The sequence below is a fragment of the Trichoplusia ni genome, chromosome 6 (genome assembly GCF_003590095.1).
Source record: "Trichoplusia ni isolate ovarian cell line Hi5 chromosome 6, tn1, whole genome shotgun sequence".
NCBI lineage: Eukaryota > Metazoa > Arthropoda > Insecta > Lepidoptera > Noctuidae > Trichoplusia > Trichoplusia ni.
The window spans coordinates 11,629,336-11,745,103 of NC_039483.1; the positions used below are offsets into that span (position 1 = coordinate 11,629,336).

The 115,768-nt window shown below is 35.1% G+C and overlaps 12 protein-coding genes across 18 annotated transcripts; 7 read left to right on the plus strand and 5 right to left on the minus strand.

Moving 5' to 3' along the window:
- Positions 1-9,851: 9,851 nt before the first annotated feature.
- Positions 9,852-22,021, plus strand: LOC113494925 (PR domain zinc finger protein 1). Of its 2 annotated transcripts, XM_026873456.1 has the most exons (9): positions 9,854-10,200; positions 13,484-13,564; positions 14,240-14,497; positions 14,821-14,937; positions 15,189-15,230; positions 15,985-16,133; positions 16,224-16,324; positions 16,414-18,615; positions 18,854-22,021. In XM_026873456.1, exons 2-9 carry the CDS (start codon positions 13,556-13,558, stop codon positions 19,141-19,143), a joined length of 3,168 nt encoding a protein of 1,055 aa, XP_026729257.1. In that variant the 5' UTR covers positions 9,854-10,200; positions 13,484-13,555; the 3' UTR covers positions 19,144-22,021. The 2 variants fall into 2 exon arrangements, with proteins under 2 accessions (XP_026729258.1, XP_026729257.1); XM_026873457.1 differs by lacking the exon at positions 15,189-15,230 and having other exon boundaries at positions 9,852-10,200.
- Positions 22,022-23,122: 1,101 nt separating this feature from the next.
- LOC113495204 lies at positions 23,123-36,025 on the minus strand. The gene is made up of 8 exons (XM_026873824.1): positions 33,997-36,025; positions 29,383-29,493; positions 28,136-29,314; positions 27,877-28,047; positions 26,891-27,111; positions 26,596-26,681; positions 25,240-25,407; positions 23,123-23,531 (listed from the first exon to the last, which is right to left on the minus strand). The coding sequence occupies exons 1-8, from the start codon at positions 34,141-34,143 to the stop codon at positions 23,269-23,271; spliced, it is 2,346 nt and encodes a 781-aa protein (XP_026729625.1). The 5' UTR covers positions 34,144-36,025; the 3' UTR covers positions 23,123-23,268.
- Positions 36,026-36,098: 73 nt separating this feature from the next.
- Positions 36,099-37,614, minus strand: LOC113495205 (tRNA-dihydrouridine(20a/20b) synthase [NAD(P)+]-like). Its single transcript, XM_026873825.1, has 2 exons — positions 37,376-37,614; positions 36,099-37,186 (listed from the first exon to the last, which is right to left on the minus strand). The coding sequence occupies exons 1-2, from the start codon at positions 37,489-37,491 to the stop codon at positions 36,133-36,135; spliced, it is 1,170 nt and encodes a 389-aa protein (XP_026729626.1). The 5' UTR covers positions 37,492-37,614; the 3' UTR covers positions 36,099-36,132.
- A 278-nt stretch (positions 37,615-37,892) lies between these two features.
- On the plus strand, positions 37,893-39,039 carry LOC113495120 (transmembrane protein 242). The gene is made up of 4 exons (XM_026873717.1): positions 37,893-38,101; positions 38,381-38,482; positions 38,569-38,705; positions 38,822-39,039. Exons 1-4 carry the CDS (start codon positions 38,059-38,061, stop codon positions 38,966-38,968), a joined length of 429 nt encoding a protein of 142 aa, XP_026729518.1. The 5' UTR covers positions 37,893-38,058; the 3' UTR covers positions 38,969-39,039.
- On the minus strand, positions 38,969-40,690 carry LOC113495119 (programmed cell death protein 2). Its single transcript, XM_026873716.1, has 6 exons — positions 40,371-40,690; positions 40,105-40,284; positions 39,858-40,013; positions 39,672-39,770; positions 39,293-39,595; positions 38,969-39,179 (listed from the first exon to the last, which is right to left on the minus strand). Exons 1-6 carry the CDS (start codon positions 40,551-40,553, stop codon positions 39,015-39,017), a joined length of 1,086 nt encoding a protein of 361 aa, XP_026729517.1. The 5' UTR covers positions 40,554-40,690; the 3' UTR covers positions 38,969-39,014.
- Positions 40,691-41,899: 1,209 nt separating this feature from the next.
- On the minus strand, positions 41,900-52,422 carry LOC113494928. Of its 3 annotated transcripts, XM_026873465.1 has the most exons (24): positions 52,373-52,422; positions 51,641-51,787; positions 51,227-51,334; positions 50,564-51,096; positions 50,364-50,461; positions 50,133-50,281; positions 49,881-50,003; positions 49,685-49,796; positions 49,127-49,244; positions 48,864-48,968; positions 48,713-48,779; positions 48,496-48,621; positions 48,194-48,284; positions 46,391-46,491; positions 45,640-45,841; positions 45,160-45,397; positions 44,609-45,078; positions 44,403-44,521; positions 44,169-44,278; positions 43,436-43,532; positions 43,245-43,367; positions 42,880-43,051; positions 42,535-42,798; positions 41,900-42,037 (listed from the first exon to the last, which is right to left on the minus strand). In XM_026873465.1, the coding sequence occupies exons 1-24, from the start codon at positions 52,394-52,396 to the stop codon at positions 42,006-42,008; spliced, it is 3,729 nt and encodes a 1,242-aa protein (XP_026729266.1). In that variant the 5' UTR covers positions 52,397-52,422; the 3' UTR covers positions 41,900-42,005. The 3 variants fall into 3 exon arrangements, with proteins under 3 accessions (XP_026729266.1, XP_026729264.1, XP_026729265.1); XM_026873463.1 differs by lacking the exon at positions 41,900-42,037 and having other exon boundaries at positions 42,206-42,798; XM_026873464.1 differs by lacking the exon at positions 41,900-42,037 and having other exon boundaries at positions 42,263-42,798; positions 51,227-51,331.
- Positions 52,423-52,459: 37 nt separating this feature from the next.
- On the minus strand, positions 52,460-59,387 carry LOC113495160 (GATA zinc finger domain-containing protein 10-like; the record flags this gene model as incomplete). Its single annotated transcript, XM_026873768.1, has 7 exons — positions 59,245-59,387; positions 57,304-57,455; positions 56,951-57,208; positions 56,691-56,801; positions 54,735-54,851; positions 53,167-53,376; positions 52,460-52,540 (listed from the first exon to the last, which is right to left on the minus strand). Coding segments are annotated over exons 2-7 (915 nt in total), but the record flags the coding sequence as incomplete, so codon positions are not given.
- A 708-nt stretch (positions 59,388-60,095) lies between these two features.
- Positions 60,096-66,150, plus strand: LOC113494929 (coiled-coil domain-containing protein 6). Of its 2 annotated transcripts, none has more exons than XM_026873467.1 (10): positions 60,096-60,345; positions 60,425-60,554; positions 60,814-60,904; positions 61,013-61,162; positions 62,339-62,482; positions 62,758-62,897; positions 63,215-63,283; positions 63,779-63,986; positions 64,349-64,471; positions 65,074-66,150. In XM_026873467.1, exons 1-10 carry the CDS (start codon positions 60,321-60,323, stop codon positions 65,230-65,232), a joined length of 1,239 nt encoding a protein of 412 aa, XP_026729268.1. In that variant the 5' UTR covers positions 60,096-60,320; the 3' UTR covers positions 65,233-66,150. The 2 variants fall into 2 exon arrangements, with proteins under 2 accessions (XP_026729268.1, XP_026729267.1); XM_026873466.1 differs by having other exon boundaries at positions 60,098-60,345; positions 63,206-63,283.
- Positions 66,151-67,606: 1,456 nt separating this feature from the next.
- Positions 67,607-90,680, plus strand: LOC113495197 (T-related protein). Of its 3 annotated transcripts, XM_026873810.1 has the most exons (9): positions 67,607-67,814; positions 69,885-69,985; positions 85,039-85,200; positions 86,939-87,059; positions 87,187-87,330; positions 88,521-88,797; positions 89,057-89,173; positions 89,542-89,881; positions 89,989-90,680. In XM_026873810.1, the coding sequence occupies exons 3-9, from the start codon at positions 85,040-85,042 to the stop codon at positions 90,233-90,235; spliced, it is 1,407 nt and encodes a 468-aa protein (XP_026729611.1). In that variant the 5' UTR covers positions 67,607-67,814; positions 69,885-69,985; position 85,039; the 3' UTR covers positions 90,236-90,680. The 3 variants fall into 3 exon arrangements, with proteins under 3 accessions (XP_026729611.1, XP_026729607.1, XP_026729608.1); XM_026873806.1 differs by lacking the exons at positions 67,607-67,814; positions 69,885-69,985 and adding an exon at positions 84,117-84,212; XM_026873807.1 differs by lacking the exons at positions 67,607-67,814; positions 69,885-69,985 and having other exon boundaries at positions 84,763-85,200.
- Positions 90,681-93,341: 2,661 nt separating this feature from the next.
- Positions 93,342-99,340, plus strand: LOC113495075 (origin recognition complex subunit 3). Its single transcript, XM_026873670.1, has 12 exons — positions 93,342-93,506; positions 93,871-94,017; positions 94,222-94,397; positions 94,789-94,897; positions 95,123-95,337; positions 95,892-96,039; positions 96,552-96,677; positions 96,966-97,280; positions 97,384-97,767; positions 98,091-98,324; positions 98,608-98,792; positions 99,192-99,340. The coding sequence occupies exons 1-12, from the start codon at positions 93,480-93,482 to the stop codon at positions 99,286-99,288; spliced, it is 2,163 nt and encodes a 720-aa protein (XP_026729471.1). The 5' UTR covers positions 93,342-93,479; the 3' UTR covers positions 99,289-99,340.
- Positions 99,341-106,781: 7,441 nt separating this feature from the next.
- Positions 106,782-107,810, plus strand: LOC113494934 (larval cuticle protein 1-like). Its single transcript, XM_026873472.1, has 3 exons — positions 106,782-106,886; positions 107,054-107,172; positions 107,424-107,810. The coding sequence occupies exons 1-3, from the start codon at positions 106,830-106,832 to the stop codon at positions 107,632-107,634; spliced, it is 387 nt and encodes a 128-aa protein (XP_026729273.1). The 5' UTR covers positions 106,782-106,829; the 3' UTR covers positions 107,635-107,810.
- Positions 107,811-111,534: 3,724 nt separating this feature from the next.
- On the plus strand, positions 111,535-113,464 carry LOC113494931 (larval cuticle protein 1-like). The gene is made up of 3 exons (XM_026873469.1): positions 111,535-111,615; positions 111,821-111,939; positions 113,051-113,464. Exons 1-3 carry the CDS (start codon positions 111,535-111,537, stop codon positions 113,265-113,267), a joined length of 417 nt encoding a protein of 138 aa, XP_026729270.1. The 3' UTR covers positions 113,268-113,464.
- Positions 113,465-115,768: the final 2,304 nt, after the last annotated feature.

Here is a 115,768-nt window from a genome sequence, read left to right on the forward strand (position 1 = left end):
ACTCACGATGCGGAAGAAATTCTAACGCAAGGAATCGTATAATAAGATTATTTGTCTTGTGCCTTGCAGTTGTTGTGCCTGCCGCTGGCGACGTTTGATGTGCCTGTAATGCCGCAGTGTGTATAAACTACTCGCATATTTATCCCAGCAGTTACTTCAACACGTGGCTTGGAGACTTGCCAGTGCGGTTGCTGCTGCTAAGCTGCACTTGGTTAGGGAAAATTAAACTAACATTTGCTTTAAATTCTCAATAAATAATTTATTATGTAGTATCGAATTTTACTCTAAATATTACTACATTCCATTAAGCAGATACCGAGTTTTTTTAAACTGTTGATGTTTTCGCGATAATGTACCGAATCATTTCTGTTATAAAAATTAATAACCTGGTTAACGTGAAGTTGCTACTTATTAATACTAAGTTCTGGGACTGAGATCCCATCTTAAAATAGTTTTGATCTGGTTATCATTACTTGATAATGTTACCTGAATTCTTTGCAAATCTGAACCTAAATGCAGGACATTTTGTAGGTGTGCAAACTTTGACAATCTATCTTTCCAGTAGAGCGTCACAAAAGCTATACAAAATTCATCTGAATCTTCATCCGCTCCTGACATACCAAAAAAAGAAAATGTAGAGTACTTCAATATTAAGTATTTCTTCCTCTACCATAAGAACTGCAAACAGAATGCAATGGACACTTGCTCAAGTACCTTTAGTTTACAACTTTGTCCTAGTTAAATCACCTTCATGTTTTGCCTAAAGCAAGTACCAACAATGTAATTGCAGGCTTTATGTCGCCTTATCTCGTCTTATCAAGTAACTACCTTGGTTTTTGGCCAAAACAACATCATTTAACCTTGCACTGTTACATATTTAAGGTAACCATACTGTTTAGTGTTTAGGAATGATTGTAATCGTGTGTGTTCAATCAAATTGACAGTTTTTTCTCTATCAGTCACTTAATGACTTTCATCTTACATTTCAGATGGTAGGAGCTGTACTATAACAAAATATTATTAAGTAATAATCAACTTTTCTAACGTACTAAGCTTCATGTAATTTTGTTGTGAAAACCTTATCATTATTTTCCTAAATTTTAATTAGCCAGCCTACATAGTGTAGAGATTCATTCGTAAAATGATAATGACCTAAATTTTTAATAAGATGTTTCTCAACGAATACATGAGTTTGAATATAAAACCGGGTAATGTAGAGACAAAATGAATACTTGCACCAGAATATTGCATGAACAGAATTTAATTTGCACCTAGTCTGGTCTTTTTTTCTGCGTGCTTTGGACTGATTTCAGTTTCAGCGAAATCAATGTGTGAATTGGACAAAACATTTTGACACTTGTACTAGATTATCTTGTCGATATAGGAGTAAGATTCACTGTCAGCTTCGACCATGGCATTGGAGTGTGCGGGGGTGGCGCGGGGTGCGGGAGGAGTGCGACGGTGCTCCGTCCCGCTCTGGCGCAGCAGTTCATTCACCCGCGCACGGCGAGTGCGGAAGAGCAGCGTTGCGCGGGCGCAGGTACCGCGGCGGGCGGACGCTGTACACGGGTAGCCGCGCAGGAAGGACGTCTCCGACCATGAACCGAGCTATATTTTATCAGTTATCCGGAGGTGTCGGTGCGCCACGCCGCGTCGCAGTACGCTCCAACATGACCCTCTAATATTACGATACTCAGTGACGTTTTGCATTTAACTAGACTGAAAGCAACATAGATCTCAAGATAAGACTTATTTTTATAATTTTCTTTATTTTAAGTGACGGTTAACTGTGAGGTGTGGATTTATTTTAAGTGTTAGTGAAACATAAACAAACATTTCCCATTAGGATTTTACAATTTGGATTTTCTTCTGATTCTTCATTGCACCTGGATTGTACGCCTAATGGTTAGTATCACACGTTTTAAATATTATTAGTATTCATTAGCATAACATAACACATCCTTAAGATATTCTTCGCGCAATCAAAAGACATCAACGCGCGACTGTCTTAGAAGTTAAAATAATTGGTGAAGATTTTATTAGTATGTAAGGATATCTATAAGGCTTAATATTAAGTGATTTATTGAAACATAATACCTACTAACAGCAGTATGTACTCATTTATTCAGAAATAACATTATTTTGTTTTTTTTTCTCACTTTGATTAACTTATTAATTGGACGAGATACATGCAATCTAATGAGCAAAGAAATTTCTGATTTACTATTTTTTATTGAGTAACAATCACATCACACAATAAAAATAATTTTCTGAAACTGTAAACCTATTAATTGTTTTTGGGGAAATTGGCTACTAACTAAACAACTGTTACGGGTTAAATGGAACGGTTAATTAAAAGACTAAACAAATTATCCCCATTCATGATTAACCAAACTAATTTTATGTGGATCGGTTACTAAGGCTGTATAAATCTGACATAATTAATAATACATCGAAGAGCGAAATATAAAATCTGAAGAAGAGTTAAAGTTTTTTTGGCGGCAATTAAAGAAATCATAACATGCGAGGCTATCACGCACACACGCGCAACTATTGTTGTTGCGTCGTCCCGGGTTGCGCAAAAACAAAGCCTTGAACTTATCAAGTTCAAATTCAAGGCGAACTGAACACACGTGATCTACCTACGCGAACATTACGTAATCCTACCCCTGCAGCTTATGTAATGCAGCAGCCTCATTAACATTTACATCAATTATCATATTAATATAACCGTAATAATCAAAGGAATAACTTTTATCTTTCTGTATGTTCTTTAGCTTAAAGCATGTTTTACATTACCATAAAAATATATGTTAACAAAGAATATTTTTATAAAAAAAATATGCTGTGTATTTACATACACATATTTAATGTAAAAAAAAATTACTAAAACAGATATTTAAGAAATTTATCCAATTACATAAATTATCTCATAATGACTGTATATTTCAAATGACCTCCAAAATGCACTAATATTATTTAAAGCAAAGTCGGCGACGAATGAGCAAATTATGGCCACCGTTTATGTATAAATAAGTTTTGCGTATTACATGAAGAGCGGACACGTATGTGGATGAACGCAAAAAATCATAATTTAAGAGAGGATATTGACAAGCAAAAGTGATTCCAATCACTGACGCAAAAGTCTCAAATTAGCATGCGCGTCACCCGCCGCGGTTTCGGCAATGACAATGACAACGACCGATGATATAACAGAAGGCTGTCAAACCCGTGAAAACTCGGTCATTGAACCGCGCGCTCACGACTCAGCCCCACTTCTCAGCGCTTTCGCTCATGCGATTTTTACATCTAAGAGACTTGAAATAAAGTCTAATTTCAGTATGACAATAATTATAGAACATATACAGTTAAGATTTTGGACAGAAAATTGGTGACGCAAGTAAATGGTAATATTTGGTGATACGATTCAAGACACAATTTTTTCAGATTCTTTATATCAAATACAAACAATAAAAATGTTTGATAATAAATTTTCGTCATCACTATGACCTTCTTTCCAAACTCTACCCTAAATCCAACACTCATTAAATCATTATCAATCAACATTGCTTTCATATTATTTAAGCGTCTCTATTAGATAGACCAACTTCATCAGGTTAACAAACGCTTTATACAACCTTGAAAGCCATATTCAATAATAATAACCTGACAATATATTTATTAAATCTGAATGAACAAGGAGCGCCAATTTAGGCATGAGAGTAAAAACAAAGTAAATTAAATTTGAATGAGTAGCCACTGATTCAAATTTGATCGGGTCAAATTAAATGAGTGTTGACATGGGTGTGCCAGGAAGGTCCTTGATGGGTAGAAAGTAAATGTTGAGTGCAGGCAGCACGCGCGTGGCAAGGTGAGGGGGGCTGAAGGGCCAGGGGGGAGGGGGAGGGCGCGAGCGCTGTAATGCGTGGAACCTGTTCGAACAACGGTATCTCAGCATCGTGCTCCGGGCGCACACGCACCCATTATGTAATAAGTAATAACCTTTTTCTCGCTCGACTGACTCGTCCCTTCCACATGTGACCTTAACTTTCCATAACAACGTGCTTGTTTTTATTACGAATAGGACTCATTCTAGATTTCGTAAACACAATTCTATTTTTCTAAGTCTACAATCCATCTTGCAGTACTGTGTTTTGTCACTGTCACCAGGCGCTGTTCTCTCCTCATAAATGTCACACAATGTGTTGCCATCCTCTAATTCGCCGACCACTAATCACGAAGGAAGCTTATTGATAACAGCTTGTTTAGACAGACTAATTGAACAACATGGTTTTAATTCTAACTAGCAGATAATTACTTTTCTCTTAAAGTAATGAGAGCAACATCGTTGCATAACAACCTATTTCAATTTGACACTTATTGAAAATATGTAACATAGTAAAGCTTTACAAACTTTTAATCCACTTAAGAAATAGTAAAACGCTTTAATAGCAAATGATTCATATGTTTTTGGCATCAAAGTAACCCAATAGAAACGGGCAACTAACTAACTACACAGAAAGAGACATCAACTTACAAATGAACATGCAAATAAACGAGGATCGCATTATTTTAACTCCTCACTGCAAAGCAATGGAAGTGGTCACAGCCTTTTATCGTAATAAAATATTTATTATTCCGTATAAGCTATGAAAGTAAAGTTTCAGGAAGTGCAGTAGCACGTGTTTATAAAAATATGGATGACAGTGTGTCCTACATGCATACACATAGCTATAATATGTATGCCATCAGCCTTCCGGTGGCCAACCAACGGTTACCGCACCATAATTCACACTAAATAAACTTACATAGCATTACTCATCTACTATATTTTAACCTGTGTACGGCGATTATAGAATCAATCATCCAAAATCATATAGGCCTTTAAAGAATAATTATTTAGGTAGAGATAATCAAATTTAACCATACAAACATGCATCGTATTAAATATTAAGTCCGGAAATTGTACAGCGCTCTGTATAATTATTACAGAAATATTAGCGAAAGTGATAAAAATGTTTCATTAAAATGAACACCTCAGAGCTGCAATTAGTCAACATAAAAGTTGAAAACGACAACAGTTAATATTTTCATCATGGGAATATTTCTTTACAGTCACTCTTTGAAATTAAGCCTGCAGGCGATGGTGCGTCCCGCCGCGCCCGACTCTGATTTCACCCTCCTATTTTTATTTTTTTATCGACACGACCTAACGGTAGTGAGATGCAATAGCGGTATGTGTGGCTACGGAAATTGACGAATCCCACCTATGAATGTACCTTTTAATTCGAATACTAAACTTTAAAATGTAGCAAGAAGGTAGTAATACTGCATTATTGATAGCAAAGTATTGGTTATGTTCTGAGTTTATGATTCTTTTATGATCCCATTATTCTATATTGGATACAGTATAATGGCGCCGCACATAACGTCTCTTTCTTGTAGGAAGTTAGAAAAACACAAACTGCATACTTATGCAGTTCTCATACTAAAGTCCTGTTGATCAGTAGGTATAGTGTTGCTTAGCGGTATATTTCTATGCGAGTTGGTTCACAATATATGAATCATCTAGCCGAGTAAACTTTGTTAGCCGAAGCGCTAACAGGCAAAATCTCGAATATTCGCAAACAATTCCGCAGGTGTACGGAGAAGCAAAGTAGAATATAAATAGGTGATCATATTTCATATTGAGTTGATAGTCCCTCAACATTCTAACGGTACCCTACACAAAGGTCCTGCGGTCCCGGGGTATTTTTTCCGGATACCGCAGCGGGATCTACCTGCGATTTAACCATACACTTGACGATCATTTAATTTTTTGTCGGTAGTCACCATGAATAATTTCTTTATTGCATAGTTACATTTAACATGGCTTCTTAAATATTTTTTTAGATTTTGAGTTGTAATTTTAATTACAGTTCAAAATTATGTTATATTATTATAAAATGAAGCATATAGATTTGATAGTCTACGGAACCCAAAACTAACAAAGGAAAGTAAACCGTCGATGCGGTTTGTTCGATCGATGAAAGTAAAGGCCTGAGTAGACGGCCGAGCAGTCCCGTTAGCCGGCCCGAGCTCGGGCTCACGGAATACTAAACGCTGACATACTGCGCGGCTTTTGACCCTAGCCACATTCTAGTCTAGTACTCTAACACCTCTATGCACTGATTTATCTGCCTCACTATTATACCGCATTGTTACTTAAAATTCACTCAAGCGTTAAATAAAAAACTTAAATATTGAAAACGAACCAATTCGGTATAAGTACCACTCAATTACAGTTAACATTTTTATGCGGTTGTAAAGTAGTACAATAATAGTCTCATATTGTAATACAGGGTACGAAATTCACTAACTGCACAAACCTTGAGAGACACGTTTGTCAAATCATAAAAATGTTATTAAAAAACATGAAACAGTTTTATTACAAATCATTACTTGGAAACTGTTAACCGTCCTTCTCAGACTTGGGTTTTTTGCGTCACAAAAGTATTGTTGCAGCCACATTGTGTAATTTTAAAAAACACAAAACTATTCTATTTGCTAAAATTGAAAATGCAATTTGTGCAAATGGCCCTTTTTTAATGCGTCCTATTATGTTACTGACGTAATTGGCCATAAAATTCGTCGTTCGTTGTTTCTTAAATACCTCTCCTATCTCGACGACCTTCACAATCATTAAACAATCACATAGACGGGCCGACAAAGGAAATTGCACACCTTGTGCTAAAAGTGAAAATCACTCGCAAATTGTAAAAACTTCATGGGAGAGGGGAGACGACGGGTGTCGGGGGATTAGCAATTTAGCCAGACTTATCGGGACATTTAGTTGCATACTAGCTATGGTGGTGGAGATGTAGCTGAGGACAACGACCCTACGCAAAATTCGCTGCATTGGGCTAGGTCTAGTGCATGCGCGTATGTAGCGGTATCAACGCGGAAGCATGGCGAGCGGGAAGGCGCTATGCACTCGTTCCCGGCTAGAGAGGGAAAAGCGCATGAATGAGTATTGAAGCCTACCCCAAGAAGGGGGAAATCGAGTTTGCACTGCGGGCACCAGCACTCGCACAGATATAGACTGCCCTACACTTTATACTAAATAGGATCAATAGCACTTTACACTCAAAACTTTTAACGAAACTACGAGAACTAAACTTATGTGTTACGAGTTTTACAATTTGTTACATAAATAGTATAGAATTAAATAGTCAAAAACGCATCACAGTAATGAAACATAAAATATTCACGTATATCGTATACCATATGTGTATCATACTAAGTGCAATATGCAAATCTTGGTAAATATTGTACTTATGGATAACTTTATCATTATGTTTAACCAAGTTATAACAATAAAGTATAATGAAGTATGCTAAGTCAATTGTCACGTAACTTATTGTTATGGAAAATTAAGGAGGCCTTTATTCATACGCTGTTCCCAGGAATAATAAGTACTATTACTGAAGTCAGTTACCTTACCCATCTAACGCTACAAACTAACCATGCAATCTTAGGATGTGTATTCTTGTCAGTGAATGTCTTAAGTGATTCCTAACAGATAGTAGTTCAAGTTTCTAATAAAAGCCCAAAGAAAATTAGTAAGGTGATGTCAACGACCGTGTGCCCAATACTCGTACAGAAAACGCATTTCCCGGCGCACACGAGCGCAGCGTGCGATTTATTCGCGCGGCGCGGGCGGGCAGCGGGCTGGCGGCGTCTCGCGCGCGCCGCGCCGGGTGGCGGGGGCTAGCGCAGTGGGACGAGGCGGCTGCGGCCGTTCACCCCGGAAGATTCAGTGTTTTGATACCGCTCAAGCCTCCGCCGCCGCTGGAAAACTGCATTTTCTTTGATGCGCTTCGCTTTTCACGCTCTAATTGACCGACAATCGGATAATTTCGTTTTTTAAATGCACGATTTGTCACACAGTTTTCTATGAGGCCTTGTAAGTTGACATTGTTTCAAAGAATTTGTACAACTCAATTTTATTTCTCTAGTTTTTGTTTGCATTTCATAACTTTATAATCATTCTATAGTTTTATAATTATTGATTTAACCTTTATAGAATGAAGTAATTTCCTTGTTTTGGACTTATTAAAAGACGAATTACTCCATGTAATAAAAAAATAATAATTTATAACTAAATTACAATTAAAAAGACATCATCAAGCTCTAAATAATTAAATTAGTATTCGTTATAATTTACATAAGATACCCCAACATTTAACAAAAACTTCCAGCTCTGAACATTCATCTCGATCCATGAAAACCCACATCCCAACACTTAGTTATTACATGCAAGTGCCGCCTAAATCGATAGAGGCTGTGACGAGTGCGTTAGGACGCAGACGTACTGTGAGCCAGTGAGCCTGAAAAACGCTACACTTTGGGGTAGATCACGACCGATAGGAAATCACCAGACATTATGGTAGGTCGGGAACGAAAAGGGCGCAATATAAATATAGCTCTAGAGGGTGCAACAGAAACACGTTAACGGTGTTATAATGTTATTGTGTCTCGTCTACGTGCTTTAGTACGATGCACTTTATTGCTCTATTAATGACTTGCATTCATTTCTATTCGAGTTTTTGAATTTAAGTATTTTCTATCAAAAATTAAAATGGAATAATATAATAATCTAGATATTCGTCAACCTACTTTTGATACCACAATTCTCCAACAAAGGTACACTTATTACCAATTAAGAATAGAATCTTCCGCACCAAATGTAATGTACGAGTTCCAAAAACTAAAAGCAGCATGCTCCTTTGTATAGTTTGCAGCTGTTAACAGATTACAGGCTGTAAATAGTGAAATCAATATTGGATAATGGTAGGTGGCAGGGTGCGGCATGGTGGTGCCCGAGGAGAGTGGGATGCACCCGTACCATAGGACTTCATACTAAGCTTCGGTCGAAAATGTGTGCCATGCCAAAACACAAAAAATATACGATAACGAGAATTATAAAAACGGTAACTAATATTAAAATTTGAGTGATAAATTGTGTCAGTAGTAAGGATTTGTAAGGATGCGATCGAGAATCTAAGGTAGGGGTGCATGCAGGCTGTGTCGACGACCCGCGAGAGTGAAAGCGTGTTCCGGGGAGGCGCGCAGGCCGCCGCCCGCCCTGCATGGCTTTCGCTGCCGTTCTCACGACACCCGCGTCTACGTTGTTTTCAACTTGTTTTAATTAACGCGCTTTTATCGATACTAGCCCTAATTTTAGTGTAGTGTCTAAATTCTGACTTTTAAACAATTACACTTTTCGAGTGACAGTTTTTGCATTCTGGTGATGTCGTGATTATTTAGAAAAACTCAAATTGATATGATTTTACACAAAAATATTTTGTGTACTGTGTAATGTCCTCCTAACTGTGGAATCATTCTAATAGTAAGTTATGAAATAAACTTTTTTTAAGTAATAGTCATACGTTATTAGTTTAACATAATACGGTTATATCATAGTGGATGTTTTCCTGCTTCGTTTGGCTCGCAATGATCGTCAACAGAGCGGTTGCCGGGATCGAGAGCACGGTCACGGCGCGCGCCGCGGCCGCCACACTACGGAAGTAATGAACTTGAATGCAGTCCGCGGTCGCAATGCGCTGCGCCGTCGTCCCGCTCTCCTCTAATAAGAGAATAGGAGGCGCGAACGTGACGTACTCACTGCATTTGCTGTCAAATTCGTCCGCATTCTCCGTCACAGGCCGCTTTCGTCGTCGATGCGTTTATCGGAACGAGACGCGAATATGTGTGTCGATTGCATTCTCGGCGTCGTAAAAGTGCATCTAGGTCGGTGGGCATAGCGGCGCGGCGTCGTCGGGTTAGTGCTCGGCGCTCGCCGGCTAGACGTGAGGCAGGTCGGCAGCACGGTGGCCTCTGCGTTGCATAATGCGCAGCGCGCTCCGCCGGCGAGCACGGCGCCCGCACTCGCCAGCCGCTGAGCGCGACGCGCGCGGACATGCGAGCGGCGCGCCGGCTGCGGCCCCGCGTCTCTCTGCTGGTGCTCCGCATCAAGCTCGAGTACCTCAAGTCGCTGCTGTTGGCACCACTCGCGCCACCCGTCTAGCAAACCACTTACTACCGATACACTATTTATGCACCAAAGACGATAATACTCCTGTTTATTCGCGATACTATAAACATTACGCGCAACTATGAGCAGTATCTCAAGAATGCCTTGAACGATGAATATTTATTGTAAGTATTACTAATATTTTTGTCTATTTTATTTGTACCTTCGCGTAGTTTTCATTAACGATTTACCGTTAGTGATGCTTCTATTTACTTTGCGATTTTTTTACTAGAAAGAGTAGTGAGATTAAATTAAAGTTTATGAAGTTTGGAACCATATTTAATACATTAAAATAGAAAAGCTGTAAAAGTTTTAACACTTTTACAAAACAATAAATGTTTCCGGAAGAGTGCAGTAGTATTGTAGAGTGTCAGACTATTTTATAGTAAATTGAAGTGCGCTCTAGTGTTGAACAAAAATGTAAAATTGAGCATTATTTAGTAAGAGTGTTATAATACCGCATATGTAATAATTTCCAACATAACTTTATCTAGCCGAGAGGTACTTGCGTCTATTTGTAGAGGAAATATCTACGTATTAAATGTATTATTAGCCTGCAAGGTTAGTGTTCCCGTTGCACTCTCGCATGGCTATGTAATATGTGTTCTATAATCACGGCTATTTTGCAACACCACTCTTATTAGCGACACTTCGATACGCGACCTTGCACTCTTTGGCTTACACAATACCTACTCATGTTTTCTCTAATAGAAATCGAAAACTAAACACTGTGCCATACATCTATTTTAAATTCTTCACTTCCGGATATTTAAACAAATAATTCTTTCACTTGTTTATAGTGATTTCCATGTGTGAAAAGAGCTGTGCATTTTACAATTTGAACAGGAAATAATAAAATAGATAAGAAACCTTGTAGAGTCTAAATAGATCAAAACAATTGATTCATAACATCACATAATCACTGAATAACATTTAGCTCCAACGCGCATCGATTGTGGCTAGGGTTATGTGTAATTGTGATTTATGATAGTTGATTATAAAGAAAAAAATAACGTTACCGTGATATTAAAAACTGAAATGAAGTGCGTTAATTACAGCTCATGATTTTAATGAGAAAGTTATTTATAATTAAAATCAATCAACCGTGTCGGCTTTGTAAAAACAAAATAATTGAGTTTTCTTTTGTTGTGCCTTATAAAATACCTAAAGCTTGCTAATATTCTTAAAAAAAAACGTCATCAAATTTTCGCATACAAAATAAAATAAAATATATGAAATGGTACGTGATAACCCTAGCGGCGTCGCAACGTGCTAGCGTAAAGGGCAAGTTCAAGAGCGAGCGCATCATGCGCATGTCCAAGGTTGCTTCCTGGTGCGCGCGCGGCGATGCGCGCCGTCCGCGCCGCGCTACTGTGCGCGAACCAACCGATTTATCTATGCAGCAAATTACTAGCTATTCAGTGGATCTGTGAAAATCTGTGCCCGACTCCATTTTATAATATCATGTTTTGACGGCCAATTTTGTTACAAAAATGCCAGAAACTTGTGATATTTTATGTTGACACGAATTCATAAAAATATTTATTTCCGTTATAATTACCACCCGTAATTGCCGAAAAAATATTAATAACGTCTTAAAGTCATTCATGAAATAATGTATTAAGAAAAAGTTATAAAAAAATGCCCTCTAGAGCCACAGTCGTAAGTACTAACTAATTGAAATCAGGGACATTTTGCGATATGTATCTAGTCTAAAATATCATAGATCAACAGATGTTGAGCATACGCGCATTACCACTTATGTCATCGAATGGAATATTTATTATCTATTTATATAAAATAGATAGCACAAGTGCGATGCAACCAATTGAACAATAACTTTCACTAGCACTCATCCTCGTACCTAAAAAACTTTACTTGACTGCTTATACAAGATTTGATACGAAGGTTGGAAGATTTTAGGAATGTTTTAATTGTCAATCTATTAGTACTATCTAGTATCAGTGTTATCAATGCAATGTGCAGTTGTTGCGTGACTTTTAAAAAAGGTATTCAGGAAATTATATCCAAAGGATTTTGTGGCTGCTTGTCGATATGGCAATGGAAAATATTTTAAATATGTTTGCTATTTTCCACACCTCGTTATCCTCACAAACATGATTAGGATCTTTCATCCTGGTGAGTTATTGTCCTTATTTTATGTCCACATGTCCAATAACCACGCAGTGATGTACGTTGCAGCATTGGTTACAAAACTCATACATACTTAACTATTACAAATGCAGCGCATAATGTTTACAATACGATGCCTGAGCCGGGAGCTTGCGCAACAATTTGAATGTCAAATGAGGCCGGTTTGGAAAACAAAATTTAAGTTCTCATCGAGAGAAGTCATCGGCCGCGAGCCGCCTCGCTTCCGCAATTATGCAATGAAATGTTGAACTTCAATGTTGCCACACTGCACTAACATAAGAATGCATTCTTTTACAATCTCAAAAGTACATAAAAAGCTTCGCCATGCCTTCTTTGTAAAGCTAATAACTCCTAAAATGAAAATAACTCCTAAAAGCTAATAACTCCTAAAGTGAAATATTCTATACGACATTTTTTTCTAATACTGTTGGGTTTTTAATTCATCGACCTACAGTACGTTGCTATTTTTATGGATTAACAAAATGTTTTGTTTTAGAACTCTACACATATTTTCTAAAAGTCGTAAATTTGTTGTAGCAGTTTTAGTGTATAACGCTTTCAGCGTAAATAGCAAACGAAATAATCACTTCCATGCTCCACCTACTCAATGTGAGAAACGATCGATTTCTCAAACTCTGTATTTTATCGGAAATACATTTTATGGTTTATTTAAAACCTAACGTTAATCAGAATTACAAAGACTTTACATTTTATGATCAAGTCACGGTTCCGTATGCACGTGAGTGCCAACTTGGCAAATATTCAATGCATCCACCGCCGAGAGAGCAAGATGCAATCATATGGATATGTCGTAAGATGATGTCAGACGCTATTGCTTAGAATAGGTAGAAACTATTAAAAGGTGTTTGAAAAATAAATAAGATTCAATAATAATAAACAATTTAACGAAAAGCAAAGTAAAGTATTTTCTACTATTTAAGTAATAAGTACTAATGAAACTACTAAAAGACGGTTGAAAATAAACTAATCTTTTATATTTTATACTTTTTTTGCCCAGTGAATAATTAAACATTAATATCAAAAAAGACCTGGATAAATGATTATACCCGTCATTAAAATCTCTGGTTTCATAGTCCATCCATTTACAAAAAGAAACTACAGAAAACACTAAATAAAATTAAATAAAACAAAACTTCGAGATACGTCTCATTAATATTAGTAACAGTTTTCAAAAAATGTATCACAATAAAAACATGATATATAGAACTACAACATTTTTTTATTTTGTTTCAGGTACGAGTTACTTCAATTCGCAGCAAATAATTATGAAAATAACAATTTAAGGGAAAAACATAAACCATAAAGATGAGACTGGTAAGTAAAAGATGATGATACCTCTTCTGAATGTCAAACTGCATATGATTGGCAGCTATTCCGGGCTGATTTAATCACGAACCGTCTAAGGATTCAATTGAATAAACTGATAATATAAATAGGCAAAGGGGAAGTGTCGGTGCGCAGTGGAAAGTGCGCACTTATCACAAAACTGGGTCAGTAGTGGCGCCGCCCTTTTATCGAACGTCGCTTCTCGCCTCTCACTTAGGAAAACTAAACTCTTTCCGTAGGAAAATAGCACTCAAAGTCACACGACAACCCGGGAAATGCACACGGCTGTAAAGATAGAAAATGCATTCCGCTACGACGTTGTTTGCATATTTTTGGGGTCTAAAATTATTAAAATGCATTCTAAGCTGTGCTAAATAGTGATTATAGTCAATTTAGTGGTAGACTTTAGTGAAATGGTTATTCTTATAACTGTAAAAACATAGTTGGAAGTGAAAACAAAGTTTAAACTAGTGATATTAAAACGGAAGCATCGAATAGATACTACGGATATCATCACGTGCTCTTATAATTTCAAACTTTTTGAACTATTCCAAATTTGACAAAAATTACCCATTTACGGAATGACTTCGTTAGTTTTTTGAAGTTAATTATGAAATTGGAATGGTTTTATAATTACTACAACATGAGCGTCATTGTCAACAGTCAACAAGTGAAGAGCTCCCGAGCACAACGGTGGTGGGTCGGACTGGGAGTCCCAACGGTGCAGATGCGGTCAGCGGAGTGACCAGCGCGGGCGCGTACGATGTCACGCGCATGCGCGAGGAAGAGTTTGAGAGGCTCACAGTGTACATCGTGCCAGACGTGCCCTGCGAGCGCGGGACCCAGAACCGCGCCGAGAGGACACTCCCGCGCAGCTTGGCGCTCAGACCATCTGCAGTATTATCGACTCCCAATACACCGGTACGTACTCATATATAGCAAACATTTTAAATTTGTTGTTACAGGATTACCACAGGATGTTATATCATAGAACGACGCACATAGAGTCATTAAATCTAGCGTAAAGAATGATTTTCAAAGTACTTTTGTAACCTTATTGAAAAAAAGAAATTTAGATTTTCCGATTTTGACAAAGATAGCGCTTCAAAAATAAACAGTTCTTTGCGGAGGTCGATCTTGTAACATTAAAAAGGTCAATTTTGTACAATAATACAAGTCTAGTTCGCCGAACACCTATGTAATTTTCAGTGAGTTCAAATATAAATAAGTCTTGATTTTTACAGACTGAAGGTGTGTGGAGCATAGGAGTGATACCGAGAGGAACACGCTTCGGGCCTTTCGAAGGCACCCGAACTCCAAACAAACCTAACGACAAAGTCTCATGGAGATACTACTGGAGGGTGAGTCTTAATATAATCACTAATTAAGTCCTATCAAAAGTAATCGCAACCCGCTTGGCTTCTTACTTTAATTTGGTTGAGGCTTTGTACATATTACTCAACAGCACAGCCTACAAGCAATGTTAGACTTCCATCAACCAAGAAAACTACTAGACTAATAAAACTCCAGCGTACTTCGTTATAATTTTATCTTTAAACCATGCACTATTATTTTCTTCTTCTATTAACCGAACTCTCTCTCTTTGGGCCAGGTACAGGAAACTGTGAGACATCATACTTATGGAAATATTAAGGTGAGATTGGGCTTTACATTCTATACCAATTTGGTGGTGGAAAACATAATTTTATAGAATAAGATGTTTCAATATTTATCCTCTCGCATTAAGCAAGGAATTAAAATAATCATCAACAAAGAAACATTAGTTGGTAGACCGCTTACCCCGCATAGATTATGTGTTTTTATAATAGTTTAACATAAATATACTAGGTATACTCATGACTTATCACTATGCATGCTATCGATATGATGTCCCTATTCATGACACTAATTGAAGCAGAAGTACACAAATGATTGTTGGAGTGAGCGTTATCTTCCGCATCCTATATTACCTCTCGAGTGACATTGCATCTCGTCCTTGACTCCCCACTACTATAATGTAAGCGTGTCGCTATCAGCTGCACGCGCACTGTAAATATCCTGCACGTGCCACGTGCACTCATACACACGTATTTAGCACTATTATATAAGTTTAAATTAAAACAAACATTAATGAATTTATTAAACAAACTCTTCAATTAATTGATAAAGTAATGAAGGTGTAAATGATATTTGTTAACCGACGATTACTGTTCAAGTAATTACCTTTATCGCAAACAAAATAACTTTCAACCTGAAAATCCGCATTCATAAAACCGATTATAAAGTGAAACCAAAATTATTCCGCTGACGCGCCGTCGCGCCGATGAAATAAATTACTTTCAATTACTGTGTCGACTATCAAATAAATATTCGAGTATATTGTTACAATTATAAATATTTCTTTGCAGATATTTAAGGACAGTGACTATTATTACCTGGACGGTTCTGACACGAGCGTAGCGAACTGGATGCGATACGTCGCATCCGCTTACTCCCTCTCCGTGATGAATCTCGTTGCTTGTCAACACCAGGAACACATATACTTCTACACTATAAGGTCAGTTCACTTCACAACACGTTTGCACACACATTCTATTATCGCACATAGTTGAGTTGAAGGTATTAATCTGAAGGATTTCGTTTTCAGAGACATCATGCCAAATGAAGAGTTAATGGTATGGTATTGCAAAGATTTTGCAACAAGGTTGGGATATGACATCGACCCTGAAAGAGCAACATATTCTATCTGTAAGTATTAGTCTTATTTATAGTTCTACAATTTCAAGTAATTTAACTATTAGTGGAACTTTTTGACTTATGGAACCTTTTACTTGCAGGTAAAGAAGAAACAATCAAAAAAGCGTATGGCTTGCCACCTGCACCAGTGCATCCTGAAATTGCCTTCAATCACATGAAATATGTTCTTGGTTTAACAAACACTAAAGAACTTCTTGAAGCTGAACTACCGAGCCGGCGGCGAAAACGTGAAGCGACTGATAAACCGTTTCATGAAAGTCCAGCGTCGATACTTCGTGAAGATCCCCGATGTGTGAACAAACATGCCAGAACAGACATTTCCACAAATGTCATTCATAATAAAGCTGAGAGCTCAATAGTTAGTGAACCAAGATCATTATCGCCGACAAGTTTGATGCCATCACCTTCCCCGGTCAAAATGCACAGAGAAACCCCTACATTGATCATTCATCAGCACAAAGAGAGTACATCTCAAGTAGTAATACATCAACTTGATAATCCTAGAATCCAAAGCAACAGGTCACCAGCTCAAAACCAGCACTTACGAGATATGCGTGGGCCTTCTCCCATGGCTCAAAGTACTCAAGATAAATTGGGAAACAAATCTCCTTTACTTACTCATTGTGGTCCTCACTATGAACATCAACTCACACCAAACGATGGATCTGTGAGATCAGATGAAGGATATCATAGTAACGGGTATCATGACGAATTTACTCCACCTGAAGATTCAAGTGATTCTGACGTTGAAAATTATGTACTTGATTGTTCAAATAAAACCAATGAACCCAAAGAGACTGTAATAGTCCAGAAAATTGATCAAGACATGCACCGCAATGAATATAGAAAAGTCAAAATAAAAATGCCAAGAGCGTATCAGTACCAGAATCATAAGGATATGGATTGTGAAAGTGAGAAGGAATTAGTGATCGCTGAAGAAATGTCAAACACGCCACAAAATTTATCTCCTCCAAGACGTGATCCAGCTACATCGACTGTTATAGTATTAGAATCATCTCAAAACACCGTAGTTCCGCTAACTAAGCCCTACTATGAGGATGGTACAATTTCACCAACACCTCAACCTGCTTTTATGCGATATTCACCACCAGATACCAGAATACTAGAAACTATTTTAACTGGAAACAGAATCGATACCAACAACAACGATCCTAACAGACGTCAACCTAATGCGACTCCACCTCCTTCTTCTCCTACTGAAATGGCATATTCTTACAAGAAAAGTCAAAGGTACGGGAACGCTTGCAGTCCAGACTCCAGCTCTAACCTGACTCCACTGCCATCACTACTGCCATTACCGCAGCAGCTACCTACTCCAAGCGCTGCCTCAGTATACTCATCGTCGCCTCCACATACAATCCCACATACTACTGAAATTCGAGAAATCAGAGAAATAAGAGAAATCCGAGAGACTCGTTATGAAAGTCACTATCCAAACTATTCATATAACTTATACTCTCCTCCGAACTCTACTATAATTACTCAGCTAGGTTCGCCTCCCAGCAACTACTCACCAACGGTGACGTCATCCCACCAATATGAAAGATCACCTAATGTTCAAAGTAATCATCACTACCCATCTTCAACGAGTGTGATTACACTGAAGAATTGTTCACAATTAAGTTTAATTAACACTAATGTGAACAGCCCATTAGTTCCTCAGCACGGTAGCGTCAGCCCAGACGGCTCTTGTGGACTCATGGTGGCACCAATGAGTCCTGGCTCTCAATCCTCGAGAGGTTACAGAAGTCTGCCTTATCCACTCAAGAAAAAAGATGGAAAAATGCACTACGAATGCAATGTCTGCTGCAAGACTTTTGGTCAGCTATCGAATTTGAAAGTGCACTTAAGAACACACTCAGGCGAAAGGCCTTTTAAATGCAATGTGTGCAGTAAATCGTTTACACAACTCGCACACCTACAGAAACACCACTTAGTACATACTGGAGAGAAACCACATCAATGTGATATTTGTAAAAAACGATTTTCTTCAACATCGAATTTAAAAACACATCTTCGACTACATTCTGGACAAAAACCATATGCATGTGACCTGTGTATGCAAAAATTTACACAATTCGTGCACTTGAAACTACACAAGCGGCTTCATACAAATGATAGGCCATACGTTTGCCAAGGCTGCGACAAGAAGTATATAAGTGCTTCCGGACTACGCACACACTGGAAAACTACTAGCTGTAAGCCAAATAACATCGAAGAAGTATTAGCAATAACAAACGCTGCAAACACTGAATGCATTGGTGAGTTTTTCATATCACTTAGAATTATTTACCATAATCTTATATTTTCCACTTTAATATTTAAAAATTTATAACTCGAAATTGCAAACATTATTTAAATTAAACGAAAGAGAATTAACGCGATCGCAGTCGCGAGAGCAACTGCAGCGCGCTGCACTTTCTCTTCGTAGGTGAACCACAACTTTCACTTGCGCTCTCGCTGAACGCGGCCGATTTCATTTTCGCGTGCACTTTGCAGGTACCGTCGACAAAGACTGCCACGAAAGAGAGGGGCACGAGGCTTACGAGGTGCACTCTCCATCGCAAGGAGGGCTAGTGGGAGCCGGTGGGGCGCGCGTGGCGATGTCGCACAGCGAGCTGCTGGGAGGGCAGGCGCACTCCACCACGCCGCACCTGGCGCACGGCCAGCTGTCGCCCGGCTACCGCGCGCTGGCCGAGCACGAGCCGCCGCCGCACTACGGCGCGCAGCCCGAGCCGCGCCCCAGCGTCATCGAGTCCAGCCAACCGCTCATCATTGAGTGCACCTGAGCCTTGCTGGCGCATCAAGCACTCGTCGGACGCGTGTTTCCCCGCCGCCTTATGTGATTCCAGTTTTGTGATCAAACGAAAGTATTTCGTAAAAACATTTGGACGAGGACTTCGTCCCTTGCAGTGGCTATGAGATTACGATATAAACTTTAAGTTGTACATTTGTAAGATTGTTTACTAGTAAGTGCGATGCGATATTAATAAGTACTAAGTACTTGCGTAAATTTAGTCCCCGGTGGGAATGTGTATCATATTAAGTTAAGGATTAAATATTACATCCAAGATTTCAGCAGCCTTTGTTTATACTAATGCTCAATTTTATATGTATATTTAGAATTCTATTGTAAATAGGATTTTGAGACATCGACTTATTTAATTTTGTACGCAATAACAGATGTATATAGCTACTTCCAGATACAATGTTTTCGTAACAGTGTTATCGTGATTGAAGATAATCCATAATTATTTGTTGTTGAACTTTAAGTAGTGTTAAACATCAGATTGAACATGAAAGTGTTACTATAATTAAATTTCACCAAAGAATATCTGAACAGCAATAAAGTGCCGAGCGAATACTTTTTTGTGAAATTATTTCAAATCGGTCCGAAACACGTTAATAAATAACTGATTAGCTGTAAGTGCCAAAAGCACGTGTATTTTTAAGTTACAATTAAAGAGATGAGCGTATAGTATTTTTAAATTGTTGTTCCTAATGAATAATCGGAAAGTAAGCGCATATTATGTGCAACAACGTAATTCTAATGTTATTTAGATTAAAATTGACAAATTGTGTACATTATCCCTACGCTAGAACAAATGGTGCTTCACATCGTAGAGTAGTGGTCGCTCGCATCGCATCGCCGATGGACATGTACTACATTGTAATGATAATTCACCGAGTCTACTAGTTACTATTTTATATTCCCAAGTAATTATGATTCTCCTATTCGAAAAGGCTGAGATAATTAAATGTAATGTAATATTTGGCAAATAATAAACGTAAGTAAGTATTGGTTTACATGATGTGTAACTTGTGTAAGCGTGACGAGATGTAACGTTAAGATTGAGTGTAATTATGTAACCACAGGTTATACGTGATGTTGAATCAGGCGATAGCGTTTTGTATATTTCTATTGTTCATACGAATAAGACTTTTACACGCAACCCTTAGTAGATTTATTAACTGTATATTTTCTACTGTTTACAGGGCAAAAGAATTTGTACGAAAGCCTTACGTATAGGCTTATATCGTTTCCATGATCATGTTAAAACTAGCTGGTTTCGACGTTAACACTTCAGATTGTTCAGTTGCAATTCTTTTATCTTGAAGGCATGAATATAGGATGTAAGTTCAGTATGTATAATATTCTCCTCTCTTTATTTATCTTCTCTAAACAATTGGTAAAATATTTTATGGGAGAATTCTGTAAGTCTGTTTATAAATACTTATCGTTAAGGAATTTACTATAGGTCAGTTTTTCGAAGTTAAAAGAATTGTAATAATTTTAAACAAACTTGTATAAGCATATAGGTGATTTTTGTACGATTTAGCGTTATTATTATATTTGTTAAAAATTTTAAACTCTACTTATTCATAAAACATCACCTGTATACGATATACGGTAGCAATCATTTCTAATTTTTTATTCTTTTGATTCTTGAGAAATACTTTATTGTTTCACATAGTATATATTTATATATCTCTAGGAAAACAAACAGGGTTCTTTACAATGTGTACCTATCCCAGGTCATACAATAAGTAATCGACGAAATAAATACATGAAACCTACTATTTTACTGTTCATGTAACAATGTGTGACTCATTAATTCATTTATAAAGGTATCTTGTATTGACAGAATAATTATCTACATATATTTCTTTATGTTGTTATCTTAAACTCTTTCCAACGTCGAAATCAAGTCAATCGAGTTTGACCTTAAACATTCATATAATTATTTAAGCAAATAAGAAAAACATTCAAATGTAAAAGTTAATTTTTGTGGATCACCCTTGCAGCTAAGTCTACGAATATATTGTTATATTATCTTGTTGACTCTCGCCATTCCTAGTATTCAATATATTAGTTATGTGTTTTGTTAGATTTTAAAATATAGTAAATTTATTTATCTTTCACATCGTATGTCTGAGCTGCAAAGTTTCACAATTATTAATTTCGAATCAGGGATGTATCTGAAGCACCAGTATCTCGTAAACAGTTAAATTGAAAATGAGATAAAATAATCTCAAGTGCTGTTCAATAATAAAAGCCATTTATTATACAATTGTTTAAGACTTTGAGGCACTATTACCCTAAGAGCGTCAAAATATTTTGTATTGAAATTAATAGCAAAAACGCACAAATCTCGCACCGAACAATACTAAAGTATGCTGAACAGTACGTAGGTACACTGAACCATGTTCTATGGGTTAATTAAGTTTCTTTTTTTTAAATATTTTTGTGAAGCAAAATCTAATCACTGTAAATAATTCCGATGAAGGATAAAATAATATGGTATATTTTTAAATTGTATACATCTATATATATCAGTCACTACCTATGTCATCGTAATTATATAACAGTCATGTATAAATTTGACACCTAAGAGAGATTGATCATAATAATATATTATGTAAGTACAATAGTAACTTGTGATACCGCAAGGCATGCAAAACTATCACTACGTGTATTCGATACCTTTTGCTACTTATGTATAAATATATTGGACTCGCGTACACCTCGTAAGGAGTATAGCTATAATGTAACTACTTAATGCGCCAGAAACTTACCTACATACTGTAAAGGCCTGTAATTTTGTACACCTTGATCGATAATTATTTTACAACACCAAATTCATTAAAACGGGAGTAAAAATATAAATCGTTGTTTTATTCATTTTTGCCCTCACCCTTTGTCCTTATCATTATCGTACTGAAAAGTTTTCATAAACAGCAAACAATGATCGATTTTTTAATTTAATTTCTTTTACTTAAAAAAGTAAGAGAAACTTACGCAACAACCAAAAATAGTGCCTAGAAAACTAATTCACTGGTTTATTATATTTATACACTCTTACTTTAAACTATTACACAACAATTAGTAATTGTTTTACGTAATATATGTATTAGAAGTAGACCTAACGCATAACTTTCGATTTCAAATGGATTCTTATTGGAAACTAGAATGAAATCGAAGGTTTCGAACTCTATAATACAGGTCAAGTGACAAGGAGGTTTTAACGCTATCTAACATCTTCAAATAAAGAACATCGCATTAGAAAACTTTTTAATATTTTTAAGGGTTTCGAATCCAAAGGGGTATATACTGAACACTGAGGGTCCGATGCTTGTCCGTCTGTCTTTATATCTATCTGTACGTCATATGGCGGTATCTAAAGAACCATGATAGGTAGACAGTCGATTTTTTTTACAGATTATGTATTTCTGATGCCGTCATAACACACAAATACTTAAAATAAATATCGAGGGTAACTTTTGTTGGTGGGTGACAAATAAATGTGTTTCCACCGAGTTGTGTATCATTTTCTCTATTTTTACGAAGCCTCTCAGTAAGGTTAAAGTTTTTAATTACGTAATAAACAGAAACACTCAATAATGTGACACAATTTAGAGGTGTGATATAAAACGCAATGCTTCTACGTAGGCGTCGAGTAACTTAACTTTTATTTGTAATATGAAATGAAAATTAAGAGCTTTTAAATGTTAATCATCTGGAATGCAATCATAGTTACTAAAAATATAGTTGCATAGAACCTAAAGGTTGGTTAGTTAAGTAGATTGTTTATCGCGTTTTAGATACACTGTCTACTTTCCTCCAATTAAAAATAATGATACTGAATAAATAATTCAAAATGTAGGTCTCGTATAAACTGTCTTTTCCTCATGTAAATTCCGCCTAGATCGTACATGTAAACATTTTACCTTAACCAAGTTGGGATTTAGGAATAAAAATAAAATAAATAGAAAAGTATAAATTATTTTATTACTTCACAAACATATCATCTAGATTATTGACTACTAAGAATTGAATTAACTATTTTGTTCTTAAACTTCTTACAATTATTATAAATTATTATGGAACGTTAATGTCTAGTTCTAAAAAACTTTCACATTACATTACTATTCTCAGTTGGTTTAGTATCACTAGAATGTTCTAGTGACGTCATAGTGGAGGTTGTTTCATTGTCAGCTGTTTCAGGCGCTCGGCATTTCTTCAGATGTGTCCTCATGTTCGATGACTGCGTGAAGGCGAGCTTGCATCGAGGACAGGAGTACGGCTTCGACCCGGTGTGGAAGTTGAGGTGAGACTTGAGGTGATGCTTCTTAGTAAACGACTTCGGGCATAGAGTGCAGGAGAATGGCTTTACACCTGGAAATATTGAGAAGCAATATTAAAAGAAGGCAAACAAGGCAAGGAGAATGAAATATATTTTAATCCGAATGAAGTGTTGAGAGTAAGATAAAATTAATTTTGGAAAAAAATAAAAACCGACTTCAAGACTACACTAACAATATATACAATTGAACTAAAAAGTATAAAATAATATTTTAATTACAAGCCAAAGAACACTAAAGGAAAATCAACGAAATTATTGATACTTATGCATACTATTTACATTTTAAAATCAGTTATTTTTGAGGTCGGTGCCAAAGGCGGGCAGACGCGTGAGGGCAGAAGACGCTGATGGTTGTGTTTTATGTTTGTATGTATTAGTTTATGTTTCTTTTTTGTGTTATTAATAGATAAATTATTTTATTGTCTTCTTTTCAATTATCGGTTGTTTTTCAATTATTTATGTAATTTCTTTTTGTGTCATTAATATATTGTTTTTGTTTTGGCTGGCACCGACTCCAAAAATAACTGATTTTAAAATGTAAATAGTATGCATAAGTATCAATAATTTCGTTGATTTTCCTTTAGTGTTCTTTGGCTTGTAATTAAAATATTATTTTATACTTTTTAGTTCAATTGTATATATTGTTAGTGTAGTCTTGAAGTCGGTTTTTATTTTTTTCCAAAATTAATTTTATTTTTTACTTTTTAGTGGAAAGTTAGTGATTTTTAGTATAGGTACGCCTACTAAACGCGCTGCCCAAATGAGTTCTTTGCCCCCGTGAAACTGCCCAGAATTCCCAGTGATATTTGTTCGAAAGCCTCCACCCAGTCTGTTACCATATGAGAGTGATGTTAATTATGGAGGCCATTTTGAATAACCGAATATCTCATCAGAACAAACATCTAATTATGTTTATTTTAGTTTCAGTATTGCGTTTTTTGTAAAACTTTGTAAGTGACCTTGAACATTTTTTTTTTTCGAAATAGTTTTTATAACCTTTGTAGTGAGTACAGGCGTGATAATATGTTGTGTGATGGCGTAAACAATGCTTAGATATGCTATAGCAACAATTGCGGTTAATCTGCTGTTATTTATTGAAGAGTTCCCCCGATTTCTACAAGATCCCATCATCAGATATTGAAATGGTGATAATGGGACCACACGGGAAGCACAAGCTTTCAAATAAAAAAAGAATCATGAAAATCGGTTCACCCAATCGCAAGTTACGAGGTAACAAACATAAAAAAAAAAAAATACAGTCGAATTGAGAACCTCCTCCTTTTTTTGAAGTCGGTTAAAAATGACGATGACGTTTAAATAAAACAGGAACCGTACTTGTACAGGTTTAGTACACGTTACTAGCTGTTGAATATAAATATTGAATGTAAGTAAATGAAGATTTTGAAATTTTCACAAAGTCATTTACAGCAGTCATTAAACCAACCAATTATGTCATTCCCGATCAGAAAATTTACAAAATAGCTGACCCCGATAAAGTTCATACCCCCCAAAGTTTGATGTAAACTTTCAAGTTGGATCAAACCGCACAGGGTGCGCAAAAATCATTTAAATCGGTTAATTAGTTAAGGAGTTTATTACGGATAAACAAGGCGACACGATATTTCTTTTTATGTATAAGATATTGCAGTGTTCCATGATTAGGCCAATGTGAAAAATTTGTAATTTTAACAAAACAAGTTTAGTTAATTATACTGATAAGTATTAGATAGTTATAGTGACCTGTATGTAGTCTCAAATGGAGAGTCATGTTGGAACGATCTGCGAAGCGCTTGTCGCAGTGCGGGCAGGCGTAGGGCCGCTCGCCCGAGTGCGTGCGCTGGTGCTGCTTCAGCAACATCTTGCGGGAGAACGCCTTGCCGCACTCCGAGCATACGTGGGGCTTCACACCTGAACGAAGGAAATAAAGAAAGCACAATCAGTAACTCAATGTTGTGTAATGTAATGTTAAACTTGCATTCTTAAGAAGTAGATGCTGTTTTCGTTTATGTTGAAGGAACAAACTGCAGAGCATTATACTAGGTGTTAAAAATAAATATTCTATCATTAACACTATTTTAATAAGTAAATAATAGTAGATAATGCCTTTCGGCATTAAAACTACTATTAGAAGTAAACCAAGGCATTAGTATCGTACAAAGGTTTTCTGAGTATCGCTCTTCTTTCGAAATGTTTTTGCCTGGTTATGAACTACGACATAAGTATTGAATTCAATTTTGTAGACTCTGAAGTCTCACGACAACATTGTGTATTTAGTTTCTGATTATTTGTCTCTTTATTTTTTTTAACTTTTCTTACCTCCCACTTTTCCTTCAATCCACCCAGTCTTACAGTTATGTATTCCTTAGATGTAAGAAAAATATCAAAATAGTTTGTATCTGCCAATAAAATACTCAGCCGAGTTCATATTATATGAGACCTTTCCGAGTAATTTCGAATCAGTTTGAGGGATCTAGAAATCGTGAGCGTTTGGGAAAGTGCAAACTTAACACAACGTAACTAATTTAATGTGTACCTAGTTGGTCTCGGCACGAGTTATCAGAACAATAAACAAATAACAACTCGCGGCAATAGAAAAGTCAACATTAAAATGTAACATAACTGTATATACAGCCGAAGAAACTAGTCTAGTTTTCTTTTATCAAAAAAAAATCAAGACTTTTTTATGTACTCATCTTGTTATGACAAATTAGGGTAAACGAAAACCTACTTCTCCTAAATCCATTTTTTGTTTAACCATGCTTCTTATATCGACTAAACTTCGAATGAGATTTTATCTCGAAGTTAATGATAAACTCTGGTCTGTTTATCTCCAATCAGAGCAACGTGATTTTCCGAAAGGGTTACCGTGGCCCCGCTACACGAAGGACGAAGGAAAGAAAATGGGACGGCTATAGTCAGAAGACCTCTGACACTCCCTCTCAATCCAAGGCGGAAGGATTCATATTAAGATTTCCCATCCGAAAATAAAATGGTGTTTTTATCTGCCTTATTGTAACATTTTAGAGTTATTTATGAAAAACACAATACATATAACAGAAATATAAAGAACATTAACATTTAGAAGGATAGCTTTACCTGTATGTATCCTAACATGCATGTTGTAAGCGACACGTTGATTGAATGACTTTGGACAAAGTGTGCATTTGTACTCTTTGCGGTTCCTGAAATTAGAAGATATGTATTTCGTCATAACGGTTTTATAAACATACTTTTAATACGGTCAGAAACAGAAGTACAAACTCTTGTCGAAAAAATGGCTTTAAATACAGTTTAAACCCACATAATAATTAAGAAACTGCGTAAATTTGATTGGTTCATTGACTTTCACCACTGCCCGTTAAGCAAGTTAACAGATATAAGAAAAATGGACCTATGTATCTTCATATGGCTACTGAGGTATCCTCTATCGTTGAAATATTTTCCACACACGGTGCAAGTGGCTGCAAACTCTCGGGTGCCGCGGTGTATGGACATGTGGTACTTAAAGTTCCGCAGCTGTGAGAACGTCTTGCCGCACTCGCCGCAAGTGTACCGTGCGGTCGCCGAGTGCCGCCGCATGTGTACCGCTAGGTACTCGCTACTCGTAAAAACCTAGAAGATTCGAAAATACGCCTAATTATTCAACGCCTATTTAATTAAGGCTCATGCAAGCTCAAACTGTCCTATCATACGAGAGAAAACCTGGAATACATCTCAACGTTCAAGAAAATATGTCTGTATGTGAATCTATTAATAACACATGACAATAAGTTATGACAAATCTATGACTCAGGCGAACGACATCCTAATAAACATGGTGTGCATCTTTGTTTTGAAGCATATTTATGTTTATGTTATACTTAATAACTTGGGCTAGCCCAAGTACACCGTTTTCTTCAGAATAATACAAATTTCAATAATTTATGTGCTTACGAAGAAACATTACTAGTTTGTTACGTGACTACACATATAACAAATAACATAAAATTACTATAAAATAATACATAACATGTAAATACAGTGTTTATACAGGCATCCCAACTTCAGGCGCTTGCCTATAGACCGAGAAATAACAGCTTAGTGCCCGTAGCATTTCAACCACGAATGCAAACGACTGCATGAATATAAATGCATTTTAGCGTAAAACATTTCCACTCTGCACGGTGAAAGCAAACCTAGGTATCAACGAAACTATCAATATTGCTTCAGGAATTCAAGATTGATTTATACCGTTAAGAAATTCTAGCGAAGATATATTTTAAAGCTATTCAATTTATTTTATATCTATATAAAACTACGATACTATAGTAAAGATTATTCAACGAAAAAAAATAAACAGCGAAAACAATCATAAATAGAATTAAAATGTATCTTTACCTGATTACAAAGTGTGCACTTGAAGTCATCTGTTCTATTTAATAACAATGGTGCTGTCAACAATTCTTTCGTATCACCGACTGGCTCTTCTTCAGTAACGCTATTTTTATTTAATAAACTCGATATTTTAAAATTGTTGTTGTTGTCGTTACTTAAACGTGTCTCATTTTCCTGAAAATAAATAAATAAATAAAAATCCATATCTGAGAGTAAACGAAGAAAGGCCATAACATCACTAAAAGACTAATTAGTTGCTTACATTTTGTTTACGTATTTGTGATTGCTTGGAATGCTCTGATTTTCGACGAAAGGGTTTGTAGTTATTTGGCATCCGAGGGCTCCATGGACTCTCCAATACATGATTTAATATGGTAACTTTCGTTGACGAATTCGTATCAATTTCCTTCCTAGTCCCGCTATTAGTACAAGCGTACACCGATTTATTATTAAAAGCTTGCAGCGGTTTCATGGAATCCAACATTGACGGAAACGTAAAATCCAAAGATGGAACACAAAGACCAGACAGTATTCGTTCCTGCAATCCAAACTGAAATAATGGATTGGTTGTCATAGGCGAGTGGTCCACCCACACGTTCCGTGTATCACTCTCATTTTTATTAACGGTGCCGTATATGCGTTTGTTATTACTTTCTTTAACAGAACAAACACTTAAACTTGGAGGGTCGTACAAAGTTTTAGACATATTACAGTTATCTGGTTCATCTCGAGTACATCTTTGCTGTTCTCGAAGGTGAAATACTGTTGGGGAATGACTGATGTGCTCGTTTGCTTTTTTATGCGGTTTCAAGAGTATATCGTCGTCGTTGAGATGTTTGCCATTTGCATTCGTCAAGAGCACAGATGCCGGAGCTCGATAGCATTCATTTGATATTGCTAGCACGCCTGCCGTCAGACCGTTAACATTACCGTTTCGAGGATATGTCTCGATATATAAATCACGTAGAAAAGAGTTCCTTTGTCGGTCTTCATATGGCGATTTCAGATGTCCTAAAGACGTCTTATTCTCTCCACTTGGATTCTGCGTACGTACTAACTTATCGTCACAATCTGACTTGTTAACTTTTGAATACTGGTGACTAACATCCTGGAATATTTTTCCTTTCTTTAAATTAACGTACTGTTGATCATCAGAATCTGCGAGTCCCAAAGTAAAAATTCTTTCTTTTGACAAATCAGTATGAATACTATTTTCAAAAACATGAGAATCCACTTTGTCTGCGATTTTTGACAAGTATTGACTATCAATAAATATTTGCATTGCATTGATAATATCTAGGAACATTTCTATTTTATCTTTTTTAACAACGACTTCGCCATTATAAATATAATATAGAACTGAAGACATCGCATCGAGATCAAAATCTGGTAAAACGATAAATGTCGGAGATTCATCTAAAGGACAAGATAGAAGGATACGCTGTAAAAATAAAGGTAATTAGCCACTTTGCAGTATTTCAATAAAGGATTTCAAGAAAAATTACATACTCTGAGAAAATTGCTAACACTTGCAAGCACAGCACGATGCGCGCTGAACGCTCGCCCGCCGCACAATAGTTTCACGTCGCACCACTCCCCGTAGGACAGCCATTCACACATCTGAAATATAATTGAAAAAAAAACAATTTAGACTATTTGACTAGGCGCTAAAATATCAACAATCATATATGCAATACTTGGTCTCTTGTAACAAGAAACGTAAATCGAGTGCATCATTACTACATTCAGATCTTTTATTGAACAATGCATTCAGATAGTAGACACGACACATATATAACAGTAGTAATAACAACCGGTAATTTAAACATTTACAATAGAACGATTTCGTCGTACCCACACTACAGTTGATAATAGACTGTGAAAACACACCGTTACAAAATGGATTAAAGAAATAATTTTAGAATTTCTTCCACGCAATTCTCGAGTAGTTTGGATGGGGTCAACAGTGATCCGGTAAGCACGAAGCATAACTCGACGTCTGTAAACACGCTATGCTTGTGGCACACTTTTAATTCTACACCGATCGTGCAAATAGATGCCTCTGCCCGGTATCTGTGCTGTAGCAGTGTCATACACAGCCGGTGTCTCATACGCTGGTACAGCCAAAATTAACCAAACACACCCGACCAGGTCAACGTTTTTAAAGTAGCACCACTCGTGAAAGTGTAGAGCAAATAGGTCTAATCAAACAAGGGGAAAATTAGAAGCATCATCTCGTCAACCTATACACTTCACCTATACTGCCTTGACGGAAGTACTTAACCTGGAAAGTCATCTTAAATTTTATAATCATTAGATATTTTTCGAGCCTGGGTCATTAAGTGCCTTTCGTTAAAGTTGCGCGTCGTTATTGTATTCTTAATCAAAAACCAGATTTGCGAAACCAATTACCGTTCCATACCTAAGCATCTCTTTTCTCTAATTAACAAGGTGTGAATTTGTGCTTGATTCATCACTGCACTGAAATCAAGTACGCAAGAAAATTCAATGACTTGATCATTAAATATCGGAATCAGATAAACATATTAAAGACTGTACACATCACGAATTTGAATTTAACTAATTGATTATTAGAAGTAAAGATTACTACTCTACTAAAATTTATGAAAATTCATGAATTGAAAACAAATAGTCAAAGTAAATATCTTTTAAAATATTACGCAACACAAGCGCAGATTCGATGAAGTAGCGGTTTTTAACCTATACAACAATTTACTTCTGAAACAATAGAAAGCTAGGGTCAGTTTAGTTTCTAGTACATTATCGATTATCTACAGAATATTCCGGTAACCAGAATACACATGCTATCGATGCTGTCGTATTGTAACGTTAATTACCGATTTGTCGATATCAATTAACTCGTAGAGGTATTTTAAGATTAACAATAATAACCCGTGATCCATGAAATATTGTAATCCTCTTTCTTGTCCTACTTGTTATAACAGGTATTGTTTACCTAACGTTTCCATTCATAGAAGCACAAATCACATGCAATCTTTTAATTAACTGGTGAGAAAACGGAGTCTAGTATGGACACGCACATTGTTGCTTTATTTCATATTTAACAATTTATTTTCTTTTTATCCATGGAAATAATTCGACACACTAGAATTATGTGATTATTACTATACGAACAATACATTAATTACCAGTGTCGCTCAATCTTCTTTTTTCAAACAGAAAATTTGTAGCTGCTCTATTTAGTTCAGTGATGTGATAGAATGTGGTCTATTTACTCAAAAAGAATGTTAGAATGATATAGCAGAAGTAGAGGCGCTAATTTAAAAAGTTCATTTTTTATTAGTGATGTTTTGGACCCAATGTTTCGCACTCATCGCCGTGTAGATCTACTAAATTAGCGACACATTGTCACACAATAACTTGGCAATGGTAGAGCCATGTTTTGAGTAATACGAGACAATTATAAAAAAAATGGTTTGCAGTTGTCTCTAAAACACATTCACTTTTTTCAAGTATTGTGTTAGGTATTACCTCATTCAGGCTTTTACCTGTAAGTACACCTAGGTTTAAGCTGTAAGTACTGTACTGTGTTGCTTTTTAAAAGTGCTTGGAAAACGGCCTATTTGAATAAAACATTTTTTATTTTAAGAAATTTTTAAAAGTAATGCTTCAAAATACTACTATTAAAATGACTTGTAAGTTACTTACTGATCGTGACTCTCTTGCCATGTCAATAGTTTTTTAGCTGTGCAAATTGACAAACTTGAGTTTTGCATTAAAATCTAATCTATACTTCAATACTAATATATAAAGCTGAAGAGTTTGTTTGTTTGAACGCGCTGATCTCAGGAACTACAGGTTCAAATTGAAAAATTCTTTTTGTATTGAATAGACCATTCATCGAAAAAGGTTTTAGGCTGTATACCATCACGCTGCGACTAATAGGAGCGAAGATAACAGAGAAGAAGGAAGACTGGAAGAAACAGGGCAGCTATAAATCATAACTTATATCTTCTAACCACGCGGACGAAGTTGCGGGCAACAGCTAGTTTACAATAAACATGAGGACCTGTCAGATATTGAAGTTAGACTGCTGTAAATGTGTCAGTGAAATGGAGTTTTTCACGTCGCAGAGCATCGTCTATATAATGTCTCTCCTATTTCGAAAGGTGGTGATGGGCCTTCAAGTCCTACCGGATCATGAAATCGGGATCTGTATACCAAATTTCATCCCATTCCGTTCAGTAGTTCTTGCGTGAAAAAGTAACAACTTTTCACCCATACAAACTTTCACGTTTACAATATGTGTAATATGTTATTGAAGAAAATAAATTTCGATACATGAAAAGCATTAACATATTATGACAATATGCTTACGGACAAGTTCTTATTGTAGCTGTCATAAATCAGAAAGTGACGATTTTCTTGGGTTTTTTTAGGATCACAGTTCAAGATACTACATGGAACTACTAAATAACTGCTCTCCTTGCTAAACTTGCACATCAAACACCGACCTTCCTAGGACTCAGTAAATCCAAACTAATATTATAAATGCGAAAGTAACTCTGTCTGTCTGTCTGTCTGTCTGTCTGTCTGTCTGTCTTTTCTTCACGCCTAAACTACTGAACCGATTTGTGTGAAATTTGGTACAGACATAGTTTGAAACTTGAGAAAGGACATAGGATAGTTTTTATAACAAAAAATAAAAATAAAAAATAAAATTTATTACGGACATACTATATAATAGTGCCATCTATTGGTCAAATGTCGAGCTGTTCCTATGCTCCGTAGATAGATGGCGTTAATCGCGCAATGGTGTCATTACACGTGTTCGGTTCATGTTATTGTTTTAATTCATCGGAAAATCCATCAGAAAAATGGAAATAAACAGTAAAAAGGTGTAAAAAAAATAATATTAATATAATAAAAGTTTTACTACAAAGAAAATGCTCTAACGGAGTATAGATAATTCTATTAGTACTACGCGCAATGGTGTCGATCGTTACACGAGTTCGGTTCATGTTGTTTTAATTCATCGGAAAAAAGTAAATAAATAGTAAAAAGGTATGAAAAAAATAATAAAATAACATATAAAAAATATAATACTACTTTTAGTACAAAGAAAATGCCCGAACGGAGTATAGATAAATAATCCGAGTTGTCACTATGGTCGATAGATGGCGTTGGGATCGAAATAGATCGCGCTATGGTTTCGTTACACGCATTTGGTTGGGTATCGGCCGAGCGCTTCGGTACCGTCGTGGTAAAATTGTATTGTCGGTTGTATAGTCGTTTTTGTGGATTGGTCCTGTTTCGTAAATTCTAAATTGGTTCCGTTGTTGGATGTAGGTTTGATCTCGAATATTAGTACTTAGTTATTTTGTTTAGTAAAACTGTAATTCTAAGTTCGTTTTAAATTATTTAGTTTTAAGCTTGGTTGCTTCTCAAAAATCCCGCGAGATCGGGAACTATGTGAGTAAAACCAAAAATCTGCCGGAAGTCACTGTTCCACGCGAACGAAGTCGCGGGCAAAAGCTAGTATTTTATAAATTGATCCATAAAGGACTAACTTAACAAAATTATTTTCTATTAGATTTTTTACGCAGTCTGGTCTCGGTACGGTACGGTACTCACGGAAATGTCCTAACTCTGTTAAAATTAAATAAGACAACTTTAAACTCTCTTTCTCTAAATCACGATGACTTGGCATGTCTATTATTAGGCACGTCATTTTTGGTCGGTGATTCTTAATAATGAAAAGTGGAAACTTGAGCTTTTCCATTTTCAATTTTATGCAAGTTTAAGACATTTTATAGATGGCAATTAATGTCTACAGGTAATTACTCGTTAAAGAAATAGTCTGGTCAACTCACTGATGCCTTCGGTCAATAGTAAAATCATCTAGGTAACGAAGTTATTTACTTAAAATCCCTAGGTGTAAAATATTATCAGATTCATTATTTTTAGGTAATCAAGTTAGCTAAAACAATACGGATAAAAATCGGATGGGTAAACATTGATGTTATTGTTCCTTTAACACTAGTGCGAAGGATAAAACATTCGCCATGTATTTGAAAATTATTTAAATGGTCTGTAATAATCTCATATTAAATAAATTAAAATATGGTTAGTTTAACTCACATTTGCAATTGATATCCTCGAATGTAAAAAAAATCCCACTGTGTATATTTCGTCAAAAAGCGCGGGAAATTGTCCGGCACTGTCAGGGAGAGCGGACCAATGTCTGCGCGCGAGTCCTCCGCACTGACGGCTGAGTCCAACACGCATGCTCCTATGTGTGTTACCGTTGACCAAGTACCATGGTACCACTTTAATGGCATGCGTTATTCCATACTTTTAATCTTCACGTTCGCCAACAGACTCGTATATTTGACTTTCAACAAAAATATTTGGTTACCGACTGAGTAAATTTTATTTCATGTCTAAATAAATAATTTTTGAATACAAAAAACAAGCTTTTCAGTTTTATTTATAACTTGTTATGGTAATTCGTGCAAATGCGCGGGACGCAAAGAGTATGTTTACAGTTAGAGATATTAGTCATATAGATTTAGATGTTACTCTGTCATATAAACTTATGCGATGTTATTAAATGCATGAATATTTTATCACACAAACCGGTGAAAGATAGATAAGTAGGTACATACATACCTACCTACTTATTTACTTACCCAACTTAGAAGGTATGATTTTAAAACGACTTATTTTATAGATACGTCCCAGTCAGTAAACAATCATAAATTAAGTTTGATCTTCTTACTTTCATAGACCTAAAACATTGTAGCAAAAGCTTATAGTGTAGGTCTTAGGCACTCTTAGGTTTGTAGGTAAATACCTTGGATTCTTAACTAAGTTAGTGTAATCAATAAAACTCAGGAATAAGATGAAGGGTACGTAGCTTTTCTGCAAACTCTTGGTAGTGACTTGGCGGTTTGTTAAATATATGTAGATACCTAATGAAGGCAATATTGTAACTGTTGTATGTAGTTTATGGTATAGTGGGCTCATTTTCTACACTAAGTCACGGTCATATAATATCCACGTCTCACTGTTATGTTTTAAGTAAGTGCCGTAATGATGTGTTTAATGTCCCTCCTAATAGGCGGCTCCAACATACGCAGTACACTCGTAACTACCTAAATTTGTAATTGTACGCAGCAATTAAACTTAGAGATACTTTTCTTGGAATCATTCTTTCGACTAATAATTATGCCGGGTGATAAAATCTTAATTAGAAGACACTTCGGACTACTAGTGACCTGCTTGACCCGCAAAGCTTTCGTAAGAGAGAAATACGCAGGTATGGTGTAGCGTCTTCGTATGAAGCTTCGACCAATTTACCAAGAATCAGAGTGGGAATCTCTTAAGATGATGAAGACAAATTTGTTGTTCATTAATTTCCTCTACTTATTTCTTTTTAAGGGAGAATAAAGGTGCACGGTGCATACGCTTACGTTATATGAACCTAAAGACTAAGAGATTTATATTTTACAACGCAGAACATCACTGAAAAGTTACAACGGCGAGCGTTATGTATATTAAGTTGATGTATATAAAGCCGTAAGCAGACGCAGTGGATTTTGATAGATTGAAGTTTCAAGAGAGTTGAAGAGAGAAAGCCAAGACGGATGACACAGGTCTCTCTCGAGTTGCGCTACGACATGCGGTTCTTCTTATCCAATTAGGCCCAGACTTCTTTTTCCGATTGTCGATGCGTGGATGCACGAAATGTGGGGAAAAAGTGTAGTTCTGACAATTAAAACATAATAATTACAAAATGTGTAGGCACACTGCGTTTGTGACTCTATCGCGATATCGTAACAATATCAACAATATCATAACTATCTATTTAGGACTTCTTTTGTTGATCTATTTTCGTTAAAAAAAAACTAAGTACACGACTCAGCTGTATGACTGACGGAGTGTGATATATTGGGTCTTCACATCAAATACCATTGCGCAGGCCGCGTCGCGAGTTCAATTTTGTGTAGGACAAGAGTGTTGTTGTGTGATCTACAGATCTAAGAGAGTGAAGTGATAATCATATGCTTTGTGCATGTGATTTGAATTTCAGCAACCAAATACCAAAACCAAAGGAAAAAGAAGAAAAAAAAAATGCAAACTATTTTTATCGTTTGTGGTAAATGGTTACCTAATAATAAAATATAATAATGTAACATACAATGTTTCGTAACAAAAAAAGGGAAAAAGTAAAACTTCAATTTGAGTAACAAAAAATATTATTCATTAATAGATTTAACAGGCTTCTTCAAAAATATTACTATCCATATAATCTAGTGAGTCTTTATCTTCCATATGGGAAGCAAAATAACTTCCATCTGTTCTATTACTATCATATCTGTCACAGACACAATAACACACGCTTTTACCACATCCCCTACATTTGTTAGAATGTTTCATTGTAATTTCATCAGAAAATTGACAATCCACAAATTCTCCTAAATCATACTTAAACTCTGGTTCAACATTAACAGAATCTAATAAATGGTCATATAAAAATTTATCCACACTTTCAAAAGTACTAAGATAGTTAAACACTTGTTTCTGTTGCTTTGACAAAACTTTTTCCAACATAAACACTAGATGATGGTGGTAACACTGAAAAGTAATTTTATCACTTTCCTTGGCTTTCATATCCATCCACAATTTAACACAGCTTAATGGGGTAGTCATGGCTCCGCTAAACAAACCAGGATTGGTTAGAATGCCACTAGCTACCATTATACCATCACAGTTGACCTTTTGGTGCAATCTATCTGCATCATCCAAAGTCTTTATCCCACCATTTGCTATGATGGGCACCTGCACTAACTCACAAACCTCTTTTAATGCATCTGTGTCTATTTTAGCACCACTCTTTTGGGCTGGAGTCCTTCCATGAACAGTCAGAAAACTTACTCCACATTTTTCAAATTGATGGCACATTTCTATGGTCCTTCTTAATTCTTTCAATATTCTGATTTTAACTGATACACTGAAGTCGTTTGGCAAATTGTTTCTGATGGCTTTTACTAAATCATAGATAATTTCAGGTTTAGACAGAAGTGCACAACCATAACCATCCTTCATTGCCCATTTTTGAGGGCACCCACAGTTTAAATCTACGCCATCGGCATATGGATACACTAGTTTTGAAGCATCAACGAAATCATTACAATTATTGGCTGCAAACTGGACAATCAAAGGAGAGTCATTATTTGTTGTGCTGAATTCACTGGAACGAGCTTTTTCGTTTTGGCAGAAAGAATCTGCTAGTATCATGGGGGTGAAACATAAGTCTACCCCATAGCTGAAACAAACGAGTCCATGTAAATAAATATAAGTAATTGTAATGTTTCGTCGTAACATGTTTAATGATAAGATAACCTTCTAACAAATCTCATGGCTCATCTAATATTTAACGTGACAATTAACATAAATGTTCTTCTGAGTAAGTCAGCTGAGGAATTAGTTTATATACAAATATTAATAAACCTACTTTTTTACCAACGTTCTAAATTGTACTTTGCTGTATCTGACCATAGGTGCACAGACTTTGACGTAACTTTCATTTCTCTTGGCTTCAGCGAATAAATCTAGCACGGTGCTTTTCATTATAGTTATTAATGAGTTTTAGTTTAAAGGAGGCACAGTCCAACCTAAGACAGGGTAGCTGTTATAACCTCACAAAATCAACAATCACACTACAATGTTGCAAAATGTAAACATGTCATTTGAAAACAGATATTACAAAAGATATTTCAAAGTGTAGGTGGTTTTTTTTTATAAATACAGTAAAGATTTCTTTACTGAAAAACTTTTATTTTTTATTTCTGCTAAACGATTGGCTATAATTATATTTATACGTGATTTTCCCTATTATAAACCTACGCTCTATAAATAAAGAATATTTGCATTAAAAAAAACGACACGCTCATAATATTTAATCCAACCTTGCAGTGCGCAAAGGCCAAAAAAAAAAGCTTGCATTGCTGTCAAGTGTCAGGTCAGTCAGATAATTTTGACAGATAATGCCCTTGTGCGTTTACTACCACTGTTCGCACTCAGAGTACCTATTTCTTTGCCCGTTTTAAGTAGTTTTTATTCATTTAGCAGTGCGAAATAGTTTAAATCCAGTCGCCTGTTGATACATGTATTTACAGTACATATGAATAAGTTAGTATGGATCCTAAAGAGCAAGAAGAACGTCGGCAACGAATAAAAGTTAAGTAATAAATATTATTTTAAGTTGTAAAGAAACACGTTTAAAGGCACAATTTTATGAAATAATAGGCAATGTGTATATACAACAATAATATCACCAAATGTACTTACCTCCTTATTTGGTTGTAAAAATGAAATGCGACATTCCATTCATAAGTTATAATAAGAAATTCTTAAGAATGTAGATCCTATGGGTGGGACTGCTTGTTTTTTATATAATTTAGTATTTACTGAAAGAATCGACACTGTAACCAAATTTCAATATCATTTTTATTTTTAGCCGGTGCATTTTTAGCAACAGTTGCTGGGATTTCAGCATTTATTGGATTTGGTGCTACACTTTCAAGTGCCAAAAAAACGGATCCTAAATTCTTTAGCAAAGGTACTTTTTTTACATAATACAAGTAACCTAAAAGCCACTGATTTATTGATATGAGAGTAACTAAATTCAAACTTTGTTTATTTCAGGATTACATGGCAGTCCTGAATTAGCTGATGCAGGAGCTATTTTAGCTCTAAGAGCTCTGGGCTGGGGTACAGTCTATGCTATAACAGGCACTACATGTTTATGCTATGGAATATGGAAACTGTCTGGTGCTAAAGATGTAAATATTTAAAACCTATTCTTACATAAGTTTAAACAGGGCTAGATAAATTACCTGTAACTATTAAAATTAAAAAAAAAAAAAAAAAAAAAAATCTTATCTATTTATCTTCACAGCTGAAGGACTTCAGAGTAAAAATGGGCAACTTATTACCAGTTATACCAAAGAATAATCCACCAAAATCAAGAACAGAATTCACTGGGATGAATGACTTAATGACCTACTTATCAGAAGAATATGGAAAACCAAGCAAAAAAAGTTAATGTTATTTGTATAAAGCTTTATTGTAGTCATATAATTATGATAGTATTAAAATGATTGTTCATTAGATAAATCTTGTTTTATCATAAACTCTTGCTTGTATGCTGGTCCCTGACTGCAACTTGATTTGCATGTATACACAACAAGTACACCCCAATCAATGCTATTCAGCTCTATCCCAACATCTATGAAGTTTAATAGTTGTGGCATTATCTGTAACACAAGGATAGAAATATAAAAAAACTGGTATAAAGTTTTTTTTAACAACAGTCAATGTTATGTTAGTTAGGCAATTATTAAACAGGGTCCACAAATTTTGAACTCACTTGAAATTCAAATTGTCTTTCTCCATTGCAGTATTGGCATTTTGGTACATCAGTTATACTGGCTTCTGTAGTTTTTCCAGTAATCCACAATGGCTGACCACCTCTGTCATACCTTAACACCTGGTCTGGGTGTCGGGCTACTCTTTTACTAAACTTATTGAAAACTTTGTCATCCGGAACATCTTTTGTGTACTGATCCAATTCATCTTCACTAACATTGCTCAATGTGCCAGCCTTTTTCTCCTGCATTAACTTCCTCAACTTGTCCATTTCTTGGTTTACATCAACATCTTTTGGATCCTCCTAGAAGAATTTGTTAAATAGGTCTTTATTTAGATGGTATTATTAGAAATTATTAGTACAATGAAAAATGATATACCTCATCTTCTTCATCAACTATAAGTCCCCATTCTTTGAAAAGTATTGATTTTCCTGCATTTGTAACTATAAAGTTGTTTGCTTTATGAGTTTTTGAAGCCTAAAACATAATTATAAAAATATTACACCATCAAAGTTTCACACAATAACAAAACTGTACAGATTGGTAGCTCACCGATCAGCCTACCTGTATTTCGGCACAGATTTGTTTGTGCCCCTTTTGCCAGTCTAAAATTTGATGAGTGCGGGTACAATAGTAAGTCTTCTTACATTTAGAACAGTGTGAGGGTGCTTTAATACCACAAAGATCACACAGGTTGGGCCAGTTACTCATAGGAAAATCCTGTTAAATTAAAACAAATTATTCTACACTACACTTACATAAGTTTTACATACAAAAAATCAAAACAATTATCACCGAAATAACTACTAACTTCATTTTCTACTTCCTCACTTGGGTTAAAAGAGTAAAAATCATTTTTTCTCGGGATCTGACAGCGCAATACAGTGAAATTATCAGAACTATTTATGCGGCAGCATGACCCATTTCGGCAGACAAACAAAAATATTGTTCTGTGAAAAGTATCATCAGATTCTTCTAAAGATGCATAAATCTGTAAAGTAAAAATTCAAGTTATGCTTAATTAAGGATCCATATTTTTTTCTAACATTATTAACTAAACTTCTACGAAATGTCTACCTGGCACAGGAATATCATCGGATTTTCACATTTTTTGCAAAGTAAATCTTGTGGGTTTGGTAAATTCTTCAAGTCTAACCATGCTGGTTTGCCTCCTACTTTGCTTTGAAAAAACTTAGGATGTAGAAGCCAACTGTCTTTTTCCTCTAAGAATCCTAAATCAACACTAGTTATTGAAGCCATCTGTGTTTAAATGTGTTACACAACGTAAAAGAAACGAATATTAATTTTTCAAAATAATAAAACACAGATTTCAAGGATTTTCCATGTGGGTCTGACATAAACACGACGAAGGTATGACATGATGAAGTATGAACGTTAAACTAATTGTCAACCGTGCTACAGAGTAAATAAGTGACTCCGCTACTCAACAGTTGACAAACAGTTGACCATGAAGAGCCAAAAAAACTCTTTTTATAGTAGTTTGTATAAAAATATTTTTTCCTATTACTTAATAATGGTTTTATTACTATAAAAAGTATATATAGCTTACAGTATTTAAAACCTCTCCTTTTTAAAATGTATCACAATGAATTAATTCAAATATCACGAGATTCGGGTTTCTAATAAAGTTATTGATATTTTTTACCAAAAAAACATACAATCTGCTTCAAACTACTACTGAGCCAAACTTGATGTTTTTTTATGGGACCGAATGATAGTTTGAAGTCGGATGAAAATCGAAATATCCAGAATCTGCTGCGCGACTTCGTCCGCGGGGTGATGAGGCAGGATTTTAACAAATCGGTTAAATAGCTTTAAAGATATCGTGAAATAGAAGTTAAAACTAATATTAAGAACAATATATTGCAAAGTCACCAACCCGCCTCTCTCTAACGCACAAAAGCAATTATTATTTTGCTGAGTTACGTTAAAACAGTAATAAATCCCACGATATTCACTAAAATTAAATAACGTAAAGAGAAAAATTGACGTATTTATATGATAAGGATTAAGACCATGTTTAAAAAAAAATGGACTTGGAAATAGGCGTTGTATAAGAACATTTTTTTTAGATACGACTTGTTTTTATAAGTTATCCTTAAACCGTAGACGTAGAACGTTTGTAATTAGTTGATTACTGCTTTGCTTCTATTGAGCGTGATATACCGATTATCAGACACTAATAATTTTCCAAATCGGACTAGCATGCTCCTAAGATTAGCGCATTCAAGTACTTTTAGCGCTTTTAACTTTATAACATTAGTAAATGCCTAGATAGATACAGCCATTCGTACGTGAACAGGTAACCAGTTTTAACACACAACTTCAAAAGTGTTCGTCTGACTATAATGGTGTGAATGATACAAATAAAAGGTACCGTAGTTATGTCGAACACTTTCCGACTGTGTATTTGTGACCATATTATCATTTATGGAAGTATCTTTATAAAGATCTGTATCTTCGAAAAAGCAACGTATCTTACGGTAACCCAAATAAAGGTATCTTACGTTGGTTTGGGCTTTGTTAGACCAGTTTTCTCTTTCAAATCAAAGGCAAAGTGGGTGAAGACGAAGGAAAGAATAAAATTAAAGAAAGTAATGTTTTTTGTATTTAATTTGGGCATCTCCATTGCTGGGTATTACCGCCACTTTCGTCTTTTCATTGTACATGCCCGAGTTACTTTAAGTGGCGTCACCTCATTCCCTTTTGTGCAGTCAATATACCTTTGAAAACAAAAGATAAAAGACACTTTTCAATTTATTTCAGTATAGTGTATTTAATTTATACACAATTTTTTAAAATTTATTATACATTTATTTATAAAATACGTAAGTATTAAATACATAGTTAATAGTTTTAATTGCTAATATTTACAAAAGAAAACAACTATACAATTTATTAAATTAATAATAATTTAATAGACATGGTATATGGACAGGCAACAAGTATCAACATTCATTCTTTTTAAACTTTTTACTTGTTTCATTCATAACATCATCGAGTTTGTTTACCCTCCTTGATTTCAGGAATGAATTACTGTCACTTTCACCAATGTTTTGTCGAATACAGTTTATGTTGGATACATTCTGATTATGTACACCATGTTTTTTATCACCCAAAGTTTTATTATTCTTATTAACTATTAAAGTATTTTGAATGTCTTTAACCAAGTCACTTGTATGTAACTTAATAGGAATCAAAATTTGATTTTCGCTATCACCTTTCTTGATAAATTCTTGCTTAATTTGGACCATAGATCTATTTTCTGCATCACTTGAAAGCCTTATAGTTTTACGCAAATGTATAGTATCAGAAGAGTCCGCATAATTTCTCTTAACTACTATGTCACCAGTTGGCATTTGTTTTACAAATGTAAGTGTTGGAGTTTCAGAATCCTTTCCATCAGATTTTTGCAATTTGCTTGAATTGCCCTTATCGCCATCAGAGCTATCTTCCTGTTGATCTTCACTCTCAATCAATTTACCTGGAACATGGATAATTAATACATGAAATATTTTATCACATTTATATTCAGAAATTAATAAGCATTTTACAGTCTACATACCATTTAAAGTAGGGAATGTAATATCAGGCAAAGCCAAATGCGATTCTGGGTTGTATTTGTGCATTAATGTTTTTAATAAAATGGAAATCTCTTCACGTTTTCGAGTAACAACAATTTCATCAAACCAATTAGCTAATTGTTTTATAGGAAGAGAATAGTCTAATATAGGATCCTGAAAAAGACAAATAGATTATAAAACCATAATATGACAATATCAAAATTATTAATACTTGATCAATAAAATGCTAAAAGATTTAAAGTAATTCTAGAATTGACCTTATCAAATAATCGTTTTATTGAAATAATATTTGTATATGTATGAAATATTCATCACTAAGTATTATACACAAAATATTTATACTCACTTTAAAAAACTGTTCAACATATTGTAATAAGTACAACCCACAATCTGTGAAATTGTTTTGTTGTGGTATTTTAGGACAACTTCCTTTAATGTTGTCCTTATTAAATACTTTATTATGAGAAACCTGTTAAACAAAAACAGTTATTAGATAAATATATATAACGGCGAAATTGCATTGTAAAGTATACTCACTTTAGCTTGGTATTCACAAGTGAGGTAATCTCTTAATGTTGCTACAACTCTGGATCTAGATGCCCCAGCTAATGAATCAAATATTAGTATACATGGTCTGAAATAATATAAATTAGTTTTAATAAAATGTTGCACAAAACAGTTTCATAATTAAGAATAGGATAGAACAGAATTAAATTGTTTCTACAAAAACATGTCATATTAGGTTTACACCTAATAAATATTTATTTTTATTTGCAATTTTATAGAGTTAAATATTTACAGTGCAATCATTTGCTATATACAATAAAAAAAACCATAAACAATAATTAAATCAATGCATGAAAAAATTCATTGGCATCACTGCCAGCTGGGAATGTACCCAAAAGGCTAGCATCATTGCCACGTTGAATGGCAATGCTAATCCTCTGAGCGAGGTAAAAGCCAGCCTTTGGGTTAACAAGACGCTTTGCTAATTACACCTAATTATATAACATTTCCTAAGTTCACATTCTGATGATTCCAGTTCTGATCTGGTTCTCAAAGAAAACTAAACTATAACATGAATAAGGAGAATCCATGCTTCTTAGTTTTAATGAAATGTTCAGATACTTAGTCTTATAAATCTGTGAAATAGATCACTAGTTTATGAGCCAAAATAAAATAATTTTACTTGTCTAGATGGGGTCACATCTTATTATTCATCCAGTTTAAATTACAGTATGTTCATTACATGACTTGTATCAACACTTACTGTTTAATAGGTTCAGATTTTCTATTTGTTTGTATTTCGACTTTCTTTTCTATGGGGTTTTTTTCTGCTTCATCATCATCAGTATCACACTGCATGTCCAAGTCACTTTCCTAAAGCAAAATTAAATGTATAAATACATGGGCGTTGTGATGTCAATACCGACAATAGATCATATTTAGTAAAAGATGTTTGGGTAGAGCAAAATAATAAGGCAGTGAATTTCATATAAATTACCTCGGCCTCAGCCTCGTCGCGTTCACTAAGATTGTCAGAATCACAACTTAATGTAAGCTGTTCCTGTTTATTCAGTGGTGTGATGGTTGTATTTCCTATTTGCATCGACGATCTACGTTCTGCAAAAAGTATTTCAGGATAAATATTTTTTCAGGAAAACAAAATAAATTTAAGTTTACTAAAAGAGAACAAAATCTGATTTTCACCTTTTTTCTTTATCTCCTGGGGGGTAACTAAGCGGTTATCTATCGTACTTCGGCAGCCATCTAAGCTTGGGTAGCAAATTATAGCCACAAACCAGTGACAATTTTCATTTATAGGAACTACAATATAATCTTTGTCAAATATGTTCACATTTTTTGTCCACGTCTTTACTCTTGCATGACGCTTCTGAGCTGGCGTCAAAGCACTATCCCATTCATGAGGATTCGAACTTTTATTAACTTTGCTTGGTTTTGTAGTAAGCCTTTTATAGAAAAATGTGCTAAAAATATGAGTCTTTTCTCTCTGACTGTGTGTTAGGACATCATGAACTAAATGTTTTAAATAAAAGTCTATGATGACATCATTCAAAAATTGATCTTGAGCTAGGCACATGTAGTCTTCAGTGTTGATTGGTATGCCACCTTTGCCAGGTGGATAAATTAATATTTGCCTTATCTCTGCAGGGTTAGAACTGTAAGTATACAGATTAATTAAAAACAAGTCAGAAAAAATATATATTTTTGATTATGTATTAATATGTTGGTATACACACCTTTTAGCCCCAGCTGCAATGGAAGCACTCGACAATCTTGTCGTCATTTTAGTAACATTATTACTCTCTTTAGGGCAGGTTCTCACTAATATATCATTGGCTTCCCGAGCATTTAATTCATCCATCACTTTACCAAATAAAGCCTTTAATGTCATTTTGGCTTCTTCTGATATAGTTTCAGGTAACAATGTTATTCTTTTGAAAGGATCTATTTTCGACATTGGGTTATAATAAGGGCCTACAAAATAAAGGATTAAAATCAATATACTGTTAAAAAATTAACTTAAAAATATGAGAAAAGAATAGCAAGTAAGTCTTCAGTATTCTGTTTATCTGTTTGGAATTCATGAACCAAAAATTTGCCTATTAAATATAAAATACAATTGGGTATTCATACAACAGAAAAGTAACAGTAACATTAATCCTAGTATCCAACCAAGTATTTACAAAGATAGTAAAAGGAATCCAAGATTTTCTCACCTGATTCTTCAACCATATCCAGCGCTTTTCTGATATAGCCACCGCATTTGCTCATAGTATATAAAAAAATCACTGGCAAACCTTTACCAAAGTGTACCAGTATCCTGACAACTTCTTTTAGCTGTATTTGAAGTGCCACTTCTCGTGACTCAATTTTGAGTGAAGGTGCTATGATTTTTATACCTTTTGATGATATGTATACCTGATAAGGAAACAACACAATTGAGTTCAAGTTGATAGTGTTGAGATAGCACAACTTAAAATAGTCTTAATAATTTAATATTGTCTTGCATGGTTCTTACTAAGCCATTTAATACCATGTAACTGAACTGAATCTAGAAAGCCTTTATCTTGGCCAACATTTTTATATGTCTGCTGATAAAATTGATGTATTTTCTGGTCTAGTAGATGATACAAGTTTTTTTTATTTATTTCTTACTGCTACTATAGATTATGTTATAACATGCAATGTTTTATACAGTGTAAGTATGGAAACTCCAACAACAATTTAATGATTATGCAGTGATGTAATGACAGTAGAGTCTATAAATCATTGTAGCCAGCATAAATGTTTACTATTGCCATAAGGCCTGTTTATGACTGCTTTTGTTTGTTTCTATGAAAGAATTTTAGCTGTATGATTCATTAATTGAGCTAAACTATTATTATCCTTAATATCATAAGTAAGTTGATTTTTAAAATTTAAACCAGACTGCAACACTACATAGTGCAAGCACTGAACATTTTATACCTTTTCTTTGGGTGTATATCGATACGACCCAATCCTTATGGTTCGGCAGTTAAGTGCTGTGACTGGTGAGGAATTTTGGGTGATTTCATCTCGGCTCCCATCTGTAATGGTAATTATATGACAATATTGTGATAACAGATTTACATACAACCTATCAATATTTCATAACACAGTTCAAGGTAACACAGATCAACAATATTGATACAGTAGTAAAACATCATGTTTTCACTATTAAATAAAATAAAAACTATCTAGCCCTAGAGCATGTGGCATGCCCAGAAATACAAAAAATATATTTTATAGATCTAAGTAGGTTTACTGTTATTTATTTCCTCATTATTTTATATAAATTTGACTGTTCTTTAATAAAGTTTCTTTACCATCACAAACCAGCATCTAACTTTTGTTGGCGCGTTTACGTCGCGGCTTATTAAAACAATAGGTCTTACTGAGTCGCACATTAGGCTACATCCTGATTCTCCAACTAGTTAGGTATAGATATCTTGTTGCCGTTTATGTATTATAGAAATCTGTGGCAAAAATTAATGCGTAATAGCACAGAACTTACACTAATTGAATTCTACATTACCAAACATCAACAAAATGGTAAGGTCAAAAGTATTGATTGGAATACTCAGAAATAAAGAAACATGACAGTGTGGACACATCTCATGTTCGCACAAACTTAGCGTCCGAAACAAAGTAACCCGAGAAACACTACATTAAATAACGTAAGATGTATATATACCTTGACCACGTTTAAATTTATCTCTAAACATTTTGAAGATTCAGAGAATATTATACAAAAACTGTTAAAAATACACGCTAAACAAGTCGCATTGCGAATTTGCGACCGACCGACAAGCTCCACAGATGAATAACATTTTTAGCGTATGGCGTTTGGCACAGATTATCTAACGCTAGGGGACTGTATTCTATTCAGGTTGACTGATTAATGTTGCCAGAGTATTTATTTAAAATACCGGTATGCATTTAATAATATTAATATGCTTGACAATTTTTTAATCGATTCCTATTATTTTTGTGTTGTTAAAACATCATAAAATACAGGCGGGTACAGATCGAAATTAAAAAACCGGCCAAATTCGAGTCGCTCTCGTGTATAAATTGTTCTGTTCTTTAAATACTTAAAAAAAACGTCAAATTGATTTAAGCACAAATTATGTCCGTTGCTTGGGAGCCTTCTAAAGTATTCGAATCGAACCCGCGACACGACGCACACAGTGGGTTTGGAGTGGTGACCTTAACCATTCGGCTATCCGTGCAGTCGAGTGCATTTGAGTTAGCACACATTTATAGGTGACTGATATATTATTATATTCATAATTTTACCACGTTTTTATACACTCACTTTTCTTGTTTAAAAGTGTGTTTATTTTACAGGAGGGCTGGTCAAAAGAAGCAGTAGGTTTAATAAAGAAAATGCTGACAACAGTAATGCTTCTGGAGATACCGTATTACAGTACATTGCTTTTTGTTTTAACATAAACTTATGTTTAGCTATGGAAATCCGAATTTATAGCTTTCCTTTTTATGTTGATGATCCTACTAATATAATAAACGTTTAAGTTTGTATGTATGGACGTCTCTTCCTCTCTCACGCAAAAAACTCTGAAAGAATTTAGACGAGACTACACATATGAACAGTTTATCCTGTGTTCCTTCTGTTAAATTCTTAGCGAGCAAATCATTTTGAACAAATTGTGAGTGATCACACCCGTCTGCAAATATGTTTCGCGATTATATATCCTGTCAATGGAATATAAAATTTGAAGAACTCACCATCCATGCTGTCAATACCAATTCCGCTATCTGGTGTGCCTCCTTCTATTTCACTTAGTGATGGCTCCTTCATACTTATTGATTGCTCATGCTAAAAATTAATAAAGGTGTCAATACAATTCAGTTTTTTTATACATATTGTTCTATTTAAGTTCAAGTGGTTCAATTATTCTAAGTCCTTCATGCTCAGTTAGGATTTGAATAATGTTTTAATTTCACAAGTTTTCAGTTATAAAAAAAGATTTAAAATATATGGAATTGATATTGATGGGTACATATATTTTGTAAGCATTATTATTTACCTGATTGCTCATCATGGAACTATTTGAATCTTCTTCATCTGAACTCAAGGTCAATATCACAGGCTCTGGATCTGGCTGTTTGCCTCGTGGCTTTCTTACTCTAGGTGGTTTCTTTTCTTGCACAGGCTATTGCAATTAAGGGCAAAATGTTAAAATATTTTGTAAAATACACTAGGTACTACATTAGGTATTTATTTAATATATGAAATATGCTTACAGTTTTATTGTTGAGTGTTTTCATTGTAGTCTTTAATAAATTTAATTTAATGCCTTCTGTACATGTGCTGAAAAAAAAATGACAATGTAGTTTATATCAAAAGAAGGGTTAATTAATTTCCATAAAAAATGGCACAGACTTAACAACTTACTTTTGCTTTTCTAATGATGGTATGGTTTTCTCAGGTTCCTTCTTTTTCTGTTCAACTTTTTTACTTGGTACGCTTTTAGGCTCTTCTGTAAATACTCGTTTACACCTGTTACAAAAAAAAATACAAATGAGGCAACAAAAGAAACAAACGAAATTACTTAGGTGCATGAAAATGTAATGGAAAATGTCAATTTCTTCAAAGATTCCTGATTTACCAACTATAATAAAAAAATCGTGTCAATTAGATCTTGTTAAAATGATTACCTTTCACACCGGCTGAAGTCGTACCCAGTGTAGCCACAGGATTTACAAACAGCCAACATGCCATCAACATGTCTGGGCGGCGGGGATCGCGGCCCTGGAGATTCTGGACTATTGTTACCTACAACAATTACGACACAGATCAGAAATAAAAAGGAGATAAATTGAAAGATAAATAAATTGAGAGATAAATTAACAAGAAATATTGTTTCGATACTAAGCATGATCATCCAGACCGCACGCTGCTTCTGATCAACCAGCAACATTAAAAAAATCAAGTTTAAAAAATATGATTGCCATAAATAATACAGAATCGTATGTACTCAGCTAATCAAAATATTTATATGTAGGCGATAAAACAACAGGCTAAAGGTCCCTCAAGAAAGTTGTATATTTCCATGAAAAGAAGCTTATTCAAAATAAATTCAGCCTCTTTCGAAACCCATTGCATAATAATTTAAATGCAGTCCCATATGTAAGGGTCATATACTTGTGCCACTGAGCGTAGGTGCAAACCCACAGAGCCACATAAAAACCAAACTTAAAAGATGAAATACATACCTGTGTCAGGACACTGGGATTTCTCAGGTGTTGAAAGTGTTGAAACTTCACTACTTTGAGGTTGGGACATAACTGAAGGTGAATTTCTATTACTAATATCTCCTACTAACATCTGAAACAATTTTTTTTTAATAAAATTTTCATCCAATTATATTTCCATGCAATTATTAATGTTTAAGCAAATAAAATTACTAACCGGGTGGTTTTCTAGCATCTCTTCAATCCTTGTTGTTGAACCCACTGATACAAAGTAATCAATTTCACTACTCGTATTTTGCATACACTGTATGTGGGTATCCTCCGAAAAAGGAACATTGACCTGTAACACACATATGACATAAAAACCAATGCAGTAGAGCATGTTATTAATTTCATGTCATGCTATATTAACAATTGATTTATGCAATTATAAATGTCAACCAATTTACTGAATAATCAATGTCCATACCTGCTCTAGAACTTCTTGCAGTGTGCAACTTTCTTTAGGCAGTGTAAATGTGATTAACCTTTGTTCACCATTTTGAAGGAATATCAACATTTTGGCAGATTGTGGCTCTGTTGTTTGTTCTGAAGGTCCGGACATACTTTCGTTGTTTTCTAAAAACATTGAAATCAATTTGATAAAAGGTTCTCTTGCTTCATATTCATGAATTATTAAGCCTCCTGCAACAATACATACCTAGGTGGGGAGGTTGTTGCTGGGTTTGCATTGGAGGTACCCTCTGTACAGGCCTCGGCTGTTCTTTACTTCTCACTAATGTTTGTCTTCCAGTTTCCCTAGAAGCAATTACAATTAAAAGAAGTATAAGTTAACTTCACAGTTTAATGGGTTATCTAACCAAAAAGGTAGATTGAGTAGATTTGTAAAGCAATGGCCACCTGACTTGTTGTTGCACAGGAGCAGCCCGCTGCGGCTGCTGCATGCGGCGGTAGTCGGCGAGCGTGATCCTCTGCCCGTTGGTGAGCGTGAGCAGCTGGCGCTCGTCGTCGGCGTCGGGCTCCATGAGCAGCTGCGAGAGCGTCGGCGGCGGCGGCTCGTAGGCCGGGAAGTGCGCGCCCGCGAAGGGGCCGCGCGGCGCCGCGTACTGCTGCGGGGACGGCGACAGGCTCTCGCTCACCGAGCGCTTCGTCAGTATGGCCGCCGTAATGCTATCCTCGAGGTCGTCCATGTCGCTCGCGTTATTCGGTTGCACTACGACCTTTTTCACTTGCTGTACCTGCTGCGGATGGGGGGATGACCTTTGGGAAATGTTAGTGAGGGTGTTCTGAGGAGGGAGGGGCCCGTTATTCTGATTCGTCTGAACCACCGTATGTTGAGGCATCGAAGATTGTAGATTTTGCGTTACTATTGTCCCCTGTGGTGTGATGATTCGTGTAGTTTGTCCATGTGTCTGGTTTTGTTGGGTGAGGAGCTGTAATAGTAAGAAAATTACCCATTAACTTATGTATTATCAGGAAACATGTACTTTCTGATTTTAATAAATTATGTCACAAATCCTATACAGATAACACTCAAATATAATATAATATTTTAAGGCTCACTTGATGGGTGGAGAGCTTGAGCTGATTCAGTTGTTGCTGGTGAACCTGTTGGCCAATGACGTGCTGAGCTATTTGGTGCTGCTGATGTTGTTGGGCGTGTTGGTGCTGCTAACAAACGTCACATGGGTAAGGATGAGGAGCATGGGAATTTACTTTCGTGCATTTTTATTTTTCTCTAGTTTTTGTGACAAGTTGGCTGTAGTTATTAGAGTTACCGACATGGCACATGGCTGAACCGCTTTATGATGTATAAAAGATATTATAGTACATAGCTCATGCATGTCAGGGCCCTTAAAATGTATACCCTGTAGATGTTGTTTCCGTGCTTAGGGTAAGCTTAATATTAGGGTCATTGTCCAATGTGTGTAAAAGCAGGAATGAATATGTTAGCCTGTATAATATGTGCGTGAGTACCTGCAGCGTATGATGCAGCGGAGTGCGCGGGCGCGGCGGGCGGTGCTGCGCGTGCGCCGCCTGCGGGTTGAGCACGCGCGGCGAGCCCCGCGCCGCTCCCGCCGCGCCCACGCCCACGCCCACGCCCACTCCAGCAGCCTGGCCCTGCTAATGTATAGTATAAAAAAAAAATATATTTGCCATTCAAATAGGGATGATGGCAATTTTTTTTTTGCAGTGTCCGCCTTGTAGTTTTTTGTATAATAATAGATACGTATTTTTCAATTAGTCCCTCAAACATAAATTGACTAAATTACAGTGAATGAAACTTACTCGTGACGTCACGATTGAGTATAAATTTTACTCTACGTTACGTCACAAGCCCTCTCTCCTAAACTTTAAAGCAGTTCATCTTCGTCAATTCTAGTTTTTCTGAAAAAGGAAAAAATACGTGTCTCATACTTTTCAATTATCTAACTGAGGGACTAATGAGATTTTTTCATTTTATGCCCAGTCATCATCCTTATTCTCATTTCCTATTAAAATACTACAGATAATACTGACACAAAATTGAGAAATGTTGAAACCATCTAAAATGCAATTTTTCGCATTTTGCTCGCACAGTACAATTATCTGAAGTTATTAAATAGATGCTTTTTTCCAAACAGATTTTATATCAGAGTCTAATTCGAAGTGCGTCTGGGCTCTTCTTGTACATAGCAGTACATGTACGTATTGGAACTGTATGTTTACCGGCTGCATGGGCTGCAGCTGCATGCGCGGCGGCGCGTGGTGCGGGTGCGGGTGCGCGGGGCGGCGCGGGCGCAGCGGGCGCGGGGGCGCGCGCACCAGCGTCACGCCGCCGCCCGCGCCCAGCGACTGGTTCAGCAGCCGCGGGGCCGCCGCGCGCGCCGCGCTGCCCTGCAACGGTAATGCCGGGACTTTACGTAACAACACACTATAGGACACTTGAGATACAAAAACATAATCCTTATTTTTTGGCAAGGCATGGAATCTATTCATGGACACCTACCTTCTCTGGCGAGAAAGCGGATAGTGACTAAACCTGTATCACAGTGCAATGTCTGCCTCATCATTTGAGTCAACTTGCAACTTTCTTAGTGGAAACATCTAAAAAGTTGCGGCGCGCAGCGGCTTAGGGAGCAGTGACTTAACAAAGCGCCGCGAGTCGCTAGAATATTCGTGCAGCCTCGCGACGCCTCGGCTCGGTCCTTTGCTGTCCAATGACTGTAAACTTTTTACTCACGTTATTAAATATTAAAATTATTTATAATAAGATATGCTGCCGATCGCGACTCTTTTGGTCTGAATTGACGTAAAGTCTGAGCGTGAAAGTCGCTAAAAAAAACATATGTATTTTTTTAATTTGTTACATGATCTCTGCAAAGAAAAGCTTCAGTTGCCATTTCCCGTGGATTATGGAGAATAAAAATTGTTTCACCATCTTTGACATTTTGGGTACCCAATTTTGTTCAGTCTAAATTAATTAATAGATGTCTAGTTAGTTAATTAGTAGAAAATCTTACAGGTTGATTGATGTACTGCATAACAACTTGCTGATGTGGTATCTGTTGAGCCTGCATGTGTTGTTGATGCTGCTGTTGTTGTTGCAGTTGATGCTGCAGCTGCTGCTGCTGCTGCAACTGCTGCAGGTGAATCTGTTGTTGATGTTGTTGTTGTTGAAAATGCTGGATGAGTTGGGGGGACGCTCGCGAAAGCTGCTGTTGTTGCGATTGCTGAAAAATATAGTTTATGTTGAAATTAGCATACTGGATTGAGCCTCCTTAAGATATTGTTACGCCTCATTTTTGACTTATTTTATCAGTACTCCTGTATGTTTATTCATATGCTTACAGAGATTAAAAAAAGAGACTGGGTCTGATTTCGTTGGCTGTGTCCTAGGCCTACGAAGATTGCTACTCTTCTATTCCTTGTAAAAATTATATACTACCTACACTAATATTCCAAACATGAAGGTTTGTATGTATGGATGTGAGTTCATTTTTCACGCAAAAACCACTAACAGAGTTAGACGCAACTTGGTACAGAGACCATAGATAACCAGGATTAATAAACAAAATAGTTTCATCCAAATTTTATGTTTCCGTGGGATCATCTTCGATTTGTAACGAGCGAGCCTGCAGGCAACAGTATAGTAGAAAAAAAAACGATATATTTTTACGAGCTGATATAGAAAGAGTAAAAGATAAGCCTGAAAGTTCTCAGATACCCCAGTTAGTTAAATATAGTATAAGATTAAAATCTTGTTTGTAATTTAATTTCGTTAAACGACACCTCGTATTTAGTTTTACAAGAAACGGTTGCCCTGAATTTTCAGTAAATTTTTGGATCACACTGAGAGGAGAGGAGGAGGAGGATGAGAGGACCTCGTGGCTAAGCTATAACCGCATAAGTGATCCGATCACAGGTTAAGCTATGCTTGACGCGGTTGGTCCGTAGATGGGTGACCATCTTTGTCATAACGAGTTCCTCCGTGTTTCGGAAGACACGTTAAATTGTGGGTCCCGGCTGTTATTCCTACATCTTTGACAGTCGTTACAGGTAGTCAGAAGCTTGAAAAAGTCTGACAGCCAGTCTAACCAAGGGGTATCGTGTTGCCCAGGTAACTGGGTTATGGAGGTCAGATTGGCAGTCGCTCCTTGTAAAACACTGGTACTTAGCTGAAACCGGTTGGACTGGTAGCCGACCCCAACATAGTTGGGAAAAGGCTAGGCCAATGATTATTTTGGATCACACTGAACTAACTAGGCAGCTAGGAAAATAAAGTACTAAGATCAAAGGGGCGTATGGCGTGGCGTGGATTCAAAAGCCTATAATGAAGCAATTATTTACTTATATTGCGCACCCTGGAATATTTAGTCGCATGGGCTCATAAAAGACATGAATACTACAAAAAAATATTTTATTTTGCCGCCCTAGGTCTGGTCTTTCCCGGCTAATGGGGAAATCCAGCTCCGGTCATAACATTAATCGAACTTTTTATACATCGCTACTTAGAAAAGCCTATTTTCGTTTAAAGAATGACGAAGCGACTTGTTACATTCTAACTAATTAAATAAGGGGAAATACATACCGTTTGCTGGGGTGCATGTTGGGGCGTTGGTGGCGGAGGTGGCGGCTGCGGCGGCGGCTGTTGCGCAGGATGTATCACAGTTGGTTGCGACAGCACGTGTGCCGGACTCACTAGCTGCTGTCATATAACAACATCATTAAATTTATACTCCAAACACCTGCATTTACAAACCCATACTGCTGGCCTAGTATGTACATATAACTGATGAATGCAAATACACAAAGAGAATTAAAGCATTAGTGTTTTTGAGAATTCAGTTAGATGCATTTGACAAGCAATTTTATTTTAGATTTAGGAGTTTGTTCTGCTTGATGATTGTTAGTTCCAGCAAATGAAGATGTTATTTGCGTTAAGTTTAGAGTGGCCTAAAATTTCAACAATAATTACAATAGATTCATCATTGGTCGACGTCGGCACATCTGTTCAATACAAAGAATCATTTTCAGACTTCATTAAGAATATGCAATTGGATTTAACATGACAGTTGGTTAAGCCTTTATTTTTGAGATGCAATCAAGTCCAAATGACCGCAGGCAATTGTTTTCTATAAAAATCATACCGTCTTGGATAGACTGGATAAAATAGCCACCAGTTAATTGAACAGGCTGGATGCAGTACTGGTAATGGCAATGGTATACGACGCTGTTTGTAGCATTAGTAGGTTTGCATATGGTATGTGCCTAAATAGACGCAAATTCCCTATTTTGATGTTCTGAATTACCGCAAATACCCCACCAAATTACACTTTGACTTTAACCTAGATATTGCTAGAAATAAACGTTCTGCTTACGAATTAAAGTGTTATATACAAAAGCATTGCATTCCATTAACTCTTCAATATTAATAAGATATAACTTATTATATACAACTACACTACACATCCACAATACACATCAGTCAGTTAATCTAGGTATACCTGATTTCTTATAACATTTTCACAATTTAAAAATGTTTTTGATTTAAACAGGCTTCCATGAAGCACTTATTAAAAATCGTCATTTATATTTTATAGACGACACCCTGATTCATCCAAATTCTTCTTACTTCATTTTATTTTACCAGGAGTACACTTCACAAAAATGGGATATAACTATATTGAAAGGTGTGGATGAGTCCCCAGTTAGAAATTATCTGAATATTTTGATATTTTGTTAGTTACACCTAATTATAGGTGCAATGAAATAATTCAAGGAACAAGTTATAAGAAACGAAGTACAAAATTTTACAGCAACAAAAAAGATAGAAACAAATATTATAATATGAGTATCATAAAATTGTTTATGTAACTAATGTATAGTCTTTGAATATTATTGTATTTTTCGAAATTATGGATTGTTTAACTTCTTACTTAATTGTATCACTATTCAATTTCATACCAATACTATCTTAGTTAAAGACTAGATGGTGTATTGTAACATGAAGTATTGAACATGTGTTAGCCCTACACCCATAAGTAAAAGGTAAACAGCAGAAAGGGTTAATTGGTGTCAAAGAATGAGTATGTTTATAGTTACCTAAATAATGTATTATTTTACAACACATCATAATATACACATGTGTGTGTATGAAACTTGAAGTTTTATTGGTTTCAAGTTGCTCATTTTTTTCCACAGACATTGAATTGGTTTTAAAAAACTACAAAATAATTGTAAGGGACAAAAAAAACAATCAAGTCATTTCTATTCAACCGAAGACAATAACTTAATTGATAGTCAATTATAATAGAATCAATTTTAGAAAAATTGCTTCTGATAATCACTGATAGCTAAACTGCAAGTTATAAATAAAATACCTTGAGGAAAAAAAAAGAAATAACCAATATACTAATTAATGTCTCTTTAAAAAAAAGTAACCAAATGAGAAAGGAACATGCTAAGCATTTCATAATGAAGAAGTTCTAAATCATTACTCAAGTTTTGTTTAGTGCACAATGATCTAGTCAGTAGACAGACATACATGTTGCTGACGTTGTGGAGATGACTGTTGCATCAAAGATGCATCAATGATCTGTTGGGCCTGTTGTAACACAACCTGAGCATCCACAGGTAAGTCAGATGTGTAGTAAACCTACAAATAAATTACATGTCATAACTTATGCTAAACATTTACTTATAATTGACAACCTTAGACAGACGTCCTAGAAGATACCAATTACATTCTAGTACACTTAATTTAGAATAAATAGTTTTCAAAAAAGTTTTTCAATGGAAACATACTTGGTGTGGATGTAGTGACCGTTGTTGTTGCTGCTGTTGTTGTTGCTGTTGTTGTTGTTGCTGCTGCTGTTGTTGTTGCTGCTGCTGCTGCTGCTGCTGCTGTTGTTGGAAGTCAGCTCGCGGCGGTGGCGGCGGGGGGGGCTCATGACGGATAATATACTGGGGCTGGTACTGCAAGCCATCACTTACAACCAATTGTGTTTGTACACCTTCACTAACTATAATATCATTTGGTTGATCTGTTTGCTGTACCACCACCTGAAATTATAAACAATTGTTTATTAAAATCATGTATACAATAACTCACCATTGAATTATTATTAATTTACCTGTTGATGAAAAATTGATGTTACCTGTTGTTGTCCATATTGTTGTTGGTCATCTTGATTGACTATAATACCATCTACGCAAATATTAGGGCAATATCTTTGTAGATCTTCAATAGTAACTTGATGTCCTTGTGCTCCCAATATGTGGTAAAATTGAGCCATTGCAAGAGCTTAGCCTGGAAGACAATAAACACAATAATAAAAAATGAAACCTCTTTGAATAGAGTAAATTTTTATACCAAGTAACTGTCTTAGTCATATCAGATTAAAAAACTTTAAAATTTCAATAATATTGGGTATAATTTAGAAATAGTATTGTAAACAAAATAATAAAAACAAGTTATTTTTTTAATGAAAATTTCCTTTTTGTTATCACCATCATCAATAATTGTTGCTCTTGTAATATTACCAATATACAATATCTTGTAATATATAATTTCGTAAGTATTGTTTTAATATAACTCTTAACATTTCAGAACATAAACAATGTTTTGTTTACAGTTTGGACAGTGTTGTTTAAATTTAAGGAAACCTTAGAGTCCATCTAACCTAGTGCTTGATAGTTCATACTTTTGGAGCAAAAACAAGTCTACATAGGGATAACTCACTTAATCTATGAACCATACCTATGAACCTATTTTTTAATCGCAGGGCCTAATATATTATTATGATAAGTATATTTCAATTTAAAAGCAAGCAAAATTCATCTCAATATGTAGTTCATACTTTATTTAATGAACTTCAGTCCTTTTACTTCATTCTGATGAGTAATGTATTTTCTTGAGTAGACAGTATTTTAAGTGTTTTATTAACATAAGAAATATAATAATATATAAATATAACCAAGTCTTTTGCCAGCTTCATATACTGACTGAATGGTGACTACAATGGTCTAGTTTGTTTCATTATTATATGTAAATTAAGTATAATGGTAAAAATTCTCATTTACCTACATCTACTGAAAAAAAAAAATGTATTTGTGTCTTTTGTACTACAAGGCCTCTTTGATACTAAAGAGTTTTTCTATGTAATAAGTATACTGAGTGTAGACTTTTGAAACTGCATTTTTGATAAGTACATATTTAAACAGCTGATTTCATTTAGATAATTCACTGCTAAAAAAGTTGTTGTAGAATGTTTTTGTCTTATGCACTGCCAGAGAATATAGCTTTAATGCTGATTACCACTAGAATTATCAGTAGAAACTGATTATTTCTTCAAAGTAATATGAATTATTTGTTCCTTTTAATACTACTTATACAAATGAAACACCATATAAATAAGGAATGGGAATCATGTACTGCCAAAGATAAAAAGAGAATTTAAGTTATGATATACTCTAGAGAAATATAATTGCCAACATTTTTAGGATACTTTTTCAAAATTTTATATAAACATTATCTTTATACATCACACAGGTTATCACTTAATCAATGTGATGAAAATATACCCTGATTATCTATAAAATTAGAATAAAAATGTTTCTCAACAAATTACAACACTCAGTGAACGATTTGTTTACAAGTAATGATCTCGTAAAAAAAACTGATTGGCCAGATTAAAAATTACAGCTATGTGTACATTTGACTTGCTATTAGAGGAGTTTTAATACAACACCAATATTGGAAGATAGAACATTGCGAGAGACACCAATTTCGCGATGACAGTTATTATGCCATCCACCCTGAACACATACGGTGCAATAACAGCAGCAATGACTTCTGTAATCGTACCAACACCTCAACTATGGCGACGACTCAGCTATCAACTTTTCAACAAAACGTTTATTCTATCATATAACTATCACCACTCGCAATTTAAACTTATGATACAATAAGAAATTAATCTTCAATACCGTTTACACGAAAGGAACGAAATGGCTTCGATTCCTTTGATCCAACCTAAATACTTGGAAAGGAGAATGTTTAACACAGATTTTGTTAAGGGTATTGATTTACTTCTTACCAATATTTACTAAGGACATTTTAAATGTCTTATTTAAACATTACAAACGAATTTTTAACATCAAAATGTAAATTTTTTAACTCAAACGCCAAATCGAGAAGCAATTTACATTATGGCGTGTGTGTCACTTTTTTATAAATGTTTTTTTTTTGACACGGTGTTGCTGTGTCCGAAAAGAAAAACAATTAAAAGAAAATACGCATTACTGATACTCTCGATAGAATTAACAATTAAAAAGGTTCTAAAAAAATATATCTATTGAGACATTTTTTTCACCACTTTATCGTACAATATTGGAATGTATAATTATTTTCGCGAGAGATTTTTAACACAAACTCAAACTTAGTTATTGCGAACTAAATACGGAGTTACACCTCTTACAGAAATGAATTATGTGTCTGTTTCTTTTCTATATCGCTTGGTAATCAATACTATAACCACACAAAACATTAAATTAATTCCTCCCTGAATTTATTTTGAAACTCTTACAAAATAAAGACATTATCTAAAACTTTACTGGAAAAGGTTTACTAAGTAAAGAATAAAATAATAGTTGTAAATAGCTTTTCATTTCTCATTTTAGGATGCCTTGTAAAGAGCTTGCCTTGTATAAACTAATAACTATTATTCCTCTTTTAATAAAATTATTTTATATATCCATGAATATAACTTTTTGGTATTTACTTTTGTTGTGCTACAAAAATATTGCAGGCGCATATTGGATCAATTTCGGCAAAATTATTTTAAAATATATATTTTTTTACGATTGAATCTAAATTATTATCTTTCTTTTGCTAAAAGCAGCTGGAAGTTAAATAACCGAAACTTGTGATAATATTAAACATCTGTGTGCAATCTCGTCAATACCGTTCGCCCATCTCTAGTTGAGACTGCATAGCGATACGGTTTTCGTGTGTTTTAATTTATTACATTTGTCTTTAATTCGTTTTCCTTTGGTTTTACTATAGTTATTTGATGAATATCAAAAGAATATAATTATATTTGCATATATTTAGGATTACGGAGTAAATTCCAACTTATATGACATTTTGTTGCCGTCCTCATCACTCGTGCAAATGGATGATACAGTGATTTCGCCAGGTAAAGTGCAGATAAAAAGGATTTTCTTAGCTAGTGTAGCTATTATTTATGTTAACTGTATTATCTATAAAATTTGTAGGTAATAAAATGGCTGATTCGGCTTCTGAGAGCGACTCTAGCTCTCTGGATGGAGGAGCTATGTTACCTCCTAGCACTGTCTCTCGTGATCAACTTCAAAAAAGAATTGAATCTCTGCAGCAGCAAAATAGGTGAGTTCAAAACAATTTTATTGGATTCGTATGAGATTCTGATAACCGTATTATAAATTGATTTTTCACATTTTGACAAATATGTCCTGTTCAAGTTTACCTTTTCAGTACATAGGTACATATATATTACATACTATACTGTTTGTACCTACTTGCCTTACTTGTGTTTTAATCTCGGTAATACTAAACGCACATGCATTTTTTGTGTAAGTTTAATAGGTCATGCCTTTTCCACATTATATCATATTTATTCTTATAGGGTCCTGAAAGTGGAATTAGACACCTATAAGCTCAGAGTGAAAGCTCTTCAAGAAGAGAATCGTGCCTTGAGACAAGCTTCAGTGTCTATTGTAAGTTTCATGATCTTTCCACACATCTATTTATAAAAAATTCTATCAAGAAATTAAAAAATATTCCATGCATTGGGACATTTCGTAAATATTTCTATTTATTTACAGCAAGCTAAGGCTGAGCAAGAGGAAGAATATATTTCCAACACATTGCTTAAAAAAATTCAGGCTTTGAAAAAAGAAAAGGAGACTTTGGCACATCATTATGAACGTGAAGAAGAATGCCTGACCAATGATCTTTCAAGAAAACTTAATCAGGTAAGAATTTTCATTCTGAGAATCTACAATACACGTACTCACAAGCTTCCCTTAGTAACTAGGCACATAATCAAGTCTACTTGTATCTACAATTAACTTTGAAGTGAATTTAAACCAGTTGTTTAGCTACTTAAAAAAGGTAAACAAGTGTGGTGTGTCTTTTCGTCTGAAAACTCAGTTTAAAATAGAATGCAACAAAAAGATTACAAAATGAAATCTACCAATGAAATATAACAGTTGTTTATTTATTTAATATGTGTTTGTATAAAATGTCACATTAAGATTGTTTCGACTTTATTTTAGTAGCTAAACAAGTTCAGTATACAGCAGCTTGTACACTTAAGAGGTGACTTTCAAATAATTTTTATTTGTAAATTACTTGCTCAATGTGTGTTTACAGTTGTGCACTCAGAGTAATTATGTAATTATTTAAGAGTCATTACTGTAACACTGTCTGGAAAACAGCTTATTTGAAATAAAAAGTTTTGGTTTTTATGAGTTAGATTATCTTACAAATTGATCATGCTAATTTTTCATCTAAATGTTGAATGAAAGGTAAATTCTTTCTATCTTTAATGGATATATTAGTTTATGCTGTAAAAATAAATATGTTTACAATTAATCTTTAATTAAATTTTTAGAATAACTAAACTACAGTTTATAATAGCCTTATCTGACTTTCATATCTGCAGTGTTTTGATATTGAATAATTTTTAATTATATCTTGAATTGATTATTAACAACATTTGCAAGAATTAAAATGATTAGCCATTTTACAAATTAGCATGTTAACTAAATACAATGTATGGGTTTGAAATAATATAACTTAGTGTTCTCTCATTTGATAATAAAATTATATGAAATATTATAATACTCTGTTAAATTCATTTTATCCTATCCATAGTCAAGATCTTACTTGCTTTTAGATAATGACTTCACTGAAGTGTAGTTTTGTGTAAAAATATGTTGTTTCGACTTTTATTCTTAGGTCCAAGCATTCAAGAGCTTTAGATGGCTATTTTTTTGCATGATAAGCAATATTTATCTCTGTATATCTGCCATAAGAGAAATAAGATAAAGCTAAAGGTCCTGTATTTCTCTGAGAAGGATTCTAATTATTGTCTAGATTTTTTTTTGTATTTGGTATATTCTACTGCATTAATTATATGATTTCAGTTGCGGCAAGAAAAATGCCGCTTGGAGCAGACCCTAGAACAGGAACAAGAATGTTTGGTGAACAAATTGATGAGGAAGATAGAAAAACTAGAAGCTGAAACTCTTGCGAAACAAATGAACCTGGAGAGGCTTCGTAGAGAAAAGGTATAAACAGAGCATTGCTTGTTTACCATAAAACATAACATGTATTGCTCTCCAAAAGCTGTACAACATGTCAATTAATTGATTAGGGTATTTATGGATGCACTACGCATATACAAACAAAAAGCAGTACATTTACCTACTTTGTCAACTGTATGTTGGCTAAGTATATAAAGCTACTGTGTTTCTCGGTAATTTGTCTCAAGATCACTGTCACTGAGGTCACAACAGTCATACCATATTATGAGTACAAAAATTAAAATTACATGTTTTTGCAGGTTGAATTGGAGAACACATTGGAACAAGAACAGGAAGCTCTAGTTAACAGGCTGTGGAAGCGCATGGACAAGTTAGAAGCTGAAAAGCGCTCTCTACAGATAAGGCTCGACCAACCAGTGTCTGATCCTGCCAGTCCTAGGTGAAAATCTTACATTTATTAATAATATTTTGCTTATGTCTAACATGTACTTTGAATTTTGGTGCTTCTTCAACTAAGGGAATTATTTGCTTGGGAGCACAGTAATTTGAAACTCCTTTAGTAAAATAACACAATTCCATAACCAGAAAAGAAGATGCTTGTTATGAAATTGTGTGTTTATCATAATCTAACAATATTATGCATGGTATTATAGTTTATAAGGCATGAAGTATAATTATTTTAACCTTGTGTTATGCATTCTGGAATATTTTCATTGTTTTATTATTAATGGAGTTTTTTCTTGCTAGGGACATTAGTAATGGTGATACAGCATCCAATTTAAGCAATCACATTCAGACCTTGCGATCTGAAGTTGTAAAGTTAAGGTGAGTCTATAATGTAAACACTTACACTTGTTGTAATACAAATTGTATATGTAGGATCTCTTCTTCTCCATAATTTTGTTTCTCGGATGACTAGAATGTGAAAATGTGCCGATTGTTTACATATTCAATCATTTTAATGATTGTAAAATTAAATGCAAGACATATGTTGTTTGTCCTATTTTCGTGAGACTTATTTCATAAAAACGCTTATTTTTGTGACTAAATAATTAATTTTACATCTCTTACGTGATGTATACTGAAAATACCTCCTCCTCGATGTATATTGCAAAAGATGGTACTAAGACATTAAAATGTGTATCTAAATAACCTGTGCTCAATTCTTTCAGAACTTTTAATTTCTATGTAAAACCTGAAAGGCAGGTAACACTAATTATAATGCTAAAGATGTTTTTACTTGTATATGTTTTACTATATTGAAATATAAGTGCTCTCTACATAAATTATTCCTTTCTTACATTCATACTTTTATCACAGAAATCAGCTGGCAGTTTCTCAAAATGAAAACAAAGAGAAAATGCATCGCTTCGCGTTAGAAGAAAAGCACATTAGGGAGGAGAACATTCGTCTGCAAAGGAAACTGCAGCAGGAGGTCGAACGTCGTGAGGCGCTGTGCCGGCACCTGTCTGAGAGCGAGTCTTCACTCGAAATGGAGGAAGAGAGGCAATTTAATGAGGCTTTAAGCGTAAGTTTCTGGTATACAATTTTACCATAATATCGACGAAATTTGTGTAAAAAGGCTGATGTGAATAAGGTGCTTATAATGAGTTAAACAACAGTTAGTTGGATTCATTGTATCAATTGGAAAATGTTCCTACATAAAATCGAATATCTCTTAAAAATCAGTGTGTACCGGTGTCATTCATGGATGTTTTGACAAACTGACAAAAAGTTGAACCAACGCGGACGGAGTATAGGTATTGTTACGAATAATTAAATAATATGCTCATAGCTTTCATAGAATATGCGAATTCTTGCCGGTGTCTTTTTTATATATTTTATATCTGAAAAGTTTAGGTTCTTGAAAGTAATTAGTCCAATTTGCAGGCACGATCTCGCAGCGTGTCGTCACCGGGCGGGTCGCGACCTCTCTCACCGTATGCGTCACCATTGTTGCCTAATGCCGCCGGTCTGCAACTCTCACGGCCTTCGCTTCATCTTAATTCTCAGGTGAGTAATATGCAACAATATCGTAATGGACTGAATTAAATAAGTTATTTTTTTGTGAGAGTAGTTATTATACAGGGTTATTTTACTTTGGCCAGCCTTATTTTAACAAAGCAATCTTAACGAGACATATATTATTATAAAATATGAATTTCAAAATGTCCCAAATAGTTTTACCTAATATCCACACTATCAGGACGATGACCCCTGCGTCCTCTAAAATAATCATTTGCCTAACTTATTCCGTATCCACTTTGCATGAAAGGCCTTCCAGACTCTTAAGATTATTAATAAATAAATAAATAAGAAATTGATACGAGGCGAGTCTGATATTAACTTATTAATGAATGCGTAAAAAAAGTATACACGTTCGCCGTAATTAGAATGAACTGACTTGTGTTGTTGACTGTAAATAATAATAATAAAATAAGTCGATCTCGATCTTGTTACCGAAATAGAATTATCAAAAAAAAAAAAATGCTGGTCGTTGAAAAATAACCCTGTACAATGGGCTACAACTCTTGGAGTTTTGTTGATATGACTTTCTATTGGGGATAAAGCTAATAAGAATGAACTGAGTAATATTGTATGTATATTGTGTGCAGCCGCGGCGCCCCCACGACCGGTTCGTGAAGCCGGCCATCCCGGGCGGGCTGGGGCTGGGCGCGCGCGCGGGCCCGGGCGAGGCGGGCGCGGCGGGCCCCGCGCCGCCGCCGGGCCTGCTGCAGCCCGCCAGCCCCATGGACACCTCGTCCAAGGACTGAGCCCCCGCCCCGACACCTCATGCCCCGTCGGCGGCGCGGCGGCTCGACTCCCAGTATCGTTAAGAATTTATTACGTTTATCTTATGTATGTAATTGAAATTATGAATGTAGACTGACGTGCGACACGCGGTCTGTAAAGTGCGGTGTCGCTGTATTTATTCAAATGATACTGGTTCCTTGTGACGTTGCCGTTACGTCGGAGTTCTCGCGATGCTGTAAGATTAAATAATAACTGTTTTGTGCAGACGTGAAGTTTTGACGGCAAGCTATCTATCATGTGATCTGTAACTAAAGAGAAGAATTAAAAATTCACGTCCTTATTCAGTGATGTTATTGTTTAATCTTACTTTCGAACCTACTGTGCACTCTGCTCACTGCCCTGTCAATTCGGCACGCTCCTAGATTAACGTTGTGGTCTCCATTCTGTCGAGATTCATTTACTAATAAAATTGGTAATGATCCAAATATTGGAATTTGATTGTATTTATATTGAAATCATGCGAGAGGAGATTGTGAGCGACGTTATAACTTTCGAATAGGATATTTACAGCTAGTTCTGATTATAAATCAATTTTGGAATATATCCGGGCTTACATTTATGCCACAGTGGGTTTTATGTTATAAGGCTGTGTATTAAATTCACTCGTGAGTAAAGTTAGGAAAGGAGAAGGAGATAAAGATTGTAAGCTATTTGATATATCACACTCGGGGTCTAGCAATACTACTCCTACGAAATGTTTTGTGAAGGAATGTAATATATGTTACGAATGTTGTGTTGTGCCCCCAGGGCAAATTGTTGAGTTCCGTATATGCTAGTAGGAGTAGTTAGTTATTGTCCTCGGACTCAATTTAATTATGCTAATTGTCACATTTTTTTTTTCATGTTATAATAAAACGAAAATATACGCATTACTATTATGACGTTTTTTATTTACTAACAAGATAATTTTCTGTGATTCGCTTATTTTTATATTTTTATAGCAAGATTATTTTTGAGACGCTCAATAATTTAGTTATAGCATTTAGCAGCTAAAAAAGGCAGAGCAACGATAAAACAAGTCGTTTTGATGATATAGAACTCTAAACATATTGACATATTCCTTGTTACCTCTTTTAGCTACCTCTTGCCACAGCTTGCTACCTTTTGTGAAAGTATTGTTCGGTACAATTCATACAGGTGAAGGCTGTGTATGTACTTTACATTAAAGAAACTAGGTAGTATTTATTTAAATGTGTCTAACTTCGAACGTTCAAACGTAGAACAGGTTAAAGGTGCTGTGAATCGTTTGGGTCTCGTTATTAAAATGAAAGTGCACACGGCAATAGGCAAAACGCGGCACACGTCAAACCAGCCCAATAAACGCGTGTGTGTTAAGTTATAAACAAAGCTATGAAATTAGTAGATATATTATGTAAATATAAACTACGTTCTCAACTAAATAGTTTCTTTGGTTCACAACAATATGTAAATTAGGTATTTAGAAGTTAACACTATGTCAAAGTGCGTTAAGACGTCAACAACCCTTTGCGGGTTCGATTTGCACAAAGAATAAGATTTTGTGAAGTTCATCAGTACCTGTTTGTTCCATGTATAAAGTAGGTTTATTCTTAGCGCAACATTACCTATTCTCCTTTATAAGGATCTTAAAGTTAAAAAAGGTGGAACTTTTTGTCTAAAACTAAATTTAAAAATAAAAAGCGACTAAAAAACAATTTGAAACAACAATGCAGATTGAAGCTAACCTGAAAATTCCAGCCTGCTAGCTTATCGTATTGTGCCTCAAAATTGAATTACAAACAAACTAGAAAGTTAGTGTATAAAAACGTGGGAAAATAGATGTCCGATCCCCCAAGATCTATTTTTCAATTCATTATATTTATCTGTCTATCAGATTTATATCTTAAGGCCCGCTCTCTAATAGGTAATGGTTCACTCTAACGGAAAATATAATATTATTATTATATATATAATATTATAATATTTTAAGTAAATATTAATGATTAAAATTATTACCTACTCGTAACTAACCTTTTTGTTAAAATACCTAATTCCATAAAAGCACGCCCTGCTTACTGGCAATCAACACTCTAAAAGCTTATTAAAAGCCATTTAAGTTTACTTTTTAAATAACTAAATCGTTTTCCTTTGAGTTTTTTGATAAAACCAGCCCGAAACAAGTTCCGTTATATATTTTGACCTTTTTAAAGCTGTAATTTGCTGTTTGTTTTTTTTTAAATGTTATTTTTTTTACGCATTCTTCAGTAACAAAGTAGACAATAATTGGTACTTGTAAATTTATCACGTACATGTAAGTACTGATTTATTTTATAAATACACTTCAATATTTAATTAATTATATTTGAACATATTTTGCATTTTTTTTATAAAATACCGCAGCGGTTTTTTTATAAAATCTAAAAGCAAATTACACAAGGGAAGTCGGCGTGATTGTTGCTTGAAACCTTGGTCTTTCGGCATTGAATGGTCAAAGAAATAATCGTATTTTACACACGCATCGTAAACCTAAGCAAACCAGGATAAGGCAAAGTTGTATTTGTCTTGGATGCTTCTAGGATTACAGGTAAAATAATTTGCATAATACCTCCCACGATGAATTTTTTGTTGTTTATTAAAATTTGTTTTAGTCTTCATAGATCAAAAAAATTAAAGGGGTAAATGGGTAGGTAAAGACGGATGGTACGCGTAGCCAAAATACATTTAACAAATATTTTATGTTTAGTATTGTATCAAGGCATACTTTGGTACTGTCAAAGATGCAATTCATAAGTCTATTCGTAAAATTTCGTGGTACATAATAAACATACAGTAAAAGTACTATACACGGTGATTTTTTTAGACGTCTTACAAAAGCAGCCCAGTTCATGTATCCGACGTAAAATACCCCTAGGCGCGATTTTTTTTTGTCATCAACTAAGATAATAAGTACGAAGAAAATTAAACAAGAGAAATCTGAAATATAGTCTTAAAAATGATAAAATTTCCGCCGCCCGCGCCCCTCACCATTGTTATAAGGCTCGGACCGCGCTCGCAACAGAGCTGTGTTTCTAAAAAACTACGAAATGCATCATAATATTGAATAAAAATTGCATTAATTTTTTTTTCAAATCTCATAAATACATACTTTTTTATCATGAACGTGTTCTAGTCATTGGATACATGAACTGGGCTGCTTTTGTAAGACGACTAAAAAATCACGGTGTATATAAGACATTTTCTTGTTTCACATAATGCTCTATAACTTGTAGAATACATTGAAACATGATGAGTTCATCAATGTTTAGGTATCTACTACATAAATAAATACCAGTATTACCAGTAATAGGTATCAGTTGAGTATTAATCACTAGTTTCTTATAATTGTCGTATCTATTAATTACGATGTCGTATCTATTATTTGTGTTTTGTTTTGAGTTCGTTGTTGGTGCTTTATTAGTTCAGCAACGGCTCATGTAGCGCAATTATATTTGATTGGTATTTATCAACTTATACTATGCCATTTATATTTTATTGCTAAAGTAAGGGTAAAATTCTTGGGTAACTGTTTTCTAGGTCGTTAGAAATATTACTTAGGCTTGATGGTTTGTTTTTATTGCTACTGTTTAGAGACGAAGCGTCTTTAATGCAAAATAAGTTTTCATTACTATTATATAAGTTATTTTTCATCAAATTGATTTTAAATATTTTTCTCTTAGATAGTAACTGTAACGTTTACGTTCGTCCTCACGTCATTTTTATAGTGATTGTTAAAATAAACGATGTTTGAAATTAACATTCAAATAGAAACGTAGGTACGGCGGAGTCGAAGCGAGGCTCATAAAACATATTTACAGAGAGACGAATACTGGCGTAGCGTTATTGATCCTTCCAATAATTATCGAACACGTTTCATGTCACCATGTACAAACACAAAAGTGGACGACTATGGCGGATACTCGGTGTGACTCTTGTTTGTAAGTTTACGCACGGAATCGTAAAGTAGAGGCAGTAGGTAGAGCTAACAGAAAATCAGAGACAGTGAGAGCGTCGCTCGTTTGGTTCAATACACTCGGCGAATGGTGTATCTTTAGGGGGCCTGTAGGTTTATAAAATTTAATTTCGATATTACAAGTCACTACTGTACATAATAAGAGTGGATTAAATTTGTAAGTTTGGCAGGGGTATACTTTCGTATATAAGACTACCAAGATGGCACGTTTGGATTTAGAATCAAGCCAAGGGTAGGAAGATAGATATTAATCATAAAGATAGCACAGACGTGGTGATGGCACAGAAATACCTGTATACTAATCTATACTCTAAACTAATATATAAAGCTGAAGAGTTTGTTTGAACGCGCTAATCTCAGGAACTACGAGGAAGGCTTTAGGCTATAAACCATCACGCTGCGACTAGTAGGAGCGAAGATACAATGGAAAATGAGAAAAAAACAGGGCGGGTTTAAACCATAACTTACAATATCTTCTACCCACGGGGACAAAGTCGCAGGCATCAGCTAGTCGATAATAAATTGAAATTTTAGTAATTTAAATAAGATATTCTGAAAACATAATATACAAGTTGTAGAGTGACTTGTTTTTACTTTACTGAAAGGGGTAGCAAAAATAAAGTACTACACCTAAATCTTTTTCAGACGAATGCTTCGAGCCCGGAACGGAACGGAAACTTGAACGGAACCCTAACTATACTGTAGCTATGTAGACACATCTGGGAAGTTAAGAATTCAAAATGGAGGTATGTAAATGTTGATTTTCTATCATGACAGTCCGAAACTGCTATCTTTAGCGTTTTGTTAACGCTTTAAATGACATTAAAATATTAGGTGTTTCTAGAGTTAAACGAGCAAATATTAAGAATACATTTTTTGTATTCGTATTTATATAAACCAAGTTACTTAGATTTGCTTAAAGTAACGGTTCTACACGGGTGTTAATTATCCCGGACTTATCTGAAACGTCTCGTTTTGAAATCTAGATTCTTTCAAAGTGACAACAAGCGTTTGTAACTATACATTCAGTGATAAATAAATTCCAAGCAACCTAAGGTAAAAACATAATGTTAGCCTATTTAAATATTCTTTATTTTTACTTTGCCAATAGCCAATATAGCCATGTGATTCTATAATATCAATTCTCGTTTCAATTAACAAGCAAAGAATATTAATCATTTTAATTTGGTAAGAAATCGATAATGATATAGAATGACTACAAAACTATAAAGTAGCTCGCGCGGTCACAGCTACGCTTCAAAAAGGTGTCTAATTGGCTCTATACGTATTTGCTGGTAATTAAAAACGGTTGCCACCGTAATCTCGTGAACCATAAACGGGTCTCAACCATTCAACAATCCACAAGACAGATATGGTTCGAGATGTCGAGACTAAATAGTATTTACGCCAAGGTGTTAATTTCAGGAGGTTAGAGTAGCGTGAATTTTATTTATATGAAAAGTTAATTCATGGAGTGCTAGCACGTAGTGTTTAAACGGTAGAGTTAGCACGGTGTTCGGAACAAACACGGCTTGGAGTTAACGTGCAGCCGAGGTGTCCACTTGCACGCGTGCTCAGTCCACACGACTCCCACGGATTTCCTTACGTATCCTTCGATAATCTTGTTTGTTTCTGTATCATCAAATTATAACTTAGCATACAGATACGTGAATATGAGCTTGACATCAATATGAATCTGCGTTAATTTAGTAACAAAAAACTAATTTATGGTCAATTAAAGTCACGTTAGTAATAAAATTTGATTTGTTCTTTGCGATAAGTCAATTAAATGAGGAGGAAGTAAACGTAAGTATTTATAAACATATTTCTTTATAATTAGCTCTACCTTAATATCTTCAGCATAATAAACCACATGTAAGTATAGAAATAGGCTGTAACATCTCTCCTTCTCGTATGTATGAATATCACTATCCATTTTTCAATGCATGTAATTCACAAGTAACAAAATAAATGTTGAAATTTTGTGAGTTTGTTGAAAGTAATCTTTTTACACAATATTATCTATCTAATTTACACGTAAAGAACATACATAGTTAGATTAGTTAGTTCATATATATTTTTCATCATGGCAAAAAATAAGGCTTTATAACTCGTCAAATGTGTAAGCTTTTAGTTCAACCATTATAGGTAGATAACTATCTCAAGACTGTCCAGTTTGTATAATACAAACAAGTCAGCTAAAAGAATTTCGGTTCAGTAGTTTCTAAGAAGGGACAGGATAAGAGTAACTTCGTCGAGTTTTTTGATGTTTCTCTTGAAAGGCAGGGTTTTGAGCATTAGTTATACAAAACCAAGGGACGTCTGAGGATAAAGCAAAGGAAAATTTAATCCATCTATACCATGGAGTAATGAATCGAGCCTAATAAGATAAGGTAAGGACTGACTGAAAGCTCTCACCATCAAGGCGAGAGGAAGAGATTTCATATCGATTGCCGTCTTTATCAAAAAAATCCTTTAACTGGCATACAGTTTTGGTTAGTAAAAATAGTTTGCGTCAAATAACCTAGATCTAACAAGAGCATCGACCAGCTTCAGTGGAAGTGCAATGAGTACATACCTAGGTTATAACACATATAACGGTCACTGAGATGTTTAAAAATGAAACATTTCTGTGGAGAGCATTGAGCTGGGTCGTTGTTTGAGGTTTCCTTTTCCAATTAGCACTTGGTCGGCCGGCAGACCGTAACTGGGTGAGGCGGGCCGGTGCATTGGAATGCTGACTAGGTGTCTATAGCAGCTCCTCGCGGGAGGTACGTACAATCTACCACATAGCTTTTACAAGAAATTGTGCATAGCACCTTAACGGGTTGGCATAAAGGTGTTGTGAATGATAAAGTTTGACCAATAGTATGCGGTCCGTTGTACGCATGACGTGCAACTATCATGTGCCTTGTGAAAGCTAGTGTATATTTCATCGATTGCCTTTTGAGATCATGTTTTAAAATTATTAGAAAAAAATACACCAATTTTGTTAGTTAGAAATGAAAATGAAAAATGAAAATATAAACTTGCCTATTTACAATTTGACACTACCTACATGTAACTACATTGCAAATCTCCTGACGCAAATAGGCTGGGACCTTCATTTATGTTTTCGATTAAAAACGTGTGGGAAATATTAATGAAAAACATTTTATCGGTCTTTTAAGCAGTAAGATTCTTTAGTCCGTTGTTGCGATTACTGTAGGAATATATAGGTAAAGATAGCACGAAGAAGAATGGCGTAGTCAATGGCGCTGTAACGATATTATGAAAAACTTATATCTAAAAGAGAGTTTAATATGTATACATCTTTAACTTTAACTAAAGTAGTATGTTTACATACTTACATATTGTATGTGTACAGTTATTAAAAAAATATAGAGTTTACCTAACAAAAACCAAACCTGATAGCAATTTAGAGATTTTATTTGCGGAGATGACTAAAATCAGTTTCATATAATTTAACGACAGCTAAGTGTTTTATTTGTAGCCTGATCATGGAAATACAAAGAAAATTCCATTACAATAAATTTTCAATGTTGCAAACATGATTGAGTATTTGTTCTTACTTATTTCGTTAGTCTTATAATTACGCAATCATTTATCAACTGCCAACTGGAATCATGAGTTGACGCGGCCGGTGCGTCGAACTTTTCGACTTGCGAAAGTTACTGTATATTTTTTTAATTACTTTGAATTGAAAAGAAAAAGAATAGGGCAAAAAAATATATTAATTAGGTTTCCTTAAAAATGCAACGAAAACATTTAAAAAGACTGTTAAGGAAATATAAGTCAATACTTCTTTGCAGCCTTCTTAAATTTGTAAAATTACTAAGCATAAATACAGAATGCATGCTAATATCGCTATTTTTTCTCATTATAGTGGCTAAGCCTTCAGTATCTATAAATTATTGTCAATACGCAGAAACGTAACTTAAACTACGAAATTGACTAATGATACTTAACAATACCTACTGACAACTTTTAGACTTGCGACGGTTAAGTCCATATGCTAAAGATGAAATGGGCAGACATAAGAAATGTTATTAACTAAATAAATTGTATTGATAGTTTAGTAAAAGATTTGCAGATGAACGGAAGTATAAAACAAGCGTAACTAACAAACAATAAGGAAAATTAATAAGCGCTCTTCCTTTCTCCGATTATTTAAAATTTGCTGTGCCCGACAGGGACCATAATGTTTCTGAATGTTTTTATTTTTTGCCACATGTATGTGAATATTATGGATTTCTGTAAATGATAGTTTGATTTTTTGATGATGCTTATGTGATTTAAAAAAATAGAAATAAAATGGGTGCAAAGGGGAAAAAGCATGAGACTTAATTAAGCTCCGAAAATAGAAATGATGGGACATGTAGAGTCAACTGTCAAGATATAATAAATATTATAGAGTTATTATTTTCAGCCAACGTTCATAAGTATTTTTTCGTCAAGCTATTTGTGCAACTCAGTTTTACTTACAACACATTATATTACAACACATCACTCACTCTACATTGGACATGGGACATTTTAAAAAATATAAAGAAATTAATGTAATTGGCATTAAAATTTATAGAAATAGAAGTGTTATCTAAGTGACCGCCTTAATGTTGCGCAGGATTGCCTCGCTAGCCCGCCTTGCAACCCGCCAATCACTTTGTTTGTCAACATTTGAGGGGCGGAGCTACGTGTAGTTAGCCTGCTGGCGTCATCCATGCACTCTCAGAATGAAACTCGATTCTGTACCATCTGCGTAAGATATATTACTGCTTAGCAGTTGTTTTTAAAAGATATAACTCCTTTACACAAAATCTTTCTCTGCATCCTTGTATTAAGAGCGATTGTCGATTGTAGTCCCAAAAATGTAGTGGGTATGTTGTGTTGTACGCTCGCTAATGAAGTATAGTGTGGTCGAGTTTGCGGTAGTTGCTCATGCAGTTGGCACGCCATCACTGATTTGTGATATGTGACAAATATAGTAACTAATTCACCATATAATATACATTGATAATAACATTTTGTTATATTGGCTGTCAACGAAATTTAGAGCCGTGTTAACAATGTTTTTTTATTAGTTATTTGTGAAAAGTACGTGTTGAGTGAACTGTAGTGACATCAGGACTTTTATTATATTAAATGTGTTTTTTGATCCGTCGAAATTGAGGACAAAGTATCAGGAGAAGAAAGGTAAGTTTTTAGTTCTATAAAAATGGGAAAAAAATAACAGTGATTGTTAAACCAAAAACGAAATCCTCGGTAATGAAAGATACGTCGTGTGCTTGTAGGTATTATCATACATATCTTCAGTTTAAAAACAAGAAATGAGTAAGAAAATTACATAAAACAATTGATGGTCATTGTCATGAAATGTTTGTTATTTAGTCCAGTAATAAGCATCACGAATCCATAATAATTAATTACAAACAGTAAACAATACATACTTTAGTATCCATCATTTTATGCAATATAGGTACGTAAAGCACGGAATGGCAGTTTTATGTTATAACCTGATGCATTTAGTAATTATTATCTTCTACTGGTATCATCGTCTCTACATTTTCCGTGCACTATTAAGTTAATATATTATGACTAGTTATATTATGTATTGTCACGTGTGTTTTCTCAGTACATATATAAGCAAAGCATGCCCCTTAGACATAATTTATGTTATTAGGGTATTACCCTAAAGCAAATCTGTGTTTGCATCACACAGCTACTTTGGCATTCAACGGCAAGTTGTTTGGCAAGTTACATGAAAAAAAAAGCCCAGACTCAGGACAAGCATTCGAGGATCATACACAAATACTTTTCCTAGGCGGGGATCAAACCCGCGCTCCGTGGGTTTGGCGTAGAATCATTTAAGAACGAAATTGCAAGATTTTATCTAAAGCGCAGTCCCGGATTGCAATTTGATATGAATTCAAAGGATTGTAAGGTGAAGTCTCTATTTTCCTTTCAGTTTATGTTATTTCTTCAAGATCTATTTGAGGAGATAGCCCAATATTCTCATACTTACTCCAGAGAATATACTTTTTGGTAGGTGTATAAATACGGGTACCACTGATGTTTAATGGAAGTCCGGGTTTAGTTCTAAAACTCTCCGGTTATTTTTTAAACTAGTATTATCTACTTTACCTAGTATGTCTCTAATTCTCTAACTCTACGTTTAGTCTTATGTATAGCTAATTAACTAATTTAGTTTTAGTTATTTGAATTCAGATGGCCAAGTGGTTGGTCGCCAAATCTGCTATGCTGGACGTGACGCGGGATCCAGCATAGTGTCCGACAAGCGTTTGTTTGATCCACTGGACTGTCCTGAGTCTGGGAATTTTGAATGTTTGTAAAACTTACGCGGCATAAGGATTTAATTCCTTTCATTTTTTCATATTAAATACAACTCCAATAACGCCACCCCAAAATGTCCGTTATAAATTCTTTAGCAATTCTTTCACTCCTAACTCGTTTTTTAATATCTATGGCTGTTTGCTCATCTCCATATTGATGCTTTGTAAAGTTGTTCATGTCTGTCGGCAAACGGCAAGGAAAAACATCATAAAAAGTAAATATTAAATCTTATGGAGCTAGCCATGGAAAAGGTAGGCTTGTGACCTTTAGAGTCCTAGATAGCAACGTTTTATTCGATAGTAAAGCGCGAAGTTTCATGAAACCCTACTAAGACGCACGTGAAAGTAGTTATAGTATTAAATTATACTTGCAGCGGTGAAAATTTGTTTCAACTCTATTTTCATTTACATACAAGACGCTAACTCACTTGTGTTACTATTATCTATCTATATGATAGTTTAAAAACGAAAAAGTAGAGAAAAATAATTCCATTTACCTTAAAAAAAAAAACGATTTACACAATCACGAAACATTCGTGGGACCGAAGTATACCTTGCTAATATAATTATGATTATTAGATTTAATGAATATATTCAAAATCCATATATATGCGCAAAAAAAAGTAGTATCTTGGTAATCCATTATTAGGTTTTCTAATGAGATGCATAAATTTATTCCACGCAATTTCTTTCATCTCGTAGTTTACGACAGAGGTTCGCAATTTAATTACGATGCTGCGACGTGTAGTGTTCGTCTTGAGTTTTGGTTTTAGTTGCAGCTATAAAAGGTGCACTATGCGGCGTTAGGTAGCACCTGGTGTCGGATTTATAGAGTGAAGACGCGTGCGGTATTGTGGCTGGTCGCTGGCCGGGGCGCAGGCCGGTCGGGCACAAAGGCGGCGGCGAGCAGTGCGGCGTCGGCGGAGGTTCCGTCATCGGCCGCGAGGCCTATCGGCGCGTCCGGCTCGCCACAAAGCCCTACAATAAACTTTTACAACACGCATAAAACCCTGACTTTTTAACCCGAGTTATTTGAATTAATATCAATTCGGAGTTCCTCAATGGGCTTTACTCGTCAAACTTTAAAGTTTTATGACAACCACAGAATTGAGGAATAAAATTTAATTGAAATGTAGCCCGAAAAAAAGTTTGATTGTGGTTATCAGCTTCCGAATTTGAATATTTACACTGTTTACAAATAAAAATCCTACGGAATTGTCTATGTTTTAAATATTTACGATTCCTAAAAATTAGACAACGTTACTATAACAGTGTTAAGTACGCAACATTGTGCCAAAGTAGTAAATATGATTTATAAAACAAACAAAACTGATAAATGATCTTTATATCTTTATCATAATTAGACACTGTTGTGCCATGTTTACTTGCCCAAAATTTGTTTTCATAGATGAAAATAATAGCTTTAAACAAATAAAACTTAATTAATATGTTGTACATAATAAACTGGATAAATCAAAATGTTGTAAAACAAGTTTCCATTCGCAAATCAATCAAACAATTGTATGGTTAGTATTAGACAACAATAAAAACTTTCTAAAAACTCATTTATTTCTATGTAAAACTGAATATTTATTACTAATAAATTTTACAACTCTTGAACGACCGTAAATTGTCGCAGTCTACAAATTAATATTAAGCCTATCGGTAGGTACTATAATTTAATGTTCAGCAATTCAATACAAAACCCAAATGGTTACAATGAGGAAAATACCTCGCAAAGATTACGTGCTAAGCTCTACACTACAACATCCATTTCATAAATACTATGTATACCTAATTACATACATACGTTTGCATGTAAATCCATGTGCATCTTTGAGTCGACGCGAGTCAAACCAATCGAATATTGTGTCAACATTTATTCGACAGTAGAAAAATATATTTTATTTGTAAGGTCAAACCTTATTGATCATGTGTTGCGCTTATTTGATTTTAGTCTATTGTTTGATTAACATATCAAGGCTGGTGGTAGTATGTATACATGTAAAGTGATAATGAAAATTCAAGTTTGAAACACGGATGACGCAAGACCATTAAAATACTTACTTGAGTTTTCGGCATCGTTCCATTTGCGTAGCCTTCTCGGCCTTCATTACACAGCCATTCTGCAAACTTTGAAATTGGAAAAGACAACACGAGATGTATTGTTTCAATGGTTTCAATATCGGTTTGGTCGGTCTTGCATTTGATAATTAGCACCTCGAAGGCGAGTTCGGGCGAGGTGCGCTGGCTCGGGCTCGGGACAATTGCGCCTCGCCATCGCCCGCACACATAATACGTACCAACATTTATCGAAGTGAATGCCATAAACGTCCAATCACTGGGCCCAGGTTCCTTACGAAACAGCTTTCAGAGCCACTCGTTGTTATCTTTGATATTTTATAGGGATCTGTAAAACGTCGGCGCTGCGACGCGATTAAGAGACATTCCTCGCGCTCGCCCGGACGGTCATCCGAGGTGCAAGGGATGAAGCGATGCGTACAGATAAAAACGTTATTACACATAATTAAAAGGCGATAACTGTTCACATTGTTCGGCACGCTCCGAAGGCACATTTTGTTGCCAGCTCTATGACGGCCGGCACCGAAACCGGGCCGACATTCGCATCGCGCATCATATTATTTAACCTCGCCATTAAAAAGAAAATGTTCGCAGTACATCTATACGACTAAGTTTAATATTTATAACTCATGGAGTCGTAAAACGATGAATAATGACGCTGCAGTCGAGTGAGCTAACGCTGTAATTACTTCGCCTTTATACATACCCGTTGGTTGCTTTCTTGTTGTTTAATGCTTAAATGTTGTAGGAATACGATCCGAACCTTAGGATCTATTCTCTGATGTGAACGTAAAAACAAATTATGAGTTCTTTCTCCTTCGCCGAGTCTTTATGATAAATATATAATTTTCAATAAAGTTTACCGTCCACTTTAAACTTTGCATAAGAAAAGCTTTTTCAATGTGTGCATTACTATTTTGAGTATTATTACCTTACATTATGTATCTAAGCAATACTTAGTAATTTTCTAGTTGTCTGTCCGTTTATTTTTTCTATTGGCATATATATATATTTGCAAGGATGTTTAATTAGCAATTAACAAAATAGTTAAAAACACGACAAACATGCTAATATCCCGAAAATGAGATTAAGGTACTTGATTATTACGATAGATGCGATAGAGACGACAAATTTTGTGTTTTTACATGTTACTATTATCTTACACCATAACATTTTCTACATTATATATCTGCGGTATGTAGCTGTATGTATATGTAGCTGTTGCCCACGACTTAGTCCGCGTGGTTAGAAGATATAAGTTATGATTTATACCTGCTCTGTTTTTTCCACATTTTCCTTTGTATTTTCGCTCCTATTAATCGCAGCGTGATGGTATATAGCCTAATACCTTCCTCGGCGAATGGTCTATTGAACACAAAATAATTTTTCAATTTGAACCTGTAGTTCCTGAGATTAACGCGTTCAAACAAACAAACTCTTCAGCTTTATATATTAATAATATAGATTGAAACAACTGCAAACTCAAAACACAAAAAACATGTACTAGGTAATAAAATAACCTAAAAGAATATACTACCTATACACCGTGATTTTTTAGTCGTCTTACAAAAGCAGCCCTGTCATGTATCCAATGACTAGAACACGTCCATGATAAAAAAATAGGTATTTATGAGATTATTAACGTGTTTATTAACTTCCGTGTTACTAGCGCCATTTACTTTCATACGTTTTATCATCTTTTTGCGTCTCATCTTAGTCTCTTTCATTGATTTACCAAAATAAAGATATGCGTTATATACCCAATTTATCACTTTTGATTTGAGAAATATGATACTTTATGATTAAGCTTGTATATATATAGGTTAATTTCCATTTAATACTGGATGGTATCTAAACCTTTCTTTATAATTTTATAACTTTCGAACAACTCAGTCGACAGCTTCTTCATGGGAATGACCATGGCAAGTCCTGTAAAGGTTGACACGCAACGCGCGTTGATGTCTTTTGATCTCAAGATCAAATTACCCAAATTAATGAGTTTTTTTCTGCTTTTAAAACTTGTACTTACCATGATTATATGTAATTTTGCATAAGATTTTATTATTTGAAGTTTCTCGTAAAAATGCGTCTTAGAGTGACAAATCTCAAATAATACTAATAGTTGTTTGGATTTCGTTGGTGGTTCCACTTCACTTGACAGAAATCTGCATTAGGAATGACGAATTACTGTCTGTCTCATGGTTTGTTTAAGTGATTGGTCCAAGTGCTTCTGTAGTGTGTGCTTAATTGTAGTATGACGCCGAAAGCAATCACAGAAGCCGACAAATAAAATTATACATTACTCGTTTGTTTGTTTGTATCATATTTTCATGCGACCTAAGAACACATTTTGTGTTAATAGGTTAGGCTATCTAAATAATAACTTCGTAGTCTCGTAAGTCTTTAACTCAGCTCTAATCGAAGAGATGTTATTTCCATGATATTCCTTATGATTGGGTAGGACTGACATTAAATATAATTAACATAACCTATCATAAGAAAAACGATTTTATACATGTAACTGGAAGCGTAAAGTTTAATGTTTGTTTTAATACCAATGCATATTTAGGATTGCTACAAAGTCTTTGCATAAAATACGCATAAAATAGATTGAGTACGCGTATTCGTAATGAACAAGATCTCTGCATAATATTAACGTTGCGCGAAATTTTACGATGTTTAGAGGGGTCGGCAGAGCAACGTGTATTCCAGTTATATCCAACTAGCTGTTGCCCGCGACTTCGCCCGCGTCGTTTGAAGATATAAGTTATGATTTTTCTTCGCTCCTTTTAGTCGTAGCGTGATAGTATATAGCCTAAAACCTTCCCCGATGAATGGTCTATTCAACACAAAAATAATTTTTCAATTTGAACCAGTAGTTCCTGAGATAAGCGCGTTCAAACTAACCAACAAACTCTTCAGCTTTATATATTAGTATAGATTATATTAAAAAAAAATCAAATTACGCCAAAATAATATGTGATTCATCATTTCCAGTTAATTATCATTCCTATCCTTTACGTAGTTGCGGTTTGGGTATTTTAACGCTATATTAACAATAAAATTGAAAAAAAAAAACATAATAAACCTTTTTCGTGAAAGAAGTCTGTAATCTGTTTATAAAAATCTCTATTTTAAGTCTCCGTGATGATACTGTATTGGTAAATGACAAGTAGGGCCCCAATCCTGCTATTTACAATGGCTGATTGATGAATGAAATTTGGCTTAAAATGACAATTTTCACATTCTCTTACGCTATTGTCATTGTAAAATAGCAGGGCCCCGATTCTGCTATTTACAAATGAATGAAATTTAGCTTAAAATTACAATTTTCTTAAGCATTTTTCTGCACAGTAATTGTAAATTCAGTACGGGACCGTATACTCAAGATCAATACAATTAACGTCTAATTATTATGTTGGCAAAATGCTTAAGAAAAATAGGAATAATTTCAAATTTAATCCAATTGCCATTCATTCATCCGCCATTGTAAAATAGCAGAATTGGGGCCCAGAATCGGGGCCCAGGATGCTTGATTAAAAAGACAGTCGGATTGATTAATCTTCATTATCAAGAGAGTACTGATTGGGACTGGACTTGGCCAGTGGCCAAAGATTACTGGTCTGGTTACGAACGAGCAATCAAGCTATTCTGGAGATTTTTGCGCCGTTCGTTCCAGGCTAAGCAAGCGGTGATAGCGGCAGGTTTTTTGGGCCCATAGCTCTGTGATGTTTCCCTTAGAAAGAAATTGTATTACATACTTAAAACCTTTATTTTACATGAACAATGTACAAAGGCGAACAGGCAGTCTTTCAAATTGTGATGTATATCTCTGCATTAGGTGCATACCTAAACATAAAAGTCATAGTAGGTATCATCAGGATAAAACACATTATCCAAAATATGTACACGTATTGTAAATTATGTGAGCTTACTTATTGCTCTTGATACTAAGGAGTGTTTATGTTATTTATGTATTACTGTCGTGAATCCAAAATCCCCGCCGAAAAAGATATAAATTTGAAAAAAATATATATCAAAGTTTTCTTACGGTGGGTTCTTTTTCTCAAAACGAAAAACCCCTAAACTGGCAATATGAAGCACAAAACTGTAAAATGAAGTTAATGAAATAAAGAACTTGAATTTGTCAAAAATACCGTGTCAGAAGGATTGGGACGTTGAACCGACGTAGCCGGTGATAATAGGTACAATAAACATTGACCGTGGAGTTCGTGCTTGAGCCAAACTTACAATAAAATATCCGGCTTATTTGCCATCTTCGGGATTTCATAACGAGAAATAATGTAGCTGCCAAGTTGCTTACGTACCTATATAGTTTTAAAGCTTCATGTTTGCTATCCGATCTAACATAAGGGCACGACGCTAAAATTTACAATTTTGATTACTTCGATCATGTCTAAAAAAACAATTTTAAAATATCCTTTTGCAGATTCCTCAAATGTTTCGCTTATTCGGATGTGCAAACACTGGGTCCGCGATAGATTTTGCTTAAGTAAATTACCATACGTCTATCGATGTATAAAGTCGAGAGATAATTGATAATGCAACAAGTTAATGAACAAGCGGCAAGAGAAGAGTTTTATAATTTTTTAGCTAATTATATATTTTTAAATAAGATTTGAGAATGTTGGAGCTGAAAATGGGCATTATTTATATGTAACCTTTTCGTACAGGTCCATCTTATGCACGCGGATACAATCACTTACATAAATCGTATGCCATATTTGCCAACAGATAATATTGATGGCGTAATACATGGTTCGTAATTGAATTGATACATGTTTCTAAAAACAATGTTTATTTAACAAGTTTGGGAATACGGCGACGGGGCTTTCATGATGACAAAATGTTTGTAGAACGTAAAGTTCCACTGACATTACATATAGCTATTGGTTAATACTAGAGATGCGCCGAATAACTATTCGGTATTCGGCATATTCGGCAATTTTTTCACTATTCGTATTCGGCCGAATTATTCGGTTTGGGGCCGAATATATTCGGTTCTTTTTTTCTCCGCCACATTACCCAATGTAGAACTAAATCATATAACTTATTCTGGTATAAGTCTAGGAAATACTATGAAAAAATTGTTGAATTAAGATAATTAACTAAAAGCAAATAAACTATAACTTGGTGTTTATTTTTAACCAAAAATGAACATATTTCTTAAACAACAACATTTTACTTACAACTTTCTAGTCAACATTTATTTTAATTTAAAAACGCTTTAATCATAAATTATACTTTTAGACCTCCAAACAAAATATTTGAACAACATAATAATAATATAATATGTATATATATATATATATATATATTATATTATATTTACTATAAAACAAAGTCCCCCGCCGCGTCTGTCTGTCTGAAACAAAATATTTGAACAACATAATAATAATATAATATGTATATATATATATATATATATATTATATTATATTTATTATAAAACAAAGTCCCCCGCCGCGTCTGTCTGTCTGTTCGCGATAAACTAGAAAAGTACTGGACGGATTTTTATGCGGTTTTTAACAATAGATAGAGCAATTCTTGAGGAAGGTTTTAGTGTATAATAAGTTTAGGTTTTGTGTAAACTGACGATATTACAACGATATTAGTTAAACATGTCGGAAAAAATTAAGCCATTCGAGAGCTTTCCTCGAGAACGCTGCCAAAACCTTTTGAGTTACAATAAAACAATGGCGCGTTTGTACCTCTTTAATAGATCTACAAAAAAGTCCGCGGTGGTATATGTCTATCTTCCAAGGATAACCCACAATAACCATTTTTATGTGTTTTCTTAATACAGTAAAATTATGGGTTATTTACGAACCTATTTTTAACAATACAGTATTAATCCTTATCCAAATAAATAAATTAGATATATTATGCATGTAATATAGAACAAAATTCCCTTTTACACTACATCAATAAAGTTAATAGGTAATGGGTTATCGTAACATTAAAATCTCCGCGCGAGAAATTAAAAATCGATGAAACGTAGCGAAGATATCGTTGGCATCTATATACTAATATATAAAGCTGAAGAGTTTGTTTGTATGTTTGAACGCGCTAATCTCAGGAACTACTGGTTCAAATTGAAAAAATATTTTGTTTTGAATAGACCATTCATCGAGGAAGGTTTTAGGCTATATATCATCACACTGCGACCAAAAGGAGCGAAGAAAAAGTCATAACTTATATCTTCCAACCACGCAGACGAAGTCGTGGGCAACAGCTAGTAATATTTATTTCTGAAACTAAACAGTTAAAACTTAAAAAATAACATTATTTTTAAAGTAAAAAGGCAATAAAATTTTGAACCGAATAGTTCGGCCGAATATTCGGTTCGGTAAACTTTAAACCGAATATTATTCGGTATTCGGTTATTCGGTGAAACCACTATTCGGCGCATCTCTAGTTAATACGAATGTCAGTTGTTTATACTGATTAGTGAAAGCCACTGCGTATTTAGAGATAATATCTGTTTAATTGTCATGACAAAACCATGGGCTGCATAAATGTAAGTAATTTAAATACATCATCAATATGAAACTGCAAACACAAATCAAGTAGAAGGTTCGAAGAGAAAATTGAATATTGGATGTAAAAGTTTTGAAAATATATAATACTTAGACTATCGCAAGAATATTCATAACTAAACTATGTAACGGATTACTACCGTCGCGTCGAACTGTTGGGGTAAAATCATAAATATGTGGTTGCATTATTTAAAAATGAATACAGACGTTTATTTTTATTGGAAAGATTTTGAGTAATAGACACATAAGACAAAATTAGTAATATTCACGTTGGTAAAAATATTAAACAATTTATAATCTGCTGTGATGACTAAGTGCAGGGCCCCAATTCTGCTATTTACTATGGCCGATGAATGAATAAAAATTGGCTTGAAATGACATTTTTCGTATTCTCTTAAGCATTTTTCCTACACAATAATTGGAATTTCAATATGGGGTGCTACACTCAAGGTCAATTCAATGAATTTTCATTTATTGTGTTGGCATAATGCTTAAGAGAAAATAAATAATTTCAAATTTAATCCAATTGCCATTCATTCATTGACCATTGTAAATAGCAGAATCGGGGCCCTGATCAATATGGTTACAACGTTGCACTTATGGTGTATTGATTGTAAAACTTTTTTCTTATTTCTAAATAGGTACTTAAGCCTATGAAAGAACTTCTAGAATTTTGCTTTGGAATTAAAACGGATAGTTTTACTGTTACCAATTCATATAAAATTTATCGCATCAAAGCTGCTTACTTTTTAGGATTAACTTGGGATATTAGATAATAGGCAATATTTTTTTCTTGTTCTTTATTAGGATGGCGGCATCGCACATCCTCAGCGCAGTGGAGCCGACGGTCGGCGGCGGTAGCTCGCGGAGCGGCCGGGAGCGAGAGGTGAACGTAGCACTCGACGACAGAGAACTATGGGTTCGGTTCCAAACGCTCACCAACGAAATGATCGTCACGAAGAATGGACGGTAAGAAAATAAGATATTATAGTTTATGTAGAACTTAAGTTGTGATTATCAGATTCTGATAATAAGTAGATCTTTCAGGCGATTTGGTTGCAAAAGAAAAAAATATACTTAATAAGTAGATATTGTTAAATTCCAATGCATAGTAAAACAAGTACATACAAACATAATAATCTTTCGCTAACTTTAATTCTTTATTGTACAATAGCTTGGTAAAAGATCCTTACAACTTTAAATTGTGCCTGGAACTACACTGGAAAGCTTTTGACAAATGATCACTTGAGAGAATCCTACATTTTTATGTTTTAGCTTATATATCTAACTTTAATATTTTGCAAAAGTACTACAAAATTACACCACTGATGATCATTTACTCCCGGTATTATCAATAGGGAACTGAAGGAGTCTTTCAGAGAAAGTAGACAGTGAGATATTTTGGTTCGGAACAAAGAAGATAAATATTTCTGCGGTTTTTCTTTCTTATGAAATAGGAGGAAGTAGGTAGTTGTACTAGTATTCCTTAAACCTATTAGTACAGAAGAAGAGATATGTATGCATCTGCATATTCGTCGTAAATGTAATAACCCTTGAATTGTTTGAATAAAAATAGAAAGTGGGTTATATAAATCAATTATGTTAAAATAAAGTATGCTGTGTACTTTCCGCCTAACTTATTTTTGTCAGGAAAATCCGAATGAGAACATTGACCACCATTGTGATTTAATTGGAATTCTCCTAAAGAGATACTAAGCACTGCAGAATATTGGCGCCTTTAAACAAGAATGAATATTAATATCAATCTAACCGTATTTCTGCAAATTATGATGAATCTAATGGCGATCTAAATCAAGTCAACGTGATTGGGCAGCAGTATCTTTCAGTATATACTCCTGTGATACAAGCAACTTATCAATTAATGGTTTATCGCAAAAACCGAATTCGAAAGCAGCTTGTCTAAAAACAACCCCGACAAACAAACCTAGAGACTGGCCTAAATTACTGACTAAACCATTACTCAGAGTTAAACTGAAAACACGATGATGGTGTACCTACTTACACGGTCACATTTTGCCAGTGCTAACCGTTCGACGGCCGGCGGCTAGTTTTCAACTATTAACGCGGTAGGTCTTACTCATTAACGCTGTGCGGCTAAATGATACCGGCCGATGCCGAGTGATGACGAACCCTTACCCTTGACGACTTGCTGTTTTGTTCTGGAGTAACGCTCAGAAATACTGATGTATGTACTATACATTTGGTTTTGTGTTACCTAATTGTAACAATGTCACATTAGCAAATAAATGAAGTGTAAAAATATGTGATGTAATGCTTTTATAAGAAGTTACATATTTGTCTAAAAAGGTGTGGTAATCTAAAAATACATAATTTCGACAAAATATACCTAATACTAGTATTTATTAAATTGTTATCATAGAAATTGCGCATATAAGAATAATATCATTAAAAAAAATACTACATATAAAAAAAGTAAGTGACTTTCTGTAAACACCTCATTGCCTACAATGTGAACCACCTGTTCTATATTTGAGCACTACCTGTCCTCGCTGGCCAGTATTGACAGATAAGAACACAAAAAGAACTATTTTGAATGTTATCTCGTTATATCGCTTATCTTCGGTCGGAACTAATAAACCGACCCTAGCTCTAAAGTAGGGATCTTCGTAAATTAATTAAAGATTCAAGGGTATTCAGGGTTTAAATTTTTTTTGTTTTGTTTTAGGCGCATGTTCCCCGTAGTAAAAGTGACTGCTAGTGGTTTGGACCCGACGGCGATGTATACAGTGCTCTTAGAATTTGTGCAAGTGGACTCCCATCGTTGGAAATATGTTAATGGAGAATGGGTATGTGGGCAATCTGTAATCTGTACCAACTAAGTATAAACAATAATGTTCTTCACTTCAACTAGGATCATTTATAGCCTTGTTTCGTCCGCCTAAGTGGTTACTAAAGTATTGTTTACTCCCATAGGTTCCCGGCGGTAAGGCGGAAGTTCCACCGTCTAACGCTATTTACATACATCCCGAGAGTCCCAACTTCGGAGCGCATTGGATGAAAGAACCAATATCTTTTGCTAAAGTGAAACTAACCAATAAGACCAATGGAAACGGACAGGTAAGTTTTTAACACAAGTAATGGTTAAGTAAGTTTTTTAAGTCTAGACTTAGAATGCTTTTGAAGGATTTTTTATGCATGCGGAACTTAGTTATTCCCTCATTTAACAGCTCAATAAAATGAAGCAGTATTAAAAATACATTGGCAAATTAGACAACAGTTTATGAGATACTTTGTAAGCTTTACTACGAGAATTTACATTGTTTCTCATAAGCATAAATGAGTTTCGAACAGGATAAACACAAATTACGAATTCAATATTTATAGCGGGATCTACGCCAGATTATGTGCCTGACCGAGCATAATAATTAGTTCACGGTATTGTCAGAATACTAATTTTATAACAGAAAGCTCTTGATGACAAGGTGTGAGCGTGCTACAGTTTCGTGGCTACCGCTACTTCATAGAAGCCAGTTCTCACGGTTGTATGTGGTGCGAATGAATATGAAAGCAAACATCTGATACATCTAGATCCATACGTTGACGGCTCGGTGTGAAATCTGTAGCTTTACCAACTGTTTAGCGGGTGTCTGTACGCACTATCATTTGTAATAATTATTGTCTCTGCGCTATGTTTACATTACACATATTTTAGAAATAAGTTGGATGCCCCCCGTAATCTATGCTAACAGAGGCGGTAGACATCTGATTATATGTTACACCAGACGTGTGCCGTGCAGTATGTTATAATTTCCATTGCCTATAGGACTAAACAGTTTCGTTACACCTTACTTCACAAACTTCTCTTCAATTGCTTCTCTAGTTGCATGAACATACAAAGTGTCTACTTTGTTTATTTAAATGTAAATCTGTATTTAATGGAGGACCAAGTGAACGTAATACAAAGCCTGTTCATAGTTATCCGGACATCGATTCACAAAACTTCAGATATTTATGAATGCAGTTTTATAAATATAACTTTTAGCTTTTCGCCCGCAGCTTCGCCCGCGTCGAGGTTGGTTATATCGCGTTTCCAAGAGAACTCTTCAAAAGTCGAGGATAAAAACTATCCTATGTTCTTTCTCAAGGTCAACTCTATCTCTGTACCAAATTTCATTAAAATCGGTTCTGTGGTTTAGACGTGAAAGCGTAACAAACAGACAGACTGAGTTACTTTCGCATTTATAATATTATAGTACTGAAGTAGGGATTTTTGTGATATTTCTTTAATTAACATGTTTCTGTTACAGATAATGTTAAATAGCTTACACAAATACGAGCCTCGTGTGCATCTTGTGAAGGTTGGCACCGACCTCCGTCGCATAATGACCTACCCGTTCCCGGAAACTCAGTTCATAGCCGTCACTGCTTACCAAAACGAGGAAGTGACGTCACTGAAGATCAAATACAATCCTTTCGCGAAGGCATTTTTGGACGCGAAGGAAAGGCCTGAAGGATATTATCAAAGGGACTTCGTGGGGACCCATTATCCACAACAAAGTTCTTCGCCACATCAGTATCCACAATGTAAGTTATATTTTCAAATTAAAATGTAATCGTGATAAATTGATTTTAGCTTGAGATGGAAAATAATGCAGTAAAAGATAGAGATTGTATGACATTTTTTTTTATCTGCAGAGTAGGTATTCATACGACATTATTTGATATTCAAATTGACATAGAATAAAAACAGGATGTTTACTTAAAATTTAATAGTGTCATTCCGAATTTGTCTTCGATACCTACTTGTTTATACAAGGTACTTATCAACAATGTCTTATTGCAGTCGGAGGATGGTTCGTGACATCGCAGTCTTTGTATGGAAGCAGTAACGCCGCTTCCCGAAGACCAGCGCCATATCCCCCACGGCCACCATCGAGACCTCGAACCTTATCGCCACCTTGTAAGTAATTAAAGTCTGTAAAGTATATCATCTTTCTCTGTACGTGTTAAACAATTATCTCCAAAATAGTCCCTCTGTCCTTCTGTACAGTTCTTGACAGTTTTTCAAGGAAGCCAAATCTTTTGCTTTTTGCGACCAAGTAATTGTGGCACCAGGGTGTTTTTAGTTGACCAATGTCCGATGTGTCATTACAAAGTATGCCCTCTTCGCTCGTCCTTAGCTTTCCATTTCGTTAATATGACCCGGTTTGTTTCATCACGTTGTATTTAGATTTTCCCCATTCGGACCATTTGTATTTTTCCATTGAGATGATATAAAAATCTTTCACATATAATTAAATGAATGGGTATCTATTCCCTTACCACCAGCATCGTACAGCAACTCGGAGCGTACGACTACAGCGCCGAATAGCAGTGGCAGCTACACGTGGGTGAGCAGCAGTGGGTACTGGAACTCGAGCCAGGGCGGCGGCTCCCCGCAGGCGAGCACGTCCCCGGCCGCGTACCGCACCCCCCCGCACGCCTACCCCGCGCCGCTCGAGTACGCGCCCGCGCCGCCCGCCACCACTCCCACGCCCTCCTCAGCTCCAGCCCCGCTCTACCCTCTGCAGTACGAAGCCCCCGCGCAACATCACTCACCCTACTATCAACATGCGTATGCGCCTTACGCTCATCACGCCATCGAAGATATTTCCTATTGGCCCAACAGGTAAGGTTACCACAACCAATGAATTCCAATGAAACCAATCCAAATACTTTATGAATTTCTTGTTTTTGGTAATATGACGATTTGCTTATATTTTATTATGATTTCAGTTTGAACAGCTACGGCTATCAAACGTCTGAGTATGTCGGAACAGGCGAAGTCGCTTATGGTGCAGAAGGAATGCCATTTGGACCAACTGGACCTACGCTAGAAGCGGCCACAGCTGGAGAAGGCCGGGGCACTCCTCCTTCACAGGAACACCAGCAAAGTGAAAGGGAATACAAGTTCAGCGCTGATGAAGAACGTCAGTCACCGTGTGACGAAACTACGCTACCACCGCGCTCGCCACCACAGTGACAAATTCGTCTTAGTCTTGTCATGTCTTGAAAATATAAATTAAGTTTGGAATTTGAGGCCTTATAAAATATTTTCTTAATAACGGAGGTATTGAAAAACTAAATTTATTTTTATATTAATTATGATGAATGTATTTTGTAAACTTTTGCTTCTAAGAGTGGATTTAATGTAAATAAGAATATCTAGAATTAAAAATCCTAGAATTACTAACGATACTTATCTCTGTCTAAATACATACCTACATTATACGCTTCGTCCGCTCTAAGTCAACCTATAAGTCAGATGTCATACAAAGTAATAGTAATGAGAATCGCTATTTTTTTTTAATGCGTGATTATAAATTGAATATAATATTTATTTATATATGAACTATTTAGTTTTGGCATTAGAAAATCGCATGAAAATTATCTTCAAATTAAATTAACAGAATAAATTCAGGGCCCCAATTCAGCTATTTACAATGGTCGATGAATGATTGAAATTTGGCTTAACATGTCAATTTTCATATTCTCAAGATTACACAATAATTAGAAATTTAGTACGGGACGGTACACTCAAGGTCAATACAATTAGCTTTCAATTATTATATTCGCAAACTGCTTAAGAGAATAGGAATAATTTCAAATTTAATCCAATTGCCATTAATTCATCGGCCATTGTAAATAATAGAATCGGGGCCCATCGGTATGAATCCTTACGAAACAAGTAAATGCTTTTTTTGTTTGTGCTTTAAAATTGATATTATTTCGAAGTTAGTAATTTGAAAACTTGAAATTTACGTAAAAGCTCAAGTTTTTACTTGAGTTTAAAATGGATATATTGAGAAAAACTCCAGCCTAAAAATCGTGCTCGGTGTGTGAAATGTATCAATTTAAATCGTTGTAATGTGTTGCTCGTTCTTTCCTATACAATTTTAGAACAAGTCAAAAGGTCGCCTTTATGCGGACAGGGTATAATTACTATTTCAATTGGAATCTTTTTGCACTCAATCTTCCTTTAACTTTAAAAAAAATTGTACTACAAGCCTTCTAGATAGTACGTTCGTCTTTTTGAACTACACTAAATTCTAAACAAAATTCCGTAGTTGCTTGCATATTTTTACCTTTAGACCACCACATGTTAAAAAATCAAATACTTTTTATAGTTAATTATTCGAAAAAGATTCTCTAATGGATATTAGTAACTATAATAGTGATAATACATAGATCAACCTTTTTTTATTTATTTTTAATACGTGATCTGAAGTGTAAATATCTAAGTACCTACTCACAAAAAACATAGCTAATGCATAATGTTAGGTTTTGACTGTTATAAGTACCTACTTTTTATCGCCTGCATTACAACAGACAATAAATCATGTTTCTGTTACAAGCTATGTTGTGCATTATTTTATAGATATCCTTCAAAGATTTTTTTTTTAAACCAAAGACTTTTTTTAATTTTTTTTTATTCATGTGCGGTGGAAATCCCCGCAAATAGCCGCATAACAGACCTGGCCGCGAAAATGTATACATTTTCCATTAAAGCGGCAGCAGCAGTAAGTATTGGAATAAACTGTTTTTATAAAAAAAAGAAAAACTCACTTTATAAAAGCCAGTACTAAAAAGCGAAAAATAAAATAAAATAAGTCGGTGTGAGCCTTATTTTGTACTCTTAGTTCTTTTTTATCAAAAATTTGAGTCTCTTGCACCGACTTTATAATAGGTACAGATTAGTAGGGCGTAGTGTGGCCGTAGATAGGTTTAAGTAGGTTTAATTGAGGTTTTACTCTTATATAAACTTAATAGCCTAAAATAATACAATATTCGATCTATTTGAACCAAATACTTAAATTCATTTTACCAAATTGTAGTCATTTGCGTCTCATGCGATGAAAATGTTGAGCTTTGTCGCTCAGAAAAGATCGAGAGTAAGCGGCGAGAATAGTCGACATATGAGTGGTGCTGCCGTTTATAAAATAATTTCTGTCAATAATGAAATCAAACACGGTAAGGCTCCTATTGCTTTCATCTTTCTTTCGTTGTATCAATGCCACGGGGTACGAATGAGGTGAATGAGATTAGCAACACAGGGTCGAGCGGCTGCATGAGACCGCACATTTAACTGAAAATCACAATAAATCTACCACCTACCTTGTACTTGGTCTAGTTAAGAGTGAAATTTTGGACGACCTCCGTGGTCGAGTGGCGTACGCACCGGTTTCAAGGTGTCGCTAGCTCTGAGGTCTCGGGTTCGATCCCCGATCGGGTCAATGTAAAAATTCACATTTGTACATTGTCTCGGGTCTGGGTGTTTGTGGTACCTTCGTTGTATCTGAATTCCATAACACAAGTGCTTGAGCAACTTACTTTGGGTTCAGAACAATGTATGTGATGTTGTCCGCATTTATTTATTTATTAATTTTATTTGTGAGTACAATAAAATTCGTAGATACTTATTTCAAATGCCGACTGCCAATTAAACACATAATGTGGATAATTGTATTTCTTCTTCCATACATAAATCATAAGGCGTAGCCTCATGGTCGGTCGTCGCTCGTTTGCAGCGACAAAACTGATCACGTGGCCCCATTTTAAATTTCCCGCATCTCGAAAAAGCGACAAAATATGGTCGCAGGAAAGGTAGCGATAAAGCTCAAAATGTTGAGCTTTGTCGTTGGGAAAAGATCATAGGTAATTAATACACTATAGAATAGAGAAAAGAAAAGAAAAACGATCGAGAGTGAGCGGCAAGATAAGTCGATACGAAAGTGGAACTGTAACGGTCTCTAAATTAATTCCCGTAAATAAAGGAATCGAAAAAAAAACCACATGCAATCCTTCATTTGTATCACTGCCACGGGGTACGAATGAGGTTGGGAAATAAGTAACACAGGGTCGCATCCTGCAAACGAGCGACCAGCGACTGCACGAAGCAGCGACTTTTCGAGTCGCGGGAAATTTAAAAATGGGGTCACTTGATCAAATTTCTTGCTGCAAACGAGCGACTAGCGATTCATGAGACCACGCCTATATAGTCAACCTTGTTTTATTTCGCTGGTTGAAAAACTACAGACTGGCAACATTTGTTTTTTATTTTTGACACGGTCAAGTATTGACAGTAAAACTGTCTATGTCAAATTGACAGCCGCGCGTTTACCCGCGCTTCGAAGGAAGCTTTGACTCTGCCAGCTGCCTACAAAACTGCTGAAGCAGCTAACTTCTATTTATGAATTCTCGAATATTTTTCTGTAAATTGAGCGAATATGGATACTACCGCTTCTGTTTCTAAGGTAATTACATGTGTTCCTTTAAGATAGTTAGCTTTATGATTGTTGTTGAAAGTAACAAAACTATTGTTTATTTTGTTTTCTATAAAGTTACATAGTAGTCTTAAGTCGTATGAACTTACAGTTTCCCACAAAACAGTATAAACAGTTTGATTCTGAGATCAATATATATAGTAATTTGTATAAAATTTGTTTATTAAGTGCTTTTAAAGTAAGCAAAAATAGCATAACTAGCGTAAAATGTATAATTTTATGGAAAACACTTCATGTCAATTATTTATCCATTCATTGTTTTTTTATTAGTAGCCCTATTGTTTTCATCTTATTCCTTCTTCTTCATACTTCTATATTCATTCTAAAATTCCAGGGAGTTTTTCTGTTTACAAATGGCTTTAAAAAAGGTAAAGGCAACAAAAAGAAGACTGGACGGCCTTTGTTTGAGAAAATTTTTTTGAAAGAACTTTGGTATGAAACTTATAAACAAAATTGGAGTTACATTGAACAGCAATTGCAGGTAATTAGTTACAAGAGGTTTTAGGAAGCTTTATGAGCACAAATTAGTAGATGAAATTGTTGAAATAGCCTAACTCTTCTCTTGTTTATCTATAAAATACTATTCCTGCAGTCAGAAATCTTATCATTGTGTCAGCCGGTAATTTAAGACCATTCATGGCACAGTTAAAGAACACTTAGTAATAAAATAATAATAAATTTTCAGGAACTCCATCACAAATCATACAGTGTATTATTAAATGATGTAGTGGATTACATAAAGCACAGTAGTACTACTGAGAATTCAACTCTAGAAGGAGTTATACCAAGTGCCACACTTCTAACTGGAGTCAATCAACCAGACCATGTTTCACAATTCACAGCACTTATAGATATTATAAGGTAAATTGTATTGCTATGTTTTGTAGGTATCTCATGTGAACACACATGAAATAAACATGGTAGTATTCTTACCCTGAATGATAGTTACTTAACCAATTTGTGGACTCAACACCTGCATGTGATGTGTTTGTTAGTGAAAAGAGGTTATTTTTTGTCTTATGCTTAAACTTTTGTGAGAGAGCTGATTCCTCAGAGGTTAATTTTGTAAGTAGTTATTATTGTGATGATTTTTATGTTTAATTTGAACTTTTTTATGTGTATTATTTTTTAACTGGTATTTTTACTTTCTTTGTTTGGATGTACGTTTTCCTTGGTGTTATACTGTCTCTTCAAATAAATAAATACCAAAACTTATTTTTTAAATAATGTTAATACTGCTGTTTAATTTCAGAGATGAAGTGACACCTCATGTTGCATTAGTGAACTCACAAGATGCACCCAGTATCAAACATTTGGTGGAAAATACAGTTTGGCAGCTGATTAATGGAAACAAGGCTTTGGTAAACTTTATTTAATTTAATATAAAAAACAATGAGATTGTAAAATGTACAAGAGTGCTTTTCATTTTATAAGACTTTACTATACTTACAACCACTTCTGCTTGCAGTGTGTGACTTGCTGAAGTTGATAAAATAAAAAATCCTTAATTTGTCCTATCTGCATATTAATATCAACTTTAAAGAAAAATATTGTAAATTATTTTAATTATCAACTTAATGTTTCAGGAAAATTATGATGATGAAGTTGAACACATCTCTCCTACAAAGAAACTAAGGAAAAGTCAATGCACTATGAAAGCTCTTAAGAATTGGTATGCTAGGTACGAAAGTCCTGTAAAGAAGAAGCCATCAAATCAAACAAAAAAACCATTGGTTATAATTATACCAGACTTTGAAAGCTTCAACTGTAATGTTTTGCAAGACTTTGTTATGATTGTGAGGTAATTGTACCATTGAATTGTTTCTGTTCCTTCAAGAGGTTACAGCCATTGTAAACGTATAATGGATTCGTGAAAACAGTGTTGTCTAGATAACAGTTAGACTAAGTCAGAATTTTAGATTTCTTGAACAAAACAAAACCACTTCTACATTTTGATAAACATGAAGATCAATAATAAAATGTGCCTTTATGATATCACATAGCAACAAATCTTCATTCATTGTTTTTGTAATTTGTTAGTGAAATTGCTAATAACTTACACAATTTTTTTTAACATTATTAAATGATGTCAGTTCGACTCGCGATCCCGCCGCGTCTGCTCATGATTAAGGACTCCGGTTGGGTCCGAAACTAGTCGGGCACCCCCGATAAATACGCGTGAGTAAACTGTTACATCATTTAATAATGAATCAGTCTTACGATAGTTATTATAAAAAAAAAATAACACTTGTTTATTATAATGATTTTGAGTGTTCAGTCCTCATTTGCCATAATATTTTTTTTTCTGTGTTAGTTATTACAATGAAAAATAACCATACATATTTTCCTTTCTAGTTCTTATGTTTCAACAATGCCGATAGTGCTAGTGTTTGGTGTGGCGACGTCAGTATCCGCTCTTCATAAGTCTTTTCCTTACCACGTGTCATCAAAACTCCTGATCAAAGTGTTCCATTCACATTCGTCAGCTGTTTACATGAATCAGGTAAGAAGCATTTGTAATAACATAATTTTTACGTGAAGTTCGCATCACATTTTTAAAAATGCTGTGATGACTTTACAGGGCCCCAATTCTGCTATTTACAATGGCCGACAAATGAATGAAATTTGACATAAAATAACAATTTTCGTATTCTCTTGAGCAGTTTTCTATACAATAATTGAAAATTCAGTGCGGGACAGTACACTCAAGGTCGATACAATGTTATGTTCCAATTATTATACTGGCAAAATGCTAAAGAGAATGGAATAATTTAATTCAATTGCCATTCATTCGTCGGCCATCGTAAAATAGCAGAATCGGGGCCCAGATCTGTGTCTGAATATTTGTATTCTCAAAGTTGGATCATACTTGACCCGGAAATATTCCTTTGCTCACTACTTACGTTGTAGTGATTAGTACCAGTTCCAATACCATTGTTGTTGGTTGCTTACATTAGTTTGTTAGAAATCAATTTTTATTATATCCTCAATGTAAATAATATGTTTTATTTTCAGGTCTTGGAAGATATTTTCCTGACGCACACTTGTCCATTCCAATTATCAGGCAAAGCCTTTGAATTATTGACGGACGTTTTTCTTTTCTACGATTTTTCTGTTACAGGCCTTATACAGAGTATTAAGGTAGTTATTGTTTATAGTATTAGGCTATGAAGGTATTTTATAAATTTAGATATTTTTATCTAAATATTTTTATCTTTTTTTGTTGCATGCTGTCATAAGGTGTGATGCTGTAAGTACATTCTTAATAAGAGTTCCTTTAGACTTGTTTGGTACACTTGTTTTTGAACTGTTGACTTGTGTATCTACCAATGTATTGTATAAAATATACATAGTTGTTAGAATATAATATTATTCAATTAACATTTACAAACAAGTGCTTAATTTAGTAACTTTAGTTTTTATTTCCAGTATTGCATGATGGAGCATTTTTATGGCGACAATTTGAAATCGCTTTGTTGTGACAGAGACCAAGTAGAAGATTTAATTATGAAGTTCAGTGCAGAAGATCTCGAAAACATTCGACAGTTGATGTCATTCAGGCCATTTTTAGAACAACAAGATTGTAGAACTAAGATAAAACTTTTTGAAGACAATAACTTCTTTAGAGAAGCCCTGTACCAGGAGATGGATAGACACCATGACTATTTGTACAGCTTCTATATGTGTTTAAGACTGCTATGTGTATTTGTAAAAGATTTGCCAAAGAGTATGCTGGGGAGAACTGTAAGTTCCATAGTTTAGTACCTTACTAATAATACCTACATTTAATTATTAATGTGTAATGCCCTTTCTTTAATTTAACCGGTAAAAAATACTTGTTTCACAGGTAAGGGAGATTTATACGAGATGCTCAGCAGAGTGTGTCACAGACACTCCAGCATTTAAAGACTGCATGCAACTATTGAAATTTCAGTCTCAATTTAAATTGGTTGAAAGTATCAAAAATGCATTAAAGATTATCAACTCATACTTACAAGTTGTATCGCCCGTCAAACCGCTCCGAACATCGCCGATTAAGAACAACTTGAACAATATGTCTCTAAATGATGATCTGGGACAAAATTTTGTAAAATCGTTAAGAGTACATTTGCTTACCTTTTTGAGACAAATCGAAAATGCCAATACAGAGACTACTGTACTAACAAATATTTCACCTGAGGCGGATGCCAATGATGAGAATGTGCCGGGCAATAGGTATAAGCTAAAGGAGGTAAGATTTGATTAAGGAAATGACAAACATTTTGTAAAAAGATATTTTAAAAAATACGGTTCCCGCACCAAGGATGTACCGAGTTTCCACGAATATTCAAGTCACATGCGCACAAACACCGTGATTCAGACCAAGCATTCGTGGATATAAATGATCCCCTAATACAAGAAGTGTTTATGTGATCTAAGAATTTGGCGTGGTGATCTACACTAACAGTGCATTCGTATTACAATTTCAAAGACAGTGAGAAATCGATCATAAAATAATAATGCAACTGCAATTCATACAGCCTGTAATTATATAAATGTTTGTGTTTATTTTAGAAATTGTTAAAAGCAACGCGAGTGGATCGCGTGCAATCTGAGTTTGAGATGGTTCGTTCCCGTTTCGTCAGTTACTTGGAGGATATGTTCAGCAAGGGCTTGCAGTCTGCGCGTACGCAGCCCTTCCACGAGATTCTGTTCTTCACAGACGTGTCCAACGTCAGAAAGCATATTATCGGATCACCGCGTGGAGCCGTACACACAGCTCTTAGTAATCCCGTACATTATCTACAGGTTTGTAAAAAATGTATGTTTTTAATCCTTAGGCTTAGGTCTACTACTACTTAATGTAAAAAAACAAATTAGGCTACTGTACGCATACAAGTGTGAAAGCCGGCCTACACAGTAGACGGTGTAGAGCGTAACTCTTTCCCGTAACTAACACATTCCTACATTAGGAGGTTGCTTAATAAGTATGGCAATAAGGGAAAAGAGTAAAATAAAGTTACCTGTCTAACAAAATAACAATTTCAGACAGTTTTTTTTCGTTTATTCTAATTTCGATTATCTTTGTCAGTGCTCATGCTGTCACTTGCCGTCATCAGACAGCGTTATAGACACACTGCCCGACGTGTGTCTAGCATACAAGCTACATCGCGAGTGCGGCATGTACATAAACCTGTATGACTGGTTGCAAGCCTTCGCGACTGTGCTGCATCCTGACGAAGAAGATGATCAGCGGCACCAGCATCCGCTTACTCAGTGAGTGTGTTATTATTATTAATAGAATTCTAGATTATAGGATTTGTGTGGAAACAAAAACTTCTCAACAACTTCAAGAACTACGGACTGGATGAACCAATTTTATTGATTCTCATTTAACGGCTTATTCTCCATGTAACGAATGTTTATCAGTTGGCCAGTTGGATCATTAGTTTTTATTAGTCTTAAAAAAAGTGTTTTTTATTTAAGACTTTTCAAGCTAACCTAGTAGAAAGTGTTAAATTTGATATTTTCTGTTTCTGTTTTTGATGTTTGCTTTTTGGGTTAAATATAGCAATATTTTTCCTAGTGTCGGGTCTAATTTGTGCATTAATCCGTAGCATCACAATATATTGTATTGACTTATTTGGATTAATTTTCATCATATTTTTTTTTCAGACTAAGGTTTACACGGGCTGTAGCTGAATTACAATTCCTCGGCTTTATAAAGTCCTACAAAAGAAAAACGGATCATGTTATGCGATTAACGTGGTGATCTTGTTCCTCACAATTTTTATTTATTGATTATAATACGTTTAATAAAAAAATGTCTTGTTTTTATTTTGCATGTCTCATCAAAATCAATTTTGCCATAAAATTGAGTTCGGCAAATCGGCAAACAAAAATCGAAATCAAATTCTTCAATGAGTTTTAAAGTCTTATTTCCTACTAAATATTGTGAATATTAATTTTATTATGATCATTAATTTATTTTTTTAAGTTTCTGCAAGTAGGTAAGTATGATAAATATATTTAGTACAAACAACAACTTTTTCTTAATTCCCTAAAATTTATGTATTAATCTATCAAATAACAAGCTCTGAAATATAACAGTTGCAAATCCCAAACCAACCAAATCGTTGGGTTTAGTTAAATTAATTAAACTCATTATTAATTATTAATTAAATTCTTTAAAACTTCAAAAATACGCAGACAGACCTGTAAAAACTATTTAATATTCACATCAACATAACAAAATTAAAAAACGGGGATGATGTCCGTGCATGAAAAACCCCTATTGATTGATGCGGATGCAGCTGCTCAAACCCATGCGGAAGCCCTGCATTAGCCTATGCGACATCACTTTTGGTATATCTCCTCAAATTAGCAGTACACAAAAAGGCATTACACTTATTTTAAGTGTATCTCTTAGATTGCACAGCTTTATAAACTATAAAAAACACCAAATGATTGTTATGGAACCGATTGTCGTACACTAAGCGCCCCTCGGATATGTTGGGTTCACGCAGTAGACTATATAAATATTAAAAATCTTTTGACACGCTTTGTATTAATAATTAATTTTATTTAAAAAATGAGTTATTAAACTTATAGTTGGGTTGGGTGCTGTTCTAGAAAGTGGTACAAAGGAAATGGTTAGCAGACCGACCAGTTAACAATTGACCGGTGTAACTTTACACAGCCGAATGACGTAATAACATAGCGACTTTATTATGATAAAGAGCAGATAAAAAAATCTGAGGTTAAGAGAACAAAACGGCTTTTAGAAACTTCGAAGATGACACTGGAGTGATTTATTAAATCATAGATAGACGTGATAGAAATAATGGAGGTTCATGGTTAGATTCGCTTAAGTAGATGATTGCAACCATCGAACATGAATAAGATTGCCAAATGGTCAAATGCTGCGCATTGAACGACCTTAGTAGGTAATACTAAGAAATGGTGTCGTTTCATGATGTGCCTAATTTTATGAACTGGCGACGACATTCACACACGTTCATGTTTGTACAAACAATAAGAAGTAGGTCTTTCTCGGAGTTCATGACGTATTGCAAAACCTTAAACTTCTGCAACATAACAAACAAGGTTTTTTGATAGATGGAGCAACCGCGTATTACGTTGACATTTATTGACTAAGTAGATATGTACCAAGATTTTTTTTGAGCGTTGAATCTGTACGTTGTTGCATTTAATTGTTTTTATATCTGGCTATCTACCTAAAATAAACATTACCAATCGCAGAAAAGGTGACATCGGTAATAAAACGAGAGAAGTTATTAGATAGATACTATAACGTTTGTTTGAACCTACATAATAATAATTAAATTACCTGCTTTTACTGAAAATGGGATCAAGATTTACTTAAAGTAAACGTCGGAAGGTCTGCTGTGGCTTTAACCAGTAAGAGTCCGCCACAACTCTTCGCCTTTCCCAGGGAAAAGAAAGAGGGTAGGATAAATTGATAGGGCCTACCTAGCAATCTAAACTAATAATAAGATTGATTTCGAACGCGATTTTTTGTAAATTAAAAACAATAATTGAAAAAGCTTGAATTAACGAATATATTCATTTTATATATTGTCATCTTCCAATTAGTGTTTTTATTTGTATGCAATAAGGAAACCAAACTTCGTATAGACGTAAAACTGTTTATAAAACCTCTTGACATGAATATTTGTCTGGTCTTGTGTGTGCAAGTACTTACGTATATAATACGTTTTTTTATGTGAATATCGGTAATATTTAGCTTACGTAAAGATAAATGTCTTATTTTTGTTCCAATGAATGAGGATTTTTATGCAGATCTTGCGTGGCATTTAAAAAGTTATTAACAGACTCGTTAGTTATATTATTAAAATATTGAATAAATGATTAAGTAAATAAGTTTATGTTTCAAATTGACACAGTTGGACCTAGCGTAACTACTTACAGAGGGACTACGTCATTTCCGTGAGGGTCGAAGTTTTTGAAAAAAAATATTAGGCAACCTACAATTTTTCTTTTGTCTATATTTTTTAAGCAAACTTCTTACAAACAAAACAAGTGATAGGTATGCTATTAAGGTGGTAGGTACGCTTTGCTCTTCTACGTTTATTTTTGACTCGTTGGTAACTTATCCAGGGCTACGTCTTAGTTATTAACTTATGAAGACCTGAAACTCTCGATCAATATATTTTCTTACAGTTTTATGTTATAAATTTTTCATAAGAAGTTTTTTATTTACCTCGTAAAAACACTTTCACTCGTTTTTAATTTTCGTTTTCCCACTTACCTAGGGAACTTGCAGCCATAAGGATTTGACGACCTCCGTATTACACTAGAACCATCGGAGTTCTGTATATTTACCGATAATTATTTAAGCGGTAATAGCTCTGTATAAAGAGGCTATTTCCCAGAATTAAATGATTTCGTAATCCGACGTAAACTGTCGCGACGGTCAAGGTTAAATGAATATTTAAGCTCGCCATAATTCCGCGAGACGAGCCAATAATTCCGTTTTTCTTTGTAGTGTGGGACTCCCCAACGTTTGTGCTTTTCTGCGATACTAATTGAAGCTCTGATAGCTGATAGAGAGTTCACGAGGTTTTCCACGGGTGAAAAGGATACGTAAATCCCACTGTGCTACATACCCGGTTACCTACTTATTCCGATTTTTCTCAATTGAAAGATGTAAGCATAATAATATCGTAGTCGTATATTTGGTACCATCTGTCCTCCCAAATATACATGTTAATTACGTAAATATCCTTAGCAGAGGTCTATTGAAAGTCTAATTTGTCGATTGTGTATAAAACTATTGACCATCAGACAGTTAACGATGAGTCTTAAAATATGCACATGAACCTGAACCATGAACTTGATTGCCCAACTTTTACTTTGGTCGAAAACAACATAATTATTGAAATGTTTCTAGCGTTACTGTACACTTCGTTGAAATGAAACAAATCGAAAGCTAAGTTGTCAGTATTTTCTTGTTCTCAGAATAATTTCTTGTAATCCTAGAATGTTATGTTCCATCATGTATTAGATCAGATATTAAAAAGAATTTTCTTTATCCCAGTATTCTTCCTCTCTACGATCTTCCAAATAGCGTATCTATTATTAATAAACCTCTTTTATAGTGCTCTATCAATTTAACAATAGATAGATACTTATGCTAAAATCCGATTTTTACCTAAAATTAAAAAAGTACCTTCACGAATATCTTATTATCATTTTGCATATTTAAAATACGACAGCCGGTTTTGTCTTCCTAATTTCTCAGTATTTTGAATAATCATCCAAACCAGACTACAAGTGGGTGATTTTATATTAAATAAACCTGTTTTCCTTGTTGTTCGAGAATTTTCTTGTTATATTTCTGCTTTATTTAAAAAATGTATGATTTTTTTTATATCATTTTAGAAGGTAGGCCAGCTAACAGAGCTAATAAATGACACATTTATAATTTTCGGCTCTACTCAATTTTCAGATCAGACCTTGCTTTAGATGATTCCTCTGCCTGTCCCCTTTTATGTTCCTACGCTCTAATAATGCGTCAAGATGACAATACGAGACGATTAGACATATGATTGCTGTATGACCTCAAGCTCATAATTTTGATTGCTTATACAGTAAATTCGCAAGCAACATCGTGAATAATCGTGATCCTATATTAGGACAAGCTGTTGCTCGCTGCTTTGCTCGCCTAGTTGTCAGTTATAGCTGCAAAAAACACACACTCACATACTTTCGCTTTTATAACATATATGTGATATAAGAACCTAACAATCTAAATCAAAAAATACTTAGGTACCTACTTTTGCTGCCCCTTAGCACCATCTTAACTTCGAAATGGAGCTTTCAAGAGATACATAAATTAAATACAAGATAAAATTAAAACCCCTCGACCATGATCATGACAAATCATCTTTAGCAGGTTATTTTGCGGAGACTAAGTTTTAGTTGCGGATATTTGGATAACATTCCAAACTTTACATCCCACCACTTAAGAACACCCGCATATTATAATTAACCTGTCATAAAAAACAAACTAAATTGAAAAAGGCCATCCGTTCGGAATGATGCCACAGACTGATAGACATACCCTTCTTTTTGAGCCAGTAAAAAAGATCAGTAACATGAGTGCTTCAAGTATTTTTGCTAAAATTTATAAAACTACTATAATTACCGAAAACATTAAATTTTCAAAAGTCGGAGAAGGGTCTACAGATAATATTGTATTTACAGCTTTATAATTGATTAGCACTGGCAGATTATTTATTTCCATAAAAAAATATTAGATAATAGATATAAAAAAAAGATGAAAAATATTGATTTTTTGTTGCCACAGCTCCCTGTTTCGTACAGGTTTTTGGCAAGGCCGACAAAATGTAAAAATGGACATTACCTAATGACGAGACTACATCATTCGTATCTTATTAGAAAACATCTACAAAATATTCTGTGTTAAGTATATAATACGGTCAGTTTTTGTACTGTAAGGTGATATTTTAGACACTTAATATTGGTGTTTAGATTTATGCCACTCACATGTAAAGTAATGAGTCTAATTGTTTTTGTTTGAAAAACGCTTTTTGTACAGCTTATTAATGGGAATAAAATGAATTTTAACAAACATTAGTTGAGTTATTATGACCGGCTTAAATAGTTAACTTTGAACTTTATTAAAAAAATATTTTTAGCGTTTGATAGCGAACAAGTGTCCTTCCCCAGAGAACGGAATTAACAGTGAACAAGTTAAAAATAATCATGACGAATTTTATATCGTTAAGTTCTAAGTGTAATTTGGTTACATATTTGTCCAATAGATGGGTACCGAAGATATAACTTGCTTGACATGACACGGAGGCCTTGCTATTTAATTAGTAGTTAATAAAACACCGGCAATATACACATCCTCCTACCTGACTCTGTTGTAAAAAAACAAACCGACCTTGAATTATAATTTCACGGTATAAAGTATGGATCCGACCTCTGGAAAGGTTAAGAGCACATCACTTTTATTCGAGTCGTGCATACCTCGGGACAAGTTTTAGCCTATTTACACCTGTTTTTATTTTCAGACTAATAATATGCTTCTAGACTCCAGCCATTTTTTATTACTTGACCTTTTGAATATTAATTCTCTTTAATGCTCTTAGGTCGCCTTTGGTACTTGCTCGTTTTTTGTAATTGTTATTTTTAAATGATAATTAAGTATATGGAATCAAATGATGTGGAATTAATGACTCTAAACTTAACTCTTCTTAGGGACTCTACTTTTTAAGTTTAAATTTATTGCTATTAATAATATTATTTTCATGAAACTAACTTTCCTAAATAAACAAAACACTTTTGGTGATATTTACTTTCTGCAGGTATCCTTTAAACATATTATAAATATGTAAAAGGTAGTCTTTTATATGAAATTCAACGTGGGTACTTGTTCAGTTTGTATATTATTTTTACTGTTTGGCACATAACAATTTCTTTAGGGTAAAGATATTAAATATATTTCATTTTTACAACTCTTGCCTTGCAAGTTAGGTAGATAAACTTAAAGTTCAAAGTTTCAACTGATTTTTTATTCATTAGGATAATTTTATTTTTCATACGTATCAATTAATGGTAGGTATTGTAAAACAAATAAAAAAAGGCAGCCGTCGTAAAGCCAACACACGAGTGTATGTGTGGTTTTGGTAATACTTGAGTGCTGTACACATGTGTTGCAACTGTGTGGCATGTTGATGTGATCCTTCTGTCATTATAAGACCTTCAAATAAAATATTCGTAATACATTCTGTTGATTTGTAGTTGTTAGTATTTTTCTACGAATTTAACATTACAATACTGGTTTTTGATTCTTTTTATGTAGCTCTACTGGGGTTTTGTATATTATAGATTACTTCTTTCATTTTTTCCTCGGGAACTACTTAAGAAATCGGGATAAGCCTATGTTCTTTTCCATGTCAATGGCTATATGCATGCCAAATTTCACCCAAATCCGTTCAGCCGTTTTTGCGTTGCGATTGAGTAACAAACATCCACACATATTAAAGATATCAACTGGTATGCTTATTTTAAAAGTAAGTAACTATTTAATAGAGTTTATATACGATAATGTAGGTATGCAGATAACAAAAAGTCTTTGGACAGCTCCAACAGCTTTAACACCCTACTCTGGAGTTGTATTCGGGAGGCTCTGAAATACCATAGCGTGCCTCTCTACGTTCGCCGTATAGTAGGGACTTAATATCTGGAGGATAGGTGCGTTACTGCCCGGGGGAGCTCGCTCAGAGAAGCGGCGTTTATAGCCACGGCTGCGGTGTGGTTGTGAACCGCATCCGGCGCCTGGGCCTGGAGGTGGTCCTGAATCAGTCTGAACGTGTTTCATGGCCCCCAAGGGGCTCGGATATGCGTACAGTCCACCATGAAGTATCTGGGATTGATGCTCGACAGCCGATGGGAATTCGGACCGACTTCCGGCGGCTGGTACTCATGCTGAGGAGTGCGGCTTGCGCTCTCTCAACGTTGCTTCCCAATATGGGAAGCCCACCTGTAGGCGATTGTACGTAGGGATCGTGCGGTCCATGGTCCTGTATAGGGCCCCGTGTGGGTGATGGACCTGACGGCTAGACTCTCACCATCCGGCGTAATCTGCAGAGAGCGATGGCCGTCAGAGTCGTTCGCGGTTATCGCACGATATCCTACGAGGCGTGCAGCGCGATCTGCCGCTGCACCGGCCTCGAGTCAATTGGCTGGAGTCGCGAAATCGAGTAAACTATGAACACGTCATGCACAGTTAAAAAATATCTTATTTTATTCCCTTTATTGTACAGAATTCATATTTTTATACATTTCCGTCATACGGCTTTATTCTTTGGAATTCTGTAAAACTTCATCGTCGCCAAGTGATCACCATTGATGTTTGGCACTACTACTTCTACCTACTTATGGCAGAACTACTTAGAAAACTGTAGCTTAGACAGACCTTGTATTAATATATTAATTATTTTAATATTTAAACGTAATTTATGACGTACAAATGCACAATTGTTATTAACACCTCCCTAGTGTAACCGTACTGGTGGTCTAATTTTCTTCATTAATGCTAATTGATTCAATATTATTAGTATTAGATGCGTCTACACGTACGGGACGGTTAAGCACACTTAAACAGCGATTACCTACACATTCGCAAGCGCCTGCGAATGCATCGATGACCGAATCCGGAATATCGACATCAAATGTTTGTTTTACGCTGTCATTTGACATTACGTTACTTAGAGGAGAAATGTATAAAAGATTACGATGCCACAGCTAGAGCATCAGTTGCCCATCAGCCACGAACTAATCAAAATGAAATCGGTACGTTCAGTTCTCGTGTTGCATTTGTTTTACTATATTTACATTTGAAAATAATTTTAGCTTTTGTACCTTAAAATAAATGTGTCAGTGATGTTTTGGACCTTCGCTTGAATTGGGAGAACAAAGTACTAGATTATTTTTACTTCATAACTGTGATTTGTTCGCAGATCATCCTTGTTGCCCTCGCCCTCGTGGCCGTCGCCGCTGCCAGCCCCGTTGATAACCCACCCGCAGCCATCGTCCGGTCTGAATTCAACCAGGACCCTCAGGGCTCCTACAACTTCGGGTATGTACCAGTTTTACAAACATTTTCCACTATTAATCTATGCTGGAATATTATCTCAAAAGTTTTAAAACTAAGTAAAATTAATTTACTATAAAAATCAGTACGCTTGATGGAATTAACTTGAGTGTCACATACTTATTATTAAACAGAGAATTTTTTGGGCAAATGTTTTACCGTGGCAAGACAGGCCGCAGGCAGGAATTTCAAGTACAAAAATGTTTAATAATATTGGTGTGATTTAATTTGTTTAGTTTCGAGTCTGATGACGGCATCTCCCGGTCGGAGACCGGTGAGCTTAAGGAAGCTCTTGATGAGGAGAACAAGCCCCACACCGTTGTCGTAGTCCGTGGCAGCTACAGCTACACCGACAAGGAAGGCAAGCCCGAGACCATCTCCTACTACGCTGACGAGACCGGCTACCACGCTGAGGGACCCTCCGTCCCCAAGCCCGTCGAGAACTAAGCTGCCCTGACCACTCACCGATGAATAACCGATATATTCTTAGATGATTACACGATGTACGAGCTCTGTGGCTCATTGTCACAACTCTCTGTTCTCTTTAATACTTGACGCTCACTGCCATTTTTTATTGTTGTTTTGATGACGATACATGATTAAAAGTTCAATTGAATTTTAAACGTTGTGTGATTGAATCCGCCGCCAACTTTGGATGGAGTTTTTTCATTTTAGTCTTTGTCCTAAAATAATCCAAGAACACAAGAATTGATGCAACTGACTTATCGTTTTCATTGTTTAGTAAATATACTACAGAGGACCTAGTATTATATACTTAGGCCTCGGCTTAAGTTTATGATAGTACTTTGGAATGGGGTTTTTTAACTAACTCCCTCGATTTTATTCCGGGAATCAATGTAACTTCATTTTATAATTTTGATGTTCTGCCTCGCTTTTGATAATAGGCATATCTGCATTTAAATATAAATGCTTCTAGCACTCACATAACACTTTTTTATAACTATTTAAAGGTATAAAGTTGATAACAAATTATTATACGGTTGAAGTAAGGATAAAACTGATCCGCGATAGTCTGCGGATACGTTTCTGACAACTTTTGGTAATAGGGTACAGAGAAGCCCTCCGGTGGTTAACTTAACCTTGAATGTTAACTGGGTCAAAATAAGGTAATACTACGAGGTGCCAATAGTTTAACCTACTTTAGGAGTTAATTTGAAAACTTATCACACAGTTCATTAAACGTTTTATGCCCTGTGGATAATAATATTAATAAAGATCGGTTCAAAACTGCAAAAGCTTACAAATTGCAAGTAGGTAAACATTTCAGTTATGAATATATATAAAAAGTAAGAAGATAGGTATTAAATATGTAATTTTTTTTATGCACAATATTTGACGTAATAAAGTAGGTAAGTAACATTTTTATTGCTTCTTTACCTATGTCTACTATAGTAATTTATTATAATATTTAATTTCACTATAATATCTAAAAAGTGTCTTATGGGTATATAAAAAATTCTCGGGCCAAGGTGTACGAAATTGAACTCTTCTGGAACGGCTCGACTGATTCTTATGATATTTTGTGCACCAAATGCAGGTCTGAAAACGGACAGGTTCTTTTTTCATATCCCCATTATGTAGAACTCATTTGTATGCCAAAACAAAGTTTGCTAGGACAGCTAGTCTTCTCTATAAAATTCAGATATATTCGGTTCTGATCAACATTATTAAAGTTATCTAGACTACATACAAAACAGTTTCAATTAATAGTGGCTTTATTAATTTTGTTTTTGTTTTTATTCAGGGTTATTTTTCATTAAAAATTGTAATTGAATAACTATTAGATATGAAGATTAAATAATTGATGACATTTCATTTTTATATTAGATAGATAGGTTAAATCAACACATAATTTAGTAGTTTTGCAAAAAGTATGCATATTTTCAGTTGTGCCTTATTTCGTAAAATTATAAAAAAAATCATAGGTAACTCATTGGTCTATTGGTTAGTGAACCTGACAGCTGTAGCTACCAGAGGTCACGGATTCAATACCCAAATGTTTGAGTGATGAGCGCGATCATTTGTTTTGCGTCTGCGTGGAATTAATCTATATCATGTATGTATGTAATTAAATGCCTGAGACGAGATGGCATGTGTGAAAGTTGTGAACATTATTATTATATTATTAAATAAATCCAAAGCATAAAATATCGGATGTCTTAATATAATCAAATACTTTTAGAATATAATTATAATAAAGACGGTTAGCGGTCAAGGACGAACCGCCGTCTGCATGGCAAGCGACAAGTAGACGTCCAATATCGTCCATACGTGCAAGAATGCTAATTATTAGGGCGCATTTAGACGATTCGAGAAATACTATGCGAGTTGCAATACATTGTGCAGCCGCGCAGCTCGGGTATCTGACATGATAAATGCTGGCCAGCAATGTATTACAACTTGCGAGATATTTGTCGCATCGTCTAAATGGGCCTTGTCTTCTTTTAAGTTACTATTTATTATAAAATGTTTTTATCACCAATTCTTATAGAACAGCTTAACATTAAACAAAAATGCTATTTTGTATTTTATTTTTTGGTCGCTCGTCTGTCCGATTTCATTTAACATCATATTATAGCCTTCAGACTCTTAGAAAAATCATTTTTTTAAGGAAAATAAATAAATTTTACCCTTGTTCAATTGTGTTCGAATTCACACACTTGCATTTTGTTAACCTAAGCTAACATCTTGTCTAACGGCGCTAAGGTAATGGCACTGGAGAATGGTATATTGTAATCACTTTACAGTCACGGGATTCCTTCATGTGAAGAGACCCGGTCCTTATTAAAGGCTTGCACGGGGACACAGATCCAACATGTGGAGGCCTTGTTGAGAACTTTAATCTAATATGTGATGGGGTATCTACTAGGGATCATCCACCTTTGCTCTATGGGAGAGCGGACATGAAGAATCCAAAATAGATACAAAACTATTGCAAGAATGTGTGTAAGAACAATTAGGCTATTATATATGTGATATGTTATGTGGTCCAGTTCCTTGGATTTTCCAGAAAACTATGGCACCTGCCTCTCTACACATGGCGATGTAAACAAATCGGCAGGTGGTGACTCGCCACTCACTAGATGACCCCCCTATGATACCGTCACGATAGCAGATGGGCAACACCAGTGCGAGCGGCTAGGGGTGTTGAGAGGTGCGACACCGATTTCACCATCGCGGGTCAAAGACCCGGAGCGGGTTTCCTCGTTATTACGCCATTAGACATTTCGACCCCCGAGCTTATAGCTTTAGCGACCCCTCTCTAACCAGCCAGTTAAGGCAAGAAAATGGGAGTCCCCATAAAGAGTGACCCCTGGGGCATTCAGGTTCCGTTGTGTCGCTACTCACAAACAACTCTACATAAGAGCGGATGCGGATGTATGCTCCTACATAGAACTTCAGATACATTTTTTATTTATATCAAAATATGCCTTCTGGTCTTGCGTTATTCCGACTTGATTCCGATGAGATAACGACTCGCCCCGAGGGGTCATATTGTAATTATTGTTATGATAAATCGTTCAACGTAAACTTTCAAATGGTTTCTCCATAAAATAGATAAATTTAAACACCTTTACCTGTGACAGAGCGCTATCGGAATGAGGGAATAAGGAATCTCCTTTTTTGTAATTGAGGAAAGGCGCTAAATGTATGTATGTGTGTGATGTAAATGTAATCATGTAATAATAACGCCAGGACGTGGCATTGATTTAAAATGGCTGCAACCGTTTAACCAAATACATATTCTACAGTTGAGTGTCAAGCAAGGAAATTATTTCCACTAAGGTAGGTACCCTTAGCGCTAAATCCCCTTTTAAGTTTGAAGTAAAAAAAAATATATATAATTTTATGGTTATTTGACCTCTTGAAAATGTTATTATGGGCTTCGTGACCTACAAAATATGAAGTATCGGAGTAAAGTACAGACCGAGTGATCCTAAATGCAATTAACAGTTGACAGTGGGCATTAAGAAATTATGCCATAGCAATGTTTAACTGACTTACGATTTACGAGAAAATTAATAAAAAGGAATACGAAAGAGAAAAATGATTATCTTTAAAATATCCCCCAGTAAATTTAATCATGAAATATACAAATGTACCTTTTGCAAATAAACTGGATAACGCAATAATTTCGCTAAATAATATCTATATAAACTCTTGGGTGTCCAACCTTTGAAGATTTATTGATGAATGAAACCAGATACCTATAATAAAATAACAAATTTTGTGTCGCGCATATTAAAGACGTTTAAAAAACTTCTACATATTAAAGTATCCGGATTAACAACATCTGGCGTTTGATGTTACGATAGACAGCAGAAAATGTATAAAAGATGGTTTGAGGGCCGTTTAGGCATCAGTCTCTCACAAGAAACCGAACAAACCCTAATCAACATGAAATTCGTATGTTCTTTCTCTTTTGTAATTTTCAAACTTTCTTTTTAATTGCTGTGTAATTTTTTCTGGTAACTAGTTCGTACTTTAAAGATGTGTGTGATCATCATTTATACGTTGAAATAAATGTGTCAGTTGTTTTTTAGAGCTTCGCTTGAATTAGGAAAACAAAGGACAAGATTTTTTTTACTTCATAACTTTGATTTGTTCGCAGATCATCCTTGTTGCCCTCGCCCTCGTGGCCGTCGCCGCTGCCAGCCCCGTTGATAACCCAGCCGCAGCCATCATCCGGTCTGAATTCAACTGGAACCCTGACGGCACCTTCAACTACGAGTATGTACCAGTTTTACAAACATTTTCCACTATTATTCTATGCTTATTTTCTAAGTAGGTTTGGGGAATTATGGTACTTGGTCTTTAATGATTTATTACAGCAAACAATCTTCAGACGATAAACGTTTGGTGAAATCATTTGTTTGGACATTTTTTTTGGGAATTATTTACCTTTACATTAAGTATTTAAAAATGGTTAAGTTAGGTAAAAACTGTAACTTCCTTCGCACGAGCCAAGCGAGTGAAGCGAGCTGTGTCGCGATAGCCTCTAGCGAGTGCCACGAACGACTACATTATAAAATGAAAAAAACACTCCTAACTAAAGAATAAAATCGAAATCATAAGTTTTTTTTTATCATTTAGGTCGTTTTCCAGGCACTTTCAAAAAGTTACAATATCGACTCTAGGTGAACGGTTCCAAAAGTCATTCTTATGGAAAGGATCCGGCAAGAAACTCCTTAAGTTCTTTTCTCTTTTTTTAAATATATAACAATACAGAAGAAGAACAGCGCAGAATAATGAAATGGTAAAATAATAATAGACTCAACCATGGAAAAGACATAAGGAATTAGTAAATGTAACTGAGGTTCCACTGCTGATACATTTACAAGTCACATTTGACCAATAACTTACAAGGATACCGTATAAGCAAATCAAATCCTTAACAGGAATGTCAAGGCATGTCAAAACCTTTAGGAACAGAGGCGTGGAAACTAATAGTAGCCACATGTCATCATCATCATCATCATCTCAGCTTATAGCTGTCCACTGCTGGCCTCTCCATCAGTTCTCCAGCGCGACCGGTTCATTGCCACCTGCATCCAACGAGACACAACGGCCACATGTACGGAGATAGTACTAAGGCCAAGCGCGTTTATCATCTACATAATAACTAATTTCAAGCTTTATTTATCAGCATGATAAACTAGTAATAGTATAAGGCAATTTATTATAATAACGAATAAAATAAACCCCCTTGTAATAAAACATCTTCAACGTAAGATTTTGTGCTTGAAATGGCTGCATAAAAACTGGTATTCTGACTGAAATATTTGACTTAATAAAAAGTGTTCACCAGTCACCTAGTAAAGTACGTTTTAATTATTTCCAGTTTCGAGACGTCCGATGGAACAAATCGCGAGGAGACTGGCGTTGTGAAGGAAGTCTTTGACGAGGACAACAAGCCCCACAGCGTTGTCGTAGTTCGTGGCTCTTACAGGTACATCAACCCTGAGGGCCAAGAGGAAGTTATCACGTACATCGCTGACGAGAAAGGCTTCCACCCTGAGGGACCTTCCATCCCCGTTGCCCCCGTCACCAGGAGATAAGCACTCAGTCGCCTCTCATCAAAAGCAGATCGTTAATTAAATTCGTCGTACTTCTTGAATTGTGACTCTGATAATGTTTAAGATATAACGGTTACTAGGACTTAAGAGCTTGTGACAAAACATAATTTTGTTCTGTTTTCCGAATTAAGTTTTAGCAATGTGATTTAATGTAAATAAAGGAAAATTTATTACACAAACTGTTTTCGTTGATTTTTTGATTCGTGAATCTTATGCTTCTTATCTTATGCAGCATTGACCTAACAGCTCTCACTTGTAGAGAAGCTTGTGTCATCGTTAAAGAAAAAATATGAATACTGCATTGATAGTTGAATAATATTAATAGTTGGGGCTAGACCGTTGTCGTGGTGCCCAGGTAACTGGGTTGAGGAGGTCAGATAGGCAGACGCTCCTTATAAAACACTGGTACTCAGCTGAAACCGGTTGGACTGGTAGCCGACCCCAACATAGTTGGGAAAAGGCTAGGCCGATGATGATGGTTGGGGCTAGACCACCTTATTTCATGGTGCGTAAATTGCAAACCTCCTCGACATGTTTTGGTTCTACCCCTAATAATCTATACAATTACAGTGTTTGTGTACTAAGTTATGGTGACTTGTGCACATATCTGTCTTTTTTACACAAACCTATCTTAAAACTTATTAAAATAATTATTAATTGCTGTAAGTTTATTTTGGGTTCATTTTGTCAGTTGTGTCTTAGAGTAATTAAGAAAGATCGAACCTGCACCTTGTGCTTTAAAATGGAACCGCACGGCTAACACACTAATTAATAAAAAAAAAGAAAATATTTCATAAAGTTGTCCACTACACTTCCTGTTTACAATAATTTTCTTATATTATAATAATAATATACCCCTTGGGGCTAGTCGTTCTCTCTCTGCATGGAAATAACGCAAGACCAGAGGGCATATTAGTATGCTTTTTCAAACCTTGAGATATAAATAAAAAATGTATCTGAAGGTCTATGTAGGAGCATACATCCGCAGGGCAGCTTGTGGCGAGCTGTTTGTGAGTAGCGACACAACGGAACCTGAATGCCCCAGGGGGTCACTCTTTATGGGGACTCCCAGCTCTTTCTTGCCTTAACTGGCTGGCTAGAGAGGGGTCGCTAGAGCTATATGCTCGGGGGTGGAAGTGTCTAATGGCGTAATAACGAGGAAACCCGCTCCGATGGTGTGGATGCACCCGCGATGGTGAAATCGGTGTCGCACCTCTCTACACCCCTAGCCGCTCGCACTGGTGTTGCCCACCTGCTGTCAATCGTGACGGTATCATAGGGGGATCATCTAGTGAGTGGCGAGTCACCGCCTGCCAATTTATTTACATTACCATGTGTAGAGAGGCAGGTGTCATAGTTTTCTGGAAAATCCAACTAACTGGTCCACATAACTTATCATAATATAATAGCCTAATTGTTCATACACTCATTCTTGCAATAGATTTATATTTACTTTGGATTCTTCATGTCCGTTCTCCAATAGAGCGGAGATGAATGATCCCTAGTAGATACCCCATCACATATTAGATTAAAATTCTCAGCAAGGCCTCTACATGTTGGACCTGTGTCCCCGTGCAAGCCTTTAAAAAGGACCGGGTCTCTTCACATGACGATATCCCGTGACTATAAAGAGATACATATAATAATAATAATAATAAGTTTTGCAGTGATTACATTACAGTTGGATAGTTTAACATAGTTTATATATATAATGTATCTACAACAAAGTGGGTGTAGTACTGCTCTCCTAGATAGGCTACTAAGCAACCTGTGTTTAAGAGAGACAGCCCTGGGCCCCTTATTCGTGGGTACTTATTATATATAGCGAACGTGGGATGTTTACAGTAACAACTGAGGTATTCTACAAATACTACAATACAACACAACTATAGTAAGTATAATTGAAAGTTAACATTTTTATTCTAAACATGTATAGGGTGCGTGCGCGCGCGCGCGCGTTTGTGTGTGTGTGTTTGTGTGTGTGTGTGTGTGTGTGTGTGTGTGTGTGTGTTTTGTGAGTGCGGGTGTGTGTGTGTGGTCACTTAGTTAGGTAAGCCTCGGTTTCCTAATAGTCTAGATTCAAAAGAAATGTACGGATAGTGCTTTTACAGCTATGGTATGAAAGATTATACAGGTGGTACGTCGCAAATTTTGTATTTCCTGCGTTTGGTTATTTGACGAAATGGTGTTCTTTGATGTTGTAATAGGACAGTATATAATATGAATTGCTGTCTCACATTAAGTACACTGCAGGCTTTATACAGCTCAGTTGTTGGGAATAATATTGGACGAAATGTAGCAACTTTTAGGATGGCTCTGTGAGCAATCTCTAGTGGTTTTAATATGGTTTTCGCGGCACCACCCCAGCTAGAAATGCAATATATAAGAAGTGTTTGACATAGGGCATGGTATACATTTCGGATGATTTTAGGGTTTGCTACATGACGTAAAGTTTTAAAAACGAATATTAGTTTACGAATACG

What these genes read in the sequence shown, in the direction of transcription:
- LOC113494925 (XM_026873456.1), top strand. An exon ending in ATACTTATGGAAATATTAAG is followed by an intron (nt 15,231 to 15,984) that starts GTGAGATTGGGC and finishes ATTTCTTTGCAG; the next exon opens with ATATTTAAGGACAGTGACTA. An exon ending in ATATACTTCTACACTATAAG is followed by an intron (nt 16,134 to 16,223) that starts GTCAGTTCACTT and finishes TTTCGTTTTCAG; the next exon opens with AGACATCATGCCAAATGAAG.
- LOC113495204 (XM_026873824.1), bottom strand. Translation starts at nt 34,143, where the DNA reads ATGCGTGTTGGACTCAGCCGTCAGTGCGGAGGACTCGCGCGCAGACAT. An exon ending in AGTGCACACTTTGTAATCAG is followed by an intron (nt 27,112 to 27,876) that starts GTAAAGATACAT and finishes CGAATCTTCTAG; the next exon opens with GTTTTTACGAGTAGCGAGTA. An exon ending in GCATGTTAGGATACATACAG is followed by an intron (nt 25,408 to 26,595) that starts GTAAAGCTATCC and finishes TCCTTCGTTCAG; the next exon opens with GTGTGAAGCCCCACGTATGC.
- LOC113495205 (XM_026873825.1), bottom strand. Translation starts at nt 37,491, where the DNA reads ATGAAAAGCACCGTGCTAGATTTATTCGCTGAAGCCAAGAGAAATGAA. An exon ending in TTTAGAACGTTGGTAAAAAA is followed by an intron (nt 37,187 to 37,375) that starts GTAGGTTTATTA and finishes CGTTTGTTTCAG; the next exon opens with CTATGGGGTAGACTTATGTT.
- LOC113495120 (XM_026873717.1), top strand. Translation starts at nt 38,059, where the DNA reads ATGGATCCTAAAGAGCAAGAAGAACGTCGGCAACGAATAAAAG. An exon ending in ACGTCGGCAACGAATAAAAG is followed by an intron (nt 38,102 to 38,380) that starts TTAAGTAATAAA and finishes TTTTATTTTTAG; the next exon opens with CCGGTGCATTTTTAGCAACA. An exon ending in AACTGTCTGGTGCTAAAGAT is followed by an intron (nt 38,706 to 38,821) that starts GTAAATATTTAA and finishes TTATCTTCACAG; the next exon opens with CTGAAGGACTTCAGAGTAAA.
- LOC113495119 (XM_026873716.1), bottom strand. Translation starts at nt 40,553, where the DNA reads ATGGCTTCAATAACTAGTGTTGATTTAGGATTCTTAGAGGAAAAAGAC. An exon ending in CGATGATATTCCTGTGCCAG is followed by an intron (nt 40,285 to 40,370) that starts GTAGACATTTCG and finishes TTTACTTTACAG; the next exon opens with ATTTATGCATCTTTAGAAGA. An exon ending in TAGTTGATGAAGAAGATGAG is followed by an intron (nt 39,596 to 39,671) that starts GTATATCATTTT and finishes AAATTCTTCTAG; the next exon opens with GAGGATCCAAAAGATGTTGA.
- LOC113494928 (XM_026873463.1), bottom strand. Translation starts at nt 52,396, where the DNA reads ATGCAGCTGCAGCCCATGCAGCCG. An exon ending in GACTTCAGCCGGTGTGAAAG is followed by an intron (nt 48,969 to 49,126) that starts GTAATCATTTTA and finishes TTTTTGTAACAG; the next exon opens with GTGTAAACGAGTATTTACAG. An exon ending in ATGTTGAACAGTTTTTTAAA is followed by an intron (nt 43,052 to 43,244) that starts GTGAGTATAAAT and finishes TGTCTTTTTCAG; the next exon opens with GATCCTATATTAGACTATTC.
- LOC113494929 (XM_026873466.1), top strand. Translation starts at nt 60,321, where the DNA reads ATGGATGATACAGTGATTTCGCCAG. An exon ending in GACAAGCTTCAGTGTCTATT is followed by an intron (nt 60,905 to 61,012) that starts GTAAGTTTCATG and finishes ATTTATTTACAG; the next exon opens with CAAGCTAAGGCTGAGCAAGA. An exon ending in CGCTTCATCTTAATTCTCAG is followed by an intron (nt 64,472 to 65,073) that starts GTGAGTAATATG and finishes TATTGTGTGCAG; the next exon opens with CCGCGGCGCCCCCACGACCG.
- LOC113495197 (XM_026873806.1), top strand. An exon ending in ATCGTCACGAAGAATGGACG is followed by an intron (nt 85,201 to 86,938) that starts GTAAGAAAATAA and finishes GTTTTGTTTTAG; the next exon opens with GCGCATGTTCCCCGTAGTAA. An exon ending in GCCACATCAGTATCCACAAT is followed by an intron (nt 88,798 to 89,056) that starts GTAAGTTATATT and finishes GTCTTATTGCAG; the next exon opens with TCGGAGGATGGTTCGTGACA.
- LOC113495075 (XM_026873670.1), top strand. Translation starts at nt 93,480, where the DNA reads ATGGATACTACCGCTTCTGTTTCTAAG. An exon ending in GCCTTATACAGAGTATTAAG is followed by an intron (nt 96,678 to 96,965) that starts GTAGTTATTGTT and finishes TTTTATTTCCAG; the next exon opens with TATTGCATGATGGAGCATTT. An exon ending in ATAGGTATAAGCTAAAGGAG is followed by an intron (nt 97,768 to 98,090) that starts GTAAGATTTGAT and finishes TGTTTATTTTAG; the next exon opens with AAATTGTTAAAAGCAACGCG.
- LOC113494934 (XM_026873472.1), top strand. Translation starts at nt 106,830, where the DNA reads ATGCCACAGCTAGAGCATCAGTTGCCCATCAGCCACGAACTAATCAAA. An exon ending in AACTAATCAAAATGAAATCG is followed by an intron (nt 106,887 to 107,053) that starts GTACGTTCAGTT and finishes ATTTGTTCGCAG; the next exon opens with ATCATCCTTGTTGCCCTCGC. An exon ending in CAGGGCTCCTACAACTTCGG is followed by an intron (nt 107,173 to 107,423) that starts GTATGTACCAGT and finishes TAATTTGTTTAG; the next exon opens with TTTCGAGTCTGATGACGGCA.
- LOC113494931 (XM_026873469.1), top strand. Translation starts at nt 111,535, where the DNA reads ATGTATAAAAGATGGTTTGAGGGCCGTTTAGGCATCAGTCTCTCACAA. An exon ending in CCCTAATCAACATGAAATTC is followed by an intron (nt 111,616 to 111,820) that starts GTATGTTCTTTC and finishes ATTTGTTCGCAG; the next exon opens with ATCATCCTTGTTGCCCTCGC. An exon ending in GACGGCACCTTCAACTACGA is followed by an intron (nt 111,940 to 113,050) that starts GTATGTACCAGT and finishes AATTATTTCCAG; the next exon opens with TTTCGAGACGTCCGATGGAA.